The sequence below is a fragment of the Melozone crissalis genome, unplaced genomic scaffold, assembly GCF_028551555.1.
Source record: "Melozone crissalis strain CALT ecotype California unplaced genomic scaffold, PUWL_Pcris_2 ptg000042l_1, whole genome shotgun sequence".
In the NCBI taxonomy this organism is placed as follows: domain Eukaryota; kingdom Metazoa; phylum Chordata; class Aves; order Passeriformes; family Passerellidae; genus Melozone; species Melozone crissalis.
The window spans coordinates 16,061,659-16,205,837 of record NW_026535820.1 but is presented as its reverse complement, the minus strand read 5'-3'; the positions used below and the strand labels follow the sequence as shown (position 1 = coordinate 16,205,837).

Sequence of the window (144,179 nt, the reverse complement as noted above, 5' to 3'; positions counted from 1 at the left end):
CACCTGCTCTGCACACTTGCTTCTTCCTGAAAAGAAGGAGGAAGCATACAAGATCTTCTTTAACTCCTCTTCCTCCCAACTCAAAGCCAGGGTATTCAGGGAATGGGAACTCTGCTCATGATGGTAATTCAGCCTCCTTTGCTAGCACAGGCACGGTCTGCAGCTCCAGCTGGGCCAGCTCCAGCTCATCTCCAGCTGAAGAGGATGATGGAAGGGTATCCTGAACAGCACTATGTTCTTAGTATCAGAGAAAAAAACTACAGAAGATGGTTTGAGCAGCCTGATCTAATGGAAGGTGCGCCTGCCTGTGGCAGGGGGGTGGAACTATATGACCTTTAGGATTCCTTCCAACCCAAGCTATTCTTTGATTTTAAGATGGTGCCCAAGAACAGCCCATTTAGTAAAGACCTTGGTTTCTCACCTGCCCAAAAATCACAATTTCTTAGCACCAGTTAGGAAACTTGGAATAAAGTTTAATAAGGTTGAAAATCGCTCAGGAGAACAGGATGCACTGAATCATAACATTACAAATTAGTGTCAGCAAAGTTTAAAATTAAAGGATGCTTTCTGAAGTTGAAAAGAAGAGTGCAACTGAATAACAGCAGCAACTGATGTTCAAAATGGGTTTTATCTGCTGGTTTCCCAGCATCCATTTCCATGGGATGTGGCAGCTGGCAGGTTCTCTGCAAGACCATTTATTTACTCTCTCCCCATCTCTCTCCTTTGCTGGAAGTTCATTACTCCCTCAGCGCTGGTGGGGATTGAAAGTAAAGGTGTAATCTATGTTAGAACTAATATATGTTTTGTACTATAATGAGCCAATATACTATTATGGATCTTGTGGTCAGCTCACTGTGTTTGATAAATATGATCAATAGATGTTATTCCCCTCTGAGATGCCCCCACCATCATCCTTCCATACTCACCTCATGCCAGTAGTCATTTGGGGATAATTATCCCCACCAAGATCCTACCTCTAATGTGCCCACTGTCTTTCCTTCTGTCATAAATTGGCCTGATAAGATAACAAATCTGAACTCTATTGCTATTATTGCTGTTATTTTACTAGTTCCTTGATACTAGAATAGAGCTAGCAATCTTCATGCAACAATAGTAAAATTCTATGTACCTAATGAATTTCTCCTAATCTGGTATTTGTGTAACTGATCATTCCCACCTAAGTCTAGGAACAATGTCCTAAGCTTGAATCCTCTTCAGCAACACTGTCTACAGCTTTTGTTCTCTGAGAAGTAATGGATTAGCTCTTCTTTTTTTTTTTTACCAGTATCTCTCAATAATTATAGTTCTGTTTGTTACTTGCCTTGATTTTATTTCAATGTGTTCTACTGTTATTTTAAGCCAATTCCTAACAATGAGAGCCTTCAGTGCTCCTTTGTTTGAAGGCACTGATGAGCTCTTGATCCTCCACATCGGGATAGTTTGTACACCTACCATAGTGTAATCTTCTTTAAGGACTTGCCAGCTCTTCTGAATTTCTTTACTGTTTTTTCCCCCATTAGAGTTTCCTAGGGTAAAATCTCACCATGATGGCTGCATTTGGTCTTTTCCAACTTGTTGTCATACATTCCCAACTGGTAAATCTTCCATGCCTCAGAGAAATACCTTATTCACTGATAAAGCATCTCCTCTCTTCAATTGTAAAAAAGGATGTGTGTATGTTAATGTTCGAAACCTGTAAATAAATAAATAGAACTATCAATATCTATTTGTGCAGAAGATGGTGAAAAGAAAGGTGTTCCAGTTTGGGCCAGTGAGGTCAGTCAGTGCATCTGTGAAAATCCAGGAGTCTTCATATGAAAGGAGTAGCAAACTCCTCTTGTTGATGGAGTCACAGGTGCTCACAGCGGTAAAAATGGAGTACTCAGTGCTGGGATAGGTTCCATACAACTTTACAGATTTTTTCAGGCAAAATTTGCCAAAGCAGAGTTTGTTGTCCATCTTCCTTGCAGTAGACTTTTTCACTCCTAAGTCATCAGTGAGTGAGCAAGAGAATCAAACCTCTTGGGCACCCTCTCCCTCACATGCACTGGTGCTTGGGAGATGCTGTGATCTTTTAGAAACTCAGGGAGCAGTTCACTATAGAGGTCTTTACCCAAAGGCCCTGCTTCCAAATATAACGTAAGTTCACTAATCCATGGCTATCTCTTGGGCTCAGAGCCCACTCACAGCAATGGAGAAAGCACTCTCAAAACACACACCATGTCACAGATATCTCACAGTATCTCCAGCAGCAATTCTGCCTTTGCATCCTTATCAGACATCCAGGAGAGTCTTGCCTGTTACCCTTCTAGAAGATGAGTATGGTCAAAAGGTAAGCTGTTGTGGCTTACAACAACAAACAGAGGGCCAACATGGTCCCAGTGCTGTATGAGAAACAGCAGCAAAGGAGAGAACTTCTTAATATTCATCTTTATATACAAACTGTCTGCACTACTGATGCCAGAACGTGGGGTAGCCTACAAGTTACTGAGTGATTGGATCAGCCTCTTGCAAGGACACAACCACACACTCACCAGCACCACAGCACACTCCAGCATCCTCCTGCAACAACTCTCAGTGATAAGCAGGCAGCCCAAAAGGTGCTTTGACCCACGAGTTCACTCTTACCAAGCAGCTGATACAAGCTGGACGTGCAGCCAAGCGCCAAGTGAGCAGCTGCTGTCAGTGGTCACTCAAACAGTGACAATGGGGCACAGCATCAAGAAATCCTGGACAGCCGGTCACCTCTATCATGCTTGGCCCACAGATCTCAGGCCTGCCACATTTTAAACTCCAAATTTCTAAACAGTCAAAGAACTACTGAAGCAGTCAAATCAATTAGTCTCATGTTCCTCATCAGCAGATTCTCACATAAGACTCCTGCTTTTCTGCCTTCCTTTTTTGCAGCCAGACAGGCAGAAAACATGAAGCAATGTGAAACTGATGGGCAAATAACACGGGCAACTTAGAACTAAGCTTCTGAGGCTATAGAGTATCGGTGCTGCCTTTACAGCAGCAGCTGTAACAAGCACCAATGAACACAGGCTCCATTAGACATGTTTGCATGCACACAAGGTGCTTGTAGCTGTGACAGATACCCTCGTACTCACCACATATCTATTTTGGTCCTAAAACCAACCTCTTGCCATCAACCAAAAATGCTGGGGGATACAACAGAAACCTTCATGCTGCCTCAAGTTTGCCAAATGCACTTTTCCTGAGCCTACATGGACACTGAAGCAGGAAATAAATCCTAAGCCAGGGTCACTCTAGCAAATACTTCGTCATACTCAGATGGGCTGGATCTCTGTGCTTATGAAATCAGAAACTCTGGTGTTTATAGGCAGAACCCTTTTTACACACCAGTAAGCTAAGAAGGCATTCCAGGATAGAAGGCAAATATTTTTGCCAAGCTGGAAACAGTGTTGTGAGCAGATAGATACACTTATATCTAGGTGCCCAAATTTAAGAGCTAGCTCTTAAATAATCTGCATCCTTGCTGGGGTGAAAAAAAAAAAAAAAGACAGAGATTCTGATCATTAACCTTTGAGACTGACACTGCATCAACTTGCCAAAAAACTACCTTAACAAGTAAGGCCATAATTAGCATTTAGAAAGAAACTCTAAGAACTGGAGCACTTGTTTACATTGTAGCCCTGTGGAAAGAAAGTCTAAAGGCTCTGGGCTGAGAAAAGCTACATGTACAAAAATGTCAATGTGGCAACTTAATACCGGAGACCAAAACTTCTTGACTTGAAATTTGCTAAAAGCATCAGGAAGTACAACTGATGGAACTTAATTTCATAAAAACAAAATCTGTGTTTCTACCAAGCCTGCCCTCACAAATGGTATTTTTCTATAAAAGTATCTGTAATGAACCTGTGTCAAGATGCCAGCGCACTTCTGGCAACACCAACTGCAGTAGGTGATTAGAATTTATGCTGTGTAAAATTAACTGTGAGATTAAATGAAAATTATGAACCAAAATGCAAAAGCATTTATATGGCAATTCACCTACATCATTTGTTTAAAAAGTGCCAAGGCAAGTGAAAATAACACAGTGCCCTGAAGAGTTCACAGACTATTAGGTCTGGCTATTCTAGCAGGTTCCTTTCCAGCCACACAGCTCTTCCCACCAAAAACCCCAAGCGTACCTCTGTGAAGCCACTGACATACCAAAACTACCTTCATTTCCTAAGACCAATATGTGAATAGTTAAGAGAAAATTAGAACACTTTATCTATGGAAAACAGAAAAATCTCTTGTAAAATCATTAGATCTCAAGCAGGGAAAAACAGACATTCTGCTGGATTAGTCAGAATTTTCCTGAAAAATTGTGTCATGGGAAGCTTAAGAGAGTTCAGTGAAAGTACCCAGCCAGAATCTTGCAAGACTGAAATGTAAGTATTTCACTATTCACATTATTTTGGAGATATATTTCACCATAGCAAAAAATTAGCTTTCTGAATAGGACATTGCCACCTCAGTTCAGCTCCAGTTTGATACTGGAACATACACCAAGTCTTCTGCTAGTGCTGCCTACTCCCAGGTTTTGCAGAGTGACATTCCAAATGTGACAATTGTAAAAAAAAAAAAAATCAAAATATACTCCCAACATTTACTGTCAAGGCACCAACAAAGTTCTACACTCTGGAACACTGCTTATTGCACAAAGTTGTGGAACATGAGGTTTTAACATTCTTTCAAATTAAGCTTTTCATCTGCCCTAATTTAATTGTTCGTGTGAAATGAGGTTGCAGCAAAGCGGGGGTCAAGCTTTTCTTCAAATAACAGCTGGTAGGACAAGAGTCCTGTTCTCCCCTCACCAACTCACTAAAATACACATAGGGAGGTTTAGATTCGGTATTTGGAAAAAGCTTCTCTTTCAAAAGGGCTGTCAAGTGTCGGAACAGGCTGCCCAGTGCAGTGATGGAGTTGGCATTCCTGCAGGTATTTAACAGACGTGGTACTTGGGGACATGGGCGCTGGTAGACTTGGCTGTGCTGCCCTAATGGTTGCACTCACTGGTCCTAAAGGTCTCTTCCAACCTAACCAATTTTACATTACTGTACATCTATCCGATTCACTTTTTAATCCTACTAAACCCATGGGATTGAGTCTGCAGTTCTGCATGCCATAAGAAGCATTCATCAATTTCAAATGTGCTGCTTTTAATTTTGGTCATGTTGTCTGTATCCTTACAAAAATTACACTATCTGTTATTTACTGCTGGTTTACACATTCTGACATTTGAAATGACCCCAAATACACTGTATTTGTCCTTGGCCATTTGTTACCCACTTACCTTTTACATGAACTATCTTTTTGATATGGGAGAGAGAAGGTTGAACAATGCTGAACTGAAAAGAATTCTTATCAGTATTAGAGCACTTTGTTAAGCATTCCACAGCACAACTTTTCGAGTATTTTGGTAGCCCTGTGACTCCTGACACCACTGAACAGAACTTTTACTGTATTAGCTGCTGGACTACTCCTGACAGCTAAATAGCTGGGTATGAGTAAAAAGGCATTATCTCACCCAGTACTGTATTTATAAACATCAGTGATTTCTTAACTTCCGCTATGTACATCCCATTGCATTTCTAGTTTAAGTTATGCATAACCTAAGTAGCATCACTTCCACCTCTTGTTGCTGTTGAAATACACATTCTTTTCTCAAGTTTATTTTTAAGTGTTATTCAGTGATCCCTAGCGAGCTCTAGAGCAACTTACTATCAATCTCTATTACTTTTGATCCTTAGCATTTATTCCTATACCCCTTTTGCTGTCTTATCCCATTCCTAGTGCTTCACAGGCCTTACTCCATGCTTCATTTTTATGATGGCAGCTTCTCAGAGAACTTCAGGCATTGTGAACATAAAGATCAATTCCATCAGAGTGTACTATGAGTTGTTACTATAACTCTACCAGACTGAGGGTCAGCTTTCATTGTTTTGAATATTTTTTTTTAAATGAACATATTTAGCTTAGGTTGTTGGGGTTTTTTAACTTACTACTTTATCCAGGTATCTATTCATCTCAGAAGGTTTGTTTGGCTTCATTTCACAGGATTTCACTCTTATGCTTCTGTTTTATGATACAGCAATTGTTGTTCCTGTAGGGAAAGCCTGCTACTTTCTTTTTGAACTTCTTCAGGGCTTCTGGCAGAACTCCATCTAGACTTGCTCAAGTAACAGTTTCTCTTAATTTTGTAAACTTAAGTATTCTTTTTTTAAATCGAAAATCTGGGTTTTTTTTATCACATTGTAGTCTTTTAGCATCCTCTGTGGTGAAAACTGTAGAAATACAACAGTATTTTTGCACTGAGGTCCTTGCCCCTCTTTAATCAGCTGCAATTTCTCAAAAAATCTATTACTTTACACATTTTAGAGTAATTTAGGTATGAAAATGGAAGTGTGTCTTTTGCAAAATGATACATTTAGCCTGCCTACAAAGCAGCACATTTGCGTTCTTATGGCCAACATTGTGAAGTCAATTTCAACTGAAACAAGGAGCCAGCTTCTCCCTTCTGCAAGTTATTCACAGAGCAGAAAAGGGAATAAAACAGTCTGAATACAGAAAACATACAACGGCAAAAATCATAACCCTATGATAAACAGAAGTCACTGAATGCATTAACCCCTCCTCTTTATTCTTTTACCATTTTTATCATTTCTGCTCATGTGTTTAATTTGCTATGTCAGTCCCCCTTATTTTCTATATTCTGACTGTAAAACACCAGTTGCAACACCTTTTTTTCTAGTTTCCTGTTGGCTGGATTTTATTTAATAAGGAAGACTTACTAAAATGAACTTTGTATCTTGCCATTTTCTCCTGGTCCTGTCATGCACTTCTGCTTCTTCTTTTGTTTAGGGAACACATGTTCCTTTCTAATATTTAGTTTTAGAAAAACTTCTTCTGCGTGGAGCTATCTCCTCTCAAGTTGTTCTTTTGGCATAGTATCAGAGGAATAAGGTAATTTTTGTCACCACCAATTAAAAAGTTTTACGAAACAGGACTGTTATAAAACAATTAAACCTTGCAAATGCAGTAGTCTCTAGGAGGGAAACCCTGGAGGAAATTCTGCTTATTAAAACTGCAATTTTAGTTTCCATTAAAAAGGAGAATAAGACAACAGAAGATGGGTTGGCAAGACAAATTATTTCTTAATGTCAGTTGAGCCTATTTCAAATGAGATAACGTATCTACACCAGGTTGGGTTCAACACATTTTTGCCTCGTCAACTCATTTATCTAATTCAGTCATCTTGATTATAGCCTCATGGACCTTCATTTTCAGAGAAAGAATTTCTTAACAAACAACCTACACAACATGCTGATTACTGAACAGTTAATTCTAATTAACTTGGCTATGGCAAGAGAATTTTGATAAAGTCCTAGACTGCAAATAAGGTCTGGTTATTCTGGCCAAACATCTTTAAAATCAAAACCCACAGCAGAGTCTCCAGATGAGACATCAGAGTGATAGGGATCTAATTTAAAGAAACAAATGAGAAAATTAAAATCACAAATAATTTATTCTTCCGTTAGAATTGATGGAGTACAGTTTTAAATAGCAATGAAGTACACAGTGGTGGAAAATTGGCACAGAACCTACAAGATTTTAATTCATAATAATGTTCCTCATGCCATATCTGTTCAAACCTTGATGCGTATTTTCTATTGACTTTAAGAAAACTGTTTTCCTTTTAAAAAGGACGCACAAATTGAAAATCTTGTCTTCCATATATAATGTCACACACACTATGAACATGAGTCGTTTTTTTATCCCCCTGAACATTGATTGCAAACTGAAAAAACACAAAATATCATTTTACTCCTGGGTTAATTTTAGGTTTTATCATTTATAAAAGTTGCAAGGGATTCTTAAATGCATATATTTCTGCAGAATAGAATATCCATTTATTTATCTGATACACAGTTTTAGGGCAATTTCAAAACCAATTTTTTTGTGTACTGTTGTTATTGATCAGGGTGCTGCCTCTCTCACATGCAACACTATAAGCATTAATGCAATTCCAAACAAAATTTGGCATTTGCCTCACCAACAGGTTTTATACTTAATGTTATAAAACATCCCCTTGGTCTCATGTTAACCAATAAGAAAAATGGGCACAAACAAAAATGTCCCTTTTCTAATGTCATTAACTCCCAGTTAGGAAAGCTGTCCCGGTTCCGGCCAGGACAGGGTTAATTTCTGCAGTAGCCAGGAGGAGACACCTCATTTTCAGGGGACCCTTCCAGGCAGTGCAGCATGGGGTGGAACCCGGCTCTGCATGGTGAGCAATCAACCACGTGTGAAGCCTTCACCGCTTTCTTGCACCCTCTGGCACTGGCATTGCTGCCCTTCCCTTCCTTTTGCTGTTTGCAGTTCTCTCAAGCCCTGATCTTTCCCTTTTGTGCCTCTGATTCTCCTCTCCAGCCTGCCACAAGGGAAGGGGAGGGAGAGTGGGGAGCAAGCAAGCGGCGTGGCTTGGAGTGTGTCAGCGGGAAGACTAAAATTGGGGGACACCATTCCTAAACCATGACAAAAGTTTAGATAGGTTTTACAAAGTCCTCTAGGCTATTTTGATACATACAAATTATTCAACTAAAGGTTAAAATACACTTATACAATACAGTCCTGTTCTCCATATTCTTTTTCAAGTTCTTTGCATATTCAAGCCAAGTAAAATTAACACTTGTCATTTTCTTTGTTATTGCAATTATTAAGAAGGATTACAGCTTGCTTATGCAAAGCTCTGACAAAACACTTGAGAAATAAAACCCAAACGTTTATCTTGTTACCCAAAAAATGTTGCAGAAAATTGTCAAACTATGTTAGAAACAATTTTTACAAAACCGCTTCACTCAGAAAAATTGGAAAGCTTAAAAAATTTATCTTTGCACAAGACTGTATTACACTGTCCTTAATTATGTTCCCATTTAGATAACTGGGATTCTCAATCTTTGTACGTGAACCCATCAGTGACATAGAATGCTCTCCATCTTTTCACTGTTATCTTTATTGTACACCATTTCGAGACTAATACAATCAAGCATTTACCATGCCCTACCCATTTTAACAGTAGATTTGTTATCCTGCTCAGCGAGTAGTGTACTGTCTTGCATATTCATCACATGTAAAACATAATATACAAAATATTGCTGCTGTAAAAAGTGTGCATTTCCCCTTTCCCCCTACAAAAAAAATCTGTGGAAAAAATATTAAATTCCCATAACCTTCATAAACATACAAAGCTGTTTGCACCTCTCAGTCTGTAACAGTATATTTGACATACAGTTCTCGACTCACTGCAAATTGTTATGACACAGATTTTCTGTCCAATATTGCCATCTAGAGTAGAGATGTGAAACTAGCTTCTGAGAATCTACAGTCTTTAACAATTAACCCATAAAGACTGTATACCATAAAACAGCCACAAGATTTTTCCAAAATCTAGATGGAATGGGAGGTTCTCATCTCGGGAAGATGTCCACAGTGCTGAGGAGAAAATATGGCTGCTAATAGACTTTGCCTACCGGAATGTGAGTACTTTTTCACTGTTGGTAATTTCCATATTGACCCTAAAAAAATTCAAAATACATAATTAGACAACAAGGCATATTTTCCTGCATTTAAAGCTGTAATTGGAAGACCATCCAAATAAACTGTGATATTAAAAGATGGAAACTAATACAAGTAAATGATATACTGATATGAGTAACTAGTGTAGTTTCATCTCACTAAAAACACTTTGTGCTTTAATGCAGAAGTAAGACCAAAGATATGAATTTAAGGCTAGGAGTCTGATTTGATCAAAAGAGTATACCTTTATATTCAATAGGCTGCTGTGAAATTAGTAGAACATCATAAAAAAAAAAAAAAAAAAAGATGGGGATTATTTCCCACCTAAACTTTGAAAATTATTTCAAAAATTCAAGGTCACCAAAATTCAAAGCAATTTATGAAAGTAACCATGACACAAAGGTACCTAAAACTATTACTCTATCAAGCATTACATCTATTTCAAAACCAAGGCACATCCTGGTGAACACTAACAACCCAAGTCCACATATCCTACAGGAGGCAATTATTCCACAGATCTGATACACAGAATTATCACCCTTATTGATATTCTCTATTTCTTTTGACAGAATGTCATGTACTGCAGAGGTGGACAGAGGTGAAAGCATCAACGCTGTAAACTTACCATGATCCTTCACCACAGGGTTCAAGGCTTGCAGAAAGAAGTGTACTGTGCTAGGAAATGAGCATGCTCCAAACTGATCCTGCCACCGTTCCATGTAAAGTACTACCACAACAAGGTAGTGTTTTACATTCTAGTTTTATGTTGCAATGTCAGTTATGTTCCATTATAATATAACAATCAGTCACAAAGAATAGTTTCACAACAGCTGCCAGATGAGAATTTAAGCAGCACAATTCCTATGGGAATGGCCAGTATGAAAGAGAGGTCTTCTATAATTGAATTTCCCAGTGGAACTTACAAGTGCACAAACTGGAGGAGCACAGCCTCTCTACAGAGAGGGTTATCCACCTCTGCTGCAAGGAAAGCTGGAAAAAACTCAGCAACTGTGATTAAGTTTCCTTGACTCTATACTGGCCACAAGCAAAGAATTCTCCTGTAGCTTATTGTTTTCAGAGGAAGCTACTGGTTCAGTGCATAAACATTTTATCTATTGAATAATTAAAAGTAACTGCATCTCCAAACTACCACACAGAGAGTTTGTTCCTTCTTCCTTGTCTTTTCTAATTTCTCTAGAAAGAAAGCCAACTGTTCTTCAAAATTCTGGGCAATTCTTACTTCCTCAGAGTAGTTTTTCTTGAAAGTTCAACTGATCTTCTACTAACATAACAGGATTTTATTTAAACATTAGAACCTCAAATTTATAATTTAGTTAATATTAACATTATTTATACCAAGGAAAGTAACAGTGTACATTTTAATGACGTTTCTGAATGATTCATAGTGAAAAGTTTGGATTTTTACAAGTTAGTACCTTTTACAGAGACAAAACCTGTTTCATCCTTTAATTTTAAGACAGCTTTTTTACATGAGCCCTTCACTACAACTCCAACCCCATGTTTTGGTGGTAATTGTTTGCTTGTTTTAATCTTGACTTAGCAGTGATAGGAATGAAGCAGTTGATTTTCAGGTCACTTCCTTCCCATGTTCACTGCCCCCTTATACTGCTCAGAGAAAATCTGTGCAAAAACAAGTTCATGTCTCCCCATAAGCTCTGCAGCTGAAAGACGTCAGCTGCACGCCTCAGGTGCTTTTGCAACTGAAGAGGAAGATTATGATTAGGATTTGTGTTAGTGGAAAATAAATTCAACCATTTCTATTGCAAAGAAGTAATGAAAAATGATCCACCATGAGATTTAGAAACCTCATCTTTCATATTAGTCATTCACCATAAGGCTATGAAACACATCACCTTAATTTCTAACATCCAAAAACACTGCTGGGAAGGCCTCACTTTGCCAAATTGATTTAAAATTTAGCAAACTCGGGAGAGAATGACTAATCACAATTCCATACAAATGATTCTTGGTAACTCACCAAGAAATAAACTCCATGAGAATTGTATGTACATACCTGAAAGACCATGTCCTAAAATTCCTTAGTTTAAGTGTCCAGAATCTAAGATTATTAAATGAGTGTGTAAGAATCACAACTTTCTCATCAAACAGAAGAATACCTGGTCATATCCGTAAGGCCTCTGCTGTGGTGGCTGTGGTGGCCCGGGCTGCGTGGGTCTGTATCCCCCATACTGTTGTCCTTGTCCCTGTGGATAATTGGGATACTGAGGCCCTGGACCACTCTGGGAAGGACCTGGGGATCATTAAATAAAAAAAAAAAAAAAAAAAAAAAAAAAAGTGCTTAAGAAGTTGGAAAGAAGAGAACAGGGAAAACACTGAATTTTACAGCTAAAACCACTGAATTTTACAGCTAACCAGGACTAAGAAATACCACTACTATGCAATTAGGTCTTTTGAGTGTCCCCCTCCCCTCCCCCTGGAAAGCACCTTGGCTGCCAGGGCCTGTGCTCCAACCACAGAAACATTTACTTTTATTTATATATTCATTATTTAATATCAATGCATGTAGTTCCATGAACAGGACAGAGAAGAACAAGGCAAGAATTTATACACATGAGCCCTTTCCAGGATTTAGGAAGGCAGTCTCCTGATGTAGGCTGCTTGAGTTCCAGAACTTTCTAATGCCAAGAGCAGCCAGATAATCAGCCATGTTCAGCATTTGGACTTTCTGAAGAGACCAGCAATACTGTGATGCCAGAAAGTGAAGTCCCACACCACAGCAGGCAATCATGGACGGGGTGTAAGGCAAGCAAGCTACATATGTATAAAATGTGAGATGTGACAAGCAGTAAAAGGTACTGTGAGATGGAAAAAAGCACCCTCCACTCCACACTCCTTTGGTAATATTAACTTTCCAGAAAAAGGTTAAGAAAAAACCCAAAACTTGGACTCCAGTCTTTTTTGTCTGTAGAAGAATTAGTTCTTTTGCAAGTATAACTATCTGTTACTATTCACAGGGACTTGGCCTGGCTACCACTGGAAGCTGCACGTTACCACCATCAGGCATTGCAGCCATATTCCAAACAAAATTATCCCCATCCCCCCCAGCACTGGGAGAGATGTACTCTGTATTTCAGTGGCACTCCTATGAATCCTCAGCAGTGGATCTGTCAGCTTTTTCAACAACCCTTAAAAACTGGGTCTCTATTTTTCAGAGCTGAAGATCTGCAGCTTTTCAGACGGGCTTTTCTTTTAAACAAACCAACACTTTTGTTTCCTTCCCTTCAGAAGAAACAGATATGTTTTAGCAACAGTGATTCAGTGCTAGAGAGGGCTAGTCTGAGTACAGACACTGGACATTAAGATGACTTCAGCTGATAACTCCTTCAGTAATTCTGGATCTGTAAGACAGTGAAAAGATGACTTGGAGAAGAAAAGCTCCATAAGCTATCATCATTCTCCTCAGGCCTCAAATCCCCTTGAACTATGCAGTTTCACCTTTCCACAGTGAAACAAAACCTTAAAGACTGATAATAATGTCTGAGATATTGATTTATTTCTGAAAATTAGAAAGCAATTAAATATTAAATTGAGCAACAATACAACATCCTAAAAGTGCTGTGTTCATCTGATAAATGAACATGGGTTTATTTATTCATGGTAATTCTTTATAGCTGAATTCTAAATATTCATTGACAAATTTAACAGAAAAAAATGGAACTTCAGTAACAATTCTGGCTAAAAACAAGAAACTGAAAAATATGTTATTCTGTTTTACAAATTATATTGGGTAAGTGGCTCCAAAAGACTTCCTAACCCCTTTTTCTTCAAGTATTTCTTAACCTAAACTTTCTGAATAAATCTTATTTTATTTCTTTACCTACAAAGTTCAGAGCAGTGATCAACATGACCTCTACTCTGACCTTTAGTCTATTCCTATATTATGTTTAGCAGAATGTAGGCACAAGTATTACTCCAGAATTATCAATTCATCCATAAACTCCAGAAGCAGAACTTAGTAAATCTCAGTGGATTCTCTTAAAGCTTAACTCTGTCTCAACATAACTGGATTCCATGTGAATCTGGCATTTACCTACGTGGCAAACAAATTACCCGTGCATTTCCTTACATACACACAATGCTGAAAGCCTCAGCATTTAAGCCTGCAAAAGAGCTGAAAGCTAATATACATGGAATTTAGGAAATTTCAGAGATTCCTTCTTCTGTCATAAATTTATGTTTACTGCTTTACAGTATGAAAGCAAATAAAACTTTTTTGAGTTTCAGTATGCTTTTCTGACACAAAGTTTTTTTAGAATTAATTAATCAAAATTACATTCTACTGCTTTAAGTTTCCTTTTTGGGTGGTTTTCCTTGAATCCAGGGACTTGTGGCAGAGGATTTCTCATTCCTGCCATGTACTAGAAGGTTTTCACTACTAGTGCAAATTTATAAGGCACAGTTGCTTTAAAGGTGTGCTGTCAATGCTTACAGTCACTTCTCTACTGATCAGTACAAGAATTTGAAAATAATGGTTTATGTATGTTGAATGAAGTTTTAAACCAGTTTTAAAAAGACTGTTTTAACTGGCAAATCCACAGATGAAAGTGGTTCTTTGTCATCTTTGTGAGTATGTTCATCTAGAGAAGAGAGAAAAGAGCATAATCTTTCTGGGTCCTTCTAAATTAGAGACACCCACTGCAATGCTGTTTAGTCACCCTCAGTTTTCTGTGCTACCACACTCTCCTATACTGCCTAATCCTAAACATATCTAACTCCCAAAAGACACTGCCTTCTATGTTTTCGTGTCTCAGCCCAGTGAAATTGCAGGCACAGAGCTGTTCTGTCCAAGCCTGGCCTCTGTACACAGTCGAACAGGGATGGAGTAACACACAACAAAGGTCTCTCTTAGTCCTTTCTGTGACAGCTGTCTGCGTCCTCAGGTTCTTACCATAACCCTGCTGTTGTCCTGGATAGCCTTGCTGGCCGGGATATTGCTGCTGCTGTGGTGGATAACCCTGCTGCTGGGGTGCTCCTTGATATGCATCTTGCTGCTGACCATATTGCGAGTTTCCTGTAAGATCATTGCAAGAAAGCAAAAACTCATAAAGATACCTATTTTATTTTTTTCCCTTCTAAGATGCACAGCCAACAACACAAGAACAAAATGAAAATGCAATATTGATTTCAAAAACTGAACAAAACAAAGAAAACTCAAACCAAACAGAAGGAACTCGGCCAAACAAACTGCAGTTAAAGCCAATTTTGCAAAGTTGAACTGCAGCATTTTCAGCATCTCTGCCAAACGAGCATTACATTTACTGGAACATCACAGTCATAAGATCATGACTATGCTAAATAAAATAAAATAAAAAAAAAAGACAAAATTAAGGACAGCTACAAGAGCACAGACTAGCTACACAAGATCAGCAAGCTGTTTCCTAACGGCACTATAATTATACAAAATATACACACACAAAAAGATATATAACTGAACCAACAAATTTATGTTAAAATAAAAATTTCCATTGAGGTAAAAAAAAAAAAATCTCTAGAGTGTTTTAGTCATTTTACTGTTGTTAGAATGGCAAACTGTGGTTATATATTTAAGGTGTTTGCAAGAAATTATTCTGAAGGCTCCAAGTTCCCTGCCATTTCCGAGACAGCCAGCAACTAGTATTCTACAAGAGCTTTGCATGGGTATAAGTGGTGTTGTGCAAGAATGTCTGTTCCCGTTGAGGGTGGGGGAGGAGAGGGAATGTCTGTGCGTATGTGTGTGAAGGTATATAGATACCTCCTTCGTAGTAATGTTGTGAGGAATCCTCATAAGGCCTATCGTAGCCTTGTTCAGGATACGACGGTTGCTGATAACCGTAATCATTATGACCTACATCAATTCGACAAGAGACAGGAAGAAACGTTAATGGCCTCTGAGTGAAAACCCTAAAAATATTTCATTTCTCAGAAAAATGAAAAAAAAATTTTCAACTGGATATACATGAAAAAGAATTTTCAATTGTATTAGCCAAAGACTTACTAATATGATTTCCTTTCATATTGAATTAACATGTGACAGGGGAAAAAAAAGGTTTAATGCAGTAGTTCTAGAAACATCACAGTAAGGGATGGTCTTAACCTTCCAATAATCCTTGTTGGGGGAGTCGGAGGGGGAGAGAGTACTTCATCTTTCACTCAAAAAAAAATGAAAGCATTTAGGCCTTTCACATGTAAATAACCTGAATTAAATTAGAATGAACAAAGAAAGCAATTATCATACTTTGTCTAACACCTGTTCTGCTGATCTCCAATTCAAAAGCATATGCTAAAAGCAGTGTGAAATATAACAAATAAAGCTCAATGAAGTTATGAACCATCATTTACATTAAATTCTGGTTTTGAATGACAGAAATGCAACACTCTCAAGGTTTTCCCTACAAACAGAATTTCTACCTAAAGTCTTAAGAAAACTTTTCCTCTTACATTCCAGTCCTGAGCAGACTCATTACAAACAAACCTTTCTACTCAGAGACTACAGCCATCTCTGATTAAGAAACCAATACATGCAGTAAGCACCCCACCTGTTGTTGTTTTTAGCACACATGTATTTTCTGTTACAGATGATCAAAATATATCTTATTGCTAATTTGGTCAAGAATACATGCCAAAACTTTGTTTACATTTGAAATTAAATAGTATAAATTTGGAATAAAATTTTTAGATACAAGTAAGGAAAGGAGGAAACAGTTCTGAAACTGAGTGGCTTTGTCATCAGGTCTGCAACTGTACCATACATCACTGACTGAATCTTACATGCATACATAACCATTAAAACAAGTCTTAAAATATTCTACTTGTATTCTACATAAGAGTAACAATGAGGTAATGATAAAGATGACTCTTAAGAAGGAACAGATCCTAGAAGTCATCTGTGCTGCCACAAAGCTGTTGATGGTAGCATCAAAATGCCTTTCTAGAGTAAATTGCCTGTAACAATTTAGTGTTCATGTGTATACATAAATGTTCCAAAATGAAATCTGAATAATTACCAGTTAATGCAACTTGTAAAATAACACTGCACACACACCTCCAGAAATTAACACATGTAAGCTTATACAGATAAGGCCTGATGTACCTTAAAATCAATTTGATGGAAATCTAATTCAAACAACTGACTTGCATCCCTTTATCTGCTATGAGCAGTTGCTTTGGCAATTACACAGCTTTGCTTTGTATATATATTTTTAAACATTACATCTACCACATTTCTTGAGCTTCATAAGATACCATTAAGTTGCACACATGGTTATCACAGTACTCAGGAGTTAGCATCTTTGTTCTCCCAGTCTCTGCTCAGCCTGAAAACAAGTTAATTTCAACTTTTCTAACTTATAACACAATCCAATAATCATCAGCACTCCATAATCCAAGAGGTAGGAGGACAGATTTATGAAATTCAAAGTTTCAATCTTGTCTTGAAAGCACTGAGGGGACATCTAAAGAGGATTCACATTTTCAATATCCTCAGGGCAGGGACCACTTTACTCCTATATAAATGTTAAACTGAAGGCCCATACCATGTCAGCAATAACACATTTGTGCGACTTACATGAAAATGAGACACTAAGTTAAAAAAGTATAGTATTTACAGAAAAAACCCACATCTTTTTAGCAAGTTTTTTCAGTTCAGTAAAATTTTTAATAAAAGGATATCGCCCCCTCTCTTATTGATAATAAAGTTATGACTCTTTAAATTCATGTCAATCATATTAGATATGCTAAAGAACTCTCCATTCTTTGAGAGAAACAAATTATTTCCATTCTTTTGAAATACTAAAACTGTTTTTAAGAGTTTCAAATGGGAGTAATACAAATTATATGCTTTAAGTTGCAAATTTAACTAGTCACAGTAACTTAAACTGTAGTAACAATTCTGAATTTGGAAGGTTTTTTAAAATGTGAGGTATGATATCCAATTACTATTCTTGCCTCATCCCCTAATTTTGGGCATATGACTACATTAGTATTGGGCAGGTATAGAAAATGGGAAAGTTAACATTTATGAGAGATTACCATCAGGGTAATATTGCTGGTTCATGCCTTCTGGAGGACCTTGTCCACCATGACTGTATTGGTCCCCATAATAGTCTTCCTGGCCTGAGTACTGCTGTGGTGGGCCTGAAAAACCACAACCAGTCAATACGTAAATAACTTGTTTTGTCTGTTATAAAGCCTGATAATTTCTGACTTTAGTATGAGAAATATTTCTCAAATGTATTCCCCACCCATATTGTTGCATTACAGACCATATATGTAATCTGGTTTAGTTAAAAAAATAAGTAAATGTATCTATATACATATACAAACACACAGTTGTTTGGCTGCACTAGACTGAGACTATATATATCAAACTTCAGTTTTGAGCTCATTTTAGGAATATGTGTATAACAGACTAGGGTGTTAAAAATAAAATTATTCCTCGTTGGAAAGGACTAAAAGAAAAAAGATAACCAAAATCGTGGAACATCATTCCTTTTTCGTAACTGAATGAATCCAGAACCAAGTAGGTATTCTGTTCATTTTCTGTCCTATCCTTTAAATATCAGAATATCAAATTCTGCATCAGCATATCTGAGATGTGCAATTTCAGAATGTATAATCTCAGAAAGAACCAAAACAAAAAGAAAACAAACTTGTCTTCATATTTCATGGTGACTGCAGTAATCTCTTGCTGCAAGAACCACCCTTAAAATGGGTAACAAAAAGAGTGTGCAAACAAAGTCTGTCACACCAAATGACTTGACAGAAATTTGGATTAAGCAAGAAAGAGATGTAAAATGGTTTTAAACATGGTTATTTAAAATCAATGCAAAAATCCTAAAGTGAATTCCTACCTTGCTGTGGTGGCCTGTATGGAGGAATCTGTCTCTGCCCCATCATGTGATTTCCTTGGTTAACTTGGCCCATCATTCCCATCGGTGGCTGCTGACCCTGGTAATGCTGGCCACCTGCCTGTGGCATGTTGTATTGCTGGGAGGGAGGCTGCTGGTGCATCATTGGACCTGCAAAAGGAGAAGTAGCAAAAATGTCAAATACACAAAAATGATTGGTGATTAAACGTTTCCAAAAGAACATGGAAAACCCAACCTTTAAAAATGGACCAAAAAAACTCTGTATATCCACTGCTCTGGTAAGGGTTTGTTGTTTCTGGACTTATGCAAATGTAGGTGAACAATTCAGCAGCCAAACTACAAAACAGAAGTCAGCCTCAGTAAGGTTGCTTTTTAGGTTTTTCTTCAAAACCACAGATATTAGTTTACATCTACAAAAAGATAACTGAAACACTTTCATGACTCTTTGTTATTAAAAAAATCTTCAAAAAAAGTTTAGGTGAAAACCTGATGGTGAAACCTTGGTAAGTCATAGAAAAATTATTTAACATTTGTGATCTCCTTGGAGCATAGTTTCAATACACATACATAGTTGCTGTTATATTCCACCAACAAACCACTAAGCTGTTATCACAAAATCAGCAAATTTATTTAGCCTGTAAAGACAAACCACATGAACCAGACAGGCAATTAGACAACAGGCATATGCAGAAAGCCCACAGAACACAGGCTCTGCCTGACACTGAACTGTCCTAAACAATCTGTAACAAAAAAATCTTTCATATTTAGTTGCACCAAGTTCTATGAACCACAGGAAGAGACCAAGAGAGATCAAGTACTGTCCATGTTATATCAACTGACAAAATTTGATTAAGGCTGTACTTGGAGAAATGCAAATTTCAGTAATGAAAACAGACAGTTAAAGAGCACCCTACTGACACCACACAGCAATGAAAATGATGATTACACAATTTCATTATATGAGATTGCAGGTTAGACTGATACATTTAACAAAGAAAAGCCTCTGTGCCTCCTCTGTAGTACCACTTCAGAAAAGAGTTATTCCAGTATCAAAAACATGAGGAGGAAAAAGTTGTGACAAGGAGCTAAACTTTTTTAAGCAACAGATTTTTGTAATATATTTATTCAAACCACTTCACACATATTGTCCAGTCTATCGTGGCAAAACCCTAAGCTTTTCTGGCTTTTAAAAATAATAAAAATTAATTTATTTTATAAACTACAAAGATAACAAGAAACTAGCAGCCTCACTAAAAACTAAAACAAACCATGACATCAAACATCAAACTAGCAGAGCCACTCCTAAGTGCCATCCAGTGAGAAAAAGGAAGATATCACCTTTTTTCTGTATGCTTAGATTTTTCCATTCCATTTAGTATTTTTGAAAAACTAGGTTCTGAAGCACAAGCAGAAAGTCCTGTGTGAAACTACAGTACTGGAAAAATACCTAGATACACAGCCAAGCAACAATGGATTTATACAGGCAAAGGAATATGTACTCACTTTTATACTGTCTATGCAGAGTTACGAGGGAAAGTTATGACAAATTAATTAATGGTATGAATTCCAAGTGCATTAGTTAAATCCCATAAAAGCCCAGTGTGTGATCTCTCACTGACAAGTAAAGTGGGCTAAGCTTCATTTTCCTCTAAAGATAAATATTGGCCTCTCTTAAGAAGATCCAGTTATGCTTCTGTCCTTCAGTATAGCAAGTCTCTGTGTCCTGACTTTAAAGTAAAAAAAAGGGTTAAATTCAGATGTACTTATTTTAATTATTGGCAAAATACTTTTCCTTTTTTTGATCTTCTAAATGAGTAAGTAATTTAGATTATTCCATTTCACTGCTCCTCTGTTTGGAGGTACTGAGAAACATCAGGCAGTCTTGATAAAAAATAGAAACTTGTTGCCATAATATTCCTAGATCTCAAGAAAGCTTGTTAATTAACAATATTAATATTAGTCACAATACAATGTGATAAAATGTGTCGGGTCCCTGTGGTGCAATGTAGAGATTTTCTGTTTGCTTTTTAAATTAGAACTTCATTAACGCTTTGTAGAGCCACAATGAGAATTCACTACTCTGTACTAGGCTGTGTGTTGTGTTCATAACAGACGGCCTGGCTTCCTTCCAGTTTGGTTCTTCTTATTAAAAAGATACCTAAAAGAACCACCATGGCCTCTACTGCCTCATGGAACATAACCATTCTATGCAGTGGTTTTGAGGGATGAGGGAGCTTTGACTTTATTCTTCCATTTGAAAACTCTAGCCTAGGAGAAAGCTACATTTATTCATTGTGTAATACTTAATACGACATAAAATCCCAAAACTTAACACTTAAGACTCTTAATTCATTATCTACTTGGATATGGACAAACTTGAGAAGTGAGCCCAAGAGAACCTCATGAAATTCAACAAGTCCAAGTGCAAGGTGCAGCACCTGAGTAGGGGCAAACCTAGATATGAGTACAGAGTGGGAAACTCACTGAGAGCAGCCTTGAGAAGAACTTGAGGGTTTGTGTTGATGAAAAGCTGGGTCTGATCTGGCAATGTGGGCCTGCAGCCCAAAAAACCAACTGTATCCTGGGTTGCATGAAAAAACTTGTTCAGGGGGTCAAGCGAGGTGAACCTGCCCCTCTACTCTGCTTTGGTGAGATCCCACCCACAGTGCTGCATCCAGCTCTAGGGGGTCCAGCACAGAGACACAGAAAGACCTGCTGGACCAGGTCAAGAGGAAGGCCAAAGGATTATCAGAGGGATAGATAAGGAAATGCTAAGAGAGCATGGAGCAGAGAAAGCTGCAGGGAGACCTCACTTTGGCCTTCCAGTACCTTAAGGGGGCTTTATAAAAGGGAAGGAGATGGACTTTCTATACAGGCAGACAGTGACAGGACAAGGGGCAATAGTTTTAAATTGAAAGAGCGTAGGTATAGATGGGATATTAGGAGGAAATTCTTCAGTGTGAAGAGGCACTGGGACAGGTTGCCCAAAGAAGTTGTGAATGCCCATCCCTGGAAGTGTTCAAGTCACCAGGCTGGATGGGGCTCTGAGAAACCTAGGCTAGTTGTGGCACAGGCAGGGAGGCTGGAACTATGGGATCTTTCAGGTCCCCTACAACCCAAACCATTCAATGACTTTATGTTTTCTACTATTTGTGGCACAGATTTTTACAAGCACCCTAAAACACAGCTTTTGAATTCCTGATCAGGTAACACCAAAACCAAAATGCAGCAGCCCTCACCAAAATTTTTTTGTGTTTTTCCACATGTTTAAAAAAAATAAAAGTTTCTTTTTAAAATGATGGTTTTAAGTCTTGTGCAAGCTATCTTAGAAACTATAATGAGGGTCCATTTAACTTGACAAACACTACAATTCAGATTTGCTTAGTCAAATGAACCACCATCCTAAATTTAACACCAGGAGCAGTTTAAACATTATCTCAAAAGATTTTGAGGAAACAAAACTTTTTGCTACTCCTAATGTATGATTCAGGCTGCAAATTAAAGAAGTAGACACTTCTCTACACTTTATTACTCCACGAATTTCTCATCTCAAACTGAACCTTAATTTCAGGTATCATTTAAAAAAACACTAGAACACAAAATGTCATAGAAAAAAATTCCTTAGTTACCAACACTGCCTTTCATGTTTTACTCCAGGGAAAGCAGATGAAAGCACAAGCTCCGTGGCAGCTGTTTATATCTTTTGTTTTTTCATGACAAAACTACAGTGTCTTCTACAGCTAGACATCCTACACAATGCAGCTACAGCATGATGGCATTTCAGAAGGTGGAGGCAATTTTATTTCCCTCTAATACACTAGATTTCAAAAAAAAAGAGAGACTGACCTGCTTTTTCTATAACATCTTGACTACTGTAAACAGTCAAAGTACTGAAACCTAACAGTCTCAACTTACATGGGAGTGAACAGATGGGAAGACATTTACAGAAGGTAGTCAAACTCAGAAATCACTTTATCCTGATCTGCCATACCCCGAATATGTTTATATTTTAGCTAACATTGGATGTTCCTATCTTTATGTTCCTTTCTTTATGTGCACAACAAAACAACCAGAATCTGCATCTGTCTCATCTCTACTCTTTCCATATCTTCATATTTGCTTGTAAGTCAAAGAGCTCTGAAATTTTAATGGAATTTTTCCAAAGTTATAGAAATTAAAATATCATTTAAAAATTTCTGCACCAGATTTGACAACTGGTCTGCAAGTGACTGAGTCAGCATGATCTTGTCCTGTAGAAGTCACCTCTAAACTTGTTCTCCTCCCTTACCACAGGAAACATATAATGCTCATTCAAGAGAGACTGGGAATTTGACAACCTTGTGTCAAGCTGTTCCAGCATGGGATGAAATCCCAGCAAAGGGATCTGACAAATGAGAAACAGTCTCTGGGATGGCCACATGTCCCAAACAGAGTTTCTGAGATGACCAAGGTACAATTGCTTGGTTCTTACTTATAAAATGTATTAATTCAATTTTAAAATATTGTTCCCTGAGTGTGAAAGATTTGTTCAACAAAAAAAAAAGAGGAATTTCCATGCAAGTTTTAGGTTTCAGAAAAAGAATGCGTATATCTTCCCCCTGAAAAGTCAAAAACTGGCAACACTTGAAATTTTTTTTCAACCTGAGTAGTTTACCATACACATGAAGAAATGCACCCATAAGAACATAATGCACCCATAAGAACATAGTTTCTTCAATATTCATTCAGTTCCTTCTGCTTCCTATCTTTTCCAAAAAGGTACCCAATATTCCTTGCAGATGTCCTGGGCTGCTATATTTACTTTTCAATGAAGAGTCATCTACAGAATCTTCCACTTAAAATATTTTGCTTTTTAAGTCCAAAATCACTAGAATTCCTCTTTTAAACTGGACTGACTATATAAAATCAATACCATGAAAACTTTGCTTTTCATTTAAGGTATTCCTCTGGATAGCATTTTATAACTAGTACAAAGCAATAATGAGTACAGAGATGATACAAGAAGTAAATCCAGCAAACAGTTCTGTTACTATGCATTTTATTTCTTAATTAGCGCTTTTGCATTTTTTTCTTGCTAACACCATCTGCCTCACAAGGTGTATATACAGCAAGATGTTTTGGAAGCAAGTGCACATAAAGAGGCTATGCTCAAGCGTAACCCAAGTGTTAGAGCAAGCCTTTCTGAGTGTTATGGTGGTTTTATCTATTATATAAAAGTATGCTTCTTTTCCCCTTGAAGTACTGGCTTCATTCAGTACATGATAGCTATCACCTACTGAAAAACTATTTCAGTATTTTGGTTTTGTTCATGTGAGATGCGATGCCTAGTCAAAGACTGAAGACAGAATTATTAATTTATTCATAGGTTCTCTTATGGCACCCATAAGTAATTTGTCCAAATCTTCATAATGAATATACTTTGACAACTCTCCAATGAAATCAGATGGTATTGTAATCTTACCATCAAATTCATTCCTCTACAAATGAGGAACCCACATAGGGAAAGATTAAGGCCAAAAACATCTACTAATTTTAAACAGTCACTGTGAGATGCTAAGACCTCATCTTGTGGAATATTTAGCATTATATTTAGCTAGTGCTGTTATTAACTGACAGATGTAGTAGGATCTCTCATTTTCAATATGGATCAATCCTGTAAGACAAATAAACAAAGCATACTTAGGGGTTCACAAATGTCTCCTGACCAACAACACTGATGTTCAGAAATTTTGGTTCACTTGTGATTCTGAACTGTTGTATATATGACCAGTTAAGAAATTTCTGAGTCCCAATCTATTTATTCCCCTTTTGTTAAACTGCACTGGGTGCATTTCCTAGCAGCTCATTCTTGTTTCTTCACTTAGGAGAGAAGCCTGAAGTGGCCATGCTTGGCTGAGACATCTGCCCAGTCAGACTGGGGCTTGGCTACCTACCTCTAAATATCTCATGGTCTCCCAGATTGCTGTCGTTCTCTGCCCAGCTGTCTTGGAGTCACAAGAGAGTGAAGATACAAAACTACTTCCTCTAATTTGTCATCAAACATCAATACACATGGAACAACTAAGAGTAGAAAATGGAGGAAATGTACTAAGCAGACCTGATTGGCAATCATCTTAGATCAAAATAACAAACATCCCCATCTTCAAACTTAAGATTTCCTCTTTCACAGGTAATTGTAACAGTATTTTGCTGTTTTTTAACAGCAAATAAAACTTTGTTTGCATAACAGACAAGTTTCAAAGCCTTGCTTTAAAGAAAGGGGCACGTGCACTCTTACATTTATATATTAAGTGCTCTGTTTACTAATGTTTTTGTGAGACATTGAAATATTTTAAAGAATATGATTTTTCACCCCACTGGCCTCTCCTTCTCTGAAACCTCTGCAAAAAATAGAACCAGCTATGAAGCAGACACTTGAAATGGAAAAGTCTCAGCCTAAAAGGTCAAAACTTGGCAGAATTAGAGTTACACTATGCAAAACCCTGCTGTGGCATAAATGGCATTGGTGCCATTGTTCTAAGTAAAGATTTTGCTCTTGTTCTTGAACCTATAATTTGGTTAATACTGTTTTATTCTCTATTCCCTAAAGTCACTTCGGTATCACTATTTGTTCAGCACAGAAATCTTTTAAGTTTATTTCTGCTTAGTTTCTAATGACCAATTTTCAAGTTTGACAGAGTACTGAAAACATAACAGGGGAATATTATGTGGAAGAGTAAAGAATGCTACTTTGAGATGGAATCATCTCCTAAATTTTAGGCCAGTCACACAAAACGTTTTCTGTACAGTGACTTACTAGATAGCTCCCTCACATACACTGCTACATAATTATTGCTAACTCTGCAACTAAAACATCTGCATTGAAACAGCATAGTACTTTTCCAAAGCATCTTACAACAGAATTACTACACTATGTATTGCCCAGAATACAGAGATAACTTCTCAGTTCAGAGAGACAGTCAAAAGTATTCCCACTTATGATTTCCCCAACTATGTACCTATCTTTTGTTTCTTCCACTGTTATACATTAAGAAAAATGCAAATAACTATGTGCATGCTAAAGGCCTCAGATCTGGTAAGAAAAGTGGAGAAATAGCTTCTCTCATCATGACTCATTTTCAGCCTCTCATTAAGTTAGTCTTTTGTCTGTTTTGCAACTTTCTGTAGCCTAATAATCAAACTGATCAGTATGACCTGGTCTGTCTGTACGCCTCAGGAACAGATGGTATCTACACATAAAAAAGTGGAGCTTTGGTTTCTCATATGTCTTCTAGCAGGTGCTAGATCCAATGTACAGATGTACTTCTAGCATGTACAGATCCAATGCAGTAACAGACTTACCAGGTAAGCTGAAAATACTGATTGCTGACTTGTAAAGCACCTCTATAAGAATATGCAGTACATACACAACTTAGTAATTTGCTGTGCTGTGATTTTAATGCAATATTTTAATTCCACAACGTCCTTGCACTTCAACAAGGACATCAAAACACCATCAGTTTATGGAATGGAAATACCTTAGATACAAAATTAGCTTTGATTTTTACTATATACACAAGGACATCTCATGAAAACAGTAGGGAGTATCAGATTTGTTTCTGGAACTGAATTTTGCTTCTCTAAGACTAAACAGACATTCCATGCTAAAAATACTGAAAACAAAGACTAACTAGGTATAACAATCTGAGGGCTATCTGACTTTCATTTTTCCATTTAACCAAGAAATGTAAAAGCAGAAATGTATTTTATCAACCTGAATGACAATAACACTTCGCTAGAAGTGTAAAGTCTGAAAAGACAAACAGTAGCTCCAGCTTATAACTACTGAAAGGAGATCCATTTCCAGATTCTCACATTATAACTGAAAACAGTGAAATGTCTGCAAATAAACAAAAAGTCACAGATATATGGGAGAAAAGAGGTGTAGAATCCTCCAAACATGAGTACAGAATATTCACAAGGTATTCTGAGATGATCCTTCCACAAGGATCCTTGAGTCCACGTCTTAGGTACATGGCCCATAGGGTGACTCAAGTCACAATTTTTGTTCTTTAGCACCATGCTCTAAGCAACTGAGCCAATTTCAAGGTACAAACACATTTAGAGAAGGAAATCTACAAGATAAGACCTTTTGAAAAAATCTGCACCCCAAGATATTTTCCTTTTACAGAAGCCAATAGATATCTCACTTACCTTGGTTTGGTTGCATATTCATGTTTGGTCTGGGCCCATAGTTGCCCATTGGCTGTCCCTGGCTCATTGTCATCTGATTCTGCACTGGCATGCTCTGTGACGATGGCACTGAGTGATTATAGCCACCCATGGACCCGTGGCTACTTGAAGGCATATTCATGGAACTGTTTGTCATATTGAGCTGGTTAGGTCCAGGTCCTTGCATAGGCATATGGTTGGGTCCTTCAGAAAGAAAAACAGGGAGAAAAGTTGTACATTAAGCATCTTAAAAGCAGGTGCAAACAGTCATACTGAATTACAAAACTAAACAGAAGTAATTAAATACAATTACATGAAAATAATTTAAAATACAGTTTGCATGTGATTTCCTCACTTTTAAAATAACAAAGTGAACAACAAAGTTCATCTCTACTATGAAATACATTTTCTTTTGTTGAGTAACTGAAGCTACTGAAAAAAAAGGTGAATTATCATATAGCTCATCTTCTATCCATATCACACACAAAACTAGTCTTTTTAGTACTTGCATAATATAGCCTGAATTTCATTCTGAATGGCAGAAGACCAGTGTAACAGAGAGGTTGAAACTTCATCAGACCTGTAATTGTTCCAATGGAAGTAACATTTCTGTGTATTCAAACAACTCATGCTAGACAATTTTTGAAACTAACAATTATTATTATTATTTTTAAATGCAGGCAGTATTAGCATTGAGATGGTATAATTACATAGAACCATAGAAACATTTTGATTGGAAAAGACCACTAAGATAGTCAAGTCCAACAACAAATTTAACACTGCTAAGTCCACCACAAAATGCTAACTTAGGCTAATTTTCATTCTAATGATTATACAGTCACCCATAGAAGAAAGAGAAGGTGACAAGCACTCCATGGATCACTGATACAACAGCAAAGGATATTATGGAAAACTGTGAGCCAACCTCATTCTACACAGGTGTTTTAATGCCCTTGTAGATAAAAATGTAACCAAAAGTTGTTCATGACAAGGAGACAACTCCTGAGTTTATTTCCTGAGATGGGAATGGGAACAAATCTTTTTGGTAAGACATCAAGACTTTTTTTTGGATACTTCAATCATGACTTTTATAAGAATGACATGTAAATGGAAAGCATTTAGTGACCTAGGCTGGTAAACACATCACCTTTGTTGTGAATACGTAAAAGACCAACCTTGGAAATCAGAGAAAGGTGTGAAAAAAGGAACAAAGGAAAAATGTTACAGGCAATGTGCTGCATTCTTCTCTACTTGTAAATAAAGTGGAAGATTTCAACACAACAGTAAATCAATGCTTTTCATTTCTAATGGACCTAGCATTGCAGTGATTCAGATAGTATCAACAATGTAGAATAAAAATGGCTGAAGAACTGTTTAACATTTTTGATCATATACTATATAGTCAATATTCTGCAACTGTATTTGCAGATTACTAGTGTGGGGGATGATGACTGGAAGGACAGTCTCCAAATTATCAGTTCAACTCGTGAAGATGCAAAGGAAAAGCAACTTGCTCCAACAACCACGTGCCAACATCATCTTTTGACCTTTTATTTCCCTTCTTCCTGACAAGAGAGGATGAATTCAGATTATTCTCTGAATTCAATCTACTCTCAATAGGCACTTTAACAAGTACAATATTATAATACCATCTGGTCAGTTAATTCATTACTTTAGTGGAATAGGTGAACACCTACTAGAACAAAAATTAGTAAGAAGTGGAACTGGATATAACTATGACAAGTGAAAAAGTAGATGAAATGCATGGATTATGCCCATGACAAGCACCACATGAAGACCTCATGAAAATATATAGAACCAGAGGACATGGCAGACCAGGTCAACTGTAAACAAGGCAAATGCTGACACATATAGATTTCAGCAAGAAGATGCTCCTGTTGCTTAACATGACACAGATTTTTAGTTAAGCTAGAAAAGTCTAAGAAGAGGAATCTAAAAGAAACTACACTATTAGAGTGGTAGGAAGGTACTGATTTGATTACACATTTCCCAGTGAAAATTAAAAAAACAAAAAAGAACCACACACACACCCTCTGCCTTCAGGTGTAAACAGCTCCTAAGTCCTTGGCTAATGAAAAAAAAAAAATGCACTAATCTAGAGTAGAATGAAGGCAGAAATAAGGACGCAGAGAGCTGTACACAAGGTCACAGATACAATACTAACTGAAACAAAAAGATGCAGAAGAAAAAGATAACAATGATAAGTGAACATGGTTGCTAAAGCCTAAGTGAAGAAACAGAGAATAAGTTTTAAAATGTGTTTATCCTCTTGCCCTTAAGACACCTTACTGAAATAAACACAAACCTATTTTGTCAAGGAAAGTGTAAAAGCTGAAAAAGGCATCAAACATGCAGTTCACTGTTCCTGCAAAACAAGGTGAGCAGAGATTGCTGATATGTACAAAGGCAGGTCCACTACAAATACAGAAAAAGTATTCAGTGAAAAGGATTATGCCCACAAGAGTACTACAGATGCCTATGCTGCCCTTCTTCAATTCAACACTGCTTAATTCTGTAACAATGAGAACATGGAGACAGTTTAATTATGAAAAAGTGAGCTTGTCTCTAACCATGAGCTCAATCAAGAATGTGCTCTGAGGTAAAGCTACAGTGAAGAAAAGCGTCCTACTGTAGTGCCAAGCAACTGTTGCAGAGCTGCTAGAAGACTATTTTCCTAAGTAAAGGAAGGAATACACAGGGTTAGTGCCAGAAAGCTAGGGCCTGGAAGTGGCTTTGTTTCTTTCTGATTAAAGGAAGCCATTGTCAGTGATAAACTTCAGAGAGTTAGGCAAGCACACAGGGGAGCAAGTTTTTAAAAACTGGTAATGTAAGAAGCAAAATGAGGAAGGCAAAAATCATCCAAGAGATAGCTTGAAAAAATAACACACCTAAAAGGTTGGTTTATATTCATATCTCAGCACTAAAACAGAAGAGAGCACTCATAAGAAAAAGCTGTCATATAACATTTGAGGTACGTGTATTTTCTGTGGTCAAAATCTAGGGGGTTTGTTAGTGAGAAGCTAGAAAACAAGAACAGAGATAAAGCTAAGACCATAGGATCAAAAACCTTGCAAATAAAAAATAATAAAAACACATTTTACACACAAGTTTTTCCACAGTTTGTCAAAACACTTCATTGAGTTCTCTTGCATATAAGGACAAAACAATTGACTTTCTTTTTTACACACATAAATGAAATAGGAAGAAGAGAATATGAATGAACTGAGAGTGAATTAATGAAGCATGAAGTATGTATCTCCACTTTAAAGTAATTGCTTTAAATGCTATACTTAGATATATATACTTGTAATTAGATTTGTGTTACAATGAAGTTACTAGAGTAACTATCTATCTTGAGTATAAACAGAAGTCCTCTTTCCTCTTAACCACCTATGTACACATCTTACCTCCAAGAAGCCGTAATCTGAACTAAACACATTGGAGACTACATTTGCAGGAAGGAAAGATTTTGAGAGAACTTGTTGGGAACACACAAACACCTGTGTTGTGGTTTAGAAATGCTATTCCCCAGTTTACCATTTCCACTACAACACTCCAAACCACACACCACTTTGCTTGCTCCCCTGTATCCCCTTTCCTGTGCAGGGCTGGAGAAGTGAACAGGAGGCAAAAAAAGTAAAGATTACAAGTTGAGATAAGAAAAATTTACTGGAAACAGCAATGAAATCAGAAAAAGGACAGTAACAGCAACAGTATTAATAAGAGTGTACAAGATGCAAAGGATTCAGAGGCAATTGCTCACCACACAGAACCCTCAAAATATCCTGCAGGTCCTGGCCATGCCTCCTCTGGCTACTGCAAAATTTAATCCTGTTCTGGCTGGAACCAGGACCTGTTATTCAGGAAGGTCACCTACCAGTGCCATGACAAAGGACAGAGACCCCATATCTAGTCTTACCTTTCAACTTTGTGTATGCGAGAAAACAACCTCAAGAAATCAGGAAGACAACTTGCCCCCAGTACATCTTAGTTCATCATCTCCTTCCAAATTCAGACCGCCCTTACTTTGCATGACATAAACTCAGCCAAAGTAACTCTTCAGACAGCTATTTTTTCAGCTAAAAACCACAATCTGTCACAGGTACAAATAACACTCAAGTGTATCACCAGTTGAAAAAGGTTTGTCATGACTGTCTTCCCTGGCAAGAGGACACAGACACACATTTGTCAGGGGATGCAATTAAAGGCCCCAACAGCACTTCAGGTTCTGTATTAACCAGGACACAAGTACAAGAAAAATCATCCTTTGCCCTTCAGGCAATGGGACAGGTCTGAAGCAGAACTTTAAAATTACTCATGGCCTGATGATCACTAGGCAGTTCTTCTAATCCCCTCATCAACCATTCTCTTCTGCCCATGCACAGATCTGTGGAAGCCCCTACTCAGGTAATACCTGAAATCCTTAGCTGGCATTTTTAAGAGCCTGCATTTTATTTTTTCCATGCTGGTCAACTGATGTCAGTCCTGGATTCTCTTTGTTTAAGATTAGTGACTTTACTCCTTTTATACAGATAATCTCTACAGATATTTAAGGTTTTGTATCTGGTTTTTAGTACAAATGTTTATGTAAGCTCAGAGAAAGTGCCCTAAAAGCAGAAAGCAAATGTATATAACGCAGAAATTATTAGAAATACAAAGAGAAATACAGAGAAATTTCTCTGTGAAATACAGAAAGGCTCACAAGCAGGTAAACTAACACACACTTGAAAAGATATGTGTAATTCAGCTACACACTTACCAAGATAATTCTGTTTCCCTTTTTCCAACCTATGAAATTATTTTAGCAAGCCTTTCTGATATTAGAGATGCCCTCATCCTAAGCTGTTTATCTTCACATCCTCAGAGAAAACTTCAAACTGAGATGGAAAGAACAGACATTCAAGAAAGGGAATATGTTGGAGGAAAGGCTAAATTAAAGCTTAGTTGGAAACTGTATTTAAGTATCTGTCTAGGTGAATACCAAAACAAAGCTATTTACCTTTCACATATTTTCCTAACAGCTCTTTTCTTATTCTATCTAATTACAAAATATGTATGTTTAAGGAGTGACTTTTCTCCCCCGTGGCTCTGCAGTGAAGTCATTATGCTCACATTGTGACTTAGTAATCCTTCTCCTTGGAAAAGATCACTATAACAACAATAATATGATTACACTTGAGGGTCAAAGAGACTGATTTTTGAGAGGCAATGCTATTCTCCATGGGAACTGATGGATCTTACTTGGATAAAGGACACCATAATCAGAATATCTCTGCCCTACTTAGGGAGAAGCATATATTGCTCTTTACACTTCTAAATGCAGACCATGACCACTGTGTATGATGAAACTAACTTCTCTAGATCTCTTATTGCACTTCTTACACACAGCCTCTGGAGGCTATTCACGTTACTCTTTCAGAAAAGCCACCATTATATCAAGTCCATTTTATCAAGATTTGCACAGAAATTAGAGACTACAGCAATTGTTACATTTTTTACTTTGTATTAAGTTTTGCATAGTTATTACTGTGTTTGCTGTCAGGAAGGTTATCCTTGACACCAGTGAGAGATTAATTTTCAAAGATCCTTTGACAGTAGTTTCCTTTCTTGAAAGTATCAATACCTTGAGGAGCTTTTGTATGAAAAGTAAAAGTTCCTCCATAACAAAAAAAAAAAAAAAAAAAAAAAAAAAGAAAAGGAAGGGATCCTGAACAAAAGCAATCCTGGGAAGGAATGCAATTTTAAGCTGAAAGTCATTTCACATGAAATAGGCAGTATGATTTTACAAGTGGAAATTCAGGAAAATAGCCTCTATATAAAAAAGCATGCTCTTCCATTGCCTACTCCACTCTGATCTGACTGCTAAAGGGAATAGTTACCCCAAAGCCAGTATTGGTAGGTACAATGTGGAATTTTATCATCCTCCTTCTCTGTTTCTGTCTTCTCAAGTACATTTCTTTTTATTACAAAACAGGATGGCATAGAAACTGACTTAAAATTTACACCTAGAACAATAATCTGGAGGCCATTTCTTTACAAATCCCTTACGATTCAACACATCTTCAATAATAAAGAACACAGGAGATTAGTGGAAGCTGCATAAAAGCAACTTTTTTTCTTGTAAACATTTACCCAAATCAGAAACAGCCGCTTTCAGATGTATCTATTTTATTATTATCTAATTATTTAGCTACAATGATTTCACATTATCTTTTTATTGAAGGATTTGTGTTCGCTCAGCCACAGGCCAATACCTTTCCCCAGTAAGCCCTCTAAAGCCAGCTGTACTGCATGGTTTCAAACAGACTAAATTTAGCCAGTTCTGTTCATCAGAGGAATGCTGTGTGTCAGCTACATCAAAGCCCAAGGGCAGCCTGATAAACACTGAATACAGGTCACGTAGCTCTGTAGCTAACAAACTCTAAGAGAGCTTGTACTCGGGGGCATTCAAAGCAGTTTTGTCATCAACAATCTAGTATCCCTTGAGCCCCCATGTCGTTTCAGTTGCCAGGCAACGCTGGTGTTAATGTCTTAGAGGAGAAAAACTTACCAGGCATCTGGCCGTTCATCTGGTTCTGCATGTGTGGTGCAGGAGGGCCCCCACCTACCATGCCATCTGAAGACATGTTGTGCGAGCGCGGCGGTGGGGGAGGGCCGCTCTGACTCATCCCGCCCGGACCCATAGGCATATTCTGTGTGGGTGGCTGAAAGGAGACAGTTTAGTCAAACACGAGGAGCAGTTAGTCTGACAAATATATTATATGTACATATGGTACAGAGCTCGCCTATATTGCTCAACAGCGTATGAAAGAGAGTGCTGAAATGCATTTCATTCTCTGTCTGATATGTTTAACTCCTCCCAACATTAATTCTGGCAAAGTGTTTAACATTTTAATCGATTTTACATGAAGTATTACATGCAGGCAACACCACAGTACCTTTGAGCACCACTTCAAAATAAAAAAAAAAACAAATCAATGCCTCATTAAAAAATTACATCTGAACAGTTTAAGACTGCTGGAGTCACTCCCTTACACACACACACAAAAGCTTTCATTCAACAGAGAAATAAGCATTCACTGTAATTCTCTCACATCAACTATTTGTTGCTGTTAACAGACCTCGCACTGGGACAAAACAGGTACAACATGAGATGAAAACCTCTGAATGCTCATAGACCAGCAAAAAATTTGCACCTGGGTGTGGTAAAACACTAGCGATCTCTTCCCTGCTCTCCCCCAAAGCAATGAAGGCCTAGTTCATAATTCCATGCCAAACACCCCCTACAGACTGGAAGCACATTAGTGCTGGCCTCCAAAGGTCCAGAGACAGCTGCCTAGAAAGGATGTTTTTGGCAAATTTCCTAATGAAATTGTGAGGAAAATAACTGAATAACCTTGAGAGTTCAAAGAGGGAGAGCAAGAAAAACAATAAATACAAGGGGGAATTTACTGGTAGGTTCTCCTCACAGCAATGTAAGGAGACAGAGAAACTGCTAGTAGCCAGCTTTGTTTTCCTACTAAAAACACCTATGAGACTATACGATCCTTCTCACATACCTTAGCCAAGCACTTTCAGGGGAGTAAAAATCATCTCAGTGAGAGCAAATTCCTGGCTCTCTGGCTTTTGAGGACTCTGCCTACGGGTTATAACTATTCATGAAAAACTGTCCCCAAGAGACAACCATGTGTGCGTTTTTCAACATTTCACAGACAGAATCAAGCAGGTGAACCCTAGGTTCCTCTCTAGCCCAGTCCCTACCTATGTCTACACTATTCACCAGGTTCATAAAGACAAAACACAGCATAGTAGTAAAGAGTAAGGCTTTCCCATTGAGTGTATGTTGGAGATGGTAACAGCAGAGTAACATAGACACACACATATATTCACCTGCCAGGGGAGAGGACTGAATGGTATTAATTTGTTGTCTCAACATTTCTTCAAATACCTCAAGCAGTTATTATTTTCCCTGCAGTACTTCAAAAAATTCTTCAGGAAATTAGTGAAGGCTTTTTTGTTTCAGCAGTAAGAAGGAAGGAGATGAAGAAAAATATAAGTAAGTAGGCAACTTCTCTTACTAAATTCCTTTCATTCCTCCATGATGAAGAGAATAACATTTTATAAGCAAAGTTCCTTCTTCAGCCTACAGCAGAAGTGGCAGGAGGTGAAGAAGGTACAAGTGAAAGGCAGCTCTACCCTCTGAACACTGTGACTGAAATGCTGCTCCATTCTCCTTGTTCTTTCTGCACTAGTGAGCAACCAAGGCAAGGCTGCTTCCCCTCAGTTAGTCTTCTGTCCCCTCACCTTCAAAACTCACTATTATCCTAATTTTGCATTTAACAGAATCTAACAGAAATTATCTAAAACTATATAAAGAAATAAACAAAAAAGAAAACAGACCATTTTCATTTTTATTTGGAAAGTATGCTCAGGAATACTATCAAAACCAACACACTTGTTAACCTCCACATGAACAGTCAGTGCTCAGAGCTTGTCCTATGTCAGCCTCAGAGAAGGCCCATGCCAGCAAACTGAGAGCAAAGTCAAAAATCATCCAAGCTGAAATGTTTTTAGAATTAAAATGAACTTCAATTCCAAGTATGAAACATTAGAAAGTCTAATGAAGTACTAAAGAAGATCAGCTCATACCTAGGTTTTAGCTATTCTGCATTGTACAAACATGGGCATGCCCTTATCTGTGGAAAGAGGGACAAAAAAAGCACCAAGGATTATTTAAACAAAACTATATATATTCCAACTCTATTTAGTCTGAAGTTTTCAAAACAACTATCCTTCAAGAAAAACACTGCAGTTATCAAAAAGACAGCATGAGAGAGTGTAGACATGCAAGGACAGGGAACAAAAAATTTTTAAGGACTTTAGATACAAAAACCTGCAAGAGACTTCACAAACCACAGGGAATTAAGTCAATTGAGGGAGCAACTAAAAACACTCAAAGAGGTACTACCAGAAAGTAATTCATCAAGAGGAGCTTCTGGATATGGAAACAGCCCAAAGGCCTGTGTGAATCCATATCAGATTCTTGAAAATAATGCAAGAAAAAGGTCAAAGTTGCTAAAAAAAAAAAAATCAATGTTCCATTAAAAGAAACTACCCTATCAGATAAATAGAAAGTAGACATACACTATACCTCTACTTATAAAAAAAGTAGTAGGACCAATATAGTAAAGTCAAACCTTTCTAATTTACTAGAAATTTTTAAAAACACAAATTAAATCACCTAGCTGCATGATTAACAGAAGCCTCTTAACACAAGTTTTTTGACAAAGCCTTTTGGAGCAATACATTGTCCAATGGCACTGATCAGAAACTGCCCAGAGGGAAGTTCAAAGAGTAAAGGAACATACAGAGCTCTCCTGAAAATATTTTAGTAAATATCAAGATATGAAGCTACTGTAACATTACTGGAAATGTGAGAGGAAGAATAAGCAGAAGGTGCCAAGTGATGTGGATAAATATATGACAACTACATGGAACTGCAAACCACATTCTTCAGGAAGAGGAAGCTCCTGTTGCCACTCATCCAGAAAAAAAGTAACAAACAAAAAAAAAAAAATTTACCACAATCCAGAGAGTTTGGTGGGGAAAAAAATCCCAAACCAAAACAAAAACCCAACAAAACAAACAGAAAACTCAAAACCCCATAAAATCTATACATAATACCTGTGGTCACTTTCTGATTATCTTCAGTAATATCCAAAGTCAGGTAGAATACTAAAGAAAAGCTGCTGATGTTTTTGATACCATAATGCACATTCAATTTGGGCAAAATAATCTCAAAAAGATACTGTAAAAAATAGCAGGATTCTAAAGAGAGGCAAACAGTGATTAAAAACTTTGACTGTTTACACCTGAAACAGCAAAAAGGACAGATTTCTTTTGCATATAAAGGAATATAACTTAAGAGGATATGACAGAAAGACAATTTAATGTATGATATATACAAAAAGTAGATCATCCAATTTATGGTTTAACAAGAAAGAAAACCTCAGGAGAATAGTCAGTAAATTGAAGAATAACATTAAACATACCAGACATGCCATAAATCACATAAATCTGAGGTATTCATCAACACAGTACGCTAGAACTAAGTTTAAACAAGATTAAGAGATAATTACACATACATCTATTCAATAGAAACAGCTATATAGGATATTATATAGGATATTTTAAAAGAGCATTACAAGCCTTTTTGTCAGATCATAAACCAATCACTACCTGATAGTAATTAAAATGAAATGTCTCCTGCAGATATAATTATTCCCCAGTGAAATTCCTCCAGAGTATTTTTCTAGTGGATGCAGACAGAAGAAAACAAGAAAAAATTGTTTTTAAATAGTAACTTCCCGATTTCTATTGGACTTGATCCAGACTTTTAGATAATAAACTTCTTCAAATTAACTTCAATTTAAAAACCCCACAACAAAAAAAAACCACACCCAGCTACAAAAACTAGATTATTTAACCTTTTTTGTTCCTTACAGAAGAAAATTGACTATCCCCAAGAACATGCACTAAATACAGCAAAGACTTTTGCAATGCAAAATGACCACACAGTATTCAAAAGAAACAACCCACCCTGTGCAAAAGAAAAGCTACCCAAAATGAATTCTAGCCATTAACTGTAGATAGGAAGGGTAAAATGACATCCAAACACAGTTAGGCTAACTGAACCGAAGGAAAGGCTACTTCCCTCCTTTTGCTGGAAGTGGGACAAAAAGGAATGAAAATTAAAATCACTGCTGATTTTATTCCAATTATGTAGTAGAAAATGTTAAATATTTTACTTCAGTAAAAAGTAACTTAAAGATTTAGTAAATGTTAGTTTCACTTGCTAAACGCTAAGTTTTGGTTCATTTCCCCAAACACACAGATTACACTTACAGTGGCTATGAGCATTTAAAATTTATCAGAGCATGAAAAAAATTAATTATAAGCTATTTAGTGAAACTCTAGAAATTTGAACTGGACAAAGACTGAAACTGACCCAATAGTTGCAACAAAAAAAAGAGATGAGAAAAAAAAATTAGATTTTAACTGACAACTTCCAGCAAACAAAATCCTACTAAATCCAAAAGTTATCTGAAAGCATGCATTAAGGACAACAGCTACACTGCATTTTTAGAGGACTTTATTTTAAATAATAAAATAGATCAAATACAACACGTAACAATAAAATCACCTAGGGTGAAAATGTGCACCTGAAGATGGTAAGATTTTTCTTACCACCACCAGCAGGTCCAAAGATTTGTTTAGGGAACATGCATTGTTATGAAAACTGAGGTGGAGTATCAACTCAGATAGCAAAAAAATTTAAGAAAAAAGGCAAAAACCAGGAAGTACTGTTAAGCACATTAAAACACAATATTGCTAATCAATACAACTAGCAATAGATACCTAAAGTACATTATCAAAAATACAATTTTCTTGAAATTCTCTCAGAATAACAATTAAAAGCTACAGGAAATGCAAACATAAATAGCCTTCTTTTGTTTCCAAGAGAAGCCTTAACTCAGGATTTAATCAATCATCTTTGTTTTCAATTCTCAAATAGCATTTTCTGCAAAGCAAAACACCCCTTCCCAGGGGGTACTCTGCCCTGCTCACATCACATTGCTAATATCACAGGACCTGTCCCAGTCTCAGAGAGCAATACTCTGTTGATAGGTGGTGATGGCACCTGTGGAGTACTTACTGAGGTGTCAGACTGGGAAATAAGATCGTAAAGGAATATGCTTCTGAGATTTGAAAGATCAGAGATTTAATGGGGCTACAATTCTTCCTCTACAAGGTACAGGGTATTCTGGTACTGAGTATCTTTAATGAAAAAATAAAGACCCCGTATCAATTCTCAGATAGTGAAATATTTGAGGGTAGGGAGGATTTCTACAGGAAAAACATTTACAATCATATCCAAATAGTGAAGTTAATTATAAATGTAATTTGTGCTCTCACTGTTGGATTACCAGTTGTGAGTCAAGAGTAAGGAATTTTAAATTTACAATGACAACCAGTTAATACATCTTGATCTATATATATATTAATACATCAGGATCTTCAAAAGTCAGAGAAATTCTGACTTAATACTTAAACATTCTGTTTAAAGAGGAAATTGAAATCTTTAATTGTTTCAAATTGCATATGTCACTGCATAAAAATATTCCACTGTCCCAATATTCATTAACAACATTTTAACAAACAAAATTTAACCCTGAAATATCTGATGTCCTCTTAGCAATACCTATTCTGATACTTATAAAAATAATCCTCCAAAAATTCTTTGGGGGGTGGGTTTCAGTAGAACTAAAAATTACTTAAATCAGAATTTTAAAAAAATGTATTAATTCATATGGGTTTATTAAGAGTGACCATGCATCATTTAACTGTGGATGTTAACTCAGGGATCACTAAATTATAGAAATTAGACAACTTCTGAGGTACTCTGTAACTCCCCCACATAAAATGCAGTTCCCATCTGTCCTCAGTTTTGTGTTCCACAGCCCTGGTCTCTTTTGCTTTTAAGATGGTTTACTGTTTGGTCTGATACTTACAGGTTTTGCTTGCATTTAGTAGTCTAAGAGAAAAAAAAAAATCCATCTCTGTTCTAGCTAAAAGGCTTTATGTAAACTCACCTAAAGCAGAAAGAATCCAGCAGAACTCTCACAGCAAAGCATTTGGGAAAGAGCAGAACCATACAGACTCTGCACCTATGTTACCAGACTACCTGGTACAGCTCTCAGGAAACAGCCTACAATTGAAAATGTATTTATTGTGCAGATACTGCACTACAGAGAGGCAAATGACATCTGTGAGTATGAAAGAATTACACTTTAGAGCATACTCCTCATTCAAACTGCCAGCGATTTTTACTGATTTCTAAATCAGCCACACAAGTTCACAGGCAATAGAAATAGTTTTTTGTGTACAGTGCACTAGCTCCCCGTGTGGACACACCTGATTAACAATACATGCAAAGTAGCTTACAGACCTCAGAGCAATCCTCTGTTTAAAATGGCAGCTATTGGGCTCTGAATTCACTCCTAACAACAGAAATTTCAGTATTTATTTTTTTCTTAGTGTAGTTGCTGGGTTAAGAAGTTCCTACCAGTGACTCTTCATTTCCAACAGTCCCCTTTCAGTTGTGCCACCACAGCCACCTTCTTCTCTTTTGTAACATCTTAAGCAATTATGTTTTTTCAAAACTATTTGACATTTAATCTGAGCAATTATTCTTCAAAACCCAAGCTCCAGGAATCACTAATAGCTCCCCTGCGTCTTGACAGGAAACATTCAACCTTCCTTTTACTCTGTTCTCTATTAATTCAGTTTACAAATAGTTGAACTTGAACTGGGCATGGACTTGTGTTCTGAAAGGTTAATGCAAAATTATGCAGCATACTCCACATACTACAAACATTTTCTGCTGTGCTACCTGTCCTGATTTCTGCTGGGATAGAGTTGATTTTCCTCCCAGTAGCTGGTACAGTGCTGGGTTTTGGATTCAGTAGAATGATGTTGATAACAGACTGATGTTTTAGTTGCTAAGCAGTGCTTACTCTTAAATCAAAGATTTTTTGGTTCCCCAGGCTCTGCCAGCAAGGTGTGCAAGAAGCCAAGAGGGAGCGTGGCCAGGACAGCAGACTCAAACTGGCCAAAGGGATAATCCACACCACAGAGCATCAGACTCGGACTGGGCACTGGTCTGTGGTTTTACTGTCTCATTTTTAATTACAATTATAATATTATTGTAGTATTTTATTTCAATTATTAAACTGTTCTTATCTCAACACAGAGGTTTCATCTTTTTTCCTGATTCTCCTGCCCAGCCCACTGCAAGGGGAAGGAAGGTGTGTGGGATAACCAAGCAGCTGCATGGTACTTAGTTGCCAGCTGGGCTTAAACCACACCACCACCATAGCTATGAAACTTTACCAGGCATTTGGTGCGTAAGTGGACAAGAATCTCATTAATTTAGGATTCTTCTCATCATCAGTAATAAAAGTTGTACTTCACAATTTTATTTTAAAGTGTGAAAAAAACTGAGCCATATTTTTATTCTCAGGATGCCACCTTGCTTTTTTCAAGAAGAGCCAAGTCAAGGTAATTCAATTACCATATATTTTAGACAACTTTTGGGTTCAAAATAATGGCTACTAAAAAAAACAGAGTGCACACTCATTTCTTAAGACTCCCATTTTTTTCTACAACACATTGCAAGTACACTAAAACCACAGATAGAACATCACCCCTTTGAAAAATAAAGTGTGTAAAATTATATGAGAGTTTTCATTGTCTGAGTGAAACCATGCTTATATTAAAGATTCCTACTTAGCCAGCAGAGCTCCATAACTTAGAACCATTAAACATCATTAATAACACCTCATGAAAGCTTGTCTTCAAGTTAATTTTTGGAAGTATTTTATTATTTATTATATACTATTATTATAGTATATTTATTATTTATTATTAATATTAGTATTTATATAATGGGCAGTTTTGGTTTGGGAGATTTGTTTGTATTAGTTTGTCTGGTTTTGGTTTGGGAGATTTGTTTATATTAGTTTGCTTTGCTGTGGTTTGGGTTTTTTCCTATCTCTTGAAGCAGATGCTTTGGGAAGAACCAGGATTTCAGTGCTTGTTGAGATTAGGTGTTTATAAAAAGCTATCATTATCTTCTAGACAAGTATTTTTTAACTAAAGTGACATGGACTCCTCCCTAATCTGTGTGACAAGTTTGGGAACAGCACAAAATAAGGGATTTTGCAAATGCTACAAAAAGCTTAATTTTTGAAAGAAATAGCTCAAGAAAAAAATATATTTCTCGTTTGTAATTAGAAAGTTTATTAATAATCTTTACAATACTATCAAATTTAGAAAAATTATTTAATGCAATATCCAGATTCTTCTGTGACTTGGACACAGTAAGTTTTCTTGGAAGTCATTACACATACAGACTGTAACTTAGTGCTGGAAGAAACTGGCACTTCCAACATAAAAGAAAGCTCTATGTTACACAAGTGAGTAATAATCAGAAGCACTTATTTTCAACACCCTGAAATATACACTGAAATCTCATGCTCTGAATGCTGACAGAATGTAAGAAAAACTGAAAAAAATCACTGCCTATACTACAAAAAAAGAAAAAACCCACCCCCCACAAAACAAAACCCAAAAAACCAAAAAAAACCCACACACCAGGGTTCCCAAATAACTCCTGTAGATCTCAATATGTGCCCATTATAAAATGGAGAGTTTCCCACTACATACCAAATAAAGTGACGGGCATGGGTTGTTTCCTTAAAAATATCTGGCAAAATTAAGACATATAAGAGAGAGAAGATGCCCAAATAGAAAAGCTGGGGTTTTTTTACTCAGTCTTCAATGAGTTTTTAAGGGCACTAAAAACACTTCAGAAAACAAAAAAATGTAAGTCAAGGAGGATGGTTGTTCTGCAGATAGAAATGTCATGTGTTTAGAAACAAACACACAATACCTCACCACCACTTCAATTGCATCTTTGCTCTCTACAGTTCAAGGACATCAATATCTTGCTGCAGGCCTCCCTCAAAAGCAGCACCAGTGAAAAATCACAAGAAAGCAAGTGTTGTGTTTCTCATGGTGCAAAAGCCCTTTCTGGGAAGCTAGCTTACCTCATAAGGTGATCATAAAGAGATTCTTGACTGTGATGCCAAGATACCTGCCACAACTCAGAGAGACAGCAAAACATTGCATCAACTTCACATGTGAACTTAGTCACTGCTCCAATCCAGCTGGGAAGACACCACATAACAGCCCTTCCCTTAGCAATGCTGCTGTTCACACAGCTGAGAAAAGACCGGTTCACTCAAGAACCTCACACTTTGTCTTTTAATGTGAAAGAAGGTGTCTTACCCAAAAGTAATAGTTTAGTACTCTAGTAGGCATATAAGCCACAGGAGCTGTGTCATGACACTGGATTATCAAAGTTTTCCTGGCTCCATTCACCCAGACTCTGCAGTGCTTGCTTCACCTTTCCACACTTCCAGGTCCCAGTTATAAAAACATTTCTCTGCACAGCACTATTGGATCACTACACTTTTTGTTCTCTAAGGCAATACCAGAGTTTCAGAAATGACATCAGTCATTTCATTGGAACAGTGAATTCTGAAAGGCGAGGGAAAAGGCACAACAGCTGACTACAAGCATTTCTCCTAACAATATAAAGCATTGAGCAATTTTTGCTCATACTAAAAATTTCAATGAATCTGGTAACTTATGTCTTTTTTTCAGTGTGAATGACATCTGAAGAGAAGCATTCTCTTTCCAACCTCACTTTAACACATAACTATAACTTTTTATGAAATGCTTTAAAAGTTGTGAAATTTCTTGAGAGCTTATTTACCCAATTAAAACAATAACAGGATAAAACTTAAGCAAAAAAGATAATTTAGTCTGCTGGGGGGAACAATCTTCCAGAAATAAATAGATGAGACACAACCCAACTTCAGAAGGTATCCAAACCCAAGGTCTCCTAACTTCTGTGGAAACAAACTGCAATAGTAGTAGCATAAAATTGATATATTTTAGTATTAAAAAATAGTAGATGTCTACACACACAGTATCCTGGTCTGTATTTACTGCTACCATCCACACCTTGAAGACTGATCAACTGCTGATACATAAGCATGGTGAAGAGAATCATACTACCTCCAAGTCAGCATGAGCCTCATCAGCTCCTACATGGAAAGCAGTGGAGGAAAAGGCCCTGAAGTAGTTCATGTTGCATTGAAAAAAGAAAGATAACATGATTTCTCATAGGTTTCCAAATTCTGTTAGCTAAAATTTACTAGCAAGACAGAAAGAATATAAAGAATATTTTCCTATAAACACTAACAAAAATCATTATGCTACAATCTGATTATGCTACATTTTGGGACAATCTTCAAAGATTGTAGGTCATCTACATTTAGCTAAGACTGAAGATCTAAATTTCATTTAGTATTTTTGAAAGAAAACCCAAGAACCTTTATTCCCTTCCTCACCTGTCCAAAAGAGACTGTCTCTACCCACACTCAAACACACACACTATGCTATTTTTCTCAGTACCATGGAATATTCCTGTCATTGAAGATCAGAAACACACTTCTGTCCAGATCTGCAAAAGCCTTTCCCAGCCCTATCTTCATTTTCTTTTAGGCAGAGAATGTCATCACATTCAACTTTAACAACAGGGCTGTCCACCAGGGACTAGGATAAGGTCAAATTAATTTCCAGTTGTCATCAGAACCAGGATATGAATTAAGCCTCCAAAAACATATTAGTTGAGGAACACACACAGCCCTCTTAAAGGGTTCTTTCCCTCCCCCTCAGCTACAAGCATAGATTTATAAAAGGGAAACCTCTACAAGCACAACAGGTTGGACATAATAAAGCACTGTTTCTATAGTCCTCTAGGTACCAACTTGAAAGGATGCTTCGCTAGTAGCAATGACTGGAGAACACTTCTCCAGAGACCAAAGAAAAAGTAATTCAATTTCAGTTGGTGAAAACTAGTATCTAGGAATGGCTGTTTTATAGACATTCTTTTTAGCTTCATTTTGCAGAAATGAATCAAGACTATATTAATTCAAGAAAAGTCTTATTACCAAAAAAACAAAGAACTTCCTTGTGTTACTCACAATGAACTCCCCAAGCTTTCTGATTAGCACAAAAAGCAAACAGACAGCAAGCTATATTTATGCTGCTGTTTCTTTTCTTACTGCTGCATAAACAATGGAAAAGGGGAAAAATTCGAGGCATCTTGTAAAATACAGAATTCAGGAATACAGATTCAAAAAAAATTCAGACTAAAAAAGATAGCAAGTAATATCCAAGACATGTAAAGTGATGTAGTGTTTCAAGGGCCTCTGGGCCCTTACTTCTTTCATATTATCATCATCCACCTTAAAACAAGGTTGTTTTCCAACACAGGAGAAAGGCAAAGAATTTGAGACTTGCCTAGAAGGTGGAGAAGCAGCAAAAAATTTACCCAGCCTCATTCCACTGGGGCAAGAGAATGGATTATATTCTAGTGAAAAATAAAAAGACAAAGGAAAAAAAATCCCATTGCCTCACTTTTCCCTAATCTAAGAGGAAAAAGAGCACTGCTGTAGGAGTTAGCTAAGAACCATACCACTAGTTCTCAGCTGAGGGGGAAAAACAACAAAGGAAAAAAAAATTTATCTTTGAGGCAGACCAGGTAGTTGAGCACTGCATATCTAATTCACCGTAAGAGTCTACATTTAAACAAGTCAGATTTTAAGCAACACCTAAGCAGTGAGATTACTCCAAATACAGCATAAAGACACAGCATCATGTATTTACTGTACAGTAAATCAGAGGCCAAGTGTTTGGTCATTATCTCAAACATCTGGTTTCTTGGTTTTTGGTTTGGGTGGGTTTTTTTACCTTCAGGAATACAAATGAAATATATTCCCTACTTTTACACTATTTTGTACTTACTGCTGGTAGTAGAGACTGCATGTTCTGGTTGGAGTCAGCTATAGTGGCTAGGTAAACCAAGTTTGTATGCAGCATCTGCTGGTATCTATCAAAATAAACAAAGCAAAACAAATCTTAATTCATAAATACAGTAACATCAGAATTTACTTTAATTCCACAAATGTAAAGAAAGCTACTTATGCAAAACAAGACTCAAGAGACTTACCAAAGTACCATTACTAGGAATCTTAAGCCTTTTGCCTCACACTTATCTATTATCCAATCTTTCTCAATGTCTCCATCATATCTGTGCCTAACCGTATTACTGTCTTGCTATGAAAAAAATCTAAAGCTGAGTGACACTGTTCTCACTTACTTCACTTCCTGCCTTAAACTAAATCACCAGAACACATACAGGGAGTGTGTTTGTGTCTGGTGTAACTTCCATCACAAACACTAGAGAAAGAGAGCTGTTTATTATGTCCCCATATTCAAGATATCATAGATTTACACGACCACATTTCATGAGGACCATGAGATTTGGAATCTTGCTATGGAATAATTTTTCTGCTAGAGAACCACAGTCCTGACTCTCAGTATCTGGCCCACAGTCACAAAAACAACCTTGAAAGCTGGAGCAGATTACAAGTACACAGCTACAGGCATGCAAAAAAAAGTAGTCCCTTAAACCAAAAGCACCTATTGTTTATGATCTCACTCCTGTTCCCAGATTACCAGTTCTCTTGGCAAGGGAGTAGGACATCCTATCTGTCCATGTTTGTCTGATTACATGGGTGCCATCATCACCTCATGCCAGGAAAGAGTAATGGGAAAATAACGCTCCTTAACAATTCACTCTTTCTATAGTTCTCTCAGCTCACTCTCCAAAGATCCCACTAGACAGCAAGTCTATGATGGATGTTTTGGCAAGCCAAACTTCTACAACAAGCCTGTTTGTTCTTGGGCAAGTGAAAAGCTGGTAGTTTTCAAACATGCCATCAGGAAGCAGAAAGGGCCATTTTCCTACATGATTTTAGGTATTTTTCAAACAAAACTACCTCTTTACAACAATGTAATTACAATAGAGAAGAAACAGATCTTTGTTAGACAGTCCTTATTTTTATGAGCATCATCATCATGACATCAACTTGCAATAGGCAAGTTGCAACATTTCAGTGACATAAGTTATACTCATAGAGCAAATAAAACCATCCACTCCCCACAAGAATTTCAAGTGTAGTATCTGTAGCAATGCTTTTCTTCACAGCACAGCTGTCCTGTAAGGTAAGCTAAACAAATCAAGAATGATGGTCTAGATGGAAATTCACCCAGTCCACAGTAGGTACAGATTAAGGTCTTACTGAGAGCATTCAGAAGTCTTTCCCTTGTTCTGATAGTCCATTATACACTGGATAAGATGGTTGTTTTCATCCAACATCTGAAACAATAAAGAGAAGTTTGAAGTAAATTCCATGTTCTTTTTGGAAAGAAACTGAAGATAACTTTGAGTCTTGAGTAATGCTCCTCTTCTTAGTTTTAAAAAACAAGAAAAGTGTTGTTATCCATAAAGTTCTACTTCACCACTTATTTGCAGAAGACTGGTTTGCTCCCATTTCCCCCCTCTAATAAGTTTTACTGGTTTTGGCTTAAGGGTTTCATCAGCAGCCACATTTGTGAAGCATCCTGTTCAAACACCTATGCTGATTCTGCACCAAGTTCTTAGAAAGTTTTAAAAGTTTTCTGCATTCCTTCATTTGATTGCTAACAAGAAATTCACTTACAAGTCTATGCCCCAAACTTCCCTCCTCTTTCTAAAGCCTGAAACTGCTTATAAACTTAATTTTAAAAGACACTGAAATTGTTATTGGTAAAAACTGAGCTAACCAGATTTGTTCAAAGCAAATGCACTGGAAAGCCAGGCAATATTTATAAAACTAAGCTGTATTTTATAAATATTTGGTATAATGGCACATTATGCCTTAGGAATGGTATTGCCCAATTTAATATTCCCACTGAAACACTCCAAATCACGCAGCCCTCTCCCCTCTGGTAGGGTGGAGAGGAGAACTGGAGGTACAAAAGGATCACCAGCTGAAATAGTAAAAATTTACTGGAAATACCACTGAGATAAGAAGCAAACAATAACAGCAAAAAATACTACTGATGGAGGGTACAAGAGGGCAAATGATTCACATGCAAGTGCTCGTCACACAGAGCCCCCAACAATACCTGAGAGCATCACAATATGTGATCCCTTCCTCCATGCCTGGAAAATTGAGTGAGGTGCTGCAGAATAACCTCTGGGTCCACACCATGAGCCTTCCTGGCCAGTGCAGGAATTAATCCTGTGGTGGCCAGAATCAGGACAAATGCACACAATAAATCTATCACACTTTAGCAGTGTCCATGAAAACGAACACCTGCTAATTAATTTTCTCACCAAAAAAGAGTAGTCCTAAAACTCATGGGCAATGGCCAATTTCACAACTTTCTACAAAAAGTTGATGAAGTTAGTGTTCCAAGCTCTGTAAACAGGGAAAAACCACACAATCTGATATCCTGGAGTGCATGTGGCCCACACACACTCATCTTTCTAGCTCATGCTCTGCACTCTGATCAGGCAAGATTCAGCAGAACCATGGCTAATCTCAGCCACCAGCCAAGTTATCCAAGTGAACTTACAGAAATGGAAAATTTACTGCCAAATGCAAAATTTTGCATCAATTTACTCCTTTGCTTTCTCTCTCTGGAAAGCTAGTTTACATCCCTTTACCCAGCTGCTGAATTTCACAAAACAAGCAGAATCTTAACACATCCCACAGATTTTCTCCTTCTTCCAAACATGGTTGAAACCAGTCATGACCAGACTCATCCTCCCACAAGGAAAGCACAACATCATTCTACAACCTTTATTTCATTAACAAATTCTACAGGGAGGAAAAAAAAAAAAGAAGTAGTGACACTTTTCTCTGCACCTAATCATCTCTACTATGAAAAGAGTATGGAGTCAGAAACCATATGCAGTTCACTCAAAACTTCTATCCAGTAAGAACGAGCCGGTCAGCCAAGTTTTCTTAAACTTTAAACAGTAATTCACCAGAATGGACTAAAAAAATCCCAGTGCAAGTATTTTGCCTGAAACTGCTGGATCTGGAAACACATGCATTAAGCACTAAACACAGACATAACTGCAGTATTTTCAGCTACTATGTGAGCCTCAGAAAACAGGCAAAGCTACAACTGCAAAGCTACCTCTCTGAAGAGGATCACAAACCCACTGCTACACTGACACACAGCACACGAACTTACTTCAAGTTTTATAGCAAACACAGTGGCCATTTTCATCAGAAAAAAAGGGAAAAAGGAGATAATACCTTCGATACCAAAGTCTAACAGAGCACCTGCAAAGGAAGCTGTGAATCAAGGCTCTCCTCAGAACACCTCCCACAGTCCTGAGGGAAGCAGCAGATTCTTAAGGCTTGGCAGACAAGTACACCTTGAAACTGCCCATTAGATGGCTGCATTCTTCATTAGAGCCATGTAAGCCAGACCTCTTGGGGAGGAAAGGACCAGAGAGGGGCAGGAATGCTAGGGCTAAGAGGAAAGGGAACAAGAAGGAATATAACTGTATCCTAGGTGGGGCTGCAGACAACTGCTTTTCACAAGTTTAACTGAGTGTTTGCTGATAGAAAATTGGGATAGTTATAAACACCTACCACTGAAAGAATTTAGTTTCCAGCTGGATGAAAATACCTTCAGGGCTTCTGACAACTCAGGTACATTACAAAAATTCTTCAACTTTGACACTGAGGTTTTGCCAGCACATCACCATCGAACTAATGGTTTGACTATAGACCCAGGAGAACTTTATCGTCTGTATTCTCCATGGCCACCTCAGCATCCCGAAGTCTCTACTGACTACTACATACCCAGTGGATATGTATTTTTCATCTACAGTTCCCAAGCACTGACTTCTACAGTACCCTGGAGGTTCCCATTACAACTCTAGGGTCTTCTTTGAGCTCCGCATTGCTGCAACACCTGCTTTGTAGAGGTTCCAATTCTTTACTAAATCAGAGGCTTGCTCTATTGACCTCTATTGACCTCTCCACATAAGGAGCTGGTACCAATCTGAAATCTGTTTGATCCACGGCCACCCACACCAATGATGGTACGAGTCTTAAGTTCCTAAATACCACACAGTTACCAGTGAACTTGAACATGCTCCTCTGTTGCTGCTGTGCATTATTATTAATCCTGTATGTGCTTTTCTTTGATCGCTTTAGCGAGTGAACTTGCTCCCTCCCACACAAGCTTAGGTGGAGCCGTCCGGAGGCGCTGTCATTGGCTCCGAGCGCGATATCCTTCTTCAATCACACCTAAGGCTTACCGGGAGGCAGCCTTAACTACCAGGTCTACCAAGTTTGGGAACTGGAGCCGCCTCCCACCCCGCAGCGCCCGGAGTCGGGCAGAGGGTCCGGAACACCCGGGCCGCGGTCCCGCTGTCAGAGTCCCCCGCAGGAAGGATTTACTCCACTCCTCCACTTTCAGGCCGAGTCCTCTCGGCTTAATTCACGCCCGCGGGGGCGGTCGGGGCAGCCCGAGTGGAGGAAGGAAAATGAGGGCTGGAGGGGCCGGGGACATCGCCCGCCTCCGCCGGCGCCTCCCGCCGGCCCCGGGACCCTCCAACAAGTGTCCCAGCGCAGGGAGAGGGGCAGCGCCCCGCCGGGGCCGAGCCCCGGGCGCAGCGAGTGCGGCCCGGCCGCCTCCCTTCCCCGCCGGGGCCTCGGCGCTCCGGGCCTGAGCCGCCGCCGCCGCCGCCCCCGTTCCCCGCGCGGCAGGAAGCGGCAGCTGCAGCCCCCGGGGCCGCCCGGGCCGGGCCGGGCCCTCCTCTTCGCGCCCTCCTCACCTTCTGGATGGCGGCCGGCGTGATCTCGCCCTTGCCCCGCTGCCTCGGGGCCGCGAACGCCACCGACATGTCTGGCGGGTGCCGGGAGCCTCCGCGTCCGCTCCCGCCCGTTCGCGCGCGCGCCCCGCGGACCCAGCAGCGGCGGCGATCCGGGAAGAACGCGGCGCGCGGGGGGGCGGGGGCGCGCGCCCGGTGGGACGGCCCATCCCCATCCCGCCGGGGGAAGGGGTTAAGGAGGACCGGCGGCTCCTCCCTGCTTTTCCCCCTGGTGAGGGGGCGTCTCGATGAGACCGTGGCCGCCACGCACGGCCCGGCCAGAACAACTGGACCGAGAGCCGACCCTGAGCCGCTTCGAAAGTGATCCCCCACACAGCCTTGTCACGCGCCTTTCTTGTCTATCCCTTTCCCTCCAACGCCTTGGTACGTTCCTGCCCGACGAGCCTCATAGCAGGGAAGTGGTATGGTCCACTGGGAGGGGGAGTGACGATGCTGTGGCGCGCACGTTGCAGGGGACACGCTCGGGCTGTGCCGGGCAGCAGTCTCCACTCCCCCCTCTGCCCAGCGCCGCATTTGGTTGCACCCGGGGAGCCCGCTCTGGCGGCAGCGCGGGGCGGGGCAGAGTGGGACGGGACCGGACGGGACGGGACGGGACGTGTTGAAGGGAGGCGCTCGAAGTAGGAGGGGACCTGATCTGGATCGTCTCTCCTGGGGAGAGACTGCGGGAGCTGACCCTGTTAGTCTACAGAACAGATGATTCATTAATGCATGTACACAGAGGAGGGGGCCAAGAGAGCGGTGCCGAGCGACAGGACAAGGAGCAATGGCCATAAACTAGAACACAAGAAGTTTCCACTTCGACGTGAGGGAGGTTTTTTTACATGGAGGGTGGCAGTGCACTGGAACAAGCTGCTCAGGGGCTTGGGACGGCTTTCCCCGATGAGTTGGGCGGCTGCAGGTTCCCTGCCCTGAGAGTGAAACAGAGCAAGAAGAAGCTCGGCTGCAACATTAAACATGAAATTACAAACGCTGGAGCCCTGAAACCAGCCTTGATTTATTTCAGTGCAGCCACTGGAGGGAATTTCGGTGTCGCTGAAGTTTAAGACAGTCTAAGACAGTTTTTGGAAGAATGAAGAGTTGCAACGGGGTACAGAGACATTGGAAGTCCCCAGCCAAAGCATTTTAAGCCTTCTTTTTCCTGGCCACATCCATTGCTCAGCCTGTGTGCATTCCCGTGCCACGCTACAGGCTGTGGGTACAGAATTCCTTGCCTTTGGCCAACTGGGGGCTGCTCTTGCAGCTGGCCGAGGTGTGTGTGCTTCCGTGGCTGGCAGGACACTGACAGGATACCACAGGCACAGGACGTGAATCTCGATCCTTCCTTGCTTGCTGTTTCTCAGCAGTGCTGGTGGAAGGCCCTGGCTCTTCCTGCAGCCAGTTCCCGGGCTCGCTGGCTCCAAGCTGTTGTTGCGTTCCTACAGCATCCCACTCCCCAAGGGCTCGCCACCTGGGCCTGATGCTCTGAATGTTACCAGAATGGCACTTCTGCCCTGCCTCTTCAGATTATACAGGACCCAGAGTTGATGTGATGCTAATCTGGCTTGCTTTTCTCCAGGAAAGCACTTTTCTCAGTGCTCGCTCTGTAGGTTATGCTAAGATGGAGCAATGCCAGTGTGTCCATTACTTTGTGTTTCTTACCATTTCACTCATCACTGTAGTCCATTTTTTGGACTATTTTGGTCCATTTTTTTCTTTTTGCTACACACTTCACCATCATCATCATCATGGTCACTACTACAATACTTGTAGGAAACCAAAAATTAAAAAAGAAAACTTGAAGAAACCGTATTTTTCTAAAGTTGATATGCTTCATGGTGATCTATGGTTATTATTATATGGTCTTGAATTGAGCTTCATGGTGATCTATGGTTATTATTACATGGTCTTGGAGTGAGCTCAGAGAGTAACTGTTGTAGTACCTGTGTGCTCAAATTGGTCCTTTTTTAGTTACTACAAACAGCAGCAAAGAACCCTGCCAGTGAAGAATGCCATGGCTAAATCAGTGTAATCAGAACCAGCCATCTCCCACCCAGTTAGTAACAGAATTATGAAGACTGGTTTTTTTAGCATATACTTGTTCCTGGAGAACTGGTGAGGTGTCTGAAGGTGTCCCAAGGCTACAGGCACAGCAAACATGTTCCCCTGAAATTCACAGAACACTGGGAATTCCACAAAATGTTTTTCTTTTTCCCCAAGTGTGACATCCAGATGCCATGCTCTGGTTACCCGACCCCTGTGTATAAAGGATTTTGCACTGCGGTGTTTTGGTGATCGCAGTGTTTGAGACAATGTGGGTTAGATACCAGCCACATAAACACTGCTCTTAGGATCTGAACGTTCCATTTTGTTCTTCCACACTTTCAGGCTGGCTTTTGAGGGGAAAAAAAAAAAAAAGCTTGTGGGAGGCCACAGGTAAGGAACCTTAAAATCAAAGAAGTAATTTGCCATATTATTTCCACAAATGGTCCAAACTAAATATGTGAATTATTTTAGTTCATTCCTATTTCCATGGAAAATACAGGAGAGCAGTATTTGAAATGCAACTCTGTCAGTTTCTAGAGGGAAGATATAAGACCATTCATTCATAGTTGTTAAAACTATCTCCTTTACCTCATTTTGTCAGAGGATTAAATTAAATTTTTTTTTTTTTGGCCATTTGTGCTGTTTTTTCATTCATGTGTTTAACATTTTGGACTTCCACATCCATAAATAGCAACAAATCTAAACAAACATTGAAAAAAGCCAGTCTGAAGCTTGGTTTTTTTTACCATGCAAAGGGAAATTCACATTCAAAATCAACATTTAAATAATGGCACAGATGCATGCAAGCAGGGAAATAGATAGCTACAATGGAAATGTGCCACATGTCTCAAAACACAAAACCACAACAGGGTGTCTCTTTTATGACTTCCTTAATGCACTGCAATATGCCTGGATATCAAAGGACATATGGTATATTTTCCCTTTAATTGCACATTTCTTTGCTCTTGTGAGTTACTCACAACCTTAACATTATTTAATTGTAATTTAGATGCGTAAATCTCAGTCATCATCAAGAGTTTCAAATGCAAATATGTTTCAATGAGATCTTTCCACCTCTATTCCAACTTTTGTCAGTGTAGTCTTTCTTTTTTGTTGATCTGCATTTGAGTATGTCATACTTTTTGGAGAGAGAAGAATTCGGACAGAGGAGGATCAGTGCTTTTCTGAAAGACTTTTTCCTGTGTTTCCAACTCATATTTCTCAGTAACAAGTTGTTTTCTGCCACTTGTATTATCTGAATTTCCACAGAGTCATGGACATTTCCATCCACAAGAAGGAAAATAATTCATTAACATTTTCAAATGTACATTTAAAATTTTAAAAAAATTAAATGTAGTATTTATGAAACTATATATGCAACGAAGGCACAGCAAAGAATTTTATGATAGTACCACTTGCTTAAAAACCTTCATTACTACAGGTCTTGATAAGAAAGTTAAAGATTTTTCCTGTGAGCCAGGTGTTTCTTAGACAAAGCTTTTAACATACATCTTTTTTGGTGAGAGCACCTAATTTTGTGACCTCACTCCAACTGATAGCAACCTACCCACTTTATAAGAGGGATAACTCAGGATCTACTGCTAATAGGATAGTGATGAATTTGAGTCTCTTTTTCAGACTCCTTTTTCATCTTGAAATTTATTAAAAAAAAAGAGGGTGTTTACACTGGTGTTTTGTAACATCAACAATACCATCCTGTAACAGAGCAGATCCCAAGGAAGAAGGGTCTTCTGGTAGATGAAAAAGAAGAAAATGCCATTTTTTTGGTTTGGTAGAAGAAAAAATGCTATTTTTGGTTTAGTATTTCTTTGCTAACTCAACTTGGTGATCTCATAACATTTTTGGATTTTCTATATGCCCAGTCTCTGTTAATCCGTCTTGTGGCAAAATGAAGCTTGCACCTCAAGGTCTGCCTATGTAAATAGCTGATGTTCAAATTCTGTGTATTTTAAACCCAGCAACTTGTTATCAAAATACACAACAATATCAGAGTGGTTTTTAGGGTAAATAGTGCTTTTTGCTTCCTAAAAGGGATGATGCTAACAGAATAAATTTGTCTTGAATTTATTCTGCCAGCTTCTTGCCTGATTGTTGGGGGTTTTTTTTCACAGAATTTTGTAATTTCCATTCTGCATTGGCTATTGTATGGAATAGTAATAAAAAGCAGCATGTGAAATGCAAGCCTGTATATTCCTGTATAAAATGAAGTACTCAAACAGCACGGCACACTTCAAGGATATTGGCAGCTCTGCCACATTCCAGAGGGGCAATAACAAACCCAGAAAAAAAATCATTGGGATGCTAAACTTTTATTCTACTACCTGTCATTTTAGTCTGCAAATATAAATATTTAGAATAAAGAAGCTCACAGCAGGTTCAGCAGTTTGCACTAACGGGAGTAAGTGCAGTATCTGCAGTGAGAAAATCTTTCCATGTCCTGATTTTATTCTTCAAAAGGGAATCTCCAGCTACTAGGAACATATGCTATAAATAAAAAATAGCAGAACATCTAATCTAAACCTCCTTAGAGCTGCAAATTCCTCAAGTATTCTTAGAGGTTAATATTTTATTTTATGGCACAGAAGCAAAGTGCTACAGTTCACTAACTTCAGTTGTTGAATGTTGAAAGCAAAGCAGGAAAGACAAACATGAGAAGGCACTGCCAAGCCATACTGAAGAAAAGGTAGCAATGATCTGGAAGATAACAGAACTTTCATATCTGGTAAAAGGCAACACATTTGCAGTGGAGAGCCCTCCTGTTCTTCTGGGGACTCTCACTTCTGCATCATCTGCATCATCTCCAGCATCTGCCTTCTGAAGACTCATGACCATGAAGGACAGAGGAGATGACTGGACAACTGGAGGGCAGTACTTCCACCTTGTCACAATTCCCATCAGCTTCCTGAGGGGAAGTATAAAGTGCAAATTATGTCAAGTGTGATTTCCTTTCAGAGACTGATCCCATGAGGTAAGGAAGAACCCCCTAATTCTGCTGGCAGTGCTCTTTCCAGTGCTGTCAAAGATTCTCTTGCCCTTTGTGGTGAGGGCATATTGCTGGCTTACAACCACCTTGTCCACCAGGACTCTCAGGTGCTTTTTGCAGTCATCCCTCTGTAGGAGAGATATTCTGTGCTGTTCTTGTGAGCCAGTGAAGGCCTCCTGAAGATAAAGGAAAGGCCCATCTCTCTCCTGAGGAAGACACCAAGGTTGTCACCATGGAGACGTGATGGAGGAGAGAAAGTTAAGAGATACAGACTCTAGCTGGCTCACAGAATGACATGGCTCCTTGGTCACCCACTGAGAACTTTGTTTCCTATAACCAATGGGCAGTGAATGTGTATGTTAAGTAAATGTAAATATCTTGAAAAAGTATAAAAGCAACATGTTGCTGTAATAAATCTCTCTTGCACCCCTCTGATGGAGTCGTGGTACTTTGTACTGTATTGTGCTCTATAATGACATCCCTCAGCATGAACTGGTGCATGGGGTTGGTTCTCCCCAGGTACAGGACTTTGCTCTCCCCTTTGTTGAACTTCATATGGTTCATGTCTGACTATTTTTTCAATCTGCTGAGGTCATCCAAGAGCAATGGTGTATCAAAACTCTCACTCTTGGAATATCTGTGAACTTGCTGAGGGTCCAGTTCCCTGCTGTCGCCAGGTCAGTAATGAAGAAGTTGAGCAGCACTGGCCCCAGCAGTGACTCCTGAGATGTATCACTGGCTGGCCCCAGCTGGACTCTGTGCTGCTGATCCCAGCTCTGTGAGACTGGCAGTTCAGCCAATGTTCATTACACCTCATTGTACACTTCTTTGGTCTGTACTCCATCAGCTGGCCTATGAGACTGTTGAGGGAGGTAATGTCTAAAGACTTAACTAAAGCTGAGATATTAAAATACCCCTCTCTGCTCAGACAGTATTTATGTATTATTCCTCCAGATTGCCTGTCCTTGCTTCCACCTCTGGTATGCTGCATTTTATGTTTGGGTTTTCTCAGGAGCTGCTTGCTCATGTTCATCCATGCAGACCCCTTGCATCTTTGCGTGTGTGTTTCTTTTCAAGAAGGAGCAAAAAGGAGGAGAAGGAAGATGCTTTGTGTGAGTACAGTCTGTAGGAAGAGGGTCCCAAGGCAGAGAAGGTCTGCTGTGAAAAACAGGAGAAAACATAGAAAAAATAGTAACTATGTTGTTTTCTAGTATTTCTTTTATGGATGTAGCAATGCTTTTTACCACTTTCTTTTCCTTTTATCCAGCATGAAATTTTAAAGCATGCCTCTCATACAAAAAGATACTTTAAAAAAGTGTTATCTCATAATTGCAATATATTCTTTTCCAAGTAAAATAGCAATATATCTTACTATTAAGTCAGTCTGAAAATCAAGTTGAGTTTGCTCTTGGTATCAGTAAGAAAAATTCTGAGTTAAAAGACTAATTAGAAACCTTAGGGGTTTCTGAGGGGAATGTGGGCCATAAAAATACTTATGCCTGTTTTATGTTGATTCTATAGGAATAAGAAAGTTTTTTTCCTAGACTGTAACCTTCATTATTAAATACTACTAGTCTTGAAGTAATGACAAAATGCAGTTTTGTGTCATTTTCTAAATAAATTCACAGTCTAGATATTAGTGTGTATATATTTGTGAAAGAATAAGGTACTATTGCTCAAATAAATTCATTACCCCATTTTGCTCTTTGCTACTCATAAATACTCTGTTCTTCCTTAGTCATTCCAAGTAAGCCTTTGATTCTCCATCCATGATGCATCATTTTACCCTATTGATTTGGCTAGTGAGAATAATTCAGTTTGGAATAATTATCTTTTGTAAGATTCAATATTTAGATATCTATTGAAAATACTAAACATGGATTTTATTTTTCTTTGTCTTTCTCAGAATTCCTCCCAGTACTTGGTCATCATCAACTTGGAAAGTTGATTAGATAGAGTCAAGGAAAATAAATTATAGCCCACGAATGAAGAATTGAAATAACTTTGCTGTCTGGAGAAAAGAAACAAAAAATTTGAATTAATCAGAAATTATAACAAGGAGAGCCAAGTGGAAAAGAGAGTGGTCAAATCAGGTGAGGAGAAGCAGATTAAACCTTCTATGTTTATTGATATTTATTGGTTTAGACCTAATTTTTCTAAGCAATGTAAAGAATTGTAAGGCTAGAACAAAGGACAAAATTTTAGTTGACTGACACGTAACATGAAACTGTCTATAAAAACTCTTTGCTGGCATATTTTAAGATATAAGTTTTATGAGCTCTAAAACGAGTATAATTGATGGCTAGATTGTATGTACCTATGGTCTGGACTTTTGAAAAGAGCAAATATTTCATATTAGAATTATGAAATCATAGCCTGTTATTCTTCTTAAATGGCCAAAATATCAGCTTATGTCTTTTAAAATAGTAAACCATTGTCTACATTTATGCATGTGATATTTTACCTTGTGTATACTTTATATAAAATAGTCACAGAAATTGTAAAGTTTGATGTTGGTTGTGATATACCAAAGCTCTAGTCTTAGGTAAACGAAAAGGAGAATATTTATCATAAGAAAATTGTGTAAAAAAGGGATGAGTTTTGTATGTAATGTACTAAAAGAGCTTTTCTTTCTTGAGTACTGGATAAGAAGATACATTTCTGCAAGGGAAAGAATGTGCGTGTTCCTGTAAACCCTCTTTTACATCAATTCATTAGTGTTAGTAGGAGAGCATCTTTGAGGAAGACTGACTAAGCAAGGGAGGGGTTGCTTATGTTCTATTTCAATCATGCTCAAGATGTTCAGCTCAAAATCCTTGTTTATCACTGTTTATCACCCTATCATTCATTTAATTTCTTCAGTCCGTTGACAGATCTGACACAGTGCAGAGTTTCCTTTCCTTTTTTATTTATTTGCATCTTCTAAGAAAAAGGTTTTATCAGGGGAACTGCTGAGCTTCAAACAACTGAGAAAGCAACAAAGTTCTTATCTGCTCTTGAAATGTTGACTAACTTTCATTCCATGAGTCTTTCTCAGAAATTTTCAAAGCAGCAGTTGTCACCCTTCTTTCTATATCTCTCCCTCTCCCTCCCTCCCTCCATCTATAAAAGGAACTTCTCATAAATCTCTGTAGTGCATCTGCCTTCAAAACTCATCCCCACCAAAATACTTATGAAACCAGTGACAGCACTTAAGTTCCAGTCTGGAATTACCCTACATCTAAGTAAACCTCACAGCAAGGTGTTACCAAAATTCTTGGGTTTCCTTCAGTCCCCTCTACACTCACTTGTGCCCCCAGTCTGTCTCCTGTGCCATCACTTTTACTTGTCTGATCATGTAGTGAGATGTTTAAAGAAGCTAAATTGGCAGAAAACCAATTGCCTTTCTTTAAAAATGCTTTTCTGCCTGATCAGTTTCACAGATTGGGAGCACACGAGTTTCAATATCAAAGCAAGGGAACATGATTCTGGGGCAGAAGAGTGGGGCAGCTTTACCCTTCTTTGTCAGCAGCTAGCTTTTAGAAGATTGTAGCCATGACTGCACCTATAAATAGTGAATATACTGAGAATACTACTCACCACATTGATCTGTGCAGACTTGCTATCTGCCTGGGCTCTCATGTCTGTAACCACCTTATTTCCTTTCTTTTCTACTTGGTTATGAGCCTTTTGTCCAGGGGCTACCTATCTGTATTGTATTTGTAAACTACAACTTTTGCAACTTCAAAACTTTTTGGTGTGATATTTACCACACCTTAGAATTTTTTCCTTCTTAACAGGTGTCACAGATTATTATTATTATTATTTCTAATTTGGGGAGGAAGACACAGCCTCCAGATAACTGCTTGCCAATGTCCTTGTGAAAAGGCTTGTTATTACAACATCTCCTTTGCATAACATAAATAAATATTTGGGATAAGAAAAATTTATCTTTACTTAACAGGATGGAATTTGAGGGTTGGATACAGCTGTGTTGCATATACAAAAACAAAAATGTTGCCAAGCTTCAAGAGGAAAGAACTATGAGCAGAACATGTACACTGGTTGATCACACCAGGTTTTGGTAGTTTATTGATCACACCAGTTATTGCAGGTATTGTTACCAGTTATTGTACCACAATATGTTGCCTTGCAAGTATATGTTACATAGGAGACCTTTAAAACTGAATTTATGAAGATTGAATATATGAAGATAATTGAATAACAATGAATTTATAAAGAACATTGTGAGGATGGACACTAGGGTTTGGGACGTTGGTACTAGGACATGAAGGCTTCTACACAACTGTTTTGAACATGGCTAAGGGATTCTTATGGGGCCAGTGGGCATAATTTTGATTTTGCAAAATTAATGGTATTTTTTTTTAAATCATCTTTTAGGCCTGTTTGCATCTTGTTTTTAGGACCAAGCCACTTGGATAGCAGAAGTTGCTCTTGACTAATTCCAATGGCAATAGGCAGACTGAAAGGGACAAGAAATGCTAACCTACAGATAAAATTCATCAAAACAAATGAGGATGATATTGGAAATATTTCTGGAGACCTGGAACACAACTTTGTGCTTAAATCTCTGCTCCTCTCCTCCTCCCCTGCCCTAGCTGCTGCCTCTTGACAAGTCCATCTCATAAAACAGACCTCACTTCCAAACGTATATAATCCAGCTTTAGAACATTTGCCTCCACAAGGAATATTTTTCTTCAGATGAGGACTGAATGAAGGAAAAACTGCATGGAAGCTCAGCAGATGGTTAGCAGAACTGCCTAGAGCATACATATCATCCCCCTGTACAGCTCCATGGCACCCCTAAACCAACTGGTCATTGCTACCTGGCACCTCAAGGCAAAGGTCTTACCCCAGGCTGTGCTCTCCCACTGTCCCTTCTGTGCTGGCCTTGCTGCCTGGCTGGGGTGTGGTAGAGCAGGCTGGAAGCCCTGCAGGGCAGAGAGGTAAGCCAGGAAAACCAGAGAAGGTTTATTGCAATGTCTCACCCAGGCCAGGTGAGAGCCACAGATTGAGAAGAGGAAGCAATTCAAAGAGCAAAGCCACAGCACTGACTTAGATCAGCTTAACTCTCACATTACTGTGTGCTACTGAGTGGTGGTACTTCTTCCTCCTGCCTCTACTCTGTCCTACTCTGTCCTAAGCACTGTCATCTTCTCCCTGGTGCCCTTTCTGATGCTGCTTTGGAGCCCTTGTGAGTGGACTCAGCTCATCAACTTCCCAGAAAAAAAAAATCTTTACTTTCTTGTTGCATTGATTCAGTGGGCAGCCATATGTATCCCATACTTGTGAGGGAAAAGGGGAGTGAAGGAAGAAGTTGGGGGAGGAGATGTAACTGTCCTTTTTTGGGGGCCAGACCATTTATGCCACCCACTAAGGGTGGAATTTGATATTACACCTAACCAGTTGTGTATGCAGGCTGCTATTGAGGATAATGGTACTAAACTCACTGATCTGATGCAAAGTGGGTTTTTTTTGTGAGTTGCCACAAAGCTGTGTGATTGTTAAATGCAGTTCAAGGAAAGCTGCAGGAATGTCTGTGGAAGTGTTTGGGAAGAACAGAACTGCTGTGTTTTGTGGCAATCTCCATTTCAGTTATGCTATCAGGAGGTGAAACTATCCTCTTTGTGTGCTTTCAAAGGGATTGAAACAAAATTCAGCTTGTCAAAAAAAATTAGTTTTGAGTTTGATCCACACACAGGTGGATCAACAGTAATTTAACATTTGTAGAACTGCTCATCTTAAAATAGGGAGAAAATCAAACTATGCAGTGAGAGGCAGGAGAAAGAACCTCTTCTTTTGTAGCAATGGGCTCTTAGATTGGCTGATGCTAAATGTGGAACTGCTCCCAAAAAGGGGAGTCCAAGTGATCAAAAAAATTTTCAGCTTTTTGTAGTAAACAGTTCATCAGAATGATCCACCTTTAAAAAAATAATTATCTTTTACTTTTGGAGACTGCATGTTTTCACTGGCCTCACAAGCAGGTGAATTTATGGGAGAATGGGAGAATTAAGAACTACACCACAGAATGAGTAATTTACTAGGAGTTTGGGAAGTAAGGAACTTACTCAACTGGCTTTACCATCAGGAAAGTTGTGATGTGGTAATGTACTTTGGATTTTCCACAGTATCTTGTAATGAAGAAGAAAAAGGATATACCTCAGTAGCCCTCTCTTCTTACATAGTATTATGCTGCTGGCAACACCCATTTCCTGGTACTGTGGTTGGTGGGAGTGGTACAATACCAAAACCATGATAAGTGGTATCTAGAAAAGAAGGTGCTTTTCATATGTGTTTTTGGAGTGGCTAAACCCATATTTAGTTATGCAAGTAAACTTTCTGTAAATACAAAAACTGTTATGGCCTGAAATTTACTTAAAATTGCTATTTCTCAGAATAAAGTTATTTCTGTGTCAGGTTTTAAATTTGTTTTCACCTCCATTGCTCTCTTAGCAGTTTTTGTCTTTAAAAAACAAAAGTTGCAATGGTTTCCTTCTTGAATAACAATTTGTTGTTAGTTACAGAAGGACTCTTTGTGAGGACTTTGTCACTGTGATTTTGCAGACCTGACTGCTGGTGCCACAATAGTGATTTAAAGCACCATAGAATGACTCTTGAGGGTCCAGCCACAGCAGAATACATCACACACCTGTGTTGCAACTTCAGTAGATAAGTGGTTTGACACTTTCAGGTTTCTGCTTAAAAGTGTCAGATGATGGTGAGTATCATGAAGAGATATGGAAGCTGGTTGAGGAAGTCCTCTGGCTAAAGGAACAGTCACACCTGACAGCATCTGGTGCTGTCCATACTTTGTGCTCAGTCCATCAAATATTTACTACTATAATCCTGTGGAGTAATTTCATTGCTGAGTTTGTGCTTAGTGGATTCTGGAAGCTCGTACAGTGCCTGAGCTGATGGGGTGTCTCTTCACTAGTGAACAAAACTGCTGAGGACCAGGTTTTGTCCTCGAGACTGTGTTCAAACCAGAGTCTCCTTGCCTCCAGAATGGACCATCTGTGCCCTGGCTGCTGGTTCCTGATGTGTGCCAGAGACCATTGAAGAAGTAGAGATGAGCCTGCTCCAGTGTTTGGTGACCTTTCTGTTTGGGCATAGGTATAGCTCAGGCAGCTGGAAGCTGCTGCACTGGATTTGTTTCCCAATGCACAGCAGGAGTGATGTCCACCTTCACTGCTCAGCTTTAATTAGTTCTCTTTGGTAAGGCTTAGTAGGAGAAGAGGAGAGAGGAAAATAGTGCATCAGCACATTTTGTAATTCTTTGGTTATGAGTAAATTTGAACAATTTTTCTGTAGAATTAAAACTCCCCCAGACCTGTAAGAGTACGTGCCTTGGTGAAGACAAAAATCAAATATTATATTGGCTTTGAGGCAAAGGACTGAAGGACATAAAGATCCTTTAAAGGCTTACACTAATTTTATGTATGTTCTGTGTATTTTATGAATTTCTCTGCTTTTGTCCATCAATGAAATAAAAAAAATCAAGGCTGAATTGTGATAACCACTTCTCTATTGACTTGTCTTTATTTCTAAGTGGGTAGTTTTATTACATAAGTACTTCTCATTACTCTTTTGATACTGTAAGTGCTAGTTTAATCAATTTGATATTTTTGCCAATTTTCTTTAACCTCTTAATGTCATTGATGTTTTAAAGTAGTTGCTAGAACTGGTAAGTAAGTACACGCTTTGTGTTGTCTCTACTTAAGAACCTTGGTGGGGAAAGTTGCTTTTTGATGTTTTGCCAGGTAGTAGCCATTCTTGCTGTTACCATTATCTCTCTCTCAATTCCTTTTTGCTCAGAGATTCTGGCTCTTGACTTGGAGATTATGGGCAAAAGGTAATGACAAGTCCTAATTCCTTCTTTTCTCCTTTCTTAAGTATTGCATGTTTGTTTGTGTGGTTTTATTTTTCCCAAGGTAAGCATAGAGTAGCAGAGTTACTTACCAATGCAAGGGATGGCGTTTAACTTTGCAGTCTTCTACTGGTCTATACTCTGATGTGCCCATCGCACCTTCTTGGCTCCCTGTCCTGCTGGGCCCTGCCTGTACTTGCCTTTTATTCCCTAGTTTTTACCTCAAGAGTGTAGTTAATTGGATTACTGTTCACATTCTCTGATTCCCAAAAGAGAGAAAGCAGGGAAGCTGTTGTCCCATCTGCTTTTCCCATCTCTGAATATACTTTTTTCCCCCACTGTAAGCAGTGCAGAACACCTTTCTTTCCATTCTTATTTTAATTTTTAAAAAATGCTGATGGATGATGCTTGTCTTCAGGACTGGTGAATGTGTATTGGCAGTTGGACCACCAGGGATATCATTTATTAAAAAATCATGGCACAGGTGAAAATGGTCACAATCAGCTCTTCAGTAAACCCAGGTGAAGCGTCTGCCCATTTTCTGCATCTCTTCTAAATGAACAAATGCTACTGGGGTTTTTTTAGTGCTATTATATTTGAATTTTTTTTTATTATTAAACTTCAGGGTAGGAAAGATAGTCATTGAACCACTACAAATATTTATTCTCTAGATAATGTAAGAAAAGAAAACAGAAGCTAGTCTTGCACATTAGACCATGTGGACAATCTTCAATTCACGAGGAAGTTAATAGTGATTTAGATGCCAATGAAACTGGAAAAAGTTTGGAATTCCATTTGAGAGAAACCCTGTGCATGCCTTTTTTTCTTCTCTGATGTAAAGAAATATGTACCAAACTTTGCAGGTCTTTCAAACTGAGCTTCTTGGCTGTTTTTGCAAAAAAACTCCTGCCTAACTCAGCCATGGCATTCCTAAAATGCTGAATATAGATAATGAAATAGTCTACATGCCAGCTTACTTGGGATGCTTCTACTATGGACAGAATTTGAGTTCTTTCAACTGTTGCTCACAGGAGTGTGTTAAAGGATTGAAGTTTTTGTGCTTTCCACAGCTGTTGATCAGAGGAGGTTCTGGCTAACAGGAGTTGCCAGAGAATAAAGATGCGTGGCATAAAAATAGTTGAGAACTGCTGCTGCTCTCATGTATTTATGTTCCTAGATATCCTACGATGAAGTATTGGAATGTTAGCAGAGCCTAACTACGAGCTGCAAGGGGAAATGGTTGACCTGGCAGACCGAAAAGTTATGCACTGCATGGTGCACAGTGACTGTGAGGGAGTCCCTTTGGGAAATGTACATGAGCCTTTATAAGATCAGTTTAAGCAGGTAAGTTCATGTGTGTTGTGGTGAGATTTGCAACTTCCTTTCTGTCATCTGCAATTGCAATGCTAAAGCTGGGTAAGAGTTTTTGGGACAGGAATATCCCAGAGCTGCTCCAGGAGCTCAAACGACACTATCAAATTGGCTGAGAAGTCATCCAGTACTAAGTGCATGCTAAAAGCTCCAAGAAAAGCCTGGGCCTCTTTCCTTCATGAAAATGCAAAATACTTGGTAAATATACTTGTTTTAGTGTTTTCATTATATGCTACACTGTGAAATCTGGTGGAAAAAGCATTGAACTTCCTATAATAAGGAGAAACCAGCCATTCCGGGTATGTATTAATAACTCTGTAGGAAATAATTATATAAATGGTATGCAAAATCTTCTCACAAAAATTATTCCAGGTGACACCTGTGCATTCAACTTGATGTATGAAATCTCCCCTAACATCTGGAAGTACAATGTTAGGTGACTTTTGTAGTGTCTCTGTAGATTGATAGTGCTGGGAGCTATCATGGTTGCTGCTGATTTATAATAGTGTAAGGCACTGTTGGGAACACTTCATGCAGGAAGCAGTGTAGGAAGGTGTATGGCAACATGCTACTTGTGTGAGTTGTATAAGTCATTATCATTGTCTTTGAAAATGATGAAAATTATAGCAGTGTTTTATCAAAGAGTGATCCTTACCACAGTGTTTCTGACACGATGTTGTCCCTTTGTAGCTTAATAGTTACTGTTTCCATCGCAAGTGGAAGATACAGGGTATACAGTGTATAAAAAATTTGCATTAAAATATTCTCAGAATGCAGTATTCTCATTTTTCATAATAGTTACCGTAATACTACCTCTATAAAGTATTGCCAGCAGGTTAAAGGAAGACAAACTTTCCTCTCTGCTCAGTACTGGTGAGGCCACACCTGGAGCGCTGCATTCCCTTCTGGGCTGCCCAGTACAAGAGAGACATAGATCTACTGGAGAGAGTCCAGCAAAGGGCCCCAAGGGTGATAAAAGGACTGGATCATCTCTCCTGTGAGGAAAGGTTGAGAGTGTTGGGACTGCTCAGCCTGAAGAAGAGAAGGCTCAGGGAGATAAAGTCAATGTCTATAAATATCTGATGGGAAGGCAGGAAGAGGACAGCGCCAGTGGTGTTCAGTGACAAGACTGGAGTTAACAGGCTCAAACTGAAACATCAGGATATTTTGTTTAATTTTCTTTTTTTTTTTTTTTGCAATGAGGGTGATGGAGCACCATAGGGTGTTGCCTGTCTCTAGGTATTCAGCTTGAATAACAAATTGCACGAGTGTGTGCTTTGAAATTCAGTATGCATTTCCTCTCTCCCAGTATGACAGTACACTAAGTGACTGTTACTTGGATGTTTTGGAAACAGCACAGAAAAAAGAGGAGATGGAACAATATGTAAATGTATTTTCCCAAATGTTTACATAGGGCAAACAATTTGCTTTGCATTAATGCTTTTGAAATTAGACTAATTTTTCAGCTTCAACATTTGTTCAAAGTTTAAAATACCCTTCTTTCCCCCTTCAAATATGAGAACAGTGTGAAGGGAGGAAGAGGAAAGGAAAAAACCTCAATATTTTTGTTAATAACCAAAAGGAAAAAAAGATAAATCCAGGCATTCTTTGCAGGCACTTTTTGATCAAGTAAACCAGTTTATTTGAATTATCCATGGAACAAAACAAGGAAACAAGATTGCAGTTCCAGGTTCAGAAATCATTAGCTTTCTATGCTTTTATGCTCTTTATGTGTTAAGGGTGAATCAAATTATGAATTCCCAGTGGGAGACCAGCAGCTCAGCTAAAAAACATGCACCTCCTTAATCTAAGACAATATGCAAGCATAGAGAGGTGGAAATTTAACACAACACTCCAGTGATAGTTTTCTACAATGTGATACTTGTGAGGATAAAGGAAAAATACATCGGAGCATCACAATTGGAAATCCATGGCACTAATCATTTTGTTTTACTCAGATTTTAATGCAAAAGATACCGAAATGCAAGTTACAGAAACAGAGAAGGGAAAAAGATCTAAGTCACAGAACAATTATGACACCATAATGTTTTTGAAGCTCTAAGAGGCAGTAACTGTCCACAGTGCACAGAGTTGCTGAATGAACTTTCTTCTGTCTGAGTTGTTTTGTGGTTTTCCTGAAACATGATGGAGCTAGAGTTGTGCTATTTCCAATATGCTTGAACTGTGTAAAAACGAGGCTTTTTCTTTTTTTTCCTCGCAAATATATTTGCTACAAAAAATTACTGACATGTTTTCTAGAAGCTGATGGTTGGCCTGGGTTATTGGTGGTACAGGATATGTAAAAACTGTCAGAACCTCTTTTTTCCTCCATTTTAATTGTAATTTTTGCAAATAGGCTAATTACTGCTCAGTGGTACTATGAATCCAGTAAAGATCTTATTTGTGTTCTGTTTCATTTATTAAATGTTGAAATACTGTACATTATTCATGAGCAATATCAATAAATAAATAAAATAGCAATGTCACCTTACATAATGTTTGAATACATAATGCTGTATTATTAGAGACCACTGCAGCATCAGTGATAAAACTCTTTTCTTTGAGGGAGTTTTACTGGATAGCAAGTGGTATCCAGAATAATTTCATAGTATAGTTCTGTAATTCTTACCATATTAAGTCTGAGATCAATTGATTTTATTCTCTGTTCTGTTGAGAATATATTTGTGCCCAATGGCTAAGCTTAATTTGTGGATCTCTTTTGTAGAAGCATTTTTACTGTACCTATTTCCTGTTACTGTATATTTTCAGCTCCTCATGGCTATTGTTCATGCCCATTCTTCCCTTCTTTCTTCTTTTGTTCACTTAGTTTTCTGATCTTTTTTACTTAGAGCTAAGCTTGTGAGGTGCGCATGCTTTCCAGACCTTCCCACCTCACCAGATCACTTCCAGCAGAACATGAGCCAGCAGTGCCCGAGTGGCCAAGAAGGCCAATGGCACCCTGGCCTGTGTCAGGAATAGTGGGGCCAGCAGGAGCAGGGCAGTGATTGTCCCCCTGTACTTGGCCCTGGTAAGGCTGCACCTCAAATCCTGTGTTCAGTTCTGGAACCCTCACAACAAGAAGGACATGGAGGTGTTGGAGCATGTCTAGAGAAGGGCAACAGAGCTGAGTAAGGGTTTGGAGCACAAATTGTTTAGAGAATGGCTACAGGAGTTGCTGGGAGAAGAGGAGGCTGAGGGATGCCTAATTGCCCTCTACAACTACTTGAAAGGAGGCTGTAGCCAGGTGAGAGTTGGTCTCTTCTCCCAAGGAACAAGTGGTGGAACAAGAGGAAATGGCCTCAGATCGTGCCAGGGGAAGCTCAGATTGGAGATTAGGAAAAATTCCTTGACTGAAAGGGCTGCTGAGCATTGGAACAGGCTGCCCAGGGAAGTGGTTAAGTTATGATCCCTGGGGATATTGAAACAATCTGTATGTGTGGTACTGAGGGACAAGGTTTAGTGATGGACTTGGCAGTGCAGGGTAATAAAAGAATAATAAAAGAAGTAATAATAAAAGACTTGATGGTCTTGGTGGTCTTCTCCAACACATGTTTCTATGACTCTGTGATGTAGCTTGGGGTTCCTCAAATCAGCTGGCATTGCAAGTGCACAGCCAGACAGGAATTCCTCTGCTGGGACTTCACGTGCCTCTCTGTTAGCTCTGTTGCTGTTAGTAGCTCAGTATAGTCAACCAAGTTTTATGTTATGTAAAAGTATAAAAGTGTATGCCCAGTTCTTTTATTATACCATCCTGATGTACTTTTAAATGTTTTACAATGTTTTAAAGCTTCAGGGTATTGTACCTCATGGAACAAAGACTTTGACTTACACAGATCTGTATATACATTGTGACCTGAATATCTGAAAGAGGCACCTCCATAAAAAGATCATCAGTCAACACAAAAAACCAGGGCAGACTGTATCTCTGACTATGAACAAACAAACAAACAAATCTACTGAAATTGCAACCAAAATGCAGGTGTGTTTACTGCTGATATTAAATACCTATCTGCAATTTCACTTTGTTTTCATTCGTAAATAGATACACATTTACAACTTTGATTCCCCTAACTTAGTCTTTTTGCTCATGTATTCTATTCCTGATTTTCTAACTAAGAGAATATAAAACCTTTGTAAAAAGAATCATGGACAGATTAAAAACCCTTGAAGCATACTAGATAGATTTTATAGGATTATAGGAAGCTGAAACCATTGTTGTATGTGATACTGGCTTAACACCTAAGGACCTAAAAATGTCCGTCTTTGGAAGAGTTAAGGCCGGCTGTGTGGACAGAGATTTTGGAGGGCGAGTGGCTTTATGGGGGGTGGTTTGTGTTTTAAATACACTATTTGAAAGCCTCCAGAAACTTAAAACAGCACAGACTGATTCAATGTGCATTGTGAAGGTCTCAGCTGTTGGAAACAGGTCATGCAGAGCAAACTACGGGCAGTATCTAACCTAGTAGCTCCTGGAAAGGAAAACAGAGCTGCTGTTTGCTGTAATGCTTTCCTGTGCCTGGAAGGTAAAGAAGGGACTTCTATATGAATGTCAGATGTGCCCATTCATGGGTTATTGGAAGTAGTAGAGCAGGTCAGTTTGCCAAGGCTGGGTGTTCTTGGAAGGAACAGTTCCATGCTTAGATGCATCTTCAGCTGACTTTGAAAAGCAATTACCATGTTTAGTATCCCACAGACAAGGTCTCGGGGTAAAAAAGAGCATAGACAAGAATGATGATTTAACTCAGAGTTTTTTAATGTATGGGTGTTTTTTTTTTTGATGGTAGCATTTACCCAAGAGAATAGAGATTTTTTAAAACCCCAGAACTCCAGATAATGACAAAAGTCACTTCCTTACATGTGCTGTAACCTCTTCAGTTATGAAAATAGCTTCCAAGTTCCAGATTCTTTGTTCCTTTTTGTTCTGAATGACTTTTTGTATTTCCCATAACTTTGCTAATAAAGAGTGCATACTGGACCTATATGATAACATGTTTCCAGTGTGGGAAAAGGACTCTTCCTTTTATTTCCTGTGCAGTGTCATACAATGATGGGTGCCTCTGCCTTGTTTGGAGAAGATACTTATGGCACTTAAACTTTTTAATTGTATTAAAGATATGCATATTTCTACATCTTCTAGGTATGGATTTTTTTTCCTCTTTATTGTAATTGTGGTATGCCTTTTCTTGTAATGCATTTCATATTGCTTCCTTCACTCCTTGATTCATGTATTTCTTTCTCTCACTATGCTGTATTTTCTACTTCTCATTTCCACACACTGCTGTGCTTTGCAGCTTTGGTGCATACAATTCTGTTGTCTTTAGCTGGTTCTTTTTGGCTCCTTCAGATGCACTTGCACTCCTGACCATCTGCATGGGGGTCTTTAGAGATTCCCTTTTAAGTTCAATGGCTGCAAGAAGGTAAAAATTTGGCTTTAAGCAAGAAGCCAACTCCATTCTTCCTGAAGTCCAAGAATAATAAACACGATGCCTTGCTTTGCATCCTCTTCCCTTCTGCCATCAGTCACTGCTGGTCTTTGCTGAAACTGAAGCATCCCTCTCTCCTGGTCTCTGTGCATCCTTTGGCATGTAGGAGCTAACTCGCTGTACCCTGGTTGTTACTTTATGTGTGTAACACAGCTTCACATGGGTAAGAAGTTATTTAATCTGGTCAGACTTGGCAGAGCTGTAAAAGGTACAGAGGATGCCCTCTCTTGTGTTACCACCTCTTCTTTTTCACCATCTTCTTAGTTTGTGCTCTGACACCTGGAAACTGACCATTGCTGCTGCCACCTCTTTGAGATTTTGGGCCGATTTGTTCTGGAATAGAGTAGGCATGGCAAGAGGTGAGCAATTTTCTTCTCTGTATCTGTTGCTGCTGACAGCAATTTAAAGCACTAACACTGTGGAATCAAGCAAAGCTGTTACTCAAAATGGCCAAGAAGAGGAGTGTTTCCCTTTCTTGTCTACCTTTCTGTCTGAAAAACATCATTGCAAGGGAAGTTGAATACAAGACTAATTATTATTTTTTCTCCTAATTTTTTTTGACTTCGAGCTTTTTGTACCACTTTAATCAGCCATACAATAGGCCCTGTATTTTATAATTGCTTATGTTGTGCTCAGTTTGGGTAGTTATAAGCAATACCCCTTAAATTTTATGCATAAAATAAAGCATGGCCATCAGCATGCTTCAGAATGAATTGAAATTTAATCTAGACTTGGTTATGATACACGGCGACCTCAAAGCAGAATTACTGAAGGTCATGCTGAGTTCTCTATCACACGTGCAAAAACTTTCCATTGTATTTTAAAATTTGTTTTTAGAGCTGTGTCGTGTGTATGCTGTCAGGATCACCCCCTTGCTTTACAAGGGAGACTGAGTTCCACGGCCTTCCTCAGTGTTTTTTCAAGTCGAGCCCCGATTACGAAGGTCAAACGGGACAGCGTTGTCCCCTTCATCCGTACAGATCCGTGTTCCTTTCGCCGTCTCGGCCTGTCAGAAAATTCCCATCACGACACGACGAGCTCTGACACTTGCCGGAGCCGCTCTTGTTTTGAATCGAAGCCCAAGGACACCTGCAGCCCAGGTGCAGCCGGGGGAGGTCTGGCGCAGGTAGGCGGGCCGGAGGCTGGCACGGCGGGAGGAGCGGCTCCGCAGCTCTGCCGTGGCCACCCACGCCTCACCCCCATCCCGGGGCTCCGGCCGCGTCCCCTCCGGCCGCCCGGACTCTCTCCGCCGCCGCTAACTTCAGCGGGGTACAAGCGCTGGAGTCGCATGGCTCCATAAACACGGGCGGGCTCAAAGGGGCGGCGGGGCCGGGCCGGGCGCCGCCGCAGTAGGACGCGCTGCCGGCATTGGCCCGCCCTTCTTCCCTCCTCCCCTCCCTCCCTCCCGCCGGCGGCAGGGGAGGCCGGGCCGGCCGGGCCCACGTGCGCGGCGCCCGGGAGCCGGCGGAGCGGCGCTGCCATGTGTTTCTGCGGGCGAGCCGCCGGCCGGGGCGCCGCCTGAGCGCCCCCCGCCCGCGATGCTGCGGGGCGCCGCGGGGCTCTGCGCGACGCGGCCGCCCCCCGTCCCCTCGCCGCCTCCTCCTCCATGAGCGCCTCGGCGGCCCCCGTCAGGCTCATGCCCGGCGGGCGCCCGGAGCAGGCGGCCGCCTGCGCCCCAGCCGCGGGCTCGGCGCCCGACCGGGGCAGCTCCGCCGCCGCTGTGCCGGCCGGGCCCGCCGCCGCCCCGGCGCGTCCCGCGGGCACCCCGGTGGTGCGGGGGGCCGCTCCCGGCGTCCCGCGGCCGGTGGCCCCCAAGGGGCCGCCCGCAGCCACCCTCCAGTTGCCGGCCAACTTGCAGCTGCCCCCAGGTGAGTGATCCCTCCCGGGCTGCCCCAGCTGGGGTACGTCCCGTGTCGCGACTTAGCCGGCTTGTCGCGGTCCTCGCTGGCGGGGGTTCGGTGGGGCAGGACGGAGCCCGGCGCGCTGCCCTTGCTGCTGGAGACGAGCCGTGGCGAAGGACGGGCAGAGCGGCGGGGGTGGCGGTGATGTAGTGGCCGTGTGTGTTTCGGGCTCCCTGTCTGCCCCAAACTTCTGGGAACCGGCATGTGCGTGTGCCTTGCGGGGCATGGGCAGTGTGCCTGGGCTCAGTCGGGGATGAGGATGCTTACAGCCCGTCTGCAGGATGGATCTGGAAGTCTCTGGATAAATGCAACTTCTTACTTTGCTGGATAGCACGAAGAGCAGGACAAGTAACCAAAAAGTCAGCGGCCAAGTTACCCTTATGTGTGATTTGGAAAAGACTGCTGGAGGCTCTAGTGGAGCAGGGATGAAGGAGTATCTCGGGGAGGGGGTGTGAGCGTGGGCTGGAGGCTGCGGAGCGGCTCCGTAACTTACCGAGCGGGTCCGGCTGCCCGCACTCGCCCCCGACCGGGCGGTCCCGCGGGAATTCTTGTCACCGGCACAACCAGGCCGATGCGACTGCCAATGGAACAAAATACTGCCGTGCCTGAGGAGGACAGAGTTGAAAGTTCATTGCGTGTTGCTCCTTGAAACCCTTTTTTTCTATAAACCCTCTGTGGGAAACGTAAGGATTCGGAGAGATATTGCTCTTACAGATGTGCTTCCTATAGCAGCAGTGAAAATATTAACGTAGGAGTTGCACAGTGCTGATACGGACACCTTAATACTTTGGAGAGCAACAGAGGATTGCCAGGGCTTCCACCTGCACTTTCTCTTAAGAGGGAGAACGTGCTGTTGGTTCTGATCTCATTTCTCCCTGTTGGGCTATGTTTAAGTGCTTTAAAAAAGAAAGAAAAAGAAAAAGTTACTTTGCTTCCACTGGTTTTGGTCTCTCTCTGCTGAGACCCCAAGATATGTAATGACTTCATTTCTATTTGATGCTATAATTATTTCCTGCCAGGACAGTTCTGTTGTTGGAGCATCTGTTGCAATTACTTTCAGGTTGCTGAAAAGGATGACTGGCTTTACAGTAATTCCTGTGCTGGTAGTGCATATTTGCTTTTTTTTTCTTTCCTCATTTTTTTAAATCCTAATGTCTTTATCAAAGACATGCACCTCCCAAAGAGATATATAATGCTAATTAAAAAAAAAAAGTCTTTAGTCAGTCAGTTTCGCTGTAGATTTCCCAGCACTCATGATGCTGTAATGTCTGGGTAGTCAGCAGTCAAGGGTGAGTTTAAATCCTTGCCAACTTTCCTCTGACATGAACCATAGTGGAAATATATTAACTTCTTGTAGCAGGGCTTCCCAGGTTTACAGGTTTTGTACCTAATACTTTTGCTTTCTGGATTGTATTGACATTCAGTTAAACACTTTTCTGTGAAGGTGGATGATCGTGTGAGTCGCCTGTGGTTTGTGAACTACAAGTTGGCAAAACTTACAGGGTTTTTGTAGTAGCTTAGCTTTGATTGCATCCAGGTATACTGTTGAGTGTCCTCTGACTTGTGTTGTGGTAGGAAGCAGATGTCACAAAAGTAGTATTACTCCTCAGTTGCATCAGCTTGTTTTCCTTGCTCCTGGGACCATGCAGCCTTTGTATCAGAAGTTCAGAGGTGCTGGTACTCTGCAGCATTGTAAATAAAAATAATAGTATGGACTTCAGTGCTTCAGAAGAAACTAGACGTTGCCAGATTTCAAATGGATCAATGTTTCAGGGGAACTTGTCTATGTAACTGTTGCAAGGTTATATAAAAATGCATTCTGTCTTGAAAAGGTGTTAGTATTTTACCTCTGTCTTCTAGGTGGATTCAGTTTTTAATTAATAATAAAAAATGCAAGATGGATAGCATTAAAGCTACAAGACTTAGCAGCCTTAAGAAAAAGAAGTGGAATAAACCACCAAATTCCTAGGCTTGAAAAGTTTTTTACTTCAAATAAACTGCCAAATCTAGCCACACAGGATAAAATACAGAAGGGAGGATGCACTTAGGTTTAAAATCGTGGCATTCATCTTTTGTGGCACCTGTTAAGAAAAATGCATCCAGAAGACATCCTTCCCTTGAGTTTCAGAGGGAAGTAATTGAGGTGGCTTGTTCTGAGGAAGGCTGGGCAGCACTGCCCTTACTGGTCATGCTGAGTTTCTGATGAAGTGCTTGTGACCCAGAGTGGGCATTGCTTCCACAGTACTGCAGTCTGGGCAAGGAAGGGCACCAGCAGAGCTGTGTGTGCCTCTGTGACCTGGAGGGCAGTGGAGGTTCATGGAAATCAGGGATTTATGCCGCTCCTTCTCTTCCATCTCTACCTCCCCCTTCCTCTTGCTCAGAATAAAGCCAGGAGTTGGGAAAAGCAGATGACTGGCTGATGGCTGACCCCTCATGTCCCTGAGCAGAGATTGCCCATTTGCCAAGTGCCTCTTTTCATCTGATTGCCCAGGAAAGACCACTGAGCTTTACAAGTTCTCTCAGTCTTGAAGGACTCGGGCTTGCTGATGAGTAACAAGGGTTTTTCATCACCTTCCTATGATTTCCTCTACAAAGTGCTGGTTTTCAGCAGAGCAGTGCTGCAGATACCCAAGGCCATCCTCCTGCTCCAGTCCATCCCTGGCTGGCCACCACTGGAGGCTTTAGCACAAAGTGGGACTCCAGCTGGTCTGACTTCAGGGGTGGCTTTGGTCTTCTTATCGTGCCTACCATCAGCTCTCAGACACAGTGGTTGGACTATGTCCTCCCAAATGAAGGGAATTTGATCTGCCAGAGGGACCTTTCCTCAGTTGCCCTCTTTGCTGACAGGAGCACAAGGCTAGCAGCATTTCAGAAGGCTTTGCACGTCGCAGTTTGGGTCTGCAGAGAGCAGAGCGGCGTGGTGAGCGCAGCGCTGCCTCAGTCCTGAGCTCCCTGTGGCCTGTGCTGATGCTACAAACCTGCAAAAGTGTCATGTCATGGACCATCTGCTTAACAAGAAACTGTGTCCTTGGTTAACCTGAGCTTAATGAGGGGGAGAAATGGATGGGCTGTGCTATTAGACAGGAGGAAATAATGGGGAAGGGGAAGGAGAGACAAGGGCCGTGACAAATGTCTATAGTTCACCTTAGTGTCCTTGGGCCTCACACTGCTTTGGAGAAGTGGAGGGTAGAAAAAGAGCATAAAAACAACAAAAAGAATGTTGTTTCTCGGTTTTGTTTACTTTTCTTGAACTTGGGTTTTTGTCACTTCTGTGTCTGTACTTTCAGTCTATCCCTGGACCTGGAATGCTCATTACAAGCAGGTGTTCAAAGGACATTTAGTATATAAATCTGCTTCTCTGCTGATGCCATGAAAAAGGACAGAACTGAACCAGATGCCAGGGATCCTCCATTGTTACCTTCAATTTGCTTAGAGCAGGAAAATTCTTTGAAAGCCTCACCTGATGCCACACAGGGCCATGGCAGCAGCTGCCATCACTCTCCACTGTAGCATTGGCTGCCTCTGTTGTGTGCATTTCTGTTTTATGCTTTCCATTACTGCTAACACCAGTGGGGCTGAGCAAGCACGGTGTCAGCAAAGAAGAGGTGCCCTGAGTGTGCTGTAATTTCACTAGCAGTGTGGTGTGAGGCATGGTCTCCGTGTAAGGTTTCCTTTGCACCTGACTTAGAGGGGAACAGCAGCAAGCTCAGCTTCTTGGTTTCTGTTTGCAGCTCAGTTGTCTTTGCTAGGATGTTTTGCCTCATCTGTGGCAGGTTTTCCACTGCCTGCAGCTTATCTAGGCTGATAGTGGGTAACTTCAGAAAGCACAGCCACTGCTGTGTCAGGTGGCTGGGCTGTGTGGTGTGGAGCAGGCAGGCAGCATGTGCACTCCTGTGGGTGGGAAGGAGACCCAGCGTGGGTATTCCCAAACTGCAGTGGGGTGGGATGGAGCCTGGTCTTGTCGAGTTTCTCTTAATTGTCTGCAGGACATAACCTGAAGAGGTAAGGGCTGGTAAACATTGGGGTGCTGCTGCCTTCTGCTTTCGAAGTTGACCTAATACATCTCATGCAGAGTGCTGTAAATCTCCCTTGTCATGTTCTAGTTGTAGTTTTTCAGTGGTAAAACCATATGAGGAATTCAACATGTCCATATGTGTATCTGGTCCGTTGCTCTAGAATAGGAGGAAATGCTGATTTTAAAATACTTCTTGATTTACATTATGTTTGAGTAGGAGTAGGCTATCTAAAGATTTCTTGTTTCAACAGGCAGAAAACCATAGAAATTCCTTTAAAGTATGCAGTTTCTGGATGTTGGTAATCCCTTGAAGTCTAAGCATAGTATTTGTGCTTAGACCAGTAGGGGCCACATCGGTGCTTGTAAGTTTTTGTATCCCAATAACGACCTCTGTTTACCAGGATTCTGGGGATGGATTCCCTGCAAACTTCTCTCTTCACATTAGGTGACACTGATCAACCTTTTTTTCCTGAGGAAGGGTGAGCAAAGCTTTGGTGGGCTTGAAGAACTAAGTCAAACTTAGATAATAGCGAGGAAATATGTTGTGCTGTAACTAGTTGAAATTTCAGCTGCACTGTAGGACTTGATTTTGCTTTCAGGACTGAGTATGTCTAGCAAAATAATGCCTTCATATGATTAAATGCACAGCCATGTGGGAATTAAGATTTAAATCTTGGCAGAAGATGCAAAGCTAATGTCTAGATTTATGGTTTTCAAACACACGGGAAAAAAATTAGATGCATTCTGAATCCTGAAGCATGGAAATAGGATGCTCAGTAAAATTCATGTTAAATGCTGTTCAGATTTTACAGTCAATTGGAGTGTATTGCAAAGAATTACAGCCACAGTTTGGTGAACAGTAAACTTTTTTTTAATCCTTAAAAGAGAGAGAACGTGAGCATGACTTGTGTTACTTTTGCAGTATTTAAAGGACCTTTCAGCTTGTAGCAGAAAAAATAGCATCACTCACACAGGTGACAGCTGGAGGAAATACTAATTATGTTTCAGTATTCTTTTTCCCAAATATGCTGATAAAATCTAGGTAAGCTCATGTGTTGTTATTTTGAGTAGCAACCATACCAGATTTTTTAAGCCATTTTAGGGAACCAGGTATTTGTTATGCCACTTGGCTGGAGTCTGTGCTCTGCCTAGTGAGTAGGATTGTATTTACAGATATATGTATATGCAAGTTTTGATGTAAATTGCAACACTTTTGATAACTATCAAAGATGAATAATTAGTACTGCCTTAACCATTTAGACAAAAGCAAAAGGCAAATACGTTTTTGAGAATTCTCTTGGCATGTTCTGAAAATTGATGATGTTAGAAGAAAACTAGGTGTAATTTGCAAAATTGAGAAGATCACCATAGATATTTTTAAATGCCTTCAGGTTGCCAGGATTAAGGTCTGCTCTGCTATCTGGAGATTACTTTTAGAACAAAGTCCACTAACAGATCTTTTCCACTGGTGTCTTGAGGAAATAAGCTCTGATTGCAACTGAAGTGTGGTAAAAATAGCAATAGATGGAAGATCCTTGTTGCCAATGAGGAAATCTAGGGTCTGTTAAGGCTGGAGAACTGCTGAAGCTCAGTGATCTTACTGTGCTGTAAGAACAGTCTGATGATATGGTAACACTTAATTTTCACAGCTCATGTTTGCAGGCTTCTTCCAGAGCGCACTTCCAGCTTGGTGGGGGCAGAGGAGATGCTTTCATTAGTTCTGGCTGCTCCTAGGAGTCGCCTGGGAAATCAGAGTTCCTTGGGTGGATGTCCAGGCTAGAATAACAGCTGGGTGAAACAGCATGCCCTGGTTGGCACAGCACCTGAAGGCTTTCCCTGGCAGCTTGCCTGGTGGCAGTTGCCACCTGTTCCCAGCGGAGCCCTGGAGGCCAGGTCCAGTGAATGGTGGGTGGTGCATTACTCAGTAGGGCAGCCCATGTTCTCTGTTCAAAGAGGTTAGTGCACTCAGAACACCTTTGTACATGGCTGCCATACTAGGCACTTGACAAATATCACACAGTTCTGGTGACAGTTTCCACAATATCTGTGTAGACGGAAGTTAATGCTTCCCATGAAGGTTTTGCTGTCTTCTGCAATAATTTTTGTTTGCTCCATCACACTTAGAGCAAGGTGGTGATCAGTGTTAAAATTCAGTGTTGATCCCTTGCTTGCAAGTGAAAAACCATCCGGCTGAGGAGTGAATTTGCACTTTCAGAAGTGGAATTCAGCTTTCTTCTGGTCCCCAAGTGAGCAATGAGGAAACAAATGTCACATTGTAAAATTAATCTGAATTAACTGACTTGAGTCTCTTCTTACTTAAAGGAGACATAGTTTTAGAGGGGCCTTCTCTTGTCCTTTGTTAAAACACCAATGACGTTTTCAGCAACTCTTGGTTTAAAGTTAAGATTTGTGGTTCAACATTTCAGCTTCAGATTTCTCAGTAACAGCTCAATGGCTGTTCCAGGAATGGCAAGTGCAGGGTGTTGGCATACCTTCTGGTCCTTAGAAAGCTGTCTGCTGTATATGTATGGCTGCAGTGTGCCAAGCACATAACTCGCTGTTTGAAGAATTTCACTCCAGTGAATACTAGGAGTACACAAGAGAATGTGGTGTAGAGACTCAATGCTTCTTTCAGTGCAGTAGGAATTGTCTTGAGAGTAAGGAAGTGTCACTTTGCTCCTTTGAGGTACTGTTTCACTGCCATCAGCTGAGTCCCCAGCAAATGTTTGAAGCTTTTGTATGAGGTAATTTTGGTCCTAGAGAATGCTCAAGTCAGATCATCTTAGCTGTAGACAGTCCTAGAACTGTCTGATGACTCAGATAGGAAAGGAACCAAGCCTCAAGGTGGAAAGTTGCAAACCACAAAGATGCAATGGGGAAATGCTGATGGGAAAGGATCCCAGTTGCTGAAAAGTGTGGCCCAAGGACAAGAGCTAGATGCTATCACAATATCAAATAAGGCTCTGCCTTATTTGCACAGTGTTGGCTGAGAATCCCTGATGCCTACACATAATAAAAACAGCACCTCTTGGGATTCAAGTGTAATAAATACACTCTGAATCCAAATAGAAATGGTATTGCCATCTTGTAACTATGCCCTGAAAACCTATTGGTTGTTTGTTGTTGGTTGTACAGTTATACTTTTGCTTAAGAGTTCTATTATAACTGTAAAATTACGTGGGTATAAAAAGGAAAGAAGCTCAGCTGTATGCGCTGTCGAGGAGAACTCTCTTAGTGCTGAAATGTGGGCCTGTATTCTGTGAAAAGGCATCAGAAAATGTGAAAACTAAGGGGGCCCAGTTGCTAGACTGTTAAACAGATATCCATCTGGGCACCAAAATACATTGATGAGCAGCTAGTCTTCAACAGCTTGGATAAGACATGCTGGTGGAGCAGCGTGTGAAACTTGGCTTCAGATTTTTGCAGTTTTAGCACTTTGTGTCTAGTTCCTGGAGAAAGGGAGGGAGCGGGGACTTTGTACTCTTGAGAAAGATGTGTGGTATCCATTATTCCAGACTGTTTCAAACAATAGGATACCAGAGGCTGCTCCATCCTGCCTAGAAGAGATAGCATCATCCCTTTCCTGGTTTTCTATGCTTGGGAAGCCTGTGTCTACACTGGCTATCTCAGGAGTTGGTACCTGCTGTTAGCACAGAAAGATGCTTAGCCAGAGACAGGTTGGAGTTACGGGAGGCAGCTGCCTTTGCTGGGAGTGCAAACCCCTTGAGCTGTTGGTGTGTACATGGCTGTTGTTTAAATCACTGCTCACAGCAACCCAGACAGTCTGAGAAATGTTAATGCTGGTGGAACTGTGCTGTCAGCTGGACGGTGGTGTCTGCAATTAAAGCTGGTCACTGGCTCTGAAAAGGTGAGATGTCAGACATCAGCCTTGAAAGCTGTATTTCAGAGTCTGTATGAGTCTGCAGTGCAGTTTGTGCAGTTGGCAGAGATGCCACCAACATCTTTAAAGTGCTTACAGGTATAACCTTGTGTGTAGACTGTGTTCTGTTGTAGCATGAAAGAATTTGGGGATCATGCCCTTTGAATTTTTCTCCTGACATGGAAATTAACGATTTCCATATCCATGGGTAAAACAAGGTGTCTTTCATTGGCATTCAAAATCTGACATTTCATTGTGACTCTGCAATATCTACATGCTAGCCACTGGTCCTGAGCCATTGCTATGAAGACCCATTAGTGTAGAAGCTTCCCTGGAACAAAGGGAAAGAGCACAGAGGGTGATTTCTGAGCTATGTAATTATTTAGTTTGTGAAACAAAATGTGAATGGAATTAATTGTTTGAAGGCCTGGATGTGTGGTGAGTGATTCTGGTTGATGAAATAGCAGTACTTGATTGTGGGTTGGACATTTTTGAATCCTTATATCAGCTAGAATTAACTTCCAAAGGTTGGAATGATTTGTTGTATGGAGTAAAATGTTTTGTGGGTATAGTGTAGCTGCTGAACAACTTATCTTGACCCCATATAGTGTAGATGAGCCCTCTCCCCTACTTATTTGGGAAATATGAGATCAAGCACAGGTGTTTTTCCCAAGAAAAGCCTAAATCAGGCAGTCTTTGTGACTTCACAAAAGAACTGCTATCTGAAGTCAATTGCATTTAAAAATAGAAGGTAGAGATCATTATTGGGAGCCTGTGGTGAGGTAACTTGGTGTAGCCTCCAGATCACTGTTGTGGCTTCATTCCTAAAACAGTGAAAAGCACAGCTAGGTGTTTCCTCCAAACTGGGCTGTTTTTCTTGTTTCTTCATCTCCACTACAGAAATTTGCAGTAAATAGCTAGGAAAACTCAAGTACTGAGTGAGGTTCATAGGGAGTAAGTAGTTCTCCTGCATGCACTACAGACCAAACTTCATCTGAAAACATTACAGCCCCTTCATATTAGAAGGACTATGTCAATCATGTGGAAGTTAATTACTGTCTTTCCCAGTATTTCATTAACACTTTGTGCCTCTTTAGCACTCTTTTTCAGCTAACCTACTGACATAATGCACCTTGATACAATCACTACTGGAACAGTCTACATCTCTAATAATGCCCTTTTTTGGTCTGTCTTATTCACTCCTGTAATGTATTTTTTAAAATTTCTAGGTGACCTAGTCTGTGGGGCTCAATAAATGGAATTGAAGAGGAAAAATCAGGTTTTTATTGCCTACGGGATGTCTTTAGAGAGAAAAACTGTATTCAAACCTGTTGCATGGATTAGTAGTGTCTGGTGTGTTATTTTCCAAGTTTTGAATGATCCTAAATAGTCAAAGAAACTTAAAACCACTATTCCTTTTTAATTGCCACTTAGTTTTCTATGAAAACATCCTTTAAAGCTTGGTTTTAGCTTGAAATAACTTCCTTAAAAGCTATTGCTTTGTTTTGAGTAGCTCAGTGAAAGAATGGAATTTGTTTAGGAACAGAGAGCTCTGACACATTAATGTTGTTTTAAAACATTTTTGTTGTTTGGTTACTGATTTGAGACCTGGAAGTCCCCATTTAGCCTTGTTTTTTAATTGTGTTTAAGTGTACTTTACTAAGATTGGCAGCATACCTGATGGAGGCACTCCTTGTTTTGAAATAAGCTAGATTTATCCGTCTTTGAGTGCAGCTTTTGTGACTTATGTTTTCTTAAATGAGCTTGGTCTCGTTGTGGTTGGTTCTTTCTTGTATTTTATTTTAGGAGCAAAAGACTTCTCTTCATTTCCTCACGTTATTCCCTAAGCAGCAGTTCCCAAGAGCTGCTTGGGTGAGCAGTTGGGTTGGAAACCTTGTAATCAAAGTGGTGGCTTAATGTGACAACTTCAGCTTCACCTGTAGTAACAGCATAAGGTGTATCTACCCTGGAGCACAAATGCCAGCTGGTTCATCTCTGGAAATTCCTGGGGGAAGTTCCCCATCAGAAATGTCTCAGGCTGGTGTTACATGGTGGAGGTTGCCCTTGTGGTGGGATGCTTTCAGCATTCACTGGTGCTCAGTGCTGCTGGATGAAGCCCAGAGCTTTCAGTTGCAGCACAGGTTTGTGTTAACAGCATTGTGGTTTCCTTAACACTATTCCCTGAAATACAGTGAAGCCCATGCAGGTGGCATAAACAGATCTCTGCTGTTATCCCACAGCTTCTTGCTCATGCTCCCGTGAGGTTTTGGTGCTTTTTAGTTAAAATGCAGAGGTATCTGGAAGCTGCTAATCTGTGTTTCTTGGTTCCTGGGCTGGGTGCTAAACCAAGTTCAGAATAAGCTGGGTTTCCTTCACTAGTGGTGTTGGGACAGTGAAAATTTGTAGCAGAGGGATCTCAAGTTTGCAAAATGAAATGAAGTTTCATTAGAAGACCTCTGATTTTCCATTGCTCACAGTGCTGGCATGTCTCAGTAGAGGCTGATCTGGGTGGTGGCTGCCAGCGCTTTGCAGGGCTATTGCCAGGCTCTCCTCCTCAAAGCAGGGTACCTGCAGCCCTGGTTCCAGGAGAAGGCAGGGCACTGGGTGTAGATCTCAATGAGACCTCTTCAAGGTAAGAAGGTATAGCATGGCTCCTTCTGTGCAGCTTTGGAGGAAACTGAGGTGGGTTTTGGTTGTCAGGTACTTCCCCTCTAGCTCCCTTCACAGTGTTACAGATGAAGAAAGGTGTGCAGAGAGCAAATGACTGAAAGAGCTGGTTGTGTTTTAACTGCCTTTTCAGCCAGTGTAGGAAAACCAAATAACTTTCCAAAGTATGTTTTTGGCAGGACAGGCAGAATATCTAAGGATAGAAGTCTCAGTTCATTGCAAAAAGGCTTTTTTTAAATCTGCTGGACACACTTGAGTCCTCCAGTGAAGCATAATAAGAAATAATCCCTGATGGTAACTGGTCACTTTGGTTTGAAAATAGGAACAACTTTGTAGCCCTAAAGGGATTGTGCCTTGCTCTTCCTACCAAAGTGCCTGAATAATGAGGAAGTCGTTCCTGTTCTCTGAAACAACTCCAGTAAAACTATCAAACAATGTTCCTGGAAGTGCAGCCCAGAAGAGGGCATCTCTAGTGTTATGAGGATGCTTCATTGCTCTTCATTTACTACCATTGATGCTGATATTTTGCTCAGACTGCCAGTACCTTTTCCGTTTTAAATATGGTGCTGAGAGGTGTTAGATGAAACTTCATGCTCCAGCTGTTCAGAGATCCTGTGTTGTTTCATGTGTTCTCTCTTTTCTTGGGGAGTTGCATTGACTGCCAGACATGTTTTCATGTTTATTTTGTTAGTGTTTCCCTTCTAGTGAATGTGAAAACAGCTCTTGATAAGAGGTACTATCTTCCCCCCTGCCAAGTGAAGAATGTGGATTCTTGCACTTACCTTCATTTCTGATAGCAGCGTCCTGGTAGCTGCACGAGTCTGTTTACGTGACCTTTCTGTTGAGAGCCTCAAGGTTACCATCTCCTGCTGTTCCCTCATTTCACACTTGTGCAGCTGTATAAAGTGTATGAGACTTCAGGCATTGGTTTTGAGAGCCATGGAACCTCTTCTTCTGGCATAAGAGACCTCCTGTGCCGCCTCTTGGAGTCTGTGCTATTGGCTGTACTATGGGCTTATTGCTCTTGTTTCCAGGCGGAAGGGGAGTATCAAAGTTGTGAAAAACTGTAATTAAATTGTAGCAATGAGAGGTAAAAAATAAGTTCTCAACAGTAAAAAAAAGCAGTTCTCAACAGCTTTCAAAGTGTTCTAGGCAATTCATGTGTCAATTTACTGTCCCTTTGTGACATCAGGTTGTAACTGCCCAGAACTGTCTCTCGTGCTTGGACAAGATGTGGCTCTTCAGTGTGTGGAACTGTAGCTCTGACAGCTGTTTCAAATTTGCCTTCAGCTTTATCTGTGCATCAGGCATCAATAGCATTAAACCTGCAGAAGCAGTAGTTAGTAGATTACCATAATACTGGTTTGGAGTTATAATTTTGTCAGTGTCACAAAGAACTGCTGCCATGAAAAGATTACCACACTATTAAGAATTCTGCCAAATGGAACAAAGTTAGGAAAATGATTGTTTGTTACTCTAACTTATATTCAAGTAACAGGCATTATCATCGTTGAATGTTCCAATCAAGGCTGTGACCACCGGATTAGCCTTAGGTAACAACTTCTGTGGATGCTTTCACCAAGTTATTTTAATTCAGCATGGATGTCCTTGTGTTGCCTAATCCTCATGCTAGGGCTGGAAACCTGCTTTATGTTTTGGGTTACATCCTTTTCAGTATCACTGCTATCCTGCTCAAATGTAAAGGGGTTACTTGTTTACCTTTTTTTTTGGAGATATTAATGAATTTACATGTGAACTGTATTGTATTTGTATAAACTTTCTAGCTCACTCTTGAAGTAATTTCCTGTCAAGCAAGTAGATTGTGCTGGAAACTCACCCCATTCAGGTGACTGGAGGATGGGATACTTTTCCAGCAGGGTCTCCATCTCTGTTAAATGCCAATTGAAAATGCAGAACGGTAGTGCAAAACCAGTCCCAGCCCTGTAAGCAAGTTGACTGGTATCAATGTGGTTTCTCAAATGCAGAAGTAGAAAATGCACTTCTGATAATTTGACTTAACAGACAAATGTAATGAGTAGTGACAAAATATCCAAGTACATTAAAACTTACTCTTAATGAATTCCAAACCTCTAAAGGAATGAAATTATAAGTTTATATGTGCCTTCTCAAAGTAGTATGACTGTCAGTGATGTTATAAACCAGGCTTTTAAAAGAACAGCCTAAAATCTCCAGTAGCAACACTTTTGCCATTCTGAATGTAGACTTAGAGCAGAGAGAAATGCTGTTGCTAGCAAAATGTGGTCAACTTTCTCCCTTCAGTGAAATCTGCATAAGCATGTGGTTTGAACAAGGGAAACAATGCTCTTTTCCTGGCAGATGATAAATTGTTTGCCATGAATCACTGTCTAAATGAGATGGCGTGAAAAGAAAATGAGAAATCTAATATGTTTTCTATAATTCCGGTTATTCATTGATTAAATTAAATGATCCATCTGTACCTAAATATAATTATAGTCAAGTCATCAGTGGAGGAGGAGAAAGCTGAGCTGTCAGATGGAGTTAACAGTGTTTTTCTGAATATGCAACTTGCCTTGTGCATCTGCCCCATGTAGTAAAAGCTGCTTGAGGAAGGAGGGGATCATGTAGATGCTGCTCTTGCAGTTCTCAGCTTGTGTCTGCTGTGTAAATGGCAATATGTTGATGCTACAGAATTTTATACCAGGTTTTGTGTCGTCTTGCAATATCCTCTTATGCTTTTAGATGTGGAGGATGAAAAGCTGTTTCTAAGCATGTGTTTATAGCTTGATTGTTTTAAAAAAAAAACCCCAAAACATACTCAGCAAAACCCAACTCGGGGAGCTTGTGGCTTTTTCTGTTGTATGCATTTGAACTCAGACAGAAACAGTGTTTTAGGCTGTATTGTATGGTCATATTTTGACAGCTTTCAGACTAACCAAGTCATAAAAAGACTTTCATTACCGTCTTGTTTTACACTAGGAAAGATTGTAAGTGTGCATAGAAGATCTAGGTTTCTGATATTGGATAACTTGCAAAGATATTGGATAACTTGCAAGAAAGTTTAATGCACTCCTCCAGAAACATTGAGGTAGTCTTATTTACTGGATTCTCCTGTACCTCCTCCTTCCTTTTGTTTGAAAGATCAGTGTTGAGTGAGGGTGTTCGTGGATGGTGTTTTCAGTAGTGGACTTGCAGCAGCTGCTGTTGGAGGCAAAGGAGGTGAGACATCACAAAGGGAGGGTCCTCTGTAGCTGCCTTGAAGGATCTGACATTGTACAGACCAAGCATCCAGCTGGGATTTTGTATTTGTGGTTGTTTTGAATCCTCTGATATTTTCAGAGATGAGCTGTTAGGGGAGGAGGCTTTAGTAGCTGAATGGTCTTTTTTTTTTCCACTTTCTTTTTCAATTCTTTCCCACTGGAATCTCCCTATTTGGCTTCAAACTGCTCCAATAAACCCTTGCTTTTAATGCTTTTGGGCACGCCCTTGACAGAGGGAGAGCTTCAGATATCTCAGTGACCTTGATTTTCATGGGAGACCACTGCCCTCTTGACTGGGGGAGATGATCTTGATCCAGGTAGATGAGCTGATACTAATCAGGCTTCAGTTCTCACTACAGTTTTCTCTAAGCTGTGTTTTCACCTCTAAGTATGTGCCTAAGTGTTCAGAAACTGAAGAGGCAGCCAAGTATGATAGTGGTGATGAATTTTGCAGACGAAGAACTGCTTAAAAGTAGTGCTAAAGTAATCCCAGAGTGTGTGTATATTTTGTGTGTCTGTCTTTTTAATGTTCAGAATATCTTTTTGTCTCAAATGGTGAGTTGCTTTGCAATTTGCATCTTGTATGCACGCCATGTTTCAGCGTGGCCAGTGGTTAAGTTTTTCTCTTGAATTTAGGAATTATTTTCTGCCATGAGATGCATAGTCAAGCTGATGTGCACTTTATTCTTATATTTCTTGGCAGCTGTTCCTTGGAGTAATAAAGTAAATATTACATTATCTAGTGTGGTCTAGTTATTTCTTCCACAGAAATATAGGAAAGCCATAATATAACTTAATTTCACAGTCTGAATGTGTTTTTTTTCAACAGGAACTGTTCTTATCAGAAGCAGTAATGGCCACCTAATGCTGGTATCTCAACAGTCAATAGGACAAGCACAGAACCAGACACAAAACAACACAAGTGTGAGACCATCTGTGCCAACCAGCACACCTGCAATCAGAATATGTGCTGTGCAGGTAACTTCTCTTATAACTTTAGTTTGGCATAGCTATATGTTATGTAGTTGAACAGGGTTTACAAATAAGTTGTGGAGGGTTAAATAAGCGTTTGAACCCTTTCTGAGTGGGGTGATGGTATTTGCTTTTGCACCAATAAACATCACTATGTGCTTTGCTTTCTTGCTTGGGAAAAAACTTGAGACCTGTTACATATGGTAAAGGTCAAATTAGTGAACTTCTCAATGATGATGTAAACCATTTTAAGAAACAAAATGCCAGCCAAAATTGCCTAAATGGTTACTGCTACTATCTAAACCTTGTGATCCTCTGTTGGGATATTTCTCCAAAGCTGAGGACCTTTCCCATGTCCCTAGGATGTTCCTCCTTCCCTGAACTCTGCTGGCTTTTTGCTTCCATCTCTTGTAGTGTGGTCAGCATGCAAGAGTAAGGAGCTACATAAAAGTAACAATTTATGTATTTCTTTAACCATTTTATTCTGATTATGCATTTTCTGTAAATGTCTCTGAATCTGTTATTGAATATTCAAGTGGTAGACAAAGAGCTTTGCTGAGCAGTGTTTAAATGATATGGACTGTGTGAATGATGCCTGTGTTGTTACAGTTAAGAGGATGTGCCTCAGTTTGTATCTGACCCCAACTTCAATGTCTGTTTTGTCATTGACTTGTCTGACAACTGTTCTCTGCCCATGTGTAATTATTTTTAATTTTTATTTTTTTCAAAGAATTCTGGCAGACAGTTAGTAAAGAAAATAGCAGCTGCTCCTGTGAAAACGTTATCTCAAACAACAAATGCTGTGATTTCTACTGTTCAGACACCTGCTGTAATACAGGTACTTTGCGAGCTTTATAGTATGGTGGAATAAGGGGCAGAAAGAACTGGAGAAAATATGGATGCATTCTTGTTATTTCTAACTGTAATCTGGTTTTCAGTAAGCTTAGTAACCTTTGTCCTCATAACAAATTATTTCCCAAATCTGTTTTTGTAAATGCATAATTTAATTAGGCTTCTGTCAGCGTGTGTCAAATAATCTTATCTCACTACAGTAGAAAGCACATGAACAATGAATACAATGAATAGTTCAGAGAGCCATTTCCAGTGCTTTTGTGTGCTGTGACAGAGCTCCTGCAATCTCTTGCTGAATCTTTTCTGGGAGATGTGCTCCTGTTGGGGTTCCCTGATTCCTTAGTGCAGAAAAAGGTATACCTGAGATGATGTTGAGGGGAAAATGAGCTGTCTGCACCAATCAAGCTGTTTTTCATGTATATGGTGTTTTTCCCCCTCATTATAAGCTGAAGGAAGGTCATAGCTGAAGACCTGTTCTCTAATTGAGTGTGGCAGATGGGTTCCACAGGTACAGCTGTAAATAGGCAGTGGTTGAAAATGCCTCATTATTTTCAGGTAGTATTTTGTCTTATTTCCTAGGTCTTATATTGCTTTTTCTAGAGAAAAAATGTTGTAGATCTCTTCTGAAGAGGGTTTTATCACCTGCAGAGTATGAGGTTTTTCCTACGTGTGGTTCATCCTCTGTTCTTGGGGACCAGGCTTCTGGATAAGCATGTGGAATGAAAAACCTACATTTTTCTGCAGATGGTATGTTCTGTTCATAATCTGCAGGAGAAATCATGAAGAAAGCTGGCTTGTACTTGTGTTTTTTGACAAGACTTTGAAGGAGACTTGAGCTGTAGCAGTTGACAAAACACTCAGTAGATGAGCAAGATCAGTCATTCAAAAAAACATGCTGGATGTATGTTCTTGACCCTGAGGGTGTTTGAAGGGTTGGGGATGTGTGTGCTGACAGTGGTAACACCCTGACTAACAAGTTCATCCTTCTGTTCTTCTGTGTCAGCAGCTGAACACTACTCACACTCTGTGCTCTTTTTTCACTTCCCTCTCACTACAGATGGATAATGTTGGGACTAAAGTGGAAAACCCAGAGGCCTCTCTTAATACATTTTCTGTTTTGCTCAGAACGGAAACAGTATATGCTTTGTGTCTAAATACAGTAATGGGTGTTCCTTACTTTTGTTTTGGAATACTAGCTTGCAAACCCTCTCTTTGTGATCTCTGCATAGAGGTCTTTAGGATATAAAAACAATAGTCATCTACTATACTACCCTTGCACTGGGGAAAAGAGATGAAGGTCGTCCATCATCTGATGGATGAAGTCGCATGCATCCTCACACTCTCATGTGGGTAAACACTGAGATTCATCATGCTATTAACTTCTCTTTTTAAAACTTCTATTTAAAACTTCTATCTGCCTTTGGCTTGGTTTTTCTGTACTTTAATTCAGTTTTGATGTAGTCTGTTGAACTTGTGTTCTTCTGAGATAAAGACATAGACTTGGAGTGTTTTTTGTAGGTTGTTCCCCCCCCCCCCCCCCCCCCCCACTGTAGAAACTGGAACACTTGGAATGAGCTGTAGGGCAAGATTTAGACAGCAGGAATGATGACTCTAGGAAAGATTAACAGAGCTGTTTTGTTTGGCGTGGCTTCCTTGAAGCCCCTCTGTTTTACAGAAGATTGCAAAGCCCTCTGTACGAGCTCCTTGTACAGTGAAGAGTAAATAGATGCAATGTGGATACATCTTGCCATCATGTGGTCACATTGCTCCTCACCCTGGGGTGGACGAGAGAAGAGTGCTGCAAAGGGAGCCAGTGCAAAAGGTTGATGGAACCATCTGAGGAAAGGATGGCAGAGCCCTTGAGTCTGATTTTCTTGGCAGCAATTCATTCATCAGTCTTAAAATAACTTCCTGATCTTAGTCTTGATGATTTTTGGAGGTCACAGGAGTGTTGGTCTGGAAGTATGATGTCACCACAGAAAGTGGTGGAGAGTGGAGAGGAAATAATACTTGGCTTGATTCTGCATCTTCAGTCTCGTGTGAAATCCAACTTGGAACACTCCCTGTAGGTACTGACTGCAGGATTATTCTCCTCATCAGCAAAAATATTTCCCTTTTCTGACACTCCTGAATGTTTAAGCTCTGAGGTTACACAAAATTACCTGCACATTCTTATTTTTTACCTGTTTCCCAGATGGCATAACAAAGCTGCAAAGTGTCTAATTAGCATCATGCTGGGGCACTTTCATTTAGATGCAGAGCACTTCTCTTGAAATGACTTCAAAATATGCAGGATTAATGCCATTTTTTTGTGGTGACCGTTTCTCTGTTGCTCAAAGTGAGAATGAGAATTGTTGGTAGCGAAAAAGGTTGATGGCAGATGACAGAAATTAATTCCCATATATTCATTTTCCTGGGAAAAGGGTCCAGCAGACTTCCTGTTGTTTCCTCCCTCAGCTGATAAAATGCTCTTCTAGTCTTGATGTGTAAGCATGCTGGAATTTGCAAGAGATCAGCTCCTGTTTTCGACTTTTAAAAGCCCAGGGCACTGCAACTTGGCAGATCTGCGCAGTGTCCCCTTCCGTCTTCCTCCTGCCCATCTGTTTGTGGGATTCTTGTGCCCAGTTTGCCTCCCTGTGGTCTCAGAGCTGTTGAGCCTCATCCTTGGAAGGGGCAGTGGTGGTGGCAAAGATCCTGCAGAGAGCTATTAAAGTGTTACCAACAGTGGGAGTCTGAGCTAGAAAGCTTTCTGGTAGCTGCCTGCTGCTTTCATGTCAAGCTGGCAGCAGCTTGGGGAGGAGAGGACACCACCCAGGAAAGAAGAAATTGTAAATCTATGACAAAAGCGTTATGGTTTTGCTTTAGCTTTAAATGTTTGTTCATTTATTTCCCTATCCTGAAAGACTGCTGTTCTGTGTGATGTCTGTCCCACTTTTGATTAGTTTTTTGTTTTATCCATGGTAGGGTAAGTTAGACTCCTGTCTAACTCTCTTATGATTGATGCAATTAGCCAGTGTTAGTTGTGCCTGTTCGACTAAGCTGGGGTGCTTAAATGTGTTAGGAGTCAGTGAAAGCCGTTACGTAGTGCAGATCTGAACCTAAAATTTGAACTACAAAACCAGACTTTCCCTTCCTCTTCACAGGCTTGGAGGAAAGATGACAGCCAACTTTATTTCAAATAAAGTTCCAAGTTTCAAATGTTAACCTGGAACTCTGCCTGAGGGTTCCCTCTGGCTTTTCAGATTTTAAGTTGAGAAATCAAAAGTTGTGGTTTTTTGCATGGGCAGGTTGGTTTAATTGTGTTGTATTCTGTTGTATCAAATGAACTGTGTTGGTGTTTTGGGTATGGTTTGTTTGTTTGTTCTCTTTAAAATCTGAGGTAGAAATAGTTTAGTGGGTTTTAGGTTTAGCCTAGTTTGCAAAGAAGGGAGGTATTTTTTCCTAAACCTTAATTACTCTCCTGTTGCTGGAGCTTCTGAATCTGTTGGTAAATTATAATGAGCTTTTAAAAACGGGTCTCAAAATAACTGGATTTTGTGAGAGTTTCTGCCAGGGCAAAGGAGAAGGAGATCCAAATTGCTGCCCACGAGGAAAAAGCAGGAAGAACCTGTTAGGTCCATTTGCTGAGCTGGCTGCTTCTGCTGGCACTTGCATCCTTCCAAAGTTGACATGATGTCTTTTGCCTGCTCTGTGTGTGATAGGAAAAGCAAGGGGTGTTGCAATTGGGAGAGGAGCTTCAGGGCAAGACTGGAAGATAAATAATGACTTATGGTTCTGTTTGTCTTCAGAGTAGTATCACCTGGCTTAGCATTGTCCAAAGTCCATTAGTCTTAGACTGTAGGAGCCTGGCAAAGTTAATATATTGGTTTCTTCAAGACAAATTTTACCTTCCTCTCTTCCTTCAAAGTTGCAGGCAGTGCTTTGGTCTGGATGTGTCTCTGTAATTTCTTCCCTCCACCCTTGATTTATAAATAGAATTATTGCTGTGGCTGTCACTTACTATATTAAATAGAGTCTCCCAAAACAAATTAATCTGAACTCTAAAAACAAGGAGAAGAATTGTTTCTTTCTGCTTCACATAGCAGTGTGGAGGGAAGCTGCTACCTTATATGCTAACAGAATCCAGGGAAGTTGCTGCTTTGTATGCTAGCAGAATCCAGTATGTTTGTCACGTTGTTCCTTGGTTAAAAAGTGTTAATTTTTCTCTTCAGCCAGCAGCTGCAACAGCTAGTGTTACTACAGTTACTGCTGTAAAGCCTTTGAGTACTGGAACACCTGTAAAACTTCCAGTTACAGGACCACCTGCACAAGCTATCTCCCAAAAGGCAGTCTCTGTGAAAGCAGAGGGCACAACAGTAGCACAGACCAGCGCTTCTACAGTAAGGAAAAAAAAAGTTTTTAATTAAAAATTAACATTCTGTATGTTCATCGGAGGTTGAAGAGACAGTGCAACATCTAACAGTCTTCTCTTTATTTCCACACTAGGAGATGCTAGAGAATGTGAAGAAATGCAAGAATTTTCTTGCTACGCTAGTAAAATTGGCGTCTAGCGGACCTCAAGCCCCTGAGATGGGGCAGAATGTGAAGAATCTGGTGCAAAACCTACTGGTGAGACTTTTTTTTCAAAACAAAGTCTGCATCATTTGTCTATGGATTTTTTACATTTACTTTATCATAGTTTTGTTCCTGTTATTTTGTGCCTCTTTTTTTTTTTTAACAGCTCAGGAGTTGGATTTGTGGCTGAATGCATCTGACCCTTATTAAGTCTTAAGTCTTACTTTTTTGAACTGAACCCCATGCTGTGTTATTTCCCCTCTCGCATTTCTTTTTCACTTTATGCACACAGGTAACCGACAGCAGGAGGAGCTGGTAGTGTTAACAGAGCTTCTGGGTTTATTTTTTTCATGTTAGTGTAGTTTTGAGTCCTCAGTAGCAAGAATCTGATGTGGAGGTTGCAGTGCAGCACTAAGTCCCTACTACTGCTTTACTCCAAGACAGAACTGAGCAGTGGCACAGGAATGACATTATCAATAGTTTAAAACGGTAGGATGGAGCAAGCAGTGTGGTGGCTGCCAAGATCTCTCCTTGCAGGTGGCTTCCGTATGGTGCTTCGTGCTGTATCCCAGCACAGCTGGGTTTTCCTGGTAACGATTTCTCCTGCCACTTCTTGTCATGGCATTTGACCGCTGCTGCTGTGTTGTTGTTCCACCCTAGCAGAAGGCTGTGTGCTGGTGGAGGGGGGTGGCTTTACTAGTGGTACCAAAGGGCTTTTCAGTCTGGGAAGGTGTGATGTAGACAGGTGTAATTTCAGAGAGCAGATTGTTTGAAGAATGCAGCCTTGCAAAAATTTGATTCCTTAGCCTCTGTCCCTACTGGACAGTACACCTTCCTTCTGTGGGAAAAATTGAGTTGTTCTTTCTTGTGCTTACAGTACTTGTTGTTTTTTGGTTTTGTTTCTTTTTAAAGAGCAGTTATTAAGATATGTTAATTCATTGTTAACTGCACACTTGTTTGTTTTTTGTAGTAGTTTAAAATTCTGCTGTTCAGTATGTGTATGATTTAAATGCAAAATAAAGTTTTGGGTGTATGAGAGAAATGAGTAAATTGCAGCTGGGCAGCAGAATGATGCTTAAGGCAGCGTTTCATGAAGTGGGTGTCAAGTACCCTGTACGCACCGAGCTTTAGTGTGCCAAACCACTTGCATCAGTATCAGTGAGACCTCGGTGACCCATGTCTGCATCTCAGTGAGATCTAACAGCCAACAGCTCAAGTGGCTAAATGGGAGAGCTGCTGGAAGCTCTGTTTGTCTGCAAAAACACAATCTCTAAAATCCCTGTCCTGTTTTTCTAGCAACCTGGAACAGTTTCTGCAGAGGTAAATGTGGGTGAGAGGAGTAATTTCTCAGCAGAAATGCAGATTGGTGTTCCCTTTGTGTGTTTATACCTTTTTGGAGGAGGTAATGTTCTTGATGATGCTGGGATGCTGAGAAAGGGCTGCAGAGTCTGGGGCTTAACCCTCTGAACAAGTGAGGGGTCTCAGAAGTTTACTCCAGCTTCCTAACCCTCCCAAGCCCTTGAGTCAGGTGTTTGTGTTGTGACAGGCTGGAAAGCATTAAGGAAGGAACCAGTACTCTGCAATTCAGAGGACTGTTACTGTGAGGGTATGCAGAAATGTTTTGACTGCTTTGGAAAGGCTCTGTTAAATGTTCTCTTATGCTGTGTATGCACTAGTCTGCAATTGTCTTACAAAAACTGCTAAGTTGTTATTAGTCTTCGATGTCTCTAAGTTTAGTTTTATGCAGATAAATTACCTTTACTGAAAGAAGTACTAGTAGTTGATTTAAAATATAGCTGCATAACAGTGAGATACTCAAAAGGATTAGTGCTGCTTATAAAGTTTTTTCTATCCCTTCACTTCAGCGACTGGGTGTAAACACCTGTCCCTAAGTGTGTTAACTGCCTGTAGCTGAAGAAAGCATAAACAACTTGGGTAATACTATATGAGCATTACAACATTATTCTATCCTGACTCTCCTTTTTTTCTTTTTAAATAAAGCAGGAAAAAAGCATTTGAGTACTGAAATTGAACAATGCCACGATAATATAAGTTTCCATGACCTTTTGGTACATCTTGAGGTGAATTCAGTTATAACTTGAAATTATAATTTTATTTTCCTCTTAGGAAGCAAAAATTGAACCAGAAGAATTTACAAAGAAGTTGTACACAGAGCTGAAGTCATCTCCACAACCATATTTAGTTCCTTTCCTCAAGGTAAGTATCTGATTATGGATATGTAGTATTTAAAGAGGGAAGGGAGGAGGACCAAAAGAGAAGAGAGTTGGGGCATTCAGATTTTTTCAGGTCAGTTGAAGAATGGTGCTTAGGATACCTCTGTGACTGTTGTGCTTGGAAAGACATTCTTAGGGGGAAGAGCAGTTTTTGAGGAGTAATTTTCGCTGTGTTCCTAATGTAGAGTAATTGCCCTCTAGGTGTTAGTGGAGACTGGTGTGTTGGAAGCTGTGCATGTAATCTACAGTAGAGCAGCTGTGTTAAGATGACCTCCTACTTTCTCATCAAAATCGTAGCAATTCTGAGTTCTAACTCAGAGGCTAACAACAGTGGCAATGCACAAGCTTATGCTATGTTAAAGATCAAAGAATCTGCATAAAGCTGTTCATCTTCTGCTCGCTTATGTTTAGCTGGAGGAAGGAAAAACCTCTACCCCTTGCTCCAGAAAAGGTCTGACAAGACTTCTGTAGCTTAGGAAAAGAAACCCAGGGACTGTACTTCTGTTCAAGCAAATATCATATAAAGGAAAAAATGCTTCCTTGAGACTTTTAATCATATTATAGAATCGTATTGACAAAATAAAAATTAATTATATAGCAAGCTTTAAATCTCAGTGAAAACATGGAAAACTATGTTAAATTTACTAAATTCCAATGTACACCATACTCTTAGGTTTGTCAGACCTGTACATTCATTATAGGCATGATGGTGAATAAAGGAAGAATAGTTAAGTGGTATAGCTGGGACAGAGTTTTTCTGGTTTGCCCTTTTCCTTGGTATTGGACAGGCCATATAATGATGCATGTGATAATGTTCCTATTGCTCTAGATGGCTGATGCTCATCTACTGAAATCTGGGATAAAAATTTTCCTTACAATGGCAACTTTTAAATGCTTTGCTAGCAAGTTTGCCATGAGTCTGAAAGAGTGCAGTCATCTCTGTAGGTCCTTAGGCTGAGATGAGAGATTCAGATTGGATATTAGAAAAAACCATTTTCATTGTTAGGATGGTCAGGCGTTGGAATGGGTTGCCCAGGGGGGCAGTGCAGTCACCATCCCTGGAGGTGTTTAATAGGATCTGAATCTGGTGCTGGGTGATGAAATTTAGTGGTTTAGGGGATACAGTGGTAGTGCTGGGCTGATGGTTGGACTTGATAATCTTAAAGATATAAGGTCTCTTCCAACCTTGATGATTCTATGATACATAAAATTTTATGATTAGTCATTTATTATCTGTTTAATTTCCTGGAGGCTTCTTAAATGGCTGTACAAAAGCCAGAAAAATAAACAGCTCTGAGATGGGTTTTCTGCATGCGGTGTGGCTCTGGCTGCAGAAGAATCAGGCTGTGAGTACAAGGTCAGTGTGACTGGCACTCACAGAAGGCTCAGCTCTTATAAGAAGCCATCCAACGATGTGAAGAGCTGCTACACTTGATGCAGAGAACTCAAGGCAATTCTGCAGGGGTTAAGTTGGGTTCATCAGCATGGGTCAACATGCTGTCACAGCGGAGCCTTTGTGTGTTTCTTCTGCAGTGCACTGCCAGGTACTGGCATCTCTGATTTGGGCAGTGTCCACACCACATAATCCTTGGCATGGTGCTCTCTCCCTGTTGTGTGCTACATTAACAAAGATATACTGTGACTTCAGAAGTGTTGTTTAGACATGGTCAGAGTTAGCTGACTTTGCAGTGTTGCCAATCCTTTAAAACATCTTGCACCCAGATTGCCTTTTCCTGAAACACTGTAAGGATGTGTGGCTGATACACACAATTAGGTTGATCTGTAAATCTGAGCAGCTGTGACAGGACTGAGTGCCAAATGGAGGATGACTTCAGGAGCACTTCTCGAAGGTGCTAAGAGGATCAGTGCTGGCCTTGTTTGTGGGGGAAATGTTTGCAGCTTGAGTCTGGAAAGAAATGTGATACGGCTTTTTGCCAATCCACTTTTAGCTAGTGAAGTGGAATTTTAGGGAGATCTCTCTGGAGCCAGCTCTTATCTTTGAGCTGCAGGTTTTTGATGAAGTTGTGCATGTGTTTGGTTTTGTCTGTTCCAAGAGGTGGAAAAAGTACTGTGGCTTTGGCTGTGAAACCTGATTGATTTTTCAAGTCTGCTGGATGCTTTTGGTACAAAAATTGCATCAGGAGCTAAGCAGCTTTTTAAAATAAAAGGAAGTGAATGTTAAAAAACAGATGGGATGCAAAAGGTCCAGTTGTGCAAACAGTATGATTGCTTGGTACACTAGCATGTGAGACATGCACCTTTTGCATGAAGTCCAAAGGGGCAGCACTGTGTTATGAGCTCTTAGAAACTTCAGCAACTGTTAAGAGAGGAGGAAAATATACAAGGGTTTTCAAGAATATACAGGTAGCTGCAGAAGTGATTTCCCCTGGTTCAGAGCCATAGCAGATTATAAACAATGAAGGAGAAAAGTCTGTAGAGAGTTTGAAGATTATTCTGTCCATTAACCTTCTCAAGCACAGCTGTAGTAAAAATGAGATGTTGCCAGATTCCTTTACTTTTGTTCTCCTTTTGCAAAGGAGTAGCTGGCTGAGGTTGTGTTGCTGCAGCTCTACAGACATTATTAAAGTGGTATCCCCCCCTAGTGTAGATACAGCTGTATTGGTATAAAAGTGTTCTTGTCTTCAGAGCTTGTTCCTGACTTTATTGGATAATTCGTAGCTCCCTGTCAGGCTCCATGAAATAAACACAGCTGTTCCAATATAGCAGGGGTTTTTGGCAAAACAAAATTCTTTGAGGTAATAAAGCAGTTAAAATCATCTTACTCTGAAACATAAATTCCAAATTGAAAAATCTAAACAGAAGAACAAAGTTATATGTGAGTTTCCCCATAGATGGGATTACTGTGTGTAGCGTAGCTGTGGTGATGGTTGACCTTTGCTCAGCTGGTGTTGGTGTTTCATCTTCACTGAACAAGATTGTCATCAATTTAAGTGTGCCTGAAATCTAGTAAAACTTGTTTGCCATTTATTGTCTCATGAAAGATTTAATTGGAAAATGAGGAAGAGGATTCAGTTAGAAATGTATTATTATTGTGGAAAACTCTGCTGCTACTACATCCAGTGTTTTTTCATTTTTTCTCTTAGAAAAGCGTGCTTGCCTTACGGCAACTAATGCCTGATCCTCAGAGCTTTATCCAGCAGTGTATGGAGCAGCCAGCTCCAGCCCATGAAGAGGTTTCCACTTGTCCCTCTGCAGCACCAGCTCCTTCCACAGGAGCGGCAACCTCGGCTGTAGCAACAACTGCTCTTCCAGCTGTAAAACCCTCACCTGCAGCGGTCACAGCCCCTGTAGTTGTCACACCAGTCCTTGCCAGCGCATCAGCAGCAGCTCCTGTGCAGGCTGTGAAGGCTGTTCCTTCCCCTGCCACGGGGACAGTGGCTCTGGGGCCCGCAGCTTCCGTCCTCACCGTGGCATCGTCGGGGCTGACCGCTGTCCAGCCTGGCAAGCCAGTCCTCACCTCTGCGGTGCCAGCGCCCTCTCTGCAGGCTGCAAAGCCAGTGCTGGTCTCTACAGTGGCATCTTCAGCAGCAACCCCTCTGCAGCCTCTGAAACCAGTCGTGGGAACCCCAATTGGCATTAAAATCTCGCAGCCCAGCTCCATCGTGGCGCGGTCAGCGGGTGCTCCACAGGTGGTTAAAGTGAAGCAGCTGGTAAGGTGGATTCTCTGCTTCTCTGTAATAACCAGCCTTCTTTGCTTGATTCTTGCCATTTAATAAAGGGGATACCAGTTTGGACCTCGGGTTCTTCTTTTGTTTTTTCTTTCAATATGTGATGTTAGTCTGTCTTGAGTCTATCAGTTATGTTTGTGATAGTTTAGAAATGCTGAGCCCTTGCTGCAAAGGTGAATCTAAGGCCAAGCTGTCAGCTTGGTCTATTGTAAGACACATTGACCACCATTTCACCAGACTGAACACCCATTTTGAGAATCACAGGAATACAAGGTCTAGCCCCCAGTAAGACCACAGCCAGGCTAGGTTGGCACCTGGAAGAAAAGGTAGGAAATGCAAGTGTCAGAAGCAGAAACTGCTGATGAGAGTCTTACATTAATTGCTCTTGGATGTCCTGTTAGGGCTGTGCCTCAGCTAGCCACCGGGGATGCCAGTCTCTCTCCCCTGGTAGTTCCTGCCCTGGCTACTTGGCAGGCACAGGTGGCTTGATATTGTTCAGTGATATGTTATCAGAAATGCATGAACTACCTCAAGGAGCTTTTCTGAGCTGAGTTCTGACCTCCACATTTACTAAGACATGTTAATTATGAAGTCGTCCAAAAGTGAGTTTTTTTCTATCAGGCCTCATTAGCTAACAAATTCCAGGAGGAATAACTGTCTTATTAAAACAATACCCTCAAAAGCAATGTGTTAACGTTTTTTATTCTTGGCACAGGTTAACTTCTTGCTAGTATTAATATTAAATACCAAGAAACTGTGGTTCACAGGTATAACCGAAAGAGCAACTTTGTGAAGTAAATTAGGTTTGGCTTATAGGTGTTTAAGATACCAAGTAGCATGGTGTCCAGCTGGTCTACCTATAAGTAATGCTTTCAAGTATTTTGAGAGAATCAGTCTCCCTCTGAGAATCCCTCAATTCTTGCAAAGGAATTCCTTGTAAAGATTAGTTTTCTTTAAAAAGTGGAAAAACCATTAGACTTCCTGTGAAATAGATTTACTTTTCACAGCTATGGTAGGACATCTGCTGTGTGAGTTTTCTTTTTAGCTTGGATATTGTGTATACTTGATTTAACAGTGTTCAGATCCCTAAAATGTTTTGCCTTTTTAGTTCCTTTCCTTTCAAAGGGAATAAGGTAGATATAATGCAAGAATCCTGCATTCTGAATAAAGAGTTCATGCTATGGTAGCGTAAGCATGAGCTTTTCACCTTTCCAGACTTGCTTAAAACTGTGTGGGATGGATGGGGAGTCCTTTTTCTGAGTGGATTTGTTAAATTAAAAAAAACAAAAAGGCAAGAACCCTCAACCCCAAAACTCCAAAGAAGAGTTATTAAGCATATGCACTGGCATCTTCACTAGTAGTAGCTAAAGTCAAATTGGAAAAGGAGTTGGTACTCATATTGTCTTTGAGGACTAAGTTTGAAATTCTAGCCAGAAGAAAAGGATAATTTCTTAGGTAGTACAAGGGCAGGAGAGCAGTTTGTTGGCTACACAGCAAGGCTTGTAATCCAGGAGAAAGGTTGACCATCTGTACAAATAGGCAAGGAAGCTTAGCTCCACACAGGGGAGTCAAAACACTTCTTAAATTTGATATTGGTGAACTCAAGAAATGGCTTCTGCCTCTACACTGCTGCACTGTGGCAGTCTGCTGCAATTGCCTTTCTTTGCTGTGCCTTACATATATTGAATTGCATACAAAACATGTTTTTATCCTCATTTGGGTAGGCACAGTGATTAAAATACTTGCTCTTCTCAGATGCAGTTGAAGGACTGAGTTGACTGCTTCACAGCTTGGCCATATCAGGAGCTTGGTGTTTGCTCAGACAACTTACTAGCACAAAGGGCAAGTCAGTAGAAATGGCTGTATCTCCTATGGCTATCCTGGTGCCTTCTCTTGAAAGGGCAGAGGGTCTATTTTCTCCCATAAGAAAACAAATCTGGACCTGCCCTCCCTAAACAGAAGGGTCTTACTGCCAGCTGAAAAAGGAAGCACCCTGCCAGCTGTGCAAATCTGTCTGTACAATGCTGCCAGCAATTCTTTCCCTTTTCAGCCCACAGGGATGTCTGATGCCATACACTCCCTCTGTATGCCCCTTTCTAATTTTGGCCTCTTGTGCTTGAGAGAATTTGAACTTTCATGTGCCAGCTCCATTATAATATTGGTGGTGCTCAAGAGTGCAGCACTGCTGTATTTTAATATCAAAATTGTGACTGGAGTGATGCAACACGAAACTTTTCATTTCTGTAGCATTGTTATCAAAACTCTGTGTGGACACTGAGGGGCCTGTTCTTCAGGGGTACTGTTGGGATTGATTTTACTCGTGTGCTGTGGAAGTTGCATACTTTGAAGGATTTTCTCAACACCACCTCATTTAAGGTTGTTGGCTTACAAAGACTTTTCATCTTGGAAATAATGTTTGTGTTGCTCTAGTATTGCTTTGTCTCTTGTTGAAGCACAATAAGTGAAAATTTACGTTACCAGATGCTGGCATCCATTGGTGAGAAAGCTGCTGTGAGATTACAGCTTCATGTCAGGTATAACCAGCTAGGGGTTTATGGTGTAGTCCCCACAGTTACCAGTGAGACACACTGCCTGGAGATTATTAATGATTGAACCAAGGAGTGAAGTGTTTATGCTGTTGCAACTGCTTGCTGTTAGTGAGTTGTTAGTGTCTTGGCCCCTTGGAGCTGAGCTTTCATGAACCACCTTCTCCATTATTTTTGTTTGTCCTGGTTATTGCTCTTGCATTCAATTAATGAGGCTTCCTTCATGAAGCAATATTGCTTGTGTGTGATGATACCTCAGCATTCCTCTGTTGATCTCCAAACTTTGTTTTATGAATGTAAAACAGGTTCAGTGAGGCTAATCAAAGTCTCTTTCAGGCAGCTGCCTCTTCATTGTCAGCTGAATGTTGTGTTGCATTTTTTTTAACCTAAAAACATCAATAATTTTATTCTGATGTCTGTGTCAGCCTGCTTAACAGGGCACAAAGGAACAGTCCCTTTTCTTTATTATTTCTTGCTGCTAACCTGAAGAAAGGATATTCTCACAGATATTACTGATGGTGGTAATGCTTCATTTTGGCATTGGATCCATGTTGAAATTTCCGGTATTCTTGTTCTCTCCCATTGCAACTCTCAAGGACTTCCAGCTTTTGTTAGTCTAGAGCTAGAAGGGCAAACAGACAATGAGCTCTACTGCCAGCACATCCTCTCTGTTTCTTGGCAATGTAGCCTCCTTGGTTACTTGATTTACATCCCAGTCTCCACTTTGACCATTCTTGTAACATTGCTATCTCTGTTCTGTTGTCTGCTGCACCTCAGTCTGGAATGCTTATGTTTCCTCCTGTGCTGTTGCAGTGTTTTGCATGCTGAGGATGAAGCACCATTCTTCCTGGTGGTAAGGAGGATCTCTAGGTGTGTGTTAGTGCTAGTGCAGCCTGTGAGTAGTGTGTCCAAGGTGGCTGGCTCCTCATTAGTTACCTGAACTCACAAAAGATGCTGCTGGCATTATTCACAACTTGCAGTTTTGGAAGCCTGACCTTTCTGAGAGATCAAACTGGGCTTTGAGAAAAACACATAGAAGTAAACCTTAGCATCTGTTCTGCTCCATGACTGCTGTATATGTGAGCCTCATCTCTGTCCACAGTCTGTCCCTGTATTCCTGTAGTTCTTTCCTCCTCTAGTTCTTAGTGTTAACTGTCTGTCAGGTTTTCAGATACCAATTTCAGATACCAATTTCAGATCAGTTATTCTATTATTGCTGCTACACCAAGCCTTAGTGCTACCAATACAGAGATGGTCAAGAGGTTATCCTGACTCTTTGATACACAAAGTATCTTTTTGTGAATGTATGATGCTTATGTTGATGATATTTTTTAATAGCAGAGAAGTTAGGTGACAGGAGAGAGCCTAATTTCTGAAGTATTGTAAATGTCAATTCTTTAATTACACTTGTCCAAGTACCCTCTAGACTTTCTGAAGTAAGAATGAAAGATGCAGAGGAGGAAAATGACTTCTTGATCCTGACATTTTCTTTGTTAGTTTTCTGCTGCTAAAAAAATAGGATTCAGTCTGAAGATGTTGATTTTATGCTTTGGTGAAGTAACATCTTTCTACTGCCTGTAATCAAGAACTTTTTTTAAGCATGTATCAAAGCTGCAGCCCACATTCTGCTAGTTAGGAGGCTTAGAAGTGAGATTTTTAGGGATGCTGCAATTTTATTACTTTCTTGCATTTTAATAGCTGCCCCTGTAGAGAAAGGATTAGTATTTATGGGCTGTGCCTGTAGGTCTGTGTTGTGGTGACATCCTGCTGTCTGGTTTTGTTTCTTTGAAGAGTCTCTTTAAACAAAACTATGAACTGCCTTCCTTTTTACCCTTCAGCTGTGTACTGATGTCTTTGTGTAGAGGCTCTACTTGCTATAGGTGTTGCTATTTAGTGCTTCATTTAGTGTTTAGGTGTATTTTAGCTTAACGCTTTGAAACTCAGCATCTCAATTAACAATTGATGTTGCAATTCCAAAAACACATCAGTAATTTTATAGCATGTACTCTTTAATTCTTAGCAGGTACAGTATTTTTTGCAAGACTTCAGTTGTTTTGGTGTTCTCCCTTTTTGACTAGGTGTTTGTGATACCTACCCTTTTGAAGTTACTGGCAGACTCACTCTTTAATGGTTAGCCTGCTGAGCAAGACTTACATAGAGGAAAGCCTCTCAGTGTAATGGCTTGTGTGATAATTAGTGACACTTGTCAAATAGAGTCATCAGTAGAGAATAGGGGTGAAGTGTCTGTTAGAGCTCACTGAACGAGCTTAAAGCTCACTACCACTTGTTGAGATTTCTTGACATGAAGTTTAGAAAAAAAATATCTTTTCTGAGCATGCTGTTTGCTTTAAACTGAAAACTAGACAAGCATACCTGCCCAGTGGCACTTCTGGCTAAATGGAAACATTGATGCTGTTTACTTCTCTGTATTTTTATCTCTTCTCACTGTTGATATTGGATATTCCACTTCCAGGTAGTTCAGCAACCATCAGGAGCCATTGTCAAGCAAGTATCCACACTCCCACAGCCCTCAGTGCTCGCCCTACAGACATCTGCTGAGAAGAAAATGCCACTGAATACACTTGTTCAAAGCAGCCAGTTTCCTGCAGGTAAAGTGCAGGAACCTGTTTCATGGAGAGGGGGAGGACTGCTGAGGTGTAGAGATAAGTGCAGGCTGTTGGTGGATTGTAGGAGTGCAAGAAGGTGGCTGTCTGTCGGGAGCAAGCAGCTCTGTGCGTTAAGTTGAACATCTTTACTGTCTGGAGCTCTGATGAGAAAATCAATGTCACATCTACTTCTGGCACTTGTTAAGAGCACGTCAGTCAAATATTTGTACTTGTTAAAATACTGTGACTGAGCTCCTTGCAGCTCCTTCCTCTAAGCTGATGATTTTAAGAGTTACTTCATGAGGCCTTGCTTTTTCCTTCAACAGGTTCAGGTTGATGCACAGTAAGAGTTTGTCTCAGCCAGTGAGTTTTCACTGAAACATTTCCCTGGCTAGCACAGAAGGGAGTGTGTTTGCTGGGAGTGTGTGAGGCTTTGGGCCATACAGAACTTGCAGAATGTAAGATTCTAGAGTGTCTGGTTTTCAGATGGACCCATTTAGTTGTTACTGAGTCTGAGTAACCTTACCTAGAATAATGAACTAAATAAACAGTTGTTTTAGCGTTTTTCTTTGTACTATAGCATGGTCTTTGTTTTGTTTTAGGTTCCATTCTGAAGCAAATTACCTTGCCAAGAAATAAAATTCTGTCGCTTCAAGCATCTCCTGTTCAAAAAGTGAAAATGAAAGAGAATGGAGCAACATCCTTCAGGTAAAAATGAACAATATCAGAAGTTAAGTATAAAAAGGAACAAAAGGAAGAAGCAAGTATAGAGATGTGAACGGAGCCCAAATAATAGCAACTTACTTCAGAAGCTTTTTTTCTGATACATGTTTTTCCTGTCACAATACTCATGGGCAATGGGTAACCCTATAACTTCTATGCAGATATTAATTATTCTTAGTGTAAGAAAACTGTCCTGGTGAGCTTGGGTTTTGTGTCAACTTTTCACTAACACGTTTTCCATCCTGTGAGTACAATTACTAATCTAGTTATCTTGTAGTAAAGTCTCTCAATAGAATTAAAGCAGACAGAACCTCTGGTTTTTGCATATAGTCTGATAGCAGTGAACTGCTACTTGGACTGGCTTGTAACCTGTCTAAAGCTCTGTGCTGCATTTCAGAATCTTTAATTAGCTCCTTGTTTCTGTGTGCATGGTGAAAGTCTTTGACTACATGATTTCTAACATGTTCTCTAGGCCTTTAGATTGCAAGAGTGCTTAGAGCTTTTAAGTGCTGGCAACTGATTAACTTTTCAAAGGCAGAAATTATTTTTGCAGCTGTGAAGTGTGATGTTTTAACAGATGTACAGACTGCCATAAGCATTATTAGTCTTACCACTTCAGGGCAAGTTTGACTTTGCTCTTCCATGGGAAAAAAGCAGACATGATGACACCTCCAACTTGTTGACCAGTTGACTTATCATCTGTTGAAAGCTGCAGCTTTGAATGCACTGGTATAGACAGAAAGCTGCTGCTGTTTACAGTAGCATACAATATACAGTGAACACCTAAAAAGAGTGGTTGCCAGAAGCTGGAATGGAAAGCTCATATTAAAGCAATAGCTCTGTTCATCTGCCTCAAGGTCTTATGAAATCTGCTTTAGAATGTAATGTGGGATGTAATTTTGGGTGGTGATGTTTAAAAAAAACACCCCTTCATAAATATAGTCATAAAAAAGGCAACAATGAACAAATCATACCAAAAAAAGAAAGAAAATTTCTGTGATCTTCCAAATTGAATATATTAGCTGTCTTACATGAGAAATTTGAATTTTTGTAAATCATTTGTAAATCATCAATTTGAATTTTTGTAAATCATGAATTGTTAGATTCGTAGCGTAGGAAAAAAATTACTTTTACAATGTGATTCAGTAGAGATTTCTCTTGCTTTTGGATTGTGATCTTCAAAGTAGCATTAGTCCATGAGAATTTAGATAGGAAATCTCTAACTCACTTTAAGTTTTCTTTGTAGAGTCTCTTGTCTCTGAAGAATTTGTCTTTGGATACACCCGTGGTGTTTCTTCTTTTCACTGCTATAATCAAACTTTCTTACCTATGATCAATCAACTGCTGATCATGTGTGAGGCAGAGAGAGGCACCATGGCCTGATTTCAGGTTTTGTGATGAACTTTGTTACAAGCAGAGAGTGTCTTGTAATTGATGTGATTATACATGTGGCACTAATGAGAGTGCCCTTACTGTGCCCTCTCACTGCAGTGTGTCATGGAGCCTGACTCCTCTGCCATTCTGTGGCTGGGCTAGGTTAGGATTTGAGGACATTCTACTCACTGAGCTGTACTTAATTAGCTGCAGTTTGACCTTGTCTGCTCTTTAACACGATGCTTTAGGTTGCCTGAGATAAGCAGTAGAAAGATTGGTGATTTCCTGCCCCCCAAGCAAACAAACAGAAAAAACCCAACAAAAGACAAAGCATTCCAACCTTCTAGGTGTTGTTTCAGCAAAGCATGGACATAGCACCATGGCAGGTCAAGAAATAGCTTGTTTTTGAAAAATCAAGATTTTTGTAAACAGATCTACACATTTCTGTAAAGTATATGCTAGAGCACTCTAGGGAAAAAAATAAATCACATCTTTCATCTTCAAATATTTATTTTCAATTTATTCTGTTTAATAGAGTTGGTCTCCAAAGCACATGCAACTTTCTGGCTTGGCTGGAATTGTTCTGGCCTGGATAGTTGTCAGGGATGGTGCACAGAGGTTTGGGTTCCGTGTGTCTTCCTAGTTTTCCCTTTGACTCTTGGATAAAATGGAGTAAATTAGGGGGATTCAGGAGACAAGTGCGGCCGTCAGACACCAGAGGGTGCCACAGACTCACTTTTCAGGCAGCAGGCACATTTATAGATGTGAGGTGTATCTGCATTGTTGGGCTTCTTTTGCAGTGAATATCCAGTAGAAATGTCAAACCTGACTTTGTGTGGTCTGTCTCTCAGGACTCCTGAGTTCTGCTTTCCACCTTGTCCTAGTAAACTTAAATCATTGGAGGCTTGTAACAGCTGGGTGAGTTTTTTCTGCTCATTCCTGAGTGTGACATGATCAAATGTAAAGAGCATTAAAGGAAGTGGTGCAGGAAAGGGGCTTTATGGAGGGATTGCTGAAAGTGAAAGCAAGTCAATATCCATCAGAAACACCCTCTGTAATATTTTAAATTTATCACCTTAGTAGAAGGATTTCTACAGCTTACTCAAAGTACATGATACCTTACTTAAAATGATTGAGGTTTGTTTGAACAAAGAAAAAAGAGTAGTAAAAAGTGTGAACTTACCATGGCTTCTGAAAATTCCATTAATCTTTAGTGAGCACTTTTCTAAGGAATAAAGTGGTAATTTCTTTGGGTTAAGTGAAATAAGTGCAACAGTGTTTTCATATATTTCATCAAAGCTTGTCTTAATGCAAGCTTAGGTGTCACAGTCAAAAAGTTAGAATTTGTACTGAACAGTACAGGTATGCTTGCATTTAACTCTTGTATGCTTGTACCCACTAGAGAGACTGTGTGCATGGAAATAATCAAGAAAATAGTAACCTGGTAATGGCAGGTTATAAAGAAATTAACCTTCTCTATGTAGAAAAATGGATAGATGTACATTATAGAAGTTTATCTGTTCTTTGCTTGAGTGTTTTGAGTATGTGGTCAGATTAAAAGCAAAAATTATTTCGTGAAACTGCATGCTATGCAGTTGTACCTGGGATGCAAGCATCCTTCCTGGCATTCCATAAACAGTTCCACTGGAGAAATGTCAGGTTCCAGCACCGATAGCTTGTGATGTGTGTTCCTGCTGCTGGTTGTGCTGATTTTGTCAGCAGATACGTGGCAGCCACTGTGCTTCAGCCGGATTCTTGTCTCTGCCATCAGCAAAGACTTCTCTGTAGTGGTCACTGTGAAGAGGAAACCGGAATGCACTTGTGAAGATCAGTTAGCACTCAATTATCATCCCATGAAGCTTCATTGACACGCTTGTTGGAAGTTCAGGATGTCTGTTAAGCTGATAGAGCCTGAGTGTACACTTGGAGCTGCTCAGCTGCTGGTGAAAAGGGGTAGGAGGAGGGAAGCTGTTCTGGCACTCTTGGCTTCAGCTTTAAATTGTAGCTGTGGACATCTAACTGTTCTGACAGTCCTGGGATATAACATTTTTCTTAGCATGATGGATTTGGGGCACAAGCCTGGTTGGGAAGCTATTGTGTCTAGTTAGACATAAAGCACTGGAGCTGGTTTGAGAATCTGTTGGGTCTCCTTTTCCCTGAACACACTCACACATTGGAACTGCTAGCAATGAGGGCACATGAATGGAAGGAGGGGTAGAAGGTGGCTGGACTCAAGGCTGGACTCCTTTTCTGTCTGGGTCTCTCACTGGAAGTTTGCAGAGGAATTGTGCCATAGAAATGTACTGAAACCCAAAGGAGAAAATGCATCTGTAGTTTTAAGAAAAATATCCTAACATTTTCTTGTGTCTTTTGAGTATTGCTTAACCTCAACCCTAACTCATGTTCTAATAACTTTAGCTTCTGCCTCTAGTCAGTCAAAGGATAGCCTCCAAGAAATATCATTTCACCTTAGAATGACAAATTCCTGGCTAACCCTTGTTCAAGAGTTATTGAGGCCACACAATGTTTTCTGAAGGTGAACTTTATCAAACCTTGCCAGAGAATACTCTTCAAGAGGGGTGTGTGTTTTGGTTTTGTTTTCTGTGCTTTCCAAATAAAAAGATGTTCAGATTGAGTGATTTTACTTATCTGTCCTAGTACTCTGGATGTCTGTTTTGGATTGGTCCTAAATCCCTGAAGCCACCATTAGGGCCTTTGTCACATTGTGAATTAAAACTGCTTTCTTTTGATGGTCTAAACTCATTTGATAAAAACTTGGATTGTTTCACTGCCAAAGTAGTGCAAAAACTTTTCCCTATAAAATGAATTCAGTATTTTAACTTAAATGATCTCTTAAAAAAAATATTAGGCTGAAGCACACAGGCTATTAAAGCTAGTCTGAGTGATGTTCACCCTAACTGAGTTTTTATTATTAACATATAGTCCAAAGCTGCTACATGAGAATCCAGCTAATGGTGTTACCAGCTAGAGCTCTGGCGTGGTGCTTCAGAAACAGTGGCATCTTCCCTGCTATGTATGCAAGTATGGTAGGACTGATCCAAAGTGCAAGGTCTGGATTGGTTTTAGTAAGTAATCAAGGAGTGTTTGTGTCCTGTGTTTTAAGGGAGCTCGCTAAAGAAAACTGAAGATCATGTCTGTGCTAATAAGCCTGTGCTTTAAGCCTCAGTTTGCAAGATATGCATCTTGGTTAGAAAATGGGCTTGTTTATAGTCCAGTGAGTCAACACTGAACTTCATTCCACACTTGGTTCTACCTGGTGAATTAGTTTTAGGACAGATTTCAGGCTGCGAGAGTGGTGGTGCAGGGTTAGGGGTTGTGGGAACTTTTAGTCTGGGTTTAACTCAGTCCTAGGTTTCCAAGCTGGCTCAAAATTTCAGTTTCATATAAAGGATTTGCATGCCTAGCAACTGAGGCATTAGCCAAATTAATGTTTCAGAGGCACCTTGCAGAAGTGTGGGAGCTTTTAGGAGCTCCCTGTCCACACCCACGCTGAACATCTGTTGCATACAGGAAATGTGAATGTGGCTGCTTGTTGATAGTTGAGACTTTTTTCTTTGCGTCTGTTCTAAACAAAGCATAAAATGTTGGTCTCCTCTTTTGTAGAGATGAAGATGACCTGAATGATGTGGCTTCTATGGCTGGGGTTAATCTCAGTGAGGAGAATGCCTGCATTTTGGCAGCAAACTCTGAGCTCATTGGCACGGTGATTCACTCTTGTGCAGATGAACCATTTCTGTCTCTGGAAGCTCTTCAGAGTAAGATCTTGAACATAGGTGAGAACAAAGCACACACAGCAGATATGTATGGATGTAGTGTTCCCTTGCTTCTTTCATCAGCCAAACCTCCAATCTTTGAAGAACTATTATGATCTACCATTTCATGTGTTTCCACCAAACAGTACTGAGTTTTCACTTCCCATTCTAGGAAACAACTGTCCTTTAAGGTTTTCTTTACAAGGAAGCAGTATGAAGCACAACCAGAAAAAAGAAACTGATGCCACTTCACCATGTGAGAAGTGAGCAACTTTCTTACTCTTAAACCTAATGCAGCACTTAACAACCATAAAGGTGCTAGCCTTAAAACACTTAAATGTGCTTTTCTGTCTCAGCAGCTTCTAACTTGTTGCATTACACTGACTTCCCTAACAGTTTTTGCATTCCTCTGCCAATGTACTCTATTGACTAACATTAGGAAGAAATTTCAAACTTCCAATGCAGACAGAGCACAGCTTTGTTTATGACTCTCTTCATGGAAAAAACTTCTGTTAATTTTATATAAAAGAGATGTTTAAGCTGTTTGTCTGTATAATGAATAATACTGTGGAATGTATGATGAATGCCTGTGTTACAGGAGGTTTCTAATGTAGCTATCATTTCTTTTGAGCAAAAATAATAAGTGTTGCTTAGTAATGTTGTGTTGTCAGAGCAGGGAGCATGCAGTTGTATAGCAGCACACTGGCTGGTCCCAGTTTGCTGTTTGTCAGCAGCAAACTTCATGCTTGTTGCTCAGCTCCTTGCTCGTGCCCTCTGCCCAGTACTTGCTGTACTGGAACACTGAGTTTTACAGCTGGGCGTCCAGGAAAGCCTGAATGTACAGTCACAATTCTGTCACAGTGGCTTAACCACGTGTTCACAAAGTCTTTCTGTTTCCACACACAGCAGCCAGCCTGTGACAAGCATGTAACCTGCAAATGCTGCCTGTGACCTTGATGCTCCTGCCCCAGTCAGCCAGATGTGTCATCTCGAGCTGTGTGGGCCATAGCAAATGCTGTGTTACTAGTGGCAAAGGGAAAATGCACATCAGACCTGGTGCCTAGAAAATATTCTCAAAGTTCAGTTGAAGATGAATCAGTCATTTGTGGGAAGTGGCTATAAGGAAAAATAAAGAGCTCTGCAAAACCAGAGAGATTATTTCTCGAATAATTTGCTGGTTGTGGGTGTAAAGACATTGTGTTGAAGGATGGAAAATAGAAGCCTGGCTGTTTCATAGCTAGAGTGGTAGTTGTTCCAAATTAATAATAATAATCATAGCAATATCAATAATTCATGTTATAAATGATAAGTGCTTGTTTGCAAGGAAAGGAATGCTGCCAGGGAGTAGAGCAATTCAGAAAGTTAAGATGTCTGCTTTTGAATCGAGCCATCTCTGGATTAAGAAATGTGTGTGTAGGGAGGTTTTGAGGTTTGGGGGGGTTTTATTTTGTCTTTGAGTTGGTGTTTCAGTAATCTGATAGTCTAGTGAGAAGCTGCAGTGGAAGTACTGAAAGGTGCTTGAGCAAAATGAGCTTTGCACTCAGTTAAGTTACAGACCAGTGCTTACTGATCAAACAGGGGAATGCTTTGAATGTATCTGGGAAAAAACATTCTAGGTTCTCCCTGCCTTGTGAGATTGTCATTCATTTTCAGTTACAGTAGCAAAAGCAAATGAAATAGGTGATTAGTTTTTTTACAGTGCGCTGTTTATCCATTCTTAACACTTCGCTTGGCAGTAAATACTGAAATGGGTTTTGAAGGCACGCTGTATATTGCATCATAAAGTATTACAGCTGCTGTAAATGCAGTGCAGGGCAAGGCAAAGTGCTTGTGACAGGTACAGCGTATGAGGCATGTGGAGCTGCTGCCTGCCGTGCCCACCAGGGAAAAGCCGCAGCCGCCCAGGTGTCTCGGGGAGCCGCGCTGAGTGATGGATGGTGTCAGCCGAGGGAAGGCTTCTCCTTGGCAGCCCGCAGCCACGCAAGGTCGCAGAGGTGATGCCCAGCTCTGGGTGCAGGGCCAGCACAGCCTTGCCTGGAGCTGGCACCAGCCTCGGCCGCAGCTGCTGAGACGCTGAGATCCAGCAGCAGCCCGTGAGGAAAGGTTGAAGGTGGCGGCAGGATGAGCCCGGCTGGGCTGGAATCCGCGCTGTCCCAGCGGCTGCTGTGGCTCCCTTGGCTCTGGCTGCCCCTGCCGGTCGGCCGAGGCACTTTGGAGGGTCTCGTGTGCCTGGAGTGCGCTGCAAAACCCATTCCTGCTCGTCAAATAAATGTCATGAGTTGTTAACAAGCACGGTGTCAAGCAGGGCAAAATGTAATTCTGTATTTTTTTAATTACTGGAATTAACAGAATATGGCACTAATTTCTACAGCTACTGCTTCTCCCCCTCCCTGAACATGAAACTTGATTTGTGTTCTTATTAACTTTGTCCTATAAATGACCTTGCAAGGAGAGTGGTTCTGGAGGCTAAGTGAAACAATGTCTATATTTTCTGAAGCTCCAGGCTAAGTTTTATTAATGTAATGTCTAAGATCTTTGAAGTTGTGACTTTACCAGGAAAATCATAATCTCCAAACCTTTATTCATAATGGGTATGACTTCCAGGGGGAACAGAATACCTGCTGTGCTAATTATTTCAATTATCAGCTACTACTAAAACACGTAATGGATTTTCTCTGCTTCCACAGGTAAAAGGCATGACATTATGGAACTTAACTCTGATGTTGTGAACTTGATCTCCCACGCTACACAGGAAAGATTACGAGGGCTCCTGGAAAAACTAACTGTAATTGCTCGGCACAGAGTATCAACCCACAAGGTAAAGGAAATCATTAGCAAGTTGTGCTCAAAGTTTTCCTGCTTTGCAGCCTTGAAGGTAAACCTCTTCCAAGTGTGGGCACATCACAGGCAACATTTGCCTTCTCAGTATCTACCAAAGGCTGGTTTTAGCTGTGTCTAGCCCAGCATATAACTGTTCCATTTGATTTGTTGGACAGGTGCTCTTAAAACCCAGCATAAGACTGAATGCATATTTTTCTTCTCTTCCATAGCAGTGGTGGCTGTTAAAAAAAGTCTCTTACATGGTAAATGGAAAGCTGACTTTGAATGCTCTCGATGGTGGGTTGATTTAGGGACTTGTGTTTTCTTTATGCATTTACTCTTGGTGGAATTGAAGTCAGTATTGGCTCAGTAAAAAGCCTTGGGAAACTGAATTGATTATTTTACTTTTGGAAAATGCTCTGTGAAGGCAGAGGCTCTTTTCATCTTAAGATTTTTTTGTCATCTTAAGTCTTTTTTTAACTTCATTCAATATAAAGTATACTGTGTCCCAGTGGGCTAGTATCCCTTAAGATGCTTGTATGGTGCAAATGGGAAGTGATAATTTACTGGCCAAACCAGCTCTTTATTTCCTTTTGTCATTCAATAGCAAGATACTAATCCTTACATCTTTCAATGTGAAGCTGTTTTAGAAAAGAAAAAAAAAAAAAAAGAGAAGCAAATGTATCTGTCAACTCTTAGTTTCCTGTTTATTCAGGTTGAGCTGTTTTACAAGAACTTTATAGTTAATGAAATTTAACAACAGTAACCAACTGATGGAATAAACCCTTTTTATTGGCTTTTCAGCACTTTGGAGTAGCAATAGTAAAGAGGAGCAACTATTTGGAAACTTCTGAGTATTTATGGTGTTTTCTGGAGCAGCAGGAGTACTCTGTTCCTTCCTAGAAGAAGATGTAAAAGAAAATCAATACAGAACAAGTACAGAATTCTGTATGAAAAGACTTCAGAAATCTGCACTTGTTGTATGTTGTTTTCTGCAAATGGGAGGTACTGTTGAGCTTGTGGGCAAAAGTGAGGAGGAAGCTGAAGTCCAGAGTAACCAGTAGGACATAGTGTCTTGCAGACACCAAGAACAGAAGGAAATGGTTTTGGACAGTAGGCTGGATAGGGCTAGTTTCTTTCTCATTGAACTAAAGCAATAGAAAAACAGGTTTTTGTCTGATTGAATTGCCAGAAGCAGTGATAAGATTATAAGATTGCAATAAGCTGGCTTTCTTTTCCTCTTTTCTCAAAAGCAAAACAAACAAAAAAAAAATCAAAAGTAACGGGCACAGTAATCTTAGAGGCACAGATACCCTCTTTTGTCAGGAAGATGGTATTATGTGACAGAGGAGTGTCCTGCAGGATTACCTTTGTGAGCAATGCTATTGTGAGAGATGCTGACAGGCTTTTAGGAATCTAAAATTCAAGAAGAGAGCACTGCAGGGTGCTGGAGTCCTGTTATGTATTAATATAGATATTTATACAGGCCTGTATTCCATCTGCCCTGGTGCTTACCCCCTGTTCTCTTTTCCCTCATGGCTTTTGATTGGTACCCCTGCACCATGTGGGCTACATTATGCCAGATAAATTCCCAGAGTCTTTCCAGGAGGGTTGGGTGGTTGCTCCATAAGGGGTTTTGTACTGGCCTATCTTCATTACAAAAAGACAGCCATAGGGATAGTTGTGGTGAAACCAGAGTAACTGTTGTTAGGGTGGGAGTTGGTGTAAAAAGGCCAGTAATTCATGGGATCGTAGTCGGGAAACTCTTCTTCCCAGTTTGTTCAGCTCATGCCTAGCGGCTTTCACTGGATAGATAGCCCTGCAGAGAGAGTGAATTGGCAGGGTAAAAGCTTCGTGCTATGCCATCACGTAGACTTGTCAACTTTAGTAATTTTTTTTGTTAAATTTAAGAAAATAAATTAAAATTAGACTTAATTGGGATAAAACTATGATGGTGATCTCTTTATGTGAAGTAGGAATAGTCTTTCAGATGGTTGGGAGCTGCCTTCTGTGATGCAGCTCTTGTTGCAGTGCTCATGTAGAGCCTTTGGAAGACCATAAAGAGAACGGGTTTTAATGTGGATTCATCCCAGCATGAAAGAGCTGCCATGCTCCTGTGGTTGGAGGCCCTGAGCTCATGGCCCTAAGAGGCATGGTGTGGTGCTGAGCTATAAATGATGCTCCAAGAGAACATTTTCCCCTCATGCAGTAGCACTGAAACACCACAGCACTAAGCTGCATATTTTGTAGGGCCATGGGATGTGGGGGATAATGCTTCATCATAACAGCACTGGCTACAAGTCATGAACAGGGGCACAATGTAATGTTTTCTGTGTCAGCAATTCCCTGCTGAATGACCACAGAGATGTTCATTGAGTAGGACAAAATACAACTGGAGGTGTTCCTTTTCTAAAAATTCCTGAAATAAGCTATCTTAAATCAGGTGATGAGCTGAAATACTGTTACTGAAATAGATGCATCTATTTCTTGTCCCATATAGGCTCGTGGTAGTGCATTGGGGAGCTTCTGCTTGAGAGACTTACATTGCTGGTTGGTATAGGGTCATGGATTTGTCTTAAAATGTGTAAATATCTGGCTATTCCAAAGTGAAACACTTCTAAACGTTGGAAAAAATAATCTTCTGGTACTACAGCTTTCTTCTTTGTCCTTTTAAAAGGATTGTGGCATGGTGGTGGATTATTATAAACTGCTGCTTCAAAACAAGTTGTACTGATGTACTGAGAGTGACTCAGAAATAGCTTATGCTTTGTGAGGAGCAGTTAAAAAAGACTTGAGCATTGACAGAAGTGGAGAGGAAAAGGTTTGTTGGACTTTTTTGCAGAGCCACAGACACTGCTTGGGAAAGTCTCTAGTTGCAGTCTATGGTGTGTTTTGAGCCACAGTTGGTAATATGTGACAATGAGGTGGCTCATTGAAAAGGACCAAATGTAATACCAGAAAAGGGATTGATTTCATGCTCTGACTCAGTTGTGAAAATTCAGATCAGGAGACAACAGTGCTCCACAAGAAAACTTTAACTTCTGTCTTTTCATAGTGCACAACTGGAGAAGAAGAGTCTGAGTATAGTATCCTTGAAAACTAAAAACTGAGTAACTGAAGTCATGGATAGTCCATATACTTAACATATAACCTTGCCTAATCCTGTGCTTCTTTTAGAATAGTTGTATGTCAGAATTGTTTCATTACGATGTGTGACTGGTGTAAGATAGAACGAAGAGACTCTGAAAGTACATGGTGGTTTTGGCTGATAAATGCCCCAGGATAAATTTCTCAGGAAAAAAAAAAAAAGCAAGTTCACAAAGTAACAGAGAAAGAAGACAGCTGTAGGATGTGCACTAAAAAGTGGTACAAACAGGTGGCACAGACATGCCTCATCTAGAATGGGCTCCTTGTCTTGTGTTGCCTAATTGCCATCTGGCCAACGCATGGCTCAAGAAGTCTGTCTTTGGAAAAGCAGAGTAGTAAAACCAAGCTTTTCCTTGCCAGTTCACCATGCTTTGGATCTTTCCTTTCTCTGCCTTTCTGAGCTAAAGTAAATGTCAACTCAGGCTTTCCAGTGGGGGCAAAAATAGAACATAAAATAAACTACTGATTGCTATTCTTGAGACCAAAAGGACCTCAGTCCTGTTTCAATGCCTGTGTGTCCAGTGATTGTTGGACTAAAACTAATCATCACTATTCACTGGCCCAGCTTTGTACAGGTGGCTGGACCAGATGACTTCCCTAGGTTACCTTTCAACATAAGCTGTCCTGGGACTTGAAAGATTCACTGAGGCAAAAATACCTATTCTTAAAGCTATAACAAACCAGATATAATATATTTCACCTTCTTCACCCCTAAGATTCATTATAACTGGTTCCAGACCACCCCTCCAATACATAAATAATCTTTTTGGAAATACCAGATGATGTTTGTTTCAACTTCTGCGTTAAATGGCTGAAACTAGAACTCAAAGCACTAGAAATTTATAATGTCAAATCTTTTTTTTTTTCTCTTCAAAGGAGAAAAGATATTATGCCCTGCTGCTTTACAATTCTTTTTTTTCCCTGACATGTTTACTGGATAATAATTTGGTGGTTTAGAACAAAATTTCTTACTCTAAGGTTAGGGAAGACTTCTGTTATTATAGTCAGTGTAGACTGGATGTTGTTAATGTCACCTGTTCAATAACCTCTTAGTAGTCACAGACACCTGGAAACATGCTTCAGTGGAAAGGAGACATGTAAATAACTACCTACCACCTGAAGTCTTTATAAAACAGCCCACACTTTTCAGCTTTGAAAACAGTGTTGTTCTTCTCAGATTGTTCCCATTAGGTTTATGAGCTCCTGGTTGTCTATAACAAGTTCTTTTCTCAGGGGAGTGACAAGTACATCATATGTAGTGACACCAGAGCACAACTGAGATTTCTTGAGAAGCTCGATCACCTAGAAAAGCAGAGAAAAGATGAAGAGGAACGTGAAATGTTGCTTCGAGCAGCCAAGGTAAGACTCTGGGTTTCCAGGGAAGTAGTCATGTGCTCTTGATTGGTGACCATCTTCTGGTTTCTCCTACTTCTGCTTTAAATATAGTAACCATTAATCCTGTCACTGAAAATCTATAATGTTTAGGACAATTGCAGGTATATAGAAAGGATTTAACCTATGTACATTTTTTCAAAAGTCCACAAGAGTTCTTTGAAATGTGTGGTGGGTGAACTACTTTTTTTCTGGTTTCTACTGGTCAACATGAAGTAAAAATCTATAAATGTCCTTCCTGTATCTCTTTTTGCCTCTGAAACAGAAGCCTGGTGAGATCCACCCCCCTTGCATGTGTATTTGTTTTCCCTTTTCAGAGGGCTAGCCTTGGAGCTGGTTCCACAGCATCCATGAACTCCTGGAGGAGCTGTTGCTAGAACAGAATAAGCTTCCTCTCTTTTCCTTTCCCTCAGGAAGAGGAGGGAAGAAAAGCTATGATAGTAGATGTTGCTTCATCATCTGTGACTTGACCATCTTCTGTTGATTCTTTTCTTTTGGTTTTGTTTCAAGCCGAATTCTGGAGCTGCTTGGGTGGAAGCCTAATCTAGAGTTGAACGAACAGTGTTGTGCTTGCATGAATAGAACTCCCTTTCTTTCTTATACTTCCTGTCCTTTTTAAGTGTCTGCTGCTGACATGAACAACATCATGCCTAGACTGGACCTGACTGACAGTGTTAGCATCATTTTCAGCTTAATCTTGCCTCTGGCTAGAGCAGAGGCAGCCGGCCCAGATGAGGAGGGGTGTGCACGTATGTGCGTGGAGGGGGATGGAAGCCAGTCTGGATTGAGGCATTCAGCCCTGGAGCTAAATCTTTCAATCACCAGAGAAAACTGTCATTTATTAAATATTTAACAGATAGGATGGTGTTTTGGACTCCAGTAATTTCTATTCAATCTTTTTCTTCTTCCTTTGGTAGAGCCGTTCCAATAAAGAGGATCCAGAGCAACTGCGGTTAAAGCAGAAAGCGAAAGAGGTAGGAGTTTCCAGTTACCATGCTTGCCTTTGTGTGTTGAGAGAAGGTTGGCAGCCCTGTCCTGGCAATTAGGTCAGGGTTTATTTTGCTGCTGCATACCATTTGCAGAGGCCTTGGGGAAGGACAGGAACTGCCACAGGCAAGGGCAGTGCTTCAAATGAGGTCAATGAATTATGAGCTCTCTTTTTTTAACATTTTATTTTTGCAGTTTCAGTCCTGTCTCGAAACAGTCCTTTGTAAACTGCAGCAGTACACTTGGTAGGAATATAATGTGGGATTAGAAAAAAAAAAAAAAAGAAACTTTGAGATTTAGCATCTGGGACTGTACAATAGGCTACATTTTTCCAGGGTAATTGTTCGTTTTGTAAATCTGATACTGCTTATAATTCTTTGGCTGGGAGGCGGTACTGGGATTTAGTTTTAAATGGAAAACGCCTCTGGCTTTTAATTTTCTGGGCCCAGCAGTTTTCTGTTCTGGAATGGAGCCCTTGTTTCACACAGTTCATGTTTAGCTGCAGGGGTTTTAGTTTATAGCTTAGACTGGTTAAGCTTTTACTCCCAGAGGCCTCTGCATAGCAACTGTAGAAATCAACAAATAAGTTCATTTATGTCTGCAGCCTCCTCTCAGTAGCTGACTTTTTACATTTCCCAATATCCATTTCCTGACTTTTCTAGCCTGAGAGAAAAAAGCTCCACTAATTGGAGCTTATTTTAATTGAGCCTTAATATTGGATCTCACTGGAGTTGCCCCCAGAGCTACTGGGAACAGAATGAAATGAAAGTACCTAAGGTTGAAGATGTGTGTGCGTGTGTATGTGTGTGTGAAATTTTTCACTTGACCTACAGATTCTTGTCCCTGCTGAATAAATCATCAAGCCTGTTCACATTTCTGATTAAGGATCTGACAGCAGACGATAATAAAGACAATTGAGGTGTGAGACGTGTGATACAGAGCTGAAGAAATTGGTTTCTATAGTTACTTGACTGATTTCATGCAATTTTTAAGGATCTTTGTGCTAAATGAGAGTGATTTTCTGAGCAACCTTTTTCCTTAACTGTGCCTCTTGAACTATGAAATTTGTTGTTGCTTAACATTGCTGCACTTGGCTCCTAGGTGCCAGCAGCAGCAGCAGGTTATTTATGAATGCTTTAAAGGCCCTTATTGTTTGGATTAATGTAGGAGCCCAGGCAAAACAAATGGAAATCCAGTAAAATAGTATTTGAATCAATGCTCTGGATTTGCACCACAGTAGATGAAATTTGTAAAATGAGAAAGAAGGAACTTGCTTTACTATCTATCTTTTAATTCTTTGTTTCTGCTTACAATTCTTTCTTCATTGCTACAATCTGTGAGTACAAAGTTGCCCTAAAGCCCTTCCCAGTTTGCCTCTAGTGCCACCAGGATCAACAATCAGTGGGTGATGCTGATCTGTCTTGTTTTGTAGGTGACTTTACCTCTGCATCATCTGATCGTTTCTAGATGTACTTTCTAGACTGCAAAGTAATTCATTTATGCAGCTTCTTTTCTCTTGTTTTCTGAACAATAATATGTAAAATCATTAAAAGTACTCTGTGGTTTGCATATTTAGAGCACAAAGAAGGTTAGATTAGATTCAGTGATATTTTTCATGAGACCTCTCTTAAAAAGTGGCATAGTGGTGTACAAAAAAATGAGCCAACAGAGCAGGGAAGGCATATAAGTTTAGTGCTTGGTGTTCTAATATGTCTTGAGTTCCCCTCCTTCAGTGAATCTCATCTTGTGCCAGCCTAACACAACCTGCATCACTCTTTGTCCTGTGTGTTTCCCCATGCTGTGCTGCTCCCAGAATGACAGTCTCCAACTGCTCCACCAAAAGAAGACGGGGCAGATGTGCCTCTTGGGGCAGCACAGATTTCTGTGTTGGTATTCACTTAAAGAACTCTGTCGTGCTGCTTTGTTCTCCAGAGAATGAGGCAGCCAGAAGCTTCTCCAAGCTTCACATGGAGAATGGGGACACCCACCTTCTGTGCCAGTGGTGCTTTTTCATCTGGGACCATCTCAAGATGGAGAGTGGAAATGAGAGCACATGCAGCTGGAAAAAATTTGCACTTTATTTGCATTAAAAAAATGCAAGCATGAATAGGACTGGAATAAGAGCAAAATAAAAATCAACAAATGTCCTAAGACTAAAACTGGTAACACAGAAGCATGGTGTACAGTGGGATGAAGGCTTGAAATGGCTTACCCTTGTCTGTCTTGTCTTGCCATGTTGTGGTTATAGTCTGCTCCTAAGGAACCAAACTTGGAAACTTTGATGCCTCTGTCATCTGGAATCAGATCCTTTCCAGGTCACTCCAGTCGAGTATCTGCTGGAAAGCCTCATCTGATTGTCTGCTTATAGTTATTTAAGAATTAATATGGACCTGCCTTCCTCAAAGCTGTCTTTTGTATGTTGATGATGACCCCCTGGGAGAAGGAAGAGGGTGTGGAGTAATGGCACTGCAGCATGTTCTAAAGCAAAGTTTCCCAAAATGCAGGGTGTACATCCTGACAATGAATACTTATAAATCCAGGATGTGCTGTCATCCAGTAGCTGGAAGCAACATCTTAACATTGCTGGAAGTACATCCAGAGAGTCTGCAGTGGATTCTTTTATCCAAAAGGCTATACATAATTACTGTGACCTTTTCATCCCTTTTTGCATGACCTATTGCCTCAAACTTCCCCTATGCTAAGTCATTTACTTTCCTATATTCTTAGCCTATGTAGCTTGCCATGAATTAAGTCTGTATTTATTTCCCTCTTTCACCTGTTTCAGCAGATTTTAATACCTATGGAAAGTGCACATTCCTTCTGAGACAGCTGCAAGGCTTGCCCCAAGCTGCTGCTTTGTGCACTCAAGAATTTTGTCCTTGCTCTCCTCACGGACCAGCTCTTTGTGCAGTGGCGTTCCTGCAGTCTGGGTAAATTACCCCTGTTTTTCATTCTGCTTTGTCTGCCTCTTCAGGCTGAGGGGATGCAGCCCTCTCATTGTCCGTGATGTTTGCACTATTAAACCCTGACTTTTTTTAGGTGGCTTCTGCTATTTCCTGTTCTACTTTCCACAATGCTTCCAGTTACAAAGAAAGTGTTCAGTCAATGTGATTCTTGTTGCTGTATTTATAGTTTATCTGTGGCTTCTTCCCCTTTCCTGAAATGAGCTTTCCTAAATTGAGTAGGTGTAGGATACTGTCAAATGTGCAAGCCAGCCATATGAACAGTTCATCGCAGAAGACCTGTAAAAATGTCAGTATTAAACAGAGCGTGCTATAATTCTAAATAAAAACTCTGATCCCTTAGAATTGTTTTGTTTGGAAAAGACCTCTAAGATCATTGAGCCCAACTGTTGCCCAAGACTTGGCAGTGCTGGGTTCATCACTAAACCCTATTCCTAAGTGCCACATCTAAATATTTTTAAGATCCCTCCAAGGATGGTGACTCAACTACTTCCTAGGACAGCCTGTTCAGACTCTTGACAGCCCTTTTGGTGAAGGAATTTTTCCCAATTTCTTTGTACTCCTGTCCATCCTATTCAAAAGTGAGTGCTTTTGTAGTACAGCTTCAGGAAGCTTAAGGCTGAGTCTGGGCAAACCGTTCAGAATGTATCTGGGCAAGATATCTACTTGGTGTTGAGCAGGTGAAGAGGTATTTTACGGAGAGCATCTTTGCTTATTTCCATGATAGCCACCTTTATCCCTGCTCTTACCTTGTGTCACCTTGTCAGCGCATAAAGGGGAGCAGCTGCATCTTGAGCTAGGGGAGGAGTGTTTGGAGCAAGCACCTGAGGGACAGCAGATCTGCCTGCCCCATTCTTTGCTCTCTCAGCAGCTCATCTGTTCACTTGGGGTTGCACAGATCTTCCCACTCCTTGTTCCTGCCTGCTTGATGCACTCGTGCATTTTTTGACACAGATGCAAGATGGCAGTAGATGAGATGCTGAGAAAATTCAATACCTTTTGTATCAACTGACTGGGAGGAAAATGGCAAACCCTAGAGTTTTTGTAGAGACAAAACAACCCCTATAGAAAACATCAAACAAAGAGCCAGCATGATTCCAGTGTGTTCTTGGTCTTACATAGTAATGACTGAATTTTAGTTGTTCTGTATTATCTTTTCAACAGTTACCATCTTTTTTTTACTGTTTCATATAACCTTCTACCTCCCTTATTTACTCTCACGCTCTCAGGTAACAAATTACTGTAACTTGATTCTTTGCTGCTTGCCCTACCACCTCCAACTCACACTTTCAAGCTGTTTGTTTTCTTTTTCCTCTTGTGCTGCTGCTCTACGTAGTCTTCTGGACCCAATGGTTCAAATTCTTTAGGACCACTCTTGTGGCAGGGCAGAAGTTAACCATAACCTCTCAAAAAAGCAAGTACAGATTGCTTCAAACAAAACAAGACTTCATTGTTATCAATTGGCTTTTTTTATGAGCCTTCAGTGGCAGCCTAAGAGCTTCTGCCTAATTACCTGATTTATATAATCTTTATTGTTCTGTAGTGTTTCTTACCTGCTTCTGCATGTTTTGAAAAACAAAAAAACCAAACCATCATAATCAAAGAGAAACATTTCATTAGCTGCAGTGTAGCCTTACAAATTACAAATGGCAATCATCAGAGATTCAGTGTGTTACAAGTCTTGTAGAAAGTCAGGAATAGAAATTCGATGATGTGTTAGATTATTGGGTGAGCTACAAAGCAAACCAAATGCCTGTTTGTGACACTCATATTGGTGTTTTGAAGGAATGTAAAAAAAGAGCAGCTGAGACACTGCCTGATACCCTAAAACCATCTGCCTGAAAGATGGCAGCAACTATCTTCAGTGAAAAAGAGAAAAACAGCCTCTCCCCTGCCCCCCAAATTCCATTAAGTGTGTTCCTGGATTTGCAGCCTTTTCTCAGTTTGTCTGAGAGACAGAGAATGAACAAAAAACTGGTTGTAAGTATGACCTTGGATTAGAAATTTGCTAATAGAAGAAACTTTAGGGCTGAAAAGTACAAAAAGAAAATGATAATGAAGACCCAGAGAGTTATCTGCCAAGAAGAGTTGGGTGGACTGAATGATGAGATGGACAGACCTGCCTGCTGATGGTCATTGAACAGTCTAAGTGATAGCATCTGAAGCAAAACCTGTGGACTGTGTTGCATTGTTGTGTGGTCCTGTAGTCTGTTTCTTGTCCTTGCAGCAAAATTAGGCTAAGCAGGGTCTGAAAGCACACAGAGAGCTTGATGGTGGGTGCTGGACACCCAAGAACTTCCCTGGGCCTCCAAGTAAGGCAAGCTGATGGGACTGCACAGAGGAAATCATGTTCCAAGTGTCCTAGAAAACACAGAAATGTATCAATAATGGTTAAGCAAACAAAAAAAAATGGGTAAAAGGAAATACACACTCCAACACATTGGAAATTCTTAGCAAGAGTGGGCAAAATAAGGGGTCAGGAAGTCACTGTGCCCTGGATTTTTTCCTCATGTGGAGTTAATTATATATTAGGAAATATCAACTCAAAATGCCATTTTTTTCCCCTCCTCCTATGGGTAGATTACTTTGTGGGTGTCCTGGAAAACTGTTCTGTTGTTCTCCAGAACATTTAATTGCAACCTTTTAGACAGGCAAAGCACCTGGTCTTGGGGCACACAGCCACGGTAGGGCCTGTCCTGCCACTGAAGCAGGTATGTGGGATATTAACCTGAAAGAAATCTACAGTACTACATAGAGCTCTGTTATAAGTCAGGGCTGCATTTCAAACCAGTGCATGCTATTCTGCCTTTCTGCTGTTAAATCTAAATTACAACAGAGGGAAAAGTCAGTGGAAACTAATTGTATGGCTAATTAAAACAGTTTGAAAGGGAGCAATTGCAAGAAGAGAAATTGCATTATAGGCAAGAGGAGAGGATGGTAAATGTTTAAATATGCAGCCTCCAAGTGTCAGTTTTCCTCAGAGAATGTCCCCCATATGAGAAGTCTGCTATTCAGCTGCGTTCAACCTGTAGGGCAGAAAATTTTGTATAGGAAAGGTAGAGGCTGGAGGCAGTAATGCTCATTGAGCTTTATGACAACCAGTGCGAGAGGCTTGGGATTGAAAGCAGATTTTAAGGTTTATTTTTCATTTTCTTCTCAAGTTCCTTAAAATGCTTAAAGGGAATGTGAAAAAAATTGCAGTTCTTTCTTCCAAAGACAATGAAGAGAGAAGTGACTGAGAGCAGTAGACAACTTTCAAAGCACTAAACAGAGCACATAATGAAACCCAGTGAAACCTTGCTTGAAAAAGCTGGTCAAAAAGAGAGAATGGATACAAAAAAGAGAAAAGTCATTTCAGTGGTATAAGTGGGCCCATTAAAAAGGTATCTCAGTATTTAGTTCATTAAAAATACACAGTAAAGGGCAGTAAAAGGCTCAGAGAGGTCCTGAGGTTTCTCTTTCACAGATGCAAGCTAGAAAAGGTAGACATTGAAATTTGGTCACAGTTTCTTTGACTTTTACTATTTGTTAATTTATTGTTTAGTTTCTTTATTGAGGGAGCTGATAGGATTGGGAGCTTCTGTCTCTTTTGTATGCCTATATTCCTTTCTTCCCCCCCCTCACCCCCCGCAAGTCTTATAAAAATTCTTGTTCATCTACTTTAGTGCTTTTATTACTGCTGATGTACTTATTGCTGGATAGCACACATAACCCTTAGGCATACATTAAGTTGTCTTCAGCCTTCCCTAGTTTCCTTTCCTGCCAGTTCTTCTGTTAGTTTAAATATTTATTTAATCTGTCCTGTACTCCATCTGCCTGTAATGTCATATCTGGAGACATCCCCACTTTTTACTTAATATTAAACCCAGTGTCTTGTACATATACTTTTAAGTATTTCTCTTATATTAATTATAACCAAGTCCAGAATTGTGGTGTTTAGCCACATCTGTCTTGCCAGCATTTTTTCTGAGCTCATTTACATCCATGGGGCTGTATTTATTTGTTATTGCATTGCCAAGACAATTTTTTGGCTTTTTTTTTTTTCCCCAGGCATAAGTTCCTAGCGTTCAAATGAAGAGAGATTTCTTTTCTCTGCTCCTCAGATTTGTTTCCTAGCACTTCGTATATTGAAGTGCCTGCAGAAGCAGACAGTGGTATGAATTTCTCATGCCAGCACAATGCTGGCGTGTCATCTGCTGGACAAGGGCTGCCTGTCTGGCTTTTCTTTAACCTCAGTCCTGTTACTGCTCTGGGAGCCCTGGCTAAGACCAGTGATCTCATCTCTACCTGTAGAAAAACCTTCCATGGTAAAACCATTTTTTGAGGATCTAGAGAGCAAATGTTTCATGTTCTTTGTCCTCTATGAAAGCTTATATCAAATATCTGAATCCTGTCCTGGGGACTTTGTGACCAGACACAAAGACTTTAATCTACTCCTTTTCCAAGGTGAACTTGTATTCAGCTAGATAACACTCTTTTTTCCCCCACCTTTAATAATACATCCACCTTCTGCTGTACACATTATGGATTAGCTGCTGTGAATTAGTTGACTTTATTTGTAGCAGCGTATACTTTTCATCAGTTGTGTTTAAGGGATATTCTTTCTCTTTAGGGAAAGCCTTAAGATTTGCATAACTTGCATTATTGAGGCTCTGATAAGGCAGGCAACCACATTATCACGTACTCTGTAACCAAAAGGGTTTAAAACCAATCTGCAGTATTGCTTTAAGTAGAAGTTTCAGCATCTCATAGCTGAAAGTACTTCTTGTCTTCTTATACAACTTGAAATTTATTTTTTAATATTAAAGTGCCTCAAAAATGTCATTGGTGTAACAGTAAAAATAGATTTTGCGTATTTTCTGAAATGTGGTGTGTGAGACGTGAGAGAGTTTCTGTGAGCAGGAAAAAAAATACTTTTCTCAGAGGATTGAGTGAGGAACAGAGAGGTCAATTTTAAAACCTTTCATTCTGTGTGATTACAGCCATGCTGCAAATGCCATTTCACTATAAGGAAGGACTTTAAAACGTACCTTATTTCCTGATTTCTGCTGCAGGTCAGATTAACTAAAATGGTTATTGTGTCACCCTAGAGATTCCTGCTTGCTGCAAGACCAGACTTTAAACCCTATTTTTATTATTAAAAAGGCCAGCAGCAACAAAGACTATTTTACAAGTTCTGAGACGTTTTCATAGCAATTTGATCTTTATACACAGGTTTTTAGAACTCTTTGTACTGCAATTCTTAGCATATGTGAAGTTGGAAAGGGGGGAAGGAAGCATGAACATTCATTTGCCACTTGCCTGGAACCCACCCCCTCTTATCGCCCTCCATGGGGAATGAATTTTGAATAGAGCATGTGTTGGGTTCTTGTGTTGTGATGGAAGAGCAGCATCTTTCATCAGAGAAAGTAGGTCAGGTTGAGGGGCAGCCTGCTGGTTTGGGGGTCCAACATATGGGGCAGCTCCCCCCTGCTCCTCTGGAATTGCCATCACACACTTCAGTCTTCAAGGAAGAAGATCAATCTGTTGTCAAGATCAGTATGATGGTATGATTTTACCTGGGTGTGACAGTTCTCTTTGTATCCTATCATACTCAAAGACACCAATGTTAATAAAACTGACGTCTAGAAGGGAAACCATGCGACTTCTCTGTGTTATATTTTAATAAAGTGTATCTACTACTTTTACTGCCCCTTATGCAGTGATCTTTCTTCCCTAACTTACATGCTACAAAACTAACCATTAAAGAACGATTTGACTCCACACAGTCACCTCTTGCTCTTTCCTAATCTTGTTTAGGAAAATCTGGCAGTAGTTAGCCAGCCAGTATCCTCGGGTATCCCTTGACATTATCTGCCTGTCTTCTCCTTATCCTGTGCTTTTAACTGCTCACACAATGTTTAGACATTTAATCTTCAATTTTTAATGGAACAAAACTTGATGAAAAGATGATTTTGCTGGCTTCAGCAGGGTAATTTGGATGCCTGCCCATATTGCTTAATGGGGATCTGTTGAGTCCATTATAGAAATTGAGTGTTTAAATTCATTTGTCTTAATTATGTTCTCAGAAAAATCCCTGAGATGTGTAGAACGCAACAAGACTACGATTTTTTTTCTTCTTTTGCTTCAAACCCTGGTGAGATTCTTCATGATTTGAAAAATCCTTTGACTAGCTGGGAGGTGGAAAATGTATTGGGGAGAGCAGATGTTGATGATGATGTGTGATTCCAGCATTGTCTTGGAAACTGCCTGGTGGAAGATGCATCAGTTCTGTTTCTAGAAAGCACATCTTTTTTTATACAGTCTCCCAAGTGTCATTCCCTCCTTTGTTACCCCGGCCAGCACTGCCCTCCAGCAGCATTGCTCCCTCCTGCAGTGTGTCTGTGCCAGCAGCACACTCGGTCTGCTAGAATTCCGTGGGGTAATTGGTGATGGTGCCAAGGCACTGCCCAGTCCTCAACCAGAGCAGCATCCTGATGCTCCACCAAGAGAGCCTCCACTTGCCCAGTCCTCTCCACCCCATGCTGATGGCAACCCAAAGCCCTCTTGGTATTTAATTCATAGCTCTGCCTTTTGTTGTCACACTTGGCCATGGCTGCCCATCAACAGCAGCTGTAAAAAGGAGAGAGGGGCTTATTTCAATGCTGCTTCAAGCCAGAGGTGTTCAGCAGCCACACATTTTTGACAAGTCTAAGTGCAGTAATGCTGGTTAGTGTGTTTTGTAGGGTTGAGAGGGAAGGGGGATGTGTTTTCCAGTGGTTCCCAGGGATGGAAGTGCACAGTTGGATTAATAAAGGCTTTTGGTTTGTTTTGCTTTGGCTTAAGTTTAATGGTTTTAAAAGTTGTTTTACTTTTGAGTTTAATAGTTCCTAAATGAAAGTAAATCATCTTTCCCCTTCTGGTTTTCTTTTTCACTGGAGCCTTAAGGAGTTTAATCTCTCCCCAGAGGGGTGCTGTGTGCATGGCATATTGCAATGCCCCTTCTCATGGCAAGAAGACTGTGGTGTACCTGTGACCATTGTGATGACTGAACTACCCTGCTGGCAGGAAGGAGTGCTTTACTTCTGCAGGGATGCTCCATAGCTGCCTGTAAGGAGGAGTGGCTCCAGGTGTTGGAGGCCTGGGCAGCTGAGGCTGGAAGTCAGCACCTGCCTCTGCCAAAAATCTCAGCATTTTATTGCTGAGATTTAAGGTTTACTCTAAGCATTTTATTGCTCCTGCCTTAATCTTTCACAGTTTGCAAAGTTTCAAATTTTTCTTTTAATTTATTTTCACTTTCCCCCATGTCTTATTGGCTGAAGTGTGTTACTGAATATAAAGATATGAGATTTAATCTAGATATGAGATTTGCTCTATATATGAGATTAAAGGAAAATTTATCCTAAACATTTTATGCTAGTAAGCTGGCTGGAGTTAACCTTGGACAATTGCAAAATACTAGTAGTTTGAAAGTTCATAGTGTGTAAAGTATTCTTGAAAGCAATCCTGTATATTTGGATAAAAACAAACTGACTGAATTAAGTAAATTTTGATAAATAAGGTTTTAATTATGTACACTGCACACAAAAGCAAGAATAGTGTGCGTGGTAAGTGAAGGATGGTGTCTAGCTTTGAAGAAATACTACTGTGTGAAGAAGTACTACTATAATAAAAACCTACATTGGGTGATCAAAGATGACTTGCAAATAGTGCTGTTTTCAAAACTGAAACATACAACACCCCCCAAAAACTTTATTCTCAGCATATTTGTTAAAAATCTCACTTTCCCTGATTTCTGCTGAAAAACCTTGAGCAGTTTGGTTCTTCTGGGGAACATTGTCCTTTTAGGAATCTTACCCTGAAATACTGTTTTTATTTAAATAGCCTAGTTGCTGCAGTACCTGATGTGAAGCTGCCACCATCAGTAAAGTCTACTTATATGATGTAAAATAAGGCTTGTAACACCACCCAGTCAAAACACTTGGATCAAAAGATCAAAACACAAAGAGACCCACTTTTGGGGTCTCTTCCCCAAAACACTCCCCATGAGCCCCAAAGTATTTAGTTGTTGTGGATTCTTCTTTATTTAAGTGATAGCAAGTAGGGGACTTAACACCATGTAGGGGATGCAAGCTCAGTTGTTATCAGCTGTTCTTCTCCTCTTCAACTGGGAATTCTGAGAGCTGAAAAGCAAGCAAAATCATAGAGTGTTGCAAGCTTGGTAAGCAGGATATCTGTATTGACTAGGTGACCAAATCCAGGTAATTCACTGTGTTTATGGTGCGGGAGTGGAGGAGATTTGGATGCTTTCCTACCCGTGGTATGGTTGTACTTCAGTTTTTTTAAGACATGCACACACATCAATGCAGAGAATCCCCATCTGAGCAATCTTTGAAGTCCTGGGAATGGGGAGGATGTGGGCTACAGAGCTATCTATAGTAGTTGCAGGTGAGACCATCCCAGGGTTGACATCACCTAGAGGTTTATGTTTGGAAAACCTTCCTTCTGCACCCATGCTGCAAGTTGGACAGCTGGTGGATCTGGAAGCAGTGTGTTTGTATTAGCAGGGTGGCTGATCTAAGACAGTAAGTCTGCCAGCAGACTTGACTGGGTTGAGCTCCAGAGCAGCTGGCGTCAATAATTATTGATAGAATGTATCTCAAAATAGAAGAATAAATTTTATTTTAAACAATATTTTTAAAAAATTTTTTAATGCTTTTTACTGTGGGTTGCTATCCCATCCCAAGTTTAGCTAATCCAGGTGAAGGTTGTTTCTAATGATTTCTTAGTGTTCAACAGTTTTGGAGGTGAGTGAAAATAAACATGCAGTGTATCTCTACCTTGCTTCAGATGTTCTTGAACATTCAAATATGTACTGGGAAAATAAAGACTAGCAGTCAGCTAGCAGCATCCTCTTAAGTTGGGTAGTACAATGTTTCGCAAAGGCAATATTAAGTGTTGAGTTCAGGTGATAGGGGAAATTGGATGTCTTGCTTGTGCAGTCAGGAATTGAGATTTTGAAATGAGAATAAAACCAGGTCACATAGCCTGGTAACTTAAATTTTTAATACTAATCCAGCTTCATAAACCAGTTCAGACCAAGATTTTCCATTAACCAGAAATAACAAACCCTATTTGTCAGATGTGACCAGAAAGGGGAGAGATGCTGTGAAATACATTGTTTCTGAAGGAGCTACAGAGCTATCTGAAACAGCTCTAAAAGGAACTTTTAACATAATGTGTATCATAACTAATGTAGTTGTTTTCTTTTTAAATTAGATGCAGCAGCTGGAATTAGCACAGATGCAACAAAGAGAAGCCAACCTCACAGCTTTGGCAGCCATTGGACCAAGGAAGAAAAGACCATTGGATTCACTGACCATTGGGTCTGGGCTCGAGGTACAGACCTGGCTTTTAATGACTTGCATGGTGTTACATCTTCATACTGATTTACATTTATCTTTCCCTGTGGGAAGAAGTGTGAATTCTCTCACACAAAATGGTTTGTTGCATTCTGTAAGAAACCTAGTTTGTGTGTTAGGTGCTTGAAAGGATTGTTTCTGGTAAATTTGATGGGAATGTGTAATTGTGTGTTAAAGGAAAGACCACATAAGAGCGCTGTGTGTAAAGGACTAAATGAAATGATGACTCAGAGAAATTCCCATCTATAGTGGAGGGTAACCAAGCTGTGGTGGCCTTCCACAGTGGGCAATTGTCATGGCCCCTCAGGTAAGTTCACAGTTCCTGGTTTGGATGGCTTTTGAAATGGTTCTTGATTTGACGTTTGACTGTGGACATCAATCCATGCACAATGCATAGGGACTCTTCTCAAATATTCTGTGAGTTCACCTTGGCTAGGTTCTCCCTAAAAGCAGTAAATAAGTCAGTAAAGCTAGACCATTCACTTCCTGCAATGAGCCAGATCATCTTCTGTGGCTCATGTTGGATACTGAAAGTGCTTTTAACAAACCTTTTCTGAGCAAATCTCTCAATGTGCTGAAGAGTAAAGTCATCATTTTTGCTGGAGATGGGAGAAATTGGTGTTACAGCCAGTTTTGCCCCTCTATCATGAAGCCTCGATATTGCTCAAGTGAAAGTCTGGTTGCCCTGACTTAATCACAATGATCAGGAGCCTGGAAAGTAACTCTTGTGTGGAGGCAGTGGTGGTAAAGTTGTCTTTTCTGATGAACCGTCAGTCTTTTTCACTGTTGTTGTCTGGGAAGCTTAAATAGATGGTGGGATTGAAAATACTCTGTCATTTTAGCATAGCAGAGTCTGGGAGGACCTTGTCCTCAGTTATTTGCATTGTAACTGAGATAGTGGTGGCAGCTGTCCCAGGGTTGCTTCTTCATCTGGACTGTGACAAGAGGCCTCACTAAGCAGGTGAGATAGACTTGTTTCAGTGAATTTTTAACTTATTTTTTTCCCTGACATGGATGTAAAATTAGGTCTTTGAATACTCCCTGTTAACCACAAGTGAAGGAAAGCAATCTTTCTCTAAACAAGCTGCAGAAAGCAGCATTCGTAGCTTTTGAGCAGCTTTTCTTCTCTTCTTTGAAGTTTTTTTAATGCACTTTCACATGAAGCTAAATGTATGGTTATTTTTTTTTTAATACCACTGGAAAAACTTGAAAAAATCAGTCTAGCACAAGAACAGTTTCCCCCATCCTTTTCTCATCTTCCCTCAAGCTTCTATCAGGTAACTATTCCTGTTCTTCATAGTGGTTTTCTGTAATTATTGTCGGATTTGTTTCTGAATATTTAACAAGTCTGCCTGTTAAGTACTTTTCAGTTATTTCTCATCATCTGTGGTATGTCTGCTTTATTAAAAGCTTCATGAGATTTTGCCAAAGCGAGACAGATAACAGTGTTGCTGTTGAAAGCTGGTTATCCATTATTTACTTCGCCACTTCAAAAGAATGTGGACACGACACGCCTGAAACTGACCATAAACCTTGATAACATTCCATTGTCACAAATTTACCTGCTGTATTTTAAGCAACTTCTCATATGGTTGCCATACAGACTGATTTGTAAGGGCAGTAGGTGAAAGTAATTCTGACAGTGAAACCATTTTTGTTTCTTGCATGCAAGCTCACATTCCAGTGCCTAGTTCTTAGGCTTCATGCTACTGGAAAGCATTTCTCTGCAGACTTTTTTTTTTTTCCATTTTGTGAAATTATGCAGGATAGCAATCCTTGAGAAGGATGTTTAGATTTAAATGTTTTAAAGTGTCCCAATATATCTAAGCAGGATTTATAAAAGGCTTAAGACTTCTCATGTAGAATAAAGAATGGTTTTGACAAACACTCTCTAGTTCAAGAAGCAGAACATTTGTAATACATTCATGATAACATGGCAAAACATCCTGAGCAGTAAACAACATTCCATTCTTCAGAGATGAAAGGAGGTCTTTGAAACTGAAAGCAAGTACAATATGGCCTTAGGCTGATACACATTTGGGCATCTTTAAAATCATCTTTTTGGGCAACCTGTCTGAGCATAATTTAAACAGGCAGGATGTGCTTTTTCATTTCAAATTGCAAATACAGACAAAATACAGAGAGCTTTACTCTCAAATAATCTTAAATGTCAGAACTTCTAGACTGTGTAATGGCAAGTAAATCTGTGCACGATACTCCCGTGACATTTTTTATTATTTTTATTATTTTTATTTTTAAAGACTGATAACTTGGTAGACATGTACAATGGAAGAAGTTATTCCTAAATACGAATGATATTTAACATTATTGAGGGAAATCACTGATGCTAACTGGATTAAGATTTTTAACTACAACTTCATCTTTCTTTGGATAATGTTCTTTGTACAATGTTTGTGTCTCCTATGGCTGTGTCAGCTCTGTACAGCTTCTTTTTATGGTTGCCTACTGCAATAATTAAAGGAAAGGAATTGTTTCAAGCAATTATTGACGCAAACCAAAGCCCTAATGTATTTGGGCAGACAGGGAAGAAATAATCAGTTACAGTATGTATTAAAAAAGTGAAACTCTGTAAGCAAATTTGTCGTCTATTTGCCTTTCTTTATTCAGTACCAAAATGTAATGGATACTGGGAAAGTTCAGTTCAGCAGACTGGGTTGGTTGGATCTGCTGCCTGCTGTTGCAGTAAATGTGAAGGGCTCAAACCAGCATTTTAGGGAGCATGGTATGCTAACTCATCCACAAATTAATATCTGTGTTTAACTGGGATGATTCTTCAGCCCAAGGTTTTCTATTTCTCCACACACCAGCACTGGGCTTTGCTCCTCTTCTGAAAAGTGTTTTTCCCAAGATAGTTGAGCACATGATTCCTGCACGTTCATCTTATTTTGATGTCTGAAATTGTGCTTTACTTGGTCTTTCCAGGAGATCAATTATGGGTCATTTTAATGTGGTAACTAGAACATGTGGTGACACAAGCATGTGCTTTCCAGCTAGAAGTCTGCTTGCCAGCAGCCTCATCACCTCATAATGTAAAAAGTACAGAAAGAGGCTCTTGTCCAGAGGAGTGCCTGGCAACTAATTTGGACCTAAAAGCAATATAAAAAGAATAATCTATATGTTGCCATGATTGCTTATGTATCTCGAAAGTTGAAATAGCAGTAGGGACAAATCCATGATGATCATGGAATGAAAAAATAAGGCTAATGCTCTAGGCCTAATTAAAAAAAAAAAATAAAAGGCAGCAGTATAATGGGAATTCTTTTTCCTTTCTTGTTGGAAACACTAGTTTGGGTAGTTTTGCATGTTCTCTTCACTGCAGCTTAACATTTGAATGGTATTGTTCAGAAAGAGCAATTTGAGAAAGCCTTGGTAAGAAAATCCCTCTGTTGTGAAAATGTGTTAATTGGTGCTACTTGTAATCCAGAGGTGGCAATATCTTCATCTCTCTCATTCTTATCCCTCTGGACACTTTGGATAGAATGAATAGGAGAGGCCTTTGGATTTCATTTATATGTGTCTTGGGGTTTGTGCATTTGTTACCCACCTCTCCTCCTCCCCTAGTTTGAGGGCATGTGGTAAACAGTAATGAATTAAAGGGTAGGAAGAATTGAAAACTAACTCATCTTGGGAAGGGAGGACACTTCTAAAACAAATACGAAAAAAGTAAACTTGAAACCACAGACTCATTTTCCCAATTCATTGTTCTGTTTCATAGCTTTTACTGGTTGGTAACACGCCCCATAATGTTTTCAATGCTGATAAATAGTCAAGGATTTTTTATATTTTTTATTAAGTTTTACTGCTTTTCTGTTGACAAAGCCATTTTGGAAACAGCTTTTTCTCATTTCCACTGTAACTGGAATCTTAGAAGTTTGAAGACTACGGTTCTGAGTCCTTAAACTTTGTTTCCTTCTATTCAGAGATTTCTTGGGTGCAAGTCATCTTTGGCCTTGAACCAAGAGCTGTGTATTTGTCCAGAATAATGCACCAAGGAGGAAAAAGTCTACAGATGTTTTTGAGAGAAGACTCAGAAGACTGGCTGTTACACTTATGGTCCTCATCTGAATACTGTGGTCAGGCCCTTCTTCTGCTTTGTATAGGAAAACTTAGTTGAATACCAGTACTTCTGTGTAATTTTTTGGGGTAGAACACTTGCTTTGCATTGCTTTTCCGGCTCCATGATAACACCTTAAGTACTTCAAAGTGATGCAGTCTCTCCTGCTGTTGGTGCTGAGTTCTTCACTTGCTTTCTCCCGGGTTGGTTCCACTGACTGACTCAGGGTTGTACATCTCATGTCTTTCCTTTCTTTTTGCCAGATCCAGTGACAAAGGAAATTCCTCTTTCCAGGTACTGCTTGTGTCTGTTCTATTCCCTGCCAAGACTGGCTGCTGTGTTAGTGTGGGTCTTGCCTTGTCACAGCTAGTCTGGCTTTGCTGTGGAAGCATAAACTACTGTAAGTAGTTGCTACATTAGTAAATCATGCAGCTGATATGCTAGGCTCAGTGCAGAGCCATTCAAATACTCCCTTTCTGTCAAACTCCTAGCCCTGGCCAACATACTGAAATAATGTGATAACTTCCAGGGTTGTGCACATCTAATACAGCAGTCCACACTTGCATTCTCCTTCTGCAAAGAAGTTTGGCAAGCAGAAATGGAAGAAATGCCTTGTTTACCACAGTGGTCATTGTTCCATTTTTAGTGTGACTGTGGGTGGAGGAAATGAGCTTGTCATCTTCTCTTGTGTCTGCCACATCTGATCATTGTTAGTAGGACTTAAACTTACCCTTCTTGCTTTACAACTTTGGGATGCTGGTATGCACATCGATTAAACATATTCTGTACATGGTGCTTGTTTGAGCTTTGGAAATGTTCTTTAGGTTGTCTGAGGAAGAACTAAGCCTTTGAGCAACAAGTCCTTTCTGCAGAATGGAAGTAAACCCAACTCTTCCAAGTGGCTAGGGGAGAGACATGATTTGGTTTTTTCTGGTGTGTGACAATCCAATGGCTTATTTTATTTTATTCTACTTTATTTTATTTTTTATTTCCAGAAGGGGTTTATGCTCTTGTAAGTGGTAACTGTAGAAGCTACTGCCACTCTTTTTGGCCGTAAGCTCTTCTGATGAGGGAACACTAGGACAATTCATCAGTTTCAGTATTGGTGTTACAGACATGACTGTGTCTAAGTGTGAATTTAAAGGCATGAATTGGCTCTGTAGCAAATGATAGCTCCCTGTGCAGTGAGGCCACTGTCTGGTCTTTGGCATGGGTACATGATTGTCTGCTAAAGTATTTTCTTAGAAGCTGCATAATATTAATTTAAAAGCAACCACTTCAAATTGGGCCACATATATAAGTAGGTGTTCATTACAAGGCTACAAAATCTGTTTCTACACTTCAGTGGTTTCCCTCACTTTCTCTGTGTCTCTTTCTATCTTTGTCACCCCTTCTCCCAGCCCATAGGTATTAAGTGATACTGGAGGGTGAGGTTTTTTCTACTTTTCATATGCTTAATGTATGTAGACTCTTGATTTAAATTTCTGGTTCTTATTTAAGCTCTTGGACAGCTGAAGTGTCTATGACATGGTCATACCTTTGGGGAAGAAGGGTGCTAAAAGTTACTGAAGTTATAAAATGTCTTCAGCATCTTAGTTACCTGTTTCAAGACTTAACAAAGCACAGCTCTGTCAGCTAAAGAGTTTCAGTTTCTGTGCTGAATTTCCTGGTGCCTGTCAGTCTAAGCTATACACTTGATCTGAATTTTTTCCCCATGTAAATAGGCAAAAATATTCTCAACTGCCATTCACAGACTTCAGAAATACAGTTCATTGGCCCATATCGTGCCTTCTCTGTGCTAGAGATGAAGTTAATTCTTCTTATATGTGAAAGAGATCTGCAATTTAAATGACTAATTGCATTGTAGCTTTAGGCTGAACATATTGGTAATGCACAAATGTTGATGACATGTGAAGGGTCAAGAGATTTATAATTTAGTTGACAATACATTGCTTAAAATGATGTGGCAAAGAGCCAGAAAATTTCAGCTTAATAATTGTCTGTTAACTAACATGACATATTTGTATAGGATTCATTACCTCCAGGTACAGATTAAGCATCTGATGTACCCATAAGAAGTGACATGCGTACATGAATCTTGGGCATAATAGTGAATAAACTGACACTGCATTCACAGTAATTTGTTTCAATATGTAAAACATGTTGTTGCCTACATTTGAAAAGACTTGTAGGAATGTTGCAATGAAATCTGAAGAAAAATGTGTAATTGAATGGAGTTTTCTATTATATAGATCTGACAGCTCTGTGAGGCTTTTTTGTAGGCTGCAGATAACATCATAAATACACATTTGTTTTCAGCTGCACAAGAAGCAGTCTGGATATAGAGATCTGAGTCTTTCAGCCATTGGCTTGAGCTACCCTAATGGTTTGTAAGATTAAAAGAAAAATAAAATCCCCAGACCCCAACCTAAAATAACCAACTTTTTTTTAAAAAAAGAATCCTATAAATATTGAGTCATCTAATACTTTAGTGTTGTGAATGTGGGAGTATTTCTGTCAGACTGAGGTTTGTTAGAACAGGCAGCATCAGTAGGCTGGCTTGCCACCAGACTGCTATCAACTTCTTTCACTTTGTTTTCTCTGGCCTCCATTAGGCACTTGTGTGTACGAGCAAAAAGGTCACAGTTTTGCCAGGGTCTGTTCCTTTCCCCCTGGCTGCTGGAGGAGACTCAGGTAAGTGCTTGAACACAATGTGTTAGTGGTTTTTTAACCCTTGTTTCCTATGAGAAAGGAATGTGTTCTGTGTTTTACAGCTGAGAGCCAAGTACTGCATACACTAGATATCCCTGATCTCAGCGTGACCACACGTGACAGAGATGGGGGTTGAACCTGGAAGCTTTTGCTTCAATTCACTAGGTGCTCTTACCACCTTTCAGCAACACCTCTGCTGCACACAGCTGGCATTTCTCAGTGTTTGAGGATGTCATTGAAAAGTGTCTCATGACTTTGCTTCCTTCTGCTGGTGGTATTTTTATAATGTGCAGCAGAGCTGCAATAACAGTTTGCTCTCTTGGGATCTTGGCTCTGGGCCTGTGATATGTTTATGCCACACCAAAAATTGAAATGAGAACTCTTGGCTTGACTTTTAAACATTTGACTGAGTACTTTTCTCCTTTGAAGTGTCTCACTCCGAACAGTTTAAAATTTTGAATTTTGGTTGAATTTGGGAAGGGAGCATGTACTTCACCAGGAACAAACCTGACTGGAACTTGGTGGGGGGGGAGATGCCTGCAGACCTCTATGAGCTTTGTGTCAGGGCCTGTAGAATAGCTCTGAGCAGTTTTGAAATCCTTGTTGGTATCCATGATCCAAACTTGCAGATGCCAAGCTCCAGATACCTTGCAGACTAGAAGTAAGGTGGGAGTGGTGGCTCTGTATTAACTTCACTCTTGACTTTTCAGAGAATTGGTATTTCGTTCTCCATCCAGCCACTGGAGAGAGCTCTAGAGATCTTTAAACAGGTTTCCAGAGCAACCTCTGAATGAAACTGGCTGTTCAACAGCTTGGGACTACAGCAGGAGCACCACAATGGGTTCTGCTGCCAAGTGAGTGTAATTGATCTCTGTCAGGTGTTTATAAAAGGCTCTAAGGGTGACAGTGTGCTGCTGCGGAAAAGGTGCTGATTTGGGCTCAGTTCTGAGGACAGTTCAAAAGCAGGACTGCTGCTGCTGTGACCTCCTGGGGCTGATTTTAAGCCAGTTGTTTTCTCAGTACTGGGATAGATGTTTACAGTGGTGCAGTTACATTGCTGTAGTGCCTCACCTGGCTTACAAACAGGGTCTGTCAGCTGTGATACCCAGGCAGAGTGGTAGAATCTACACTGGTAGTTGTCCCTTCTGGGCTGCATGTCTCTGTCATTTCCCTTCTGGAAGGAAGGCAGGGTGGTGAGGGTTTACTGAAAGGCAGGAACTTCAAGGTAACAAAAAACAAAAAAAAACCCCCACAAACAAACAAACAAACAAAAAAAAGAGCAAGAAAAAAAGAAATTGCTAGTTAGAGCACTAATAATCAGATGTTGCAGAAGGGGGATGCAAGCTGATTGCAGTACCCTTTGTTAGAACTGATTCTGCAGGGATGCATTTTCTATTTGTTTATCTTTGTACTTGTCTGTGACCTGGTTGAAAAGCAGCATTTTTCCCCTGGAAACAGACAAAGCTGTCTTGGGGTGTGCTGAAGACTAGCAGTGAAGAATCCCCCAAAACAGCAAGGCACAAGTGCTTGCTGCCCAAATGGGAGGAGCATAATGGAGATGTCTGGGAGCAAGGAGTGAGCTGGTGTTTTTCAAGTCTCAAAAGTTTTGTGCTTTTGAGGAAGAGGTATGTGAGATCTAAAGGAGAGGATTATTGACTGTTGCCTAGGGCCAGACAAGGTTGACCTCCTGCCCAATAGGAATTTGATGAAGTGGAGCAGCAGGGGACCCTCCCTAAAGTGTCACTTGTGTCAGCTTGAGAGCTCAGAGCTTGGCATTTCTTAAGTAAAGACTTGGACGTTAACAGAGGGGTCTGTGATGGTTCTTTGGGATGTGCAGATCTTGGACAAATGCTTGGTCCAAGTTCCAAAACCAAACCAGGAAAAAACAGTGTTTCAATACAACTGTGGGAGACAGTAGCTAACAGGAGATAGTGCTCAGCACTGCATAGATTCACTTTAAGTGAGTTCCCCAGCATGGTCCCTATCTGCACTGGAATGACCTAGGCTGTCTGTTGACTTCTTTAATTTTAAACCAACATGTACTTTGAGAGAAGGACACTTTCTTTTAAAGTGGTAGGAGCTGTTGGTTATGGTAGGAGCTGTTGGTTGTTGAAGACCTCCCTGTGGTAGGAGCTGCTGGTTGTCAGAGAGCTCCCTGGCCCCTGAAACTCCGTGCTCAGTAGCTTTAATATGCCAGAGTGGTGCTGTGGGAAACTCAGAGCTGTGAATGGCTGTCTTAGTAAACAGGAGCCCAGGACAAGCTTTGACTTTGGATGTGGTATTACAGCATACTATCGCTTTATGTCTCTGCACTGAGCATGATGGGTAGGAATTTAAGAATAAACAAATCCATAACTCTGACTCAAATTCAGGCAGTTTGGTGCTTCTTCCCTGTTGTAGCATCTTGCAGCTACAGCAGCTTCCAAAGCGGGCTGAGTGATTTGTGCCATCTGTCTCCTTTTTTGTAAGAGTGAACAGGACTGAGGTGGCTTTGTTTGGTGTCTTTTTAAAGGTAAGACTTCCAGTCTAATGACTTATTTAGAGAGAAAATACTTTCACCTCAATAAAGTTCTTTGAATTATAAAGGACATTGCTGTTGGGTTACTGAAAACCCTTGGGGTTTGTTTCATTTATAACATTGCCTCGGGCCTTCTGCTGCATCCTGTTGGACTGACCTCCTTTTCAACCCGTGCTGGCAGCTGCATTGCAGAGCTATCTTTTCCCTGGATCCTTCGGGGTTGTCATATGACAAACTTGAACTGTGACCCTTTTGTGTCTTACCAGGACAGCAGTGCCCTCTGTGCAATGTGGCCAGCAGTCTTCCCCACGCACGCATTTGTTCCGAGCCATTTAACAAACTGAAAGTTTCAAATGATGGCATTTCATAGTGTTTAATAGTATTGACTGTAAAGCAAATGAAATGGTGCTGAATACCCTGCATGCTGCTTGTAAAAAAATACAGCTTCCATTTCTGCAATGTGCCCTGGGTTTTCTGTGGCTAGCATGTGCTCTCTGGTGAATCTCTTTATATTTTTAATAAATTTCAATGCTTCCACCCTAACAACAGTAGCATTTGCTGCTATATGTAGTCCAGCACTGGTAGTCATTTCTAATAAATGGGGGGTTTAAACAGATTTCTCTAAGCAAAGTGGGCAAAGTCATTTTGCTGAAGTCTTGCAGAGAGTGTTAGGGTAAGAATTGATATAGTTAACACTGCATCCAAGCAACACCATCTCCAAGTGGTGTTGATGCTGGCAGGCATTGCCCTGCTGAAGTTACAGAGACTGAGCACTCGTATTTGTACAAATTACATTCATTACCAAGAACCCTCCAGTAGTGATAAGAGACTGGCTGTGCAGCACAGATTGGCTCCAAGATAAGTAGCCAGTCTATTGTGCAGCTCATGGTAATCTTCCTCTTCCCCACCCCTAATAATAAATCTTGGGGCATTTTGGAAAGCGTGGGGGTTGCTCATTCCAGTAGCTTGAATATAAAACTACTCAATGTCATCATCTCCTACCAATTGTATTTTCATAACCAAGCAAGGCAGCTGACTGAGGTGGATGGGTTCAGATGCAGTGTTCTGAATATCTGGATGCTTTCACTGAGTATTTGTTGTCCTCTTAAAGGACAGAGCACAGATGATGGCTGGGATGAGTTTCTCCTGGCCATGTTCCAAAGCTAGAGTGCACTCACAGTGACAGTTTTCCTCATGAAGAGATGGAAACCTCTGGAGCAAATGGTAGTAAGAGCTGTGCACGACCTGAGGCTCTGCATAGGTACTGTGTGTTAGTACCTTCTTCATAGTTGGCTGATGCTTTCTCAGTGCAAGTCTGTTTAGCAGACTTCAGTGAAATGGCAGTTATTTATCTTACCATATTAGTATAATTTTAAAGGAAGAAAGAACTTTGTGGTTGCTTTGACTGAAATAAACCATCAGCTGGCAAGCACTTGCTTTGTCTTTTTCAGTATCTAATCTGCAAGGATTTTTGGATTGCTGGTTTTCAACGTGGAAAGCTGAACATCAGTGGGCTAGTTTTTATACAAGTAGGCAGAATAATCCAACCAGTTTAGTTAAAACTTCTATTTACATGAAATTCTAATGTTTCTGATGGGTTTTTTCTTCCTCTCTCCCCCATTTAGGGTTTGAAAAGCAATGGAATTGCTGGATCATCAGGTTTTAGCCTTACGAAGCAGATGCTCTGTCCACGAGTAACCCGTGTCTGTCTCAGGGACTTGATATTCTGCATGGAACAAGAGAGGGAGATGAAGCATTCTCTACGCTTGTACCGTGCCCTTCTGAAGTGATTTCAATCTTGCATTTCACCGTGCTGTCTACTGCCAAAGATAACACTGAAGCATTGTTGCACTGTCATGAAATTCCAGTTTCTGGAAAATGATCCGTTGTAAGGATAACTCTTGTTTACAGATAAACATTTTTATTAAATACCTAACTTAGCACCTGTAAGGTTTTTAATAACACTTGGCTTAAATCTGTCTGTAAACCAGTGAAAACACTGAGCTGCACACATAAGCACCTATCTGCTTGCATTGAACTGTCTTGCAAGCTCTGAGGGCTTGATAAGTGTCCCTAGTTTATGTATGCCACTTGTTTCAGTACTCCAGAGTCTGCAACATCTGTTCTTTGTGTAGTGCCACCTTCCAACCCCATCTTATTTAGGGAAACAAATATCATTATAAAGGCACAGCATAGCATGGCAACTGTATTTAATCATGAACCAGCAGTCAGTAAACATGCTAATGTATTGCTTGTGTGACTCAACACCTTCTTAAATTTTCTGTGTTTAGAATTACTACTGGATGCTCACTTGTGGAGATCAAATAGCAAGTAAAAGGAATGAGGGGTCCTTTGTACCCCACACTTTGCCTCAATTGCCTTCAGCCTTTCCTCTGAGAAGGTGACTGAGGGAAGGAGGACAAATCAGTGATTGAAGTACACCACACAGTGTAGCCAGGGCATACTTAGATGGTCATGGAAAATTTGGAGTTACTAAAAATAAAAGGAATAAAAAATCCTAAAAAGGGAGGGTAAGCAATAAAAAACAGTTTATCTTTCTGTGGATACAAAAAATAGCATAGAACTTAAACACAGATGTGGAAAGATATTAACAAAACCTGTACTGACTACAAAAAAGAGAAAAGTTGAGATTCATTGAAACTCTGGAGCTGAAGACTCTCCTTGGAGAGGAGCAGTGTTTGCAAAGCACAGGATTCACTGCTTTAGAATATTGTTTTAATACTTTAATGTGGTGTAACAGGGAAGCTTCTCAAATAGAAAGTATTTAGACAGTTACTTTGTTCCCCTTCAGTGAGAAGGAGGACTCTGGATTATAAAGACTGTTAGAACAGGTTCAAAGATTGTCGGCTTGCTGTTAAAGACTGCCTTGTGGTGTAAGGAAAGCCCTCTGGGTCACCCTTCTCCCCAGGCTCCAAACATGTTGCCTTTCATGACACAGCACTGTATAGCATGGCTGTTTCCCAGGACTGGTGGGAAAGACACTGACTGCATTCACGGAATCACAGAATATCCTGAGTTGGAAGGGACCTACCCCAAGGATCATCGAGTCCAACTCTAAAGTGAACAGCCTGCACAGGGATCGAACGCAGAACATTATCAGTACCATGCTCTAACCAACTATTGAATGGCTTCCTGCTGAATTTTCTTTTCTTTGACAAAAAACAAGCTTCCTAGGGTTACTTGGCATGCTGCTTCAAAACTTGAAGCAGCTATTCACACAACTATTCTGCACTGTCAGAACCACTGTAGATGGTTCCCAAATTCACAAAGTTGTGAATCAGTTATGTTGGTTTTTGTTGGAACAGTAGTAAACAAATCTAGTAAATGAATGCTGTAAATTATTTATATATGTATATATAGCACATATATATATATATATAAGAAAACCAGTACTTTGACTATAGTTTGCAAGATATTGATGGCATCGGGCAAAATTGTTTTGTATTATTAAATGCTTAGCTTTACTTTTTATGTAAAGTGCAGCATTTTCCATATTTGTGTACTGTTATCTTATTGATCAGATGTTAAAAATTATTTTAAATACTGCATTAAAGCAATTATTTTATTAAAAATAATAAATTGGTAACTTTGTTTCCTGACATGAGAAGTTGAGCATCTGATGCTGTCAGCACCATGACTAATGGTGTGACTTGGAGAGCCAGTCCCAGCTGTCCGCCCATCACAGGAGCTGGCACGGCTTCCTCATGTAGCATATTATCTATGAACATCTCTATTTGAAGGGGTTTTGAAACAGGTAGGTGACAGAAAAAAGGATTGCTGGAAAGGGGGAGGGTGAGCAGGGAGAAAAAGAAATATCTCTGATTTCCTACTCTCAGCACAGAGACTGGGTTGTGGTGGTTTTTGGTAACAGCTGGCTAGAGGTGAGAGCTTTGCACATGTTCTGGGAAGGGAAGGCATGAACTGTGTCAGACTTCAGCAATGTGCTGTGGAAGCACTGTCCTAAATAACTTTTAAAGCAACTCACAATTAATTAAATGCAGGCTGGAGAACCACAAAGAGCATCTGCAAATTGGCCTGCCTCTTTCTCTTGAAACCAGTGCAATACTGAAGTGAAATATGTTGGAGAAAATAATTGATAAATAGATATATCTAAAGGATTATGGATGATTCAGGTGTTTTTATGGCCTGCCTATGATGAAGATCACATGCTTTTATTGCTGCCAGAACAAGTTGTCTCTCACCAGTAGGTTGTCCCTGCGTGTTCCCTCTTCCCCCATGTGTCATGTCCACACCCACCCCACTCCCAAAAGACCTCTCAAATCCAAAATTTTATACTGTAAGGAGTCGCAGATGTTTCAAAAAGATTTTTCAGCAAGTTTTTAGGCCTAATTTCAGACAGGGATGACTTTGTCCTTGGTGCAAAAACTGAAAATACTTGTCTCCTTGCCAAGGGTTTATCCTGTCCCCAGCTGAGCTCAACTTTGCTTCTGAGAAAAGTGTCCTCTAAAATGGCATTTATTTAGGAGATACCTGGGCTTTGCTCAGCTACATCAGGAATTAAAGGAGAGATCACCAGGAGTTCACTTCCATGTTTTTCCCTGCTCTTCCTGCCCTTTATGGGAATACTGAAATCCCAGTTATAAGGTCAAAACCTGCTATCATGCTCCCTTGCCTTTCAGTTCTCAGTGTGCTGATGTTCAGGCTTGGGAACCTAGGGGAACTGTCTGTGCCACCGGTGCTGGGAGGGCTCTAAAGCTTGCTCCAGGCATTTCCTGCTTTCCAGCAGGCCTGCTAGCCTGGTGGCTGTTTGTGATGCACTGAGCTGCCTGGGCAACTATCCCTGCCACTGAAGTGCTCAGCCTTCAGAGAAAAGGGTATACAGTTGGGGGGAAAGCTGTTGTTGCTTGCTCTTTACTACTATCTCAGCAGCATTCTATGCCAAATTTTGTGTGCTACTTGCTGGCAAAAGGGGGCCTGTACTGTTTCTCCTCCAACTGCTGCCTTTTCCTTTTATTGCCATTTTCAAGTTTTAGCACTGAATCTAGCCCTTTGCACTGTCTTTGACTCCAGCTTTTCCCTTCTCCCCATGGGAAAGCCTAGCTGGAGTGCACTAACACACCCTGCAGCTTTGTTTGAGGTTTAATGAGGAAGGTAGCAGGGGATCGTGAGACATTGCTGGATAATTCCTCAAAGCCATTGCACTCTCTTGGACACTTTGACACGAGTAGCTTAAGGCTACTGTTTGCATCAAGTTGT

General features: G+C 40.2%; 2 protein-coding genes across 3 annotated transcripts; one reads left to right on the top strand and one right to left on the bottom strand.

Moving 5' to 3' along the window:
- Positions 1–7,518: 7,518 nt before the first annotated feature.
- Positions 7,519–50,235, bottom strand: SS18 (SS18 subunit of BAF chromatin remodeling complex). 2 transcript variants are annotated; one of them, XM_054285053.1, is made up of 11 exons: positions 50,098–50,235; positions 46,550–46,626; positions 45,210–45,294; positions 33,259–33,412; positions 26,670–26,891; positions 18,459–18,626; positions 17,638–17,742; positions 15,362–15,454; positions 14,519–14,641; positions 11,727–11,860; positions 7,519–9,587 (listed from the first exon to the last, which is right to left on the bottom strand). In XM_054285053.1, the coding sequence occupies exons 1-11, from the start codon at positions 50,164–50,166 to the stop codon at positions 9,561–9,563; spliced, it is 1,257 nt and encodes a 418-aa protein (XP_054141028.1). In that variant the 5' UTR covers positions 50,167–50,235; the 3' UTR covers positions 7,519–9,560. The 2 variants fall into 2 exon arrangements, with proteins under 2 accessions (XP_054141028.1, XP_054141029.1); XM_054285054.1 differs by lacking the exon at positions 15,362–15,454.
- Positions 50,236–71,507: 21,272 nt separating this feature from the next.
- Positions 71,508–142,476, top strand: TAF4B (TATA-box binding protein associated factor 4b). The gene is made up of 15 exons (XM_054284978.1): positions 71,508–71,769; positions 86,433–86,581; positions 87,306–87,413; positions 91,639–91,806; positions 91,913–92,035; positions 94,109–94,198; positions 97,320–97,886; positions 102,924–103,059; positions 103,659–103,764; positions 108,778–108,947; positions 111,614–111,744; positions 116,127–116,252; positions 117,203–117,259; positions 129,494–129,613; positions 140,567–142,476. The coding sequence occupies exons 1-15, from the start codon at positions 71,508–71,510 to the stop codon at positions 140,729–140,731; spliced, it is 2,478 nt and encodes an 825-aa protein (XP_054140953.1). The 3' UTR covers positions 140,732–142,476.
- The last annotated feature ends 1,703 nt before the right edge of the window (positions 142,477–144,179 follow it).

Excerpts from the sequence above, each read along its gene's own strand:
- SS18 (XM_054285053.1), bottom strand. The coding sequence starts at position 50,166 with ATGTCGGTGGCGTTCGCGGCCCCGAGGCAGCGGGGCAAGGGCGAGATC. Across the intron at positions 17,743-18,458 it reads ATACAGGCCACCACAGCAAG|GCCCACCACAGCAGTACTCA; the intron begins GTAGGAATTCAC and ends GTGGTTTTTCAG. Across the intron at positions 15,455-17,637 it reads CCAGCAATATTACCCTGATG|GTCATAATGATTACGGTTAT; the intron begins GTAATCTCTCAT and ends GAATTGATGTAG.
- TAF4B (XM_054284978.1), top strand. The coding sequence starts at position 71,508 with ATGAGCGCCTCGGCGGCCCCCGTCAGGCTCATGCCCGGCGGGCGCCCG. Across the intron at positions 91,807-91,912 it reads CACAGACCAGCGCTTCTACA|GAGATGCTAGAGAATGTGAA; the intron begins GTAAGGAAAAAA and ends TTTCCACACTAG. Across the intron at positions 111,745-116,126 it reads ACAGAGTATCAACCCACAAG|GGGAGTGACAAGTACATCAT; the intron begins GTAAAGGAAATC and ends TTCTTTTCTCAG.